The following is a 144179-nucleotide window of genomic DNA, read 5'->3' on the forward strand; positions in this document are numbered from 1 at the left end:
TCATTAATGGATATCTTCATAATCAGCTCCAAGCATTCACCGCAGGACACAAAGATATTGAGCATCTTTGGTTGGAATTTAAAAGTATTGTCCATCACGTGCTAGAGAAGTATGTGCCTAGCAAAAATATAGGGGAGGGAAAGGATCTACCTTGGTACAACAAACATATTACGAAGTTGTTGAGAAAGCAGAGAATTTTGCCCCGCTGACAAACAGAAATTATGCGAAATCAAAGCAGTTGTCAAAAGGTCAATGAGAGATTCTTTTGACGAATTTGAAAGCAATATTTTATCTGCAGATTCTAAAAATAACCCCAAACAATTTTCGTCATACGTAAAATCTATGAACGCTACAAATAATTCAATACCTCCACTTGCTGACAGTACGGGTAATGTAACGGACGTTGATAAACAGAAGGCCGAAATTCTAAACCTAGCTTTCAAAAACTCGTTTACGGTAGAGCACTGCAGCACCATTCCCCCTTTCAATTATAGAGAAAACGCAAGAATGGCTGACATAGTGTTAGTGTATTTGGGATTGTAAAACAGTTAAGATCCTTAGACGCCAGGGAGGCATCTGGCCCAGACGGTATCCCCGTAAGATTATTGTTGCTATGTTACAAATATAGCACCATTTTTATCCATCATCTATCAGACATCACTGGAACTGCGGAAAGTTCCACGGGACTGTAAGGACGCCCAGGTCATAGCAATCTATAAAAAGGGTAGAAAATCGGATGCACATAATTACAGACCAATTTCACTGACATCGATCTGTTCAAGGATCATGGAACATATTTAGTGTTCAGACATAATGACCTTTCTAAACTCTGAGAAGCTCATCTGCAGAAACCAGCACGGTTTTAGGAAACTGCTGTCATGCGAGACACAGCTGACCCCCTTTGTGCATGATATACAACAGGCTCTAGATACCGGCTCCCAGGTTGATGCCATATTTCTCGACTTTTGAAAGGCGATCGACTCAGTTCCGCACTGTCGCTTGCTCCAAAAAGTGTGCGCTTACAGTCTATCCGATGACATATGCGGTTGGATACAAAGTTTTCTAACAGACAGAGAGCAGTATGTCGTCCTGAATGGCATGACTTCAACAGAAACAAGCGTAACTTCAGATGTGCCCCAGGGCAGTGTAACAGGTCCGCTGCTTTTTATGATTTACATAAACGATCTGGTTGATGGTATTGACAGCGGCATTAGACTGCTTGCCGATGATGCTGTAGTCTACAGGAAAGTAGTATCACACGAATGTTGTGAACAAATCAATGAGAATTTTCAGAAAATAAATCCATGGTGTAATGATTGGCAGTTATCTCCCAATATTAGTAAGTGTAACCTACTGCTTATAACAAGGCGAAAATCCCCATTAATGTACGAGTACAAAATAAATGCCCAGTCTTTGGAAGTGGTAACATCCTTCAAGTATCTGGGTGTGACTATTGGAAATGATCTCAAATGTAATGATCAGATTACAAAAGTAATGGGCAAGGCGAACTCTAGATTGTGGTTTATTGGGTAGAATCCTGAAGCGATGCAGTCCTTCAACAAAGGAAATTGCTTACAGTACGTTAGTTCGTCCAGTCTTAGAGTATTGTTCGTCTGTATGGGACCCTTAGCATTTGGGTCTCATTCAGGAGATTGAGAAGGTCCAAATAAGAGCGGCAAGATTCGTGACTGGTACATTTAGCCATTGCGGGAGCGTTACAAATCACATAGAAAATTTAAAGTGGGATACACTTGTAGATAGACGACGCGCTAAACGGAAGGGGCTGCTCACTAAATTCCGAAATCCAATCTTCGCCGAGGATGTAGAGCATATATTATTACCACCAGCTTTCAAATCGCGCAATGATCACCATTCAAAGATAAGGGAAATTAAAGCTCGTACATAGGCGTTCAGACAGTCGTTTTTCCCTCGTGCGATCCGCGAGTGGAACAGAGGGGGGGGGGGGGGGGGGGGGGGGGGGGAGAGGGAGGATATGACTTTTGCGAGAATTGTGCCCTCCGCTCGCGCCGCTTTGTGGCTAGCGGAGTATATATGTAGATGTACGAGGTGCATTCAAGTTCTAAGGCCTCCGATTTCTTTTCTAATTAACTACTCACCCGAAATCGATGAAACTGGCGTTACTTCTCGATGTAATCGCCCTGCAGACGTACACATTTTTCACAACGCTGACGCCATGATTCCATGGCAGCGGCGAAGGCTTCTTTAGGAGTCTGTTTTGATCATTGGAAAATCGCTGAGGCAACAGCAGCAAGGCTGGTGAATGTGCGGCCACAGAGAGTGTCTTTCATTGTTGGAAAAAGCCAAAAGTCACTAGGAGCCAGGTCAGGTGAGTAGGGAGCATGAGGAATCACTTGAAAGTTGTTATCACGAAGAAACTGTTGCATAACGTTAGCTCGATGTGCGGGTGCGTTTTCTTGGTGAAACAGCACACTCACAGCCCTTCCCAGACGTTTTTGTTGCAGTGCAGGAAGGAATTTGTTCTTCAAAACATTTTCGTAGGATGCACCTGTTACCGTAGTGCCCTTTGGAACGCAATGGGTAAGGATTACGCCCTCACTGTCCCAGAACATGGACACCATTATCTTTTCAGCACTGGCGGTTACCCAAAATTTGTTTGGTGTTGGTGAATCTGTGTGCTTCCATTGAGCTGACTGGCGCTTTGTTTCTGGATTGAAAAATGGCATCCACGTCTCATCCATTGTCACAACCGACGAAAAGAAAGTCCCATTCATGCTGTCGTTGCGTGTCAACATTGCTTGGCAACATGCCACACGGGCAGCCATGTGGTCGTCTGTCAGCATTCGTGGCACCCACCTGGATGACACTTTTCGCATTTTCAGGTCGTCATGCAGGATTGTGTGCACAGAACCCACAGAAATGCCAACTCTGGAGGCGATCTGTTCAACAGTCATTCGGCGATCCCCCAAAACAATTCTCTCCACTTTCTCGATCATGTCGTCAGACCGGCTTGTGCGAGCCCGAGGTTGTTTCGGTTTGTTGTCACACAATGTTCTGCCTTCATTAAACTGTCACACCCACGAACGCACTTTCGACACATCCATAACTCCATCACCATATGTCTCCTTCAACTGTAGATGAATTTCAAGTGGTTTCACACCACGCAAATTCAGAAAACGAATGATTGCACGCTGTTCAAGTAAGGAAAACGTCGCCATTTTAAGTATTTAAAACGGTTCTCATTCTCGCCGTTGGCGGTAAAATTCCATCTGCCATATGGAGCTGCCATCTCTGGGACATATTGACAAAGAACGCGGCCTCATTTTAAAACAATGCGCATGTTTCTATCTCTTTCCAGTCTGGAGAAAAAAAATCGGAGGCCTTAGAACTTGTATGCACCTCTTAGAATCTGTGTTCCCTGGAGTGCGCAAGACCCAGGTCATGTCTGAGTTCTGGTATCCATCGTGTTACTTTATTTTCAGTTTCTTAGGCTTATCACGATGGGCAGATTGCATGTCGTTGCCTGTCGCTGTATTCTATTTCCATTAGAATTAGGAATATGTTTTTTTTTTCTTTTCTTATGTTTACTTGTTACTTTCACAGGCACCTTAGTACTTATTCAGTGAGTCTTTCTGTATGCTTTAGTCATAGGAGGGACGATCTTCCAGATTAGGGACCACACATGTAGGCATATTTTCATTTTGGGTTGTTTAGCAGTATCTCATCATGTATAGTCCACTCACATCCAGTGCAGATTTACTGTCGGAGTTTGACATGCTGCATCACCACTTATTACACTCGTCTCACAACAAAGTTGCTCCATTACATTTGTCATTTTTTCAAGTCATGCACTGGGGAGTCTATTGCGAGGATCATTGTAAGAATTTGTTGCAAGCCTCACTTGAGCTGCACAACTCTCGGAATCTGGCAGCTATGCCTTCATGGTCCACTCTTAATACAGTATGCAAAGGGCCATCGACGATGACATTCAGCTTGATACGGCCACATCACCTGTGCGAGTGCCAATTCAACAGAAACGTGCCACCGTTGCCCTTGGCAACTGACTAATTGGGTAGGAGCACAAATGGCCTCGTCTTGTTTGTGAGTGCTGAGCTCTGCCAGTATTGCTGTTGCTTTATTTCTGTTCACGCCACAGTCGCGTTGGTACACGGGATTTATTTGCGACGCCACGACGGCACATTGACAAAGCTGCATGTGCGAGTGTGGTTGTGACCAGGCAAGTCACGATTTAGAAAAAAAAATTCTTCATGACACGGCCCTCAACTCGACACATTCCGCACAATACCTTTTAATAATGGGTCTGCTATTCTTTGCAGCATTTGTGGTACTACAGATAGTCTGGTTTGACATCATAAGTTTCAGGCAATTTTTGGCAGTGGCACTGCTATGCGTGGACGGTGCCATTGTATGGAAAAAAAAAATCCCTCATGTAGGGGGAGGGGGTCTCTGCAGTCGCCACCCTGATGTCGGCACAGGGAGCTGCTGTGACTTCACCATTGGTGGACTGAGTGAACTATTTCAAGATAGTGCTTGGGTTAACTTTCTGACATTCTCTATATCCACCAAGTGCATTTCTGTGTTGCCTAATCAGTTGATCCATAGCTTTTGGCGACGGCGATGAGGGAGGAATCAAAAAAGTTATTAACAGTGTGTTAGGATAAGTGCATGGTTCCATTAACACTTATGGTATGATGATGCTATTACATTCCATTGTACATCATTTGGTGGAGGGTTGATGTAGTTTCCAAGTTAGAAATCAGTATTTATAGTACACTTATTTATAGTACACTTATTAGGGGAAGGGGTACCACAAACTATAGCAGCCAACAACATATTATTGTAAAATATGTTCTAGGATTAGTACCGCTACTTAAGTATAGTTTAAGATGTTCTACTTCACATGTTCTTTATCTGCACCATTACTGTAATTTTCTAGAACATTGTATGTCTATCCATGTTAGAGTTCACAGGCAGAAACTTATGTATTTACTTTTAAATCAAGGTGTACACCACTTTAGTTTCTTAAGTAATACTTGGTATTTTGTTTGGTGAAGCCATCAGTTTCTGTATCATAGAAAAAACCGTATGCTGTACGCAATTTTAATACCTCAATTTTGTTTGTATGTACACTTCGTATATATTACATTTTTTTCCCAGTAAATAAACTAGTACTGTCAAATTACGTTTGCTGAAGACTGTGGAAAGAAATTACATTTCATATACTTGATCTTTTACTTTATGTCATTTACTTTGAACTGTAAAGGGTTGTGGCTCAGTTTCCAGTATCAAAAAGTTGCTGTTGAGTAGGTGATATGCTTTATTTATTCACTTGTTTTTGCTCCACTCTGCATGGGGAGCAAACCATGTTCCTCTCAGGCCTGTGGAGAGCAGAGATGGTGGGGATCAAGCAGCCCACAGATGACTGCTGCATTCCTTGGAGGAATGGCCGAGGGTGGATGTGCACAGATGATGCTGGCGCCTACTTTCCTTTTCAATGGGATGGGGCAAGTTACCTACCTGAGCCCTATAGCCCTCTTGATGCCGGCCTGACTCACCGGTGCTGGGATTCTCTCAAGAAGGACGGCATGAGCCATACTGACACACTGACCCAGTCCCTGGTCTTGCAATGGGGAGTCAACCGCTGCCACTGCCCTCTACAAGACAACCCTGGGGGCATACAACCCTTTGACGGCTGCCGCTCTGCAGCCTCTGACGTCTCAGCTTCGCCATAGACCACGAAAGGTGGATGCACAACATAGGGGAAACATTGTCTGTAAAATGTGTGCACACCACGACAGATGTCAGGCCGATGGTACACGAAATGACCATATGTCCAGTCGTCGTACGGGCCAAGCCACACCACAAAACACATGCTGTCAGACATCCCTGGTGAGGTAATCTTCAGTGTTCTGTCCAACTGGCTTCTCATGCTCCCTTAATGAGCATGATCCAGGAAATCACTTTACCGTACCTCTTCACCATCATCTCTCTCTTGCCATGCCCTGAACCTGCCCCATGCCTGGACATACCACGCAACAAAACACTGTTCATGTGACTAACCATGTTTGTGTGGAGGCTTGTTTGTGACAATGTATCAGTGACACCAAGATTAGGGAAAATACTTCATTGTTCGCCACAAACCTAATATAACTTATTTGTGTCATGTTTTTCGGTATTTACATTTGTACATTGCTGAATATGTTCTCTTTCAATTTTCCTCTATATTTATTTTTGCCCTTTATTAATGTTTGTCTATATTAAATCCATACATTTTACATCTTTTTCGACATTATTAGTGGTTATGTAATTTCAAACTTTTTGTAATACTTTGAATAATTAGCGCCAAAAATTTCACATTTATAGGAAACTTTTGTAAATTTTATTTTACATGTTATTTAAATAATTTCAAACATACCTAAAAGGTTATGTAAACATTCATTTAAATGTCCACACACTGCACTTATACTGTAATACATTCTTGTTTCTTTCATATATAGGACACTATATACAGTACTTCATTGACAGATATCTGATCAACCCAAAATTACATTTTGTATGTTCCTTATGCTCATTTATGAATCTATTCTTTTCACTATAAACTGAAGTTCAGCTAGTTACTAGAATCACTGTGATCCATGAAACATAAATCACCCAGAAAAATAACACACGGTGGAAAGGGCTACACCTAATTTATCCTAAGTCTGGGGACATTTTTGTATGCCAGAATCTCTCATCTCTTGTGTTATTATAATTTTCTCTCACAGAACATTTGTCAGGACTTAGGTCCACTCTTGGCTGACTGGCCATCATTTGGGGACGGATATGCATATTTATTAAATCTCATTTCAACACCAGTGTACATGTTTTTGGTCTGTCTGTGTATGTTCACTCAACACTGTAACGATTGACAGATTTATATGGATGTTTTACTCGACAATGTCAGTATGTTTATCAACGGTTTCATCGAGTCGTAGTTTAGATTTTTATTTGCTCAGTGACACACCACATAGATAATTTTCAACTGTGTCACACGCTGCACAAAAATATGATGTAAAAGATGGGGTAAAGCAAGGTGACAACCGATCTGTCCCCTCCACAATAACTACAAGACCCACACCACTCGCTCACCTTACATTTTTAATACACAACTATGCACTTTGCTTATGGTTTTGCGTAATAATGCTGAATATTTCTAGTTATCTTCACACTGGAGTAACTAAGAGTGCAAGTGGTGATTACATGTCGCATTTCACACAAATAGCAAATTTTGTAGCAGATGAAAATAATTCAGTTAGCGTCGGTTTCTGTGAGTGAGCCACAACGAGGGAACAGCCGAACTGGGGCGGTTTATAGCGGCCTCCACGGGTGGCCTGAGAGAAAGCCAATGGACACGTCGCCCTCCAGCGGGTGGTAGCCTTTGTATAGAACGGAAGTGGGGCGGCGTCCTCGTCCCGAACCGTAAAACTCAAAACTGCGATTTTTCCACTACGTGGAAAGCTGGCCCAGACTCAGTTTTTGCTGCCAAGGTGCCGTATTAACACTACGCCATCCGGCGACACCACAGTGGTGTCGTGCGCGAAATAGCGGTCAACGGCCGGCGACTCCACAGCGGTGTCGTGTGCATAGTATCGCTCAGTGGCCGGCGACAGCACTTTCGCCCTGGGTCCAAACATATTTCCCAAAAATACTCAGAGCGTCAAGGATATCGTAGAATTTTATATTGGGAACGATCTAATTGAATATATTAGCAACGAAAACAACAAGTACTACAGTCAAAATTGCAATAGAAGGAAGCTGGATTAAAAAATGCCAAATTTGTCGACGTTACGGGACCCGAACTTAGAAAATGGTTTGGGCTTGCTATCCTTATGGTAATTGTAAAAAAAGCATGAATCGATGATTTTGGTCAACGAATCAGTTGATAGACACACCAGTATTTCACAAAACGATGTCCCACAACCGATTCAGAGAAATATTATCATTTTTACATTTTTCCGACAGCAACAATAAACCGGATAATGCAGACCGGCTTGTCAAAGTGCAATTCGTAACTGATTATTTTTCCAAAAAGTTTAAAGAAACTTTTAATCTAAGTCAAAACATCTCAATTGATGAAGGAATGATACTGTGGCGTGGACAGTTAAATTTTAAAGTTTACAATCCGTCGAAAATTACGAAATACGGCATACTCATTTGGATGCTGTGTGATTCGAGTACGAGATACATTTCCTCATTCAAGATATGTTCCTGTGCTGGACAGCCTTTAGCAAAAACAGTGATGGAACTATTGACACCTTGTAATGGAAAGTTCAAAATGGTTCAAATGGCTTTGAGCACTATGGGACTTAACTTCTGAGCTCATCAGTCCCCTAGAATTTAGAACTAATTAAACCTAACTAACCTAAGGACATCACACACATCCATGCCCGAGGCAGGATTCGAACCTGCGACTGTAGCGCCTAGAACCGCTCGTCCACCCAGGCCGGCGATGGAAAGTGGCATCACCTCTGCCTGGATGATTTTTATAACAGTGTAGAACTTGCAGAGAAGTTACTTGAAAAGAAAATTCCAGTTTCTGGAACGATATGGCAAAATAGAGGATTTCAGGAAAATTAAAGCGCGCAGAAGTCAATGTGTTAGAAGCTTGCCATCAACGGAAAGGTGACAAGCATCCGGTGACAAGCCAAGTAATACGAACTAGCGCTGCCGGCGCCAAGCGAATAAATTTGTACGAGATGTGCAGACGGCAAAGTGGGTTGGGGTTGTTTGGGGAAGACCAGACAGCGAGGTCATCGGTCTCATTGGATTAGGGAAGGACGGGGAAGAAAGTCGGCCGTGCCCTTTCAGAGGAACCATCCCGGCATTTGCCTGGAGCGATTTAGGGAAATCACGGAAAACCTAAATCAGGATGGCCGGACGCGGGATTGAACCGTCGTCCTCCCAAATGCGAGTCCAGTGTGCTAACCACTGCGCCACCTCGCTCGGTCGGACGGCAAAGTGTTAACACAAAAGACGGGTCTGGTGCCACTATGAGCCTTGTTGGCGAGGCGCGTTCCTTGTAAGCCCATCACGGTCCTGCTCTTGGCGTGCGTCTCCGCAGAAACATTCCGATGTTTCTGTTAGCGATGCAGAAAACTCGGGAATGTTTCAACTTAAAACGCCTCCCAAAAGCCATCCACTGACTCAAATTGTGTGCCGTGGGTCGATGATTCCCGCGCACACAATGTTAGTAGGGAAGACATGGATTGGCGGAAATTTTGTAGCAAGAAGATGATTGGGCCAGCGCTGGTGCAGAGTAGGAGAAAGTGAGGCTGCACTCGATCTGAGAAAAAGAGATTCGTGTTCTGACCACTTCAGCGAGTTGCAGTACTCTGTATTGTCCACTACGGAGTACAGAGATAGTAGTTTTATGTAGGAACACATTGTTTACCACGATCACGCATCGTCACAGTTGCAGCTCCGTCGGTCATCTACATAGCAACCCATCGAGCAACGAAGGCTGTGGACGGCAACACCGGGTAGCACCGGCGTCCTTTGATCAGCCTTGGTCCATCTTGCTGGAGCGACAGAACTCGCGACATTTGATTACCAGTTCGTACCATTCGTGATCGCCACTTTACGTTCTATTTTGATGCACGTAGAATTTTGTGCGGTACATCTGGATAGGTTTACTTTGTAGATTTTAACTGTTGTCTTCTTACCGCATAGGAAAAACTTTTAATAACTATCTAATTGATTTGTCTCTGCTGAACTGAATTCAGTAATTATGCTGGTCCTCGAAGCACTTATCTGTTCAGAATATCATAAATTTTGGAGGGTTGTAGAAAAAGATAAAGATTTACATAATCTTATATGAGGAAACTGGTCACACTTAAGTTAGTTGCATAACAGGGTGAACATAGCAATTGCAGACAGGGTGTTGTGCAATTTAATATGCTCCTCTCTTGGGTTAATTCTTCGAATTTCAAGTCTAAATTGCAATCATTTGCATAATAAACTGTAACTTTCTTGTGACGACATGGTGGCCAGTTCCCAAAGTTTCCAGCTATTTCTTAAGAGGTCCTCACAATGTATGCTAAGACCAGAATCCTTATCCGTATAAGACATCTAAACTCTTCATTGAAGGCACAGAGGGCCAAACAGCAGCAGCAGAAAACAGCTCGCAAGTGGCGAGCTTAAGCAGTTCAACCCATATCGGATTAAGGTATTTAAATTCTTCTTCAAACTGTTGAAAAAGAGGCGATTAATAGTCTAGCTTCTGTATCATCATGCGGAGTAATATGTCAAGTATCTGGACTTCCAGTGTTTCCTTACTACTTAATATAATGCATGAGAAAAGTGTTATATACGATTTCCAACTGTGACACACAAAATTTTTACTAAAATGAAAGCTCCTGTGAGTTTTACGTTTACATACGATAAAAAATGTATAATATTTGAAAACAGACTGAAGGATGCCAGGTTATGAGCTATATAAAAGAAAATATTGAATAACAGAATATACATTTTAAGGGGGCCACAAGCAATAGGTTTGCCATTACTAGAAAGACAATATAAGAGTTTTATAGTCGTAGTAACTAGGAACATTCAGTCCCTGTTAAGGTAAACTTCTATCGAACCCATCATTGCTTACATCGCCTTTAGTTTTCGTAAATTGATGTCAGTATGAGCGGAATAGTACCGTACGCGAACGTGAGAATACGTCTCTCGCTGCTGACGCTTCTGTACAGAGACGTCACGCGGAAGCGCGCGATCGCTGCCGATTGCATTAACCCAGCCTTCCATGTAGGACCTTGGCAGCCCAGGTCTTATACAGTTTAAGAGATATTTGGTAATAAAAGTTCCTTATTTCTTCCTCCTCTGATAGGACAGTTGTGTTGTGCATGTGTTTGTTGTGGTGTAGCTGGTAACGAGTTTTTATTTTTGCAACCCATAGTTTCCAGAAAAGCAACTGCACAGATTGAATGTACATTTCACGTATTTACATAACGGTGCGACGTTAACATCGCACGTTTCAAGTTGCTGGCGCATTTTTAGAATATTGTGAGCAATAATTTAGAACAAACACAGTCGATAAAGTTTGTAGAAGGCCTTTTGACTGCAAACTGCTGTTATTTGCATAGCCTCCAAAAGCTTGCGTCACTTATGATAATAGCAATAATTTTGAATCATTATCGTTCCTTACATTTTTTGTGTATACCATGATTCGTATCTCAACCCCTTCTAAAATGGTGCTTGAGAAGGTTTTAAATGAGGGAATATTTACATTTTTTCAATGCACAAAAACGTAAACGATGAAAACATTTTTGCAACGAAACACGAATAAAGTAGATACTACAGTGTAATGTACAAAATGTACAGTACCAAGCCCAGCCATGCTATAACAAACCTGTAATATAGAAAAAACTGAATGCGCCAGACCCCCCAAAAGGCAAGAATTGTAGTCGCTACTCATGATTGCTGCATAATACTAACGTGAATTTTTTACAGACGAATGGAAAAACTGGTAGAAGCCGACCTCGGGGAAGATCAGTTTGGATTCCGTAAAAATATTGGAACACGGGAGGCAATACTGACTCCACGACTTATCTTAGAAGATACATCAAGGAAAGGCAAACCTACGTTTCTAGCATTTGTAGACTTAGAAAAGGCTTTTGACAATGTTGACTGGAATACTCTCTTTCGAATCCTGAAGGTGGAAGGGGTAAAATACAGGGAGCGAAAGGCTATTTACAATTTGTACAGAAACCAGAAGGCAGTTATAAGAGTCGAGGGACATGAAAGGGAAACACTGGTCGGGAAGGGAGTGAGACAGGGTTGTGGCCTACCCCCGATTTTATTCAATCTGTATACTGAGCAAGCAGTAAAGGAAACAAAAGAAAAATTCGGAGTAGGTATTAAAATCCACAGAGAAGAAATAAAAATTTTGAGGTTCGCCGATGACATTGTAATTCTGTCAGAGGCAGCACTGGAAGAGCAGTTGAATGGAATGGACAGTGTCTTGAAAGGGGGATAAGATGAACATCAACAAAAGCAAAAGGAGGATAATGGAATGTAGTCGAATTAAGTTGGGCAATGCTGAGGGAATTAGATTAGGAAATGAGATACTTAAGGGGAGTCATACCGCCCTATCTCGACTATGTTAAATTGGCTATATAACTGCCCCGTTTTCTCAGGACCTGTTGTGTACATAAAAGTAGTGTTTTTATCACATATTCTCCCATGTTTTGAGACTGTATTGCTCTACAATCACTTTAAAATAACAACTGGAAAAAAGTTACAATTTTTTCCCTAAACATATATTTTTTGGTGTAAATTTTCACAATTTTAATTTCTTGAATTTTAACTATTACAATAAATATTACTAAAGTAGAGTTACAACATCATTGTACTGTCTATGTTATGTGGTAAATAATTCATTGATGTAGATTCAGAAGTTTCTGATAAAAAGGGGTTTTTATACTGAAAAATGTCATGTTGAGAAAATTGTGTTTAAAGAAAAAATTTTAATACACAGCCAACTGATACATAAAATATATGTTAGAATCCTCCTGGATGGTAATCCTCATCTCCTCCTTCATCTTCCTCACCCAGTGCTGCCCTCCCTCTCTTGGATCTGGCTTCTTTTGACACATTGTTTGTTGCAATCTCTGTCTACATGATTCGTAGTTGGTCCAAGTCCATCACACTTTTAGTGGTGTTGTAATCTTTATGAATGCCAAGATATTCCAAAACCTGTAGTCTTCGAGAATAGCCATCATTAAAAGTAAGAACAGCATCCAAAACACCAAGTTCAAAGACTGACCTTCCAACAAACACATTTTTTGGTGTCCTTGACCATACAACATTGTTAAATGATTCATTCGCATTTTGTGTTTTGCCCTTGAGACATTTCTTCAACAGCTCTGGTTGGGCAAGATCCTGAAACACAGGTTTCATGCCAAGCATAACAGCAATTGTTATAGTAATTTTGTGTGAGAAAGTGTCTACTCTACTCTCCTCTTTTGCCTTCAACTATTTACACCATTCAGTGGAACACAGGTTGTGTATTGGCTCAACATCTGTAGACAGCTTGTGAAAATAAATTGCCCAGACAGCTCTCTTCATACCATCTAAATTATCTCTGTTACTTCTAATAACCATACCATAATATTGTGTAATCTGATCAATTTGTCAATCAGTCGATGTCTTAGACCATCAGATAACTTGGTACTTCCCAACTGCTGTTTGAATCTACATAGTCTCGTGAATATCCTCTTTTGTACATGATTAACGCACTCTAGTTTTGTAATTGACAAATCACCATAGGGTTTACTCTCCACCACTGCCTTATACAATCGTGAGTCTCCATTAACAAGAAAACTCATGTAGCGAACAGCACGGTGATGCTGGCAACGTTGGAACATTTTCTCTGCAGAGGCAACCTCCATCCCTCCACTAGTTCCTTCATAGTTTCTCTGACAATTCATTTCATGCTTAGTTTGCTTTTCAATACTCTTGCCTGCTTGCCTACAACCCTGACAGTACATGGTCAACACATCAACATCGAAGACTTTCCCATTGTCGCTGCTGATAATAGATACTGAAACACGTATGTAACGCAGCAGCGATGGCGAGGCATTGTAGCATCTGTGACCAGAGAGTATGCGCTTGACCGCGCGAGTGTTGCGAGCGGTTCTCAGTCAGTAGTAGTCTTTGCGAGTTAGTTGTCGCTATGCAGAGTAGCAGTCAGTCAGTCGTTGCGAGTCTGTAGCTCTGTCTAGTTGAGAGCAGTACTCAGTCTGTAGTCGTCATGCAGAGCGGTCGGTCAGTAGTAGCAGCCCAGTGCGGTTGTGTGATGTAGGCGGTCGGCAACAATGGTCAAGATGAGGAATAAGGTATACTGTTAATTAATATAATCATTAGATAATGAAAAATTTTATTTATTGTAATTATTCTCCAACAAGTCTCCCAATAATAATTTTTTATTTCAAAAGCATTTTTTCAAAAGTTTAATTTTTTTTGAACTAAAGATCTCGTTGCACTTCCCATTTCATTCCACTTCCTTTTGAAGAAAAATTTCACTAGAATTACAAAAAAAAGGAGAATATTATTATTTGCAATGCAGTTCCTCCAAGTGGTGCGCAACAACAAGAGCAGATATGTGACATCCATTTATTCTGAGGTAAGACTTTAATTCTGATTGTTTTTACACAGGGCCAAAAACCGATATTTCGGTTTAATTGAATTTTCTTGTCACTGAATGGACTTTAATTTTTTGAAGGATTTATAATTGAGTCAGATTGCGAATTTCACATTTGTTGCCTTTGTCAGTACATTTGATTGTAGGCAGGTTACACATAGAGCCATGTCCATCAGCATTTCTAATTAGTATCGTTATTTTCTTTTTAAATTTTTGTGGGGAGGTTACACTTGGCTCCCATTTGTATTAAGTATTGTAATTTCTTTTTCTTTTAAAATTACGGTGGGGAGGTTACACTTGGCGACACCCAGTCCAGGATCGTATTTCGTTGAGAGTCTTTTGAGCGACAGTCAGATATCTGCTCTTATTTGCTTAGATAATTAGGATTTGGCGCAACGCTTTTAATAATATTGTGACTTTCTTTCTACAGGTCAACGGCAATTTGCTGCTTTGTTGTATTTGTGTGTTGCTTTTGCATTGTGCTTATTTATTTTCTGAAAAATTGTGACTATTGTAAAAATGCCGCGAAAGACTGTGAATAGTGTATCGCGAGGTATTTTGAATGAAATTACCGACTCAAACAGCGTGACCGATAGTAATTATGACACGCAGTGTGATGATGACAATCCTGCGTTCACTAACAATCAGTGCAATACAACCACTAATGATGACTTTTGTCTTAATGATGAACAAACGAACTCGGTTATGTCCTCTGTTGATATGACGACAATCGATGACGCGGAGCGCTCTATTGTAATGAGCGCTGCAGAGCTTAACACACCCGATTTGGAAAACCCAAGTAACGAACAGACAAATTTGTCTAATGAAAATGAACAGATCACACAAAGTAGGGCGGATTTATTTAATTCCGAAACAATGACTGATAGTATACATTTGACTGACAAACCTTTTTGTAAATTTCATAATGACCAAATGGTTACAGAAAGTGAAACAATTCCAGATCCACTATTGAACAGTACAGATAATAGAAATGGTAATTTTGGCTCGGATCCAATTATGGCAATACTGCTACAACTTAGGGAAGATAATAAACAACAGAATAAAAAATTAGACAAACAGAGTGAAGATTTCAAACAACTTAGGGAAGATAACAAACACTTAAATGAAAAACTTGACAATAATGACAAAAATTTCAAACAACTTAGTGAACAAATTACAGCCGTTGCCGCGCAGTGCCATGACACTAAGGAACAGTTGCGCGTGGAAATTGAGGCTTGTTCACAAAAAAATAGCGAAGAAATAAAGTCGGTTGCGCAAGAATTAAGGGAAATGCAAACAGCCGCGACAGATACACTCAGAGACGAAATTAGCGGAGTCGCCAAACAGTGCTCTGAAAAAGCTACACAATTACGGGACGAGTTTAGAGCAATGACGGTAGAACTTTCGCGCTCAGTGGACGCAAAGATAGACGCGAAATTCAAACAGCAGAACACTCAGATTAACGAGCGCTTTAATCAGCACATACAGAACAGTGATACGCGTTTCCGCAGATTTATTCAGGATCAAAACAAAGTAAAACGACAAGTCATGGAAACAATCACTGCACAGAGACAAGAGGACAAACGTAAAATATTCGCGAAAGCAAAGACGTATGTAGACAATAATATTACTACAGTGTCCGACAAAATTAATACCATAGAACAATTGAACGCGGAATTACGGGATGAAATTTCTGACCTTAAATCAAAAACAGATACACATACAGTAAATATTCAAACAGTGACAGATAGATTCGAACAGTTAGATCTAACACAGGATTGTGATGTTATCAAAGCTGATGTTAAAAAACTGAGCGAAACTACGCGCAAGTTGCAAAAACAGATTAATGCGTCTGATTCTAAAACCGATGATCAGGTTAAGATATTGACTGAAAAATGTGATGAATTGGCCAGTCGTATTGATGTTATCGAAAATGTTAATGACAATAAATCAGACGATACTGCACCGGTTTCATTTATCCAAACGCCTGAATTTCAAAATTTACAGCAGACAATTAATGAGATCGATTCATCTAACAACACGTTACGTATGAAGTTATCAAATTTACAACAAGAAGTAACAGAAATGAAAAACACTTCCGTTAATAATACACAACAGACGCCACTTTATGAACATGTGTCAGAGTCACGCAGCGTGTATAATGTGAGCAATTTACAGCAACTACGCGACTTAAAATCCGAAAAGCCACGCGACTTAAAATCTGAAAAGCTACGCAACTTGAAATCCGAAATGACACAGACGAACAGATTCACACACAAACCTGAACGTATTATCAAACTAAGTGACGAGAACGTAGATTTCGAGCAATTTGCATTTGTAAGAAAATCTAAGGAATTTAATAATGACAGCGTACAGGCACACGCTTTGCACTGTATACGACAATTTATCTTTGTACATTCACCGCTATTGCCTGTAATGCAGAAGCTAGCTTTGAACTAGATGCGACAATTTATTTTTGTATTTACAACAGCATTGCCTGTAATGAAGAAATTTGAATTAGCACGAATACAACAATTTGCCTTTGAAATTTTACCGCTATTGCCTGTAACACAAAAGCTAAAATTTATTTGCAGTGCGTAAATGACCTCAGGGGATTCATTACGCTTTAATGAATATGTGCCGTAGCGAGCATAGGGCCCCGAGCTGTAGTAGTGCTGTTTCATCTTTAGTTTTCTGCACTGCTGCCTTCTCTTCTACTATCCTTTATATCTATCCAAACTGCTCTTTAACTATTGCTCTACCTAGTATTAAGAAACGTATGTAATGAAAACCGGATACGACAAATCTTTTACCGAATGTGACAATTTTCAGTAGGCACTCCAGTACCGCCGTAATTTTAATTACAGATAAAATCGTAATCATCAGTATGTATAAAATTTTGAGCAGTCGGAACCATATTTTTGTAACAATAGATGTTTTTCACCACAATAGCATGAAAGTCAGCCGCTTAGCATACCTAACCAACAATGCAGTCTACAAGGTCAACCAAACTTTAATGTTTCGCCGCGTGCATGTATAGTCTCAGCTCCGACAAATAGTAACGCATGGCAGCAAAGAAATAACTACGTACAGACAACACTCTATTTCAATTCCTATCGCAATACACCGTATAGGAATGATTATTAGGACAGACGTAAAAAGAATGATGAGCACAATTTTCAGCGTACATTTAATAACAGTCGATCTTATGAGCAGCAACAACATCAGCAACAACAAATAATCATGAATGGAACAGACAATAGGTGTCATCCATAGCGTAACACGTCAGTAAGAAATAACAGAACAGTTCATATAGTGGATATGCCACAGCATCCTCCCGTAAATAACAGGACGAACGATAGAATTTAACCAGATACAGCACAGATTGCATACTACAGTAACGCAAACATTACTTTTGACACGCAGAATTTTGTTCACGAGAATGTTATTTGAAACATGCTTTATTGAATGCTCTACTTTTATCGCACCCAGATCTCACCAGAAATTTTTCCATTGCCACTGACAGCTCTAACACCGCTTTAGGTGTACATATTTTTCAGGAAATTGAAGAAGATGGTTCTACAGTAATTAAAAACATCGCATTTGCAAGCCGCATTTTGTCACCCGCTGAGCGAAATTATTCCGTTACAGAATTAGAAACATTATGTGTTGTATGGGCTTTCACGAGATTTAGGCACTTTCTTTATGGCAGACACACCACCGTCTTCACAGACCACAGAGCGATACAATTTTTGCTTTCAGCTAAATTTACTCACGATAGATTAAGCAGATGGAAACTATATTTACAGGAATTTAATTTTACAATAGTTCACATTCCCGGTATGCAAAATGTTATAGCAGACGCACTATCGCGTTCTCTCAGTAACAATCAGCAAGACGTAGCAACCAACTTCTGCAAAGCAAATTTCAGCGTCATGTACATTCAACAAGTCGCATTTGAAAATTTTATTTCATCGTCATTACAGGACATAGCACAAGAACAAAATAAGGACAATGTGTGGAAAGAAATTAAACACCTTTGGCAAGATAGGAAAAATGTTACGATTAGAAACCACTACACTGTACGCAATGACATTCTGTTTCGCCGCTCTCATCCTGACAGCAACATTTGGTTATTATGCATTCCTGACGAACTGGTTAACAAACTAATTTGGTACACTCATTTAAGTTACGCACATTACGGAGCACGAAAATGTTTTCTTATACTGAGACAGAACTGTTATTTTACCAACATGGAAAAACGTATACGACGAGTTTTAGCGTCTTGTAAAATTTGCCAGAAAGCTAAATCAGACACCACTTCACATATTCCTCCTTTATATCCCATTATACCTGTGAAATTAAGACACATGGCCGCAGTAGATATTTTTGGTCCGATTCCGAGAACTAACAGAGGTTTTTGCTACATTTTTGTCGCTGTTGAGCTCACTTCAAAATTTGTTACTTTCACTCCATTACGCAAAGCTACTGCTAAAACTGTTTCAAATGCATTTATAAAACATTTTCTATCTCATGTAGGGCATGTAATGAAAGTAATTTCTGATAATGGATCTCAATTTCGTAGTAGTGTATGGACACGCATGTTACGAGCTAGAAACATTTCTCCGATCTATGTATATCCAAGTACCACGCTTCTTCGAACCCTTGTGAAAGATTAATGAAGGAAATTGGTAAGCTGTGCAGAATATACTGCCACAAAAGACATATTGATTGGGATACACACATACTCTCATTCCAAGATGTAATTAATTCCATTCCAAATGAATCCACTATGCTATCTCCGACTGTTATACTGAAAAACGTTGAACCACCGAACAAAATTAAAGAATTAATAGAATTCCCCAAAAATCGTCGCCTACGACACCACGAAATAATTGACATTGCGCTGAACAACATCAAACGTGCCGCAGAGCGCCGGAGAAGACAGCAAAAACAGGTTTGTACACGCCGCGACTTTCACGTTGGACAGAAGATATTAGTACGTACACACTATTTATCCAGCAAATTAAAAGGTAAGTGCAGTAAATTTGAACTTCTATACGCAGGTCCGTATCGGATTCGCAGTATCCCTCACCCCAATGTTGTACACGTCGAAACTTTGAGAACCAGAAAATCGAAAGGCAATCACCATATCTCAAACATTAAACCGTTTATTGAGTGAAACCACTGTATGATTCAACACACTATGATGCCATTTACTAATGCAATTAATTCACCTGACTAATTATTGATGATTATCGTATTTTTTTTCTTGGCAAGTGCCCGGCAAGGTAAGGTTAGCAGGTCGCTTTTCTTGTCGTTACACATCAGACCGTGCATATTTTTCCAGATGAATTTACACATTTACGACTATTTCTGCAATTATATTTATGTGACTACTTATTGATGATTATCGTATTTTTTTTCTTGGCAAGTGCCCGGCAAGGTAAGGTTAGCAGGTCGCTTTTCTTGTCGTTACACATCAGACCGTGCACATTTTCCATTTTTTTGTGTATATGACTGTACTCCAGTTTTGTTTGTATGCACTATGAAATAGTTAAGATATAACACACACCAGTCGACTTTGACATTTTTTTTTTTTGCCTTATGACATCTCAACATCGTGACTGTTTCACATTTTTTTGCTACTGCATTGTATTATTCTGTGTACATTTTTTCGCATCCGAACACTGTCAATGTCTTGGACATATTACGTTTTCTGTCATGTTATGCTGTATGGTTAATTGTGTCACCATAAACCAGTCATTATTTAGTGGGTATAGGATTTAAATGCAAGACATTAATCTTTGTTCATCAATTTCAGAAAGGAATGATGATTCTAAGAAATAAATTTAACATAAATGGGAATTTCACCTACGGAATAAACGAAAGGAGATGCAATAACTTTATGAGGAAGAGTAAAGGGATCAGGATTAACAAGCATTAACAAGACTATACTATACTCATCACAGAATAGCAGTCTTAACTAATTTTTTCTTTCAGAATACAAGGTGATTGATGCAGGCTGTCAGACTGAACTACACATCTTAGTTTTAGTGATGAAATATGCTAGTGATAAGGAATAGTTGTGTAATAAGTAATGAAGTGATTTTTTGCAGATGATAATGAATACTGATGAATAATGATGAAGGATATGATGTTATGAATAATGAAGTTTTTCTTTACAGGTGATGATAATAGTGAAGTTATGATGATATGGATAATGAAGTTTTTTTTTTTACAGATGAGGATAATGTTGAAGTAATGTATTTATGCTACGTAGCTATTTAAGTATTTGTTGCAGTTTGCTTTGACAGCAGGTGTTACATTGCATAGTAGGATGACGGAAAGTTTTGGAAAGGACAGCTATGGAACACATTTTATACACATTTCACTACTTGTTAATTCGAAGTTCACTACTTTTCAGCATAGTATGCGTTTCTTCTTTCAGGTCAATAATCCGTTTTTGTATTTTTTCCAGGAGAAGTTTTTCATGACACTTACTAAACCTGTTACTTATTATACCTGTTCTAGTACTTGCATTTTTATATTTTTTACCCATTTGTGTTTATCATTTATAAATGTGATCACATGTACTGCCTTGTTACATAATCTTGCTACAGCTGACTCATGACGAATGACGTTACCTATCCTCATTTGCAGCAATAGGTCAAAAGCAAAAAGTATTATGCCTCAGCAATTAATTATCGATCCCAACGCAATGCATTGCTACCAAAAAAATGTATTACCAGTCCCACATAATGTCACTAGTTTATGATAATTCTGAATAATACTGATCAACTCTGAATAGCATGTCACTCGAGTAATGACCTCTTAATGAGACTATATTCAAAATAATGCTTTGTCACTAGCTAATAACTGCCACTGTTTATTGTAATGCCTGTGATTACTAATGATTTGACTGTAATTAACTGATTTTTAATAATGACTTTGTAATGATCTGAATAATACTGAATGATGAACTATGTTTTATTCTATTCAATACTTGATGGCCACTGAGTGCCAATAATTAATGTCAATCAACGAAATTGTTATTAATTATGCCATTAATTAACTCTTGTTTTCAATGTTCATACTTTGTAATTGGAAATAAATGTGATTGTTTAATAATGCTTTGTAATTAGAAGAAGGCTAATGATTCTTAATAGATTGGACTGACAAATGATTAATTAACTGTAATTAGGAGAAGGTTAATGATTCTTAATTATACTCTGTAACTAAAAAGAATGCGATTATTTCATAATATTTTGTAACCAGGAAAAGAAGGCTACTGATTCTATGTCAAACAATTAATGAACATTTTTCTGTAATACTACATACTTGGCACAGAAATGTTCAATAACTGGGCTATGAATGCCACGAACTATCAATGAAGACTGTAATTGTCAATATTATGTGACTTGATGTCCTTCACCTCATAAGCTGACTACCCTGAATTACTGCAATGTCCATTTGTCCTGTTTATCCCAGTGATCATGGAGCACTATACTTGGTTTTGCACTAATTCTACGTTGGTGTGCCTTGTAAGAGTGTGGTGTTGACACGACATGCTGTCCACCACCATGAGCGATGAAGACATTATTATGGTCCCACTGTTTGGTGTACCTAATGTACTGCCAAAATGAAAACATGGAACATTACTACGACAGTTCAGTGTCTTGGCTACACTGATAAATTCTGATGGGAAAAGAACTTCAAGTTGTGTCACTTGGTGTTGTACTACTGTGGAAAGATATGGACTTTCAGAGCAGCTGTGTGCAATCTAAAGTGCTACAACCATGATGCAATCCTTCCCTTTCCTATCCTGATTCTTGTCACATAAAGAACAAATTTTTTTTGGTAACATCATTTATGTTCATAGGTTATACATTTTTCGATTCGCTAAACTCCAGAGTGAGTACACTTATGTCACTGGTCGACATGATGTTTGCCATTATGTTTATTTGTTGTGAAAATACTAAAGACATTTTTCAGTGCATGTGCACTTTGGACATGAATTTTTTTTTTGCCATTATGTTTATTTGTTGTGAAAATACTAAAGACATTTTTCAGTGCATGTGCACTTTGGACATGAATTTTTTTTTTTTGCCATTATGTTTATTTGTTGTGAAAATACTAAAGACATTTTTCAGTGCATGTGCACTTTGGACATGAATTTTTTTTTTTTTTGCCATTATGTTTATTTGTTGTGAAAATGCTAAAGACATTTTTCAGTGCATGTACACTTGTCAAGATAATATTTTTGCCAGTCTGTTCATTTGTTCTGAATATGCTAAAGAATTTTTTCAGTGCCTGTGCACTTTATTATCTGTCAAATAATTTGTATATACTTTTCTGATTTGCTACTATGTTTTGTACTCACATTTTGTCTTTGTCTGATATATTTTGTACTTAGTGCGTGTGCACAACATTTACTTTATGTGCTACATCTAATTATTCTTGCCAGTCTGTTTATTTGTTCTGCATATGCTAAAGAATTTTTTCAGTGCCTGTGCACTTTATCTGTCAAAAAATTTGTACATACTTTTTTTCTGATTTGCTACTATGTTTAGTATTCACATTTTGTCCTTGTCTGATATATTTTGTACTTAGTGCGTGTGCACAACATTTAAATATTCTGTAAGTTCTAGGATTTTGTTAATTAAAGAAAAATTTTGCCGCGCTTGGCAAGTCCAAATGACTCACCATCGCTGCCAAATTTTTGCCCCCCGAGTGGAGGGTTATGAAACACGTATGTAACGCAGCAGCGATGGCGAGGCATTGTAGCATCTGTGACCAGAGAGTATGCGCTTGACCGCGCGAGTGTTGCGAGCGGTTCTCAGCCAGTAGTAGTCTTTGCGAGTTAGTTGTCGCTATGCAGAGTAGCAGTCAGTCAGTCGTTGCGAGTCTGTAGCTCTGTCTAGTTGAGAGCAGTACTCAGTCTGTAGTCGTCATGCAGAGCGGTCGGTCAGTAGTAGCAGCCCAGTGCGGTTGTGTGATGTAGGCGGTCGGCAACAATGGTCAAGATGAGGAATAAGGTATACTGTTAATTAATATAATCATTAGATAATGAAAAATTTTATTTATTGTAATTATTCTCCAACAAGTCTCCCAATAATAATTTTTTATTTCAAAAGCATTTTTTCAAAAGTTTAATTTTTTTTGAACTAAAGATCTCGTTGCACTTCCCATTTCATTCCACTTCCTTTTGAAGAAAAATTTCACTAGAATTACAAAAAAAAGGAGAATATTATTATTTGCAATGCAGTTCCTCCAAGTGGTGCGCAACAACAAGAGCAGATATGTGACATCCATTTATTCTGAGGTAAGACTTTAATTCTGATTGTTTTTACACAGGGCCAAAAACCGATATTTCGGTTTAATTGAATTTTCTTGTCACTGAATGGACTTTAATTTTTTGAAGGATTTATAATTGAGTCAGATTGCGAATTTCACATTTGTTGCCTTTGTCAGTACATTTGATTGTAGGCAGGTTACACATAGAGCCATGTCCATCAGCATTTCTAATTAGTATCGTTATTTTCTTTTTAAATTTTTGTGGGGAGGTTACACTTGGCTCCCATTTCTATTAAGTATTGTCTTACATTTCAATAAAATTGCGGTGGGGAGGTTACAATACACATAAATTCTTTGACTGGAAACTTCTTTTTTGCCAGGATCCGTCGAATGATACTGCTGTGTTAGAACTATCATTTTCTGCTACAGCATGCTCTGCTGCTGTAGTCATTAACTCCATTGCACACGCCTTGACACTACTTCTTACTATGGAGTTGTATTTGATAGATTTTGCAGGGGGACTAGGGAGGTTCAGCAAGCCACAAAGAACTAAAACGCGGCTAGTTGATAACTGTTGCTGTTGTTGTCGAACACAAACAAATGTACAGTTCAAAGAGTTTACCACAAAGTACCGCCAGTGTAGGCAGCTTATGAAACGGACAGTTCTCTATAAAAAACAAAAGAAACCATAGTCTTCTAGACTATATAGTTCCAGAGAAAAATGCCAATATGGAAATGATGGAAATCAAAATTCTCAGAAATGTCATTGCATGATTATTTTCAAATATTTATTTAAAATAGTAAATAATCGAATATGTCAATAAAACCAACACCAAATTAAGCATAAACATCCATATTTTAATAATTTGCATAAAAGTAAAAATGTCCAATTTTGTCATTTTGGGCGGTACGACTCCCCTTAAAGTAGTAAAGGAGTTTCGTTATTTGGGGAGCAAAATAACTAATGATGGTCGAAGTAGAGAGGATATAAAATGTAGACTGGCAATTGAAAGAAATGCGTTGCTGTGAAAGGGTACAGTACCGCCCGACATTGAAAATAGGTACAACATACTTCATTATTTTTGTCAGAACAACACTTTTTTTGTAAAATGACTCAATTTCAATTAATACAGCAAAGCCGGATACCAGTGTGGGAAAGAATGACAATTTATTTATTTAATTTATCACATGTGCTCTCCCACAAAACAAATCCCCACATCCAGTTTGGTGAGATCTGTGAAATGAATGAATGTATGGTCGTCTGCTAACCGCAGATAGTGAATGTGAATATATGATCATCTTTGAGACAGTACTTGGGTCACCTTTGGTGGGACCAAAGAGATGAAATTTACCTGAGCTTTGAGCGCCTGAAATGTCGCTGACCAATACAGTAGCAAAGTGCTCCCCCACTTCGGCAGAGGTGCAAGAGGACCTGAAGAACGGCCATGTTTCAGCACTCTGCCGCTGGATCTTGTGCTGTTAAGACCTGTCTTAGGTGTGCTCCATAAAGACAAAAGAGTGGAGACATGGTATGCATGTGGAATATTTAAGAGTAGTTTGAAATAATAATTTCTCTATTTCAGGAACTTTTGTGGGGAGAATAAAATGTCAGGCAGGTAATATTAATGGGATCATAGTAATCTTCGGAAGTGACCAACGGTCACAATGAAACCACGTGTAGCAATAAGTTGAAATACTTCCGTGTGTTAAGCTGAATTACTAGCGTGTGTACTATAAGTTGAAATATTTAAGAAATAGCGTGTGCAGGACTTGAAATTAGAGGCGATTACTTCCACGTGGTGAGTACTGTGTGAGTCTCAATCTGTGTATGAGACAAAGGATAAAGAGAAGTACTCGTCCATGGTATCAGTTGAGGACTCGTGTGTGTGATGAATATGTTCTTAATATTACTTTGCCTGATATGTTTCCGTGTGACGCTGGATTCAAACTATAATACTCTGAGAGAGAAGCAAGGTGAGTCAGCCATCTATCCAGCAATGCCACTTGGCTTGAATTGCACAGGAAGACGTGCATATATCTCCAGAGTTCATAGTAGGAAAGTAGAATTACATAGTGGGGCAGTGTCGTGTGAAACTGGGATAAATATTAATTGAAGTGGGAAAGCTGAAAGTGATAATGTTGTGACTATTCTCTGTGTTGTATTTCATGTTGCAGTGTGGTGTATGTCATGTAATTTGAGTATGTGTGGTTTGCATGAGAGAGTAGCAAGGTAGTTTCAGAGGCAGTGGGTTATGCATGTTCCTTTTGTACCACTCGGTCTGGAGGAAAGTTTCGTGATGATGGTTGTGAGAGTCGAAGTGTGAGATATAGCAAAAGATCCACCATCCTATCCAGAAAGTGCACTGTAGCGTTAAATAATTACGAGACCATAAGGTAGAGAATCACCAATGTAAAGCCATGCCCACTGCGCGGAATTTCTCATGTGTTATTGTTGTAGGTTATAGAATTTCTGTGTTTAGGTTATAGAATTTATTGGAATAAATAAGATAACGAAAAGAAAAAGATTGGTGACCTTTTCCTTCGAATTGTATGTTGTCATGATATCCAAAATTTATAATGTGCGCGCCACTCATATTCAGTGCGATGGCCAGGTGTTGAAAAAAGCCGTTAAATAAAAAAAAAATGTGGTATTGCCAGTGCGTAGTGAACAGTCAGAGTTCTGTAAATTATTGATAGTCAGATGTGCGTTTCCGTTGCGTATTATTCATATAGGAGGATAATTTGTAACTCAATTGTGAGTACGAGAGTTCATGTTACTCGATAAATAAGAATGAATCCACTCGCTTGGCAGACCACTCATCTTGCAGGCCTGACTGCTTGATGCCACAGTATGAGCAAAAACATGTGGGTGCCTCATAATTTCGACCCTGCCAGGATATTTTGCCAGGATATTTTGCCAGGATATTTTTGCTGTTAGGGTTTGCTGTTAAGATTTTTTCATTTGATGGAATATATTGTGATAGCGCTAAGAAGTAAAAATTTTTTTGTTTGCAATTTCTTTCTGGATTGGTGAGGATCTTTTATTTTTTTATGTAATTTATTGTTATATCGTCCAAGGCTGGAAGATCGTTGCATAATTTTTTTTGCGTAATGTCCGTAGTAACTAGGTCACAGTCGAAAAGTGTAGTCACCATGGAGAATAGTGATTCTGGGGTGAACGTAGCAGTGTAGCAGGCAGTAGGTGTCGACCTTGGGTTAATGAGCGAGAACGGCAAACACTCGGAAGGGGCTCAATTGTTCAGCGGACCGCGGCTAGGTGATCCTTTAAGCGGCGAGCTTTGTCCACAACCGGGGGCTTTTCCCGACGACGCAGGCGAGCTGGGACTAGGTCAGGTATGCAGTGAAAGTGAAGCTACCCTTGGCGAAGCTACGGTTTCTCAGGTGAACGAGGTGAGCACACCAAAAGTAGCAAATGAGAATGTGCTACTGCAGTTTTTACAGAGGATAGATAGAGATAATAAAGAAAGATTGGTAGCGATGAATAGAGATAATAAGGAAAGATTGGAGGCAAATAAGGAAAGATTGGAAGTGATGGATAAAGATAATAAGGAGAGAGATAGGGAGACTAAGGAAAGATTGGAGGCAATGGATAGGGGAAATAAAGAGGCAATGAGGAAGCTACACACAGTTATTGATGAGCGTCTGTCCACAGTTAATAATCGGTTAGATGAGGGGGAGAAGAATCTGGATGCGTTGAAGCAAGTATGTGATGCTGTGAAAGAAAAAGCCAATAATTTGGAGGTACGAATAAGTGCAATAGAGAGTGATATTACAGAACGTAGGGACGTGTTGCCGGATGAGCGAATCAAAGAGATAGTGGAGGACTTACTTGCAGATAAACAAGGGGCATTAGACACCGTGGAAGCTCAAGTCACCCGACAGGAAGTGGCGCTAAATAAACACGGGGATGAAGTTGCGGAGGTAGTGGTCAGAAAGAATAAGGTTAGTGCAGATGTAGAAAAGATCAGTATAAAAGGCGAGACAGGTTCTGACAGTATGCAGCGAGAGGTTTATGCCGACCAGGAGGACATACAATCACCATTACAGTTTAAAGAGGCACAATTAGAAATAAATAGGAAACTAGCACAGTTGCAATTAATGTGCAGTGGCGAAGGTGACGCACCACCAGGTAGATTGCAGGCGGAGGGTGAGATAAATTCAGAAAAGGAAAATAGGCAGAAAGAGGAAGACGAATTCAGAGAGTCAGAAGGACGGTTGTCTCGGATAAAGCAGGTGGCAAACCCAACTGCGTATAGTCCAAGGCTGTCTCAATTTCAAGATTCATTACCTTTATCGTGGGGACTGCTCCTCAAAATGAAGTTTCTGTGTAATCATTTGAGGGACGAGGCTAGAGCGAAAATGCAGGAAGTTATTAAAAACTGTAGTAGCTACAAGATATTTTGTGACAAGTTTTTAAATGAATTCTGGTCGAAAAGTATGCAGGACTAGGTTAAGTAAAGCATATTGATGATGCCAAATTGTAACGAAGGTGGTATAAGAGATCCAGTGGCGTGTTATCAGGAAATGCTGAGACGAAATAGGTATTTGGATGTGCCATACGAAACTGGGGAGCTCATTAGGATCTGTATAACGAAGTTGCCAGTGAGATTGCGCAGAGATATAGTGATAGCAGGCAGAGGCTTAGACGATTCCGCGTCATTTGAGCACTTGTTACAGGAACTGGGTAATGAGAGCAACATCGGAGACACGACTCATAGGTCAGACAGTGTCGAGGATAGGAACGGCATAAATTATTAGAATGACAGGAGAGCATGGAATCCTGGCATTTCATTCTTGTCATAATGGATTGAAGGATAGGAGAAACAAGTCCAACATATCAGCCCTTAACATCTTGCTTTAAAACACATGCTGCTGGCACTGAAAATTGTCTGTGTAGCAGACATACTCTACTGGTATGTAGGAATGCAAATACCATACTTCTGATCAGAGAATAAAACACCAGTAATGGCATCTGTTAGGCTGGTCTCTCAGAGCAAAATTTGCAAATTTTTATTTGGAACACTAAAGTAAAAGGACTGTTACCTCAAAAAACCAGTTGCTAAAAATGTTAGGTTAATGCCAATGAGTCCAGTTTAATTAGTGCGATTTGACTATTGCAGGCACTTAACACCTAATGTAAAAAGCCAACATTGTGATCGAAGTTTTTAGATTAACTGCCATCTGATCTATAATATGTCATTGTCGTGGTGACAGTTATAATGAAGTACTGTGTATAGTTGTTCGGAATATGGTGTTAGGGAAAGAGGCCACTAGCACCTAAGCTTCTAACACTTGGGCTGCCCATTTCTCCCAGCTTGTATATTCTCTGCACACATTTAATTTTCATGTAAGCACAGATTCCTAACTAGCAAATTCTTTGCTGTGTATAGTGGACCATTCAGAGTGAGGCGGATTGTCCATGAAAATGCTGTTCTGATTGAGACGATCAAGGGAAAACAATCTCGTGGGCTTCATCACATTTCTAACATCAAATTATGGAAAAGTTAAGAATAGATCGAAAGTAGGCAATTTATGGTACATAATCAGTGTATTTATTTGTGGTGTGTAACGTTGTGCAGGGTCAAATCGAACATAACAATTTTCAGGTGGGATGTCAGGAAGTATGACGGAATAGACTGGTCGAATGAGTCATGAACAGGAGTCGACAGAGTGGTGTATGTACGTATTTTTTGTCATATTAATGAGGATCAAGCAGAAACGACGTGATGATTAATGAGTGGATAAAGATGGTAGATAGAGAAGCGACGTGATAAATAGTAGTGGATAAAGGTGATATTTAAGGAGAGAAGCGACGTGAAGCAGTGTGATTAATAAAGAGAGATTCGACGTGATGAAACAGTGGTAAATAAAGGTGAGTAGAACTAATAATGTGGAGATGTCTTAGAGGTATGTTACAGAGAGGCCTGTGTATGCTGCAATCGAGATTGATGGCTGCAATCGAGATTGATGCGAATGGCGAAGGAAGACCAGGAAATGATGGAGTAATCGACGGACGGAGAGCCGAAATACGAATGAAGAGATGAGGACAACTGCACAACGTGAAGGGACATAAAGGGAGTATGAGATCCAGATGGTGAACGTTGTGGAATACTGACGTAAGATGTAATATAAGTGTAAATCTAATTCTTACCATAACATTTGCAATATGAAAAAAATAACTTTTGTTGTTGTTGTTGAAGCCTGGTACCAGTATAACTAATCAAAACGGTACCAAGAATGTGTACAGTTATTTTGCAGGATGAATAATTTGTGTATTGTTTGTTCTTAGATGAAATGTCGCAATTCTAAGTTGATATTTAGCAGGATGAATAATCGGTAAAGTGAATGCAGAGGTAAGCCAATGGAGAGAGGTGCCAGAGTGAAAGGACGAATTCGGAGACTGGAAAGCTATCTCCGAAACAGCTTAATGTGTTATGTGGTTGAGTATAAGGGAGCAAAGGTATGGTATGTTGTCGTGAGTGTGGTGGTGTTAAGGTTAGCTGACTTCTAAACCTATTCTGTAAGTGTATTAATGGATTGAATGAGAAGGAAAATGTGATGTCTCGTGAATGAGAGTCGTAGAGTAGTGTGATCAATGCGCACACTCCTGTAAAGGGGATGCTACCGATCCATAACTAAAACATTATTGTGCTTTATTGTTTGATTTGGATGAACCTCGATGGCAGGCCAGGATCTGACATCATGTGGATGGTACATACATGTCCTAGAAATGTTGCTATATATAATAAAAAGGTAAAATATATAAAGAGATACTAATTTCAGTCTGTCACAAGCACAAAGGTGCATTGCATGTTGTAGATTTAGAGTCACCAGTTTCTAAAATGTTTATTGTGTTAGGATGTTAAAGTAGTTTACTATTTAATAACATGTGGTAGGTAATTGTGAGCTGTGTAGATTATTTCTTATTTTTTTGTTAGAACACTTTCAAGGGGTATTAATTTCAGTCTGTCACAAGCACAAAGGTTCACTGTATATTGTAGTTTTAGAATGAACAGTTTCTAATATTTTCACTGTGATAGGATGTTAGAGTAGTCTACTATTTGATATTGTAATTATGAGCTGTATAGATTGTTTCATATTCCTTTTGTTTTTTTTTTCTTTTTTACACTTTCACGTTTTGTATGAGGGACGACAGGTACAATCAATAGCACAAGTGTGGGCTGTATATAGAAAAGGGATAAATGTTGATGTTGTATGTGTAGAAAACTAGGGTGTATGATTTTACGTTTTTTAGAACGAAGATTCTTTTATTGCCAATGTATCTAATAGATCATACATATAATCAATGAGTATTTAAATACTGTAAGAATATCCTTTTGTCTGTAATGTTGCGAGATGCACGGAAGGGTCTAACTGATTGGGTGTCGTAGCGCTGAGGTGCTCATGCAGAACGCGCCCGTACCTGCATAAGAAGGCGGGAGGCCGAGCTGACGTCGCCATGGGAGAGGCGACAGAGCCGTGGCACACCCCACTCCACTGCCGGTCGGGGTACACTCCATGCGACCACTACAGCAGGTCAACGGCCTGGGGCGACACGCACCTACCACTGGCTGCCATTCATAAGTTCCGCCACCCTTATGACTGGAGACAGTATCCTGCGGAGGCAACAGCGGGTGGTTTCTTCGGCTCAACGGCTAGCGCGGAGGCGGCGCCACGGCAGAATGAATGATGCGTGGCAGAGTCCGGCGGGCATTTTTTACGAGCAACTATTAACTAGTACTGGACTGTGGAGCCATGAAACAAGATGACTGCTCGTATGTCTCCATAAGGTGTAAAGTGAAGGACAGGTGTTACCACGTTGTGAGTGGTGGAAAAGATTTTGTCTTTAGCAGACAGGACGATTGTTTTGTTTTGTCTTGACCACTGAACGGTGTGATCCATAAACTTTTGGCAGTGACTTGTTAAGTGTGCTTTGTGAATTGCATGTGGGATGCTTGGTATACTTAAAGAGGACAGTTGTCGTTTGGTGACTAATTATTGTATGAACGCAAGAAACTAAAGTGGGACATTGACATTTGCATTTGTAGTAGGAGACATTTCTTTAATTGGTGCGGGAATAAGTGCTGGTTGTTGGAACTTACGACTTTTAATTACACCATGAACTGAAAGGACAGAACCGTGAATAATAGTAGTTGTAGGGCCATTTCTGGAAGACCAGATTCGTGTGGATGGTACTCTGAGAGTGACTATGACATTTGTGTTTAATGTGAGATACAGTTTACTGTTCAGTGCGTGTTCAAAATGCCGATTCGAGTGACCTAAAGACTTTCGTCCGGGTAACCATGGGAGAGCTTTGACACCGAGACAGTGTTTCTAGGGAACCTGTCAGCAACTTTTTTGACCCCAAGAAAATCACAGAATGAAATGATTCCGTGTGACTCACGAGATAGGGAATAATGTATTTGTACTTGTAATAGTGTAAATTTTTTTATATGCTTCATTCCAGAAGGAACAGCTAGTGAAATTGTATTTCATTAACATTTGTGTTTAGAATAGTTAGTGTTTTTGTTTGTTTGTTCTGGGTTATCAAGTTCACGTAGCATGTTTATTAGATTATTTGGTACAATGATGCTTTAATTACTAGCCAGTGGCGTAATACTAATGTAGCGGCTCTTGTTGCATCGGTCAGTAAGGTTGTCACAGCGGACAAAAGTTTGCATTGCACAACAAATATCAGAATTAACGGATGCACTTTGATGTCGTGGACAGTAATAATCTTGTTGGTGTGTTGACTGAAGCCACTTATTTGCATTATCACAGTGGTGATATTTCACATTAAAGTGTAACGAAGGCTAGTCGAAATGCAAGTTCTTGTCGTCTAAATGTGTAACAACAGAGAAATGAGCAGTAGAGTAAGATACGAGAGCTACTGGTGGATTCAAGCACTTATTGCTAACAATTTACTCCATGTATTGATCAAAGTTGATGGACTGACTAGCTCAGCAGCAGGTATTTGTACTGGTGGACAAGGATAAGGTTAAACTCACAGTCGAGTAGTGATGGCAATAGCTTAAGTGATGATAGTTAATGAGGTATGACATGATGTCTTAGGTTGACTATATTACGTAACCAGTATGTAACTTGTGGTATATTTCATTGTTTTTCTTCTCAGTTTTATATCTCTGTAGGTTTGATGTATATTTTAGAGTACTGATATGGAGCCTGACATTATACAAGGAACTAGTGTACGCAATTTTTTCTTTTGTTGATTTTGTTTTGTATTTAGACATTGCCGTGTAAAGATTATTACAACGCTATTTATGAATGTCGGATTACTTGTTCTGTGTTTGGACGGTGAGCTATTTAAAATTTCATGAGTACAATTAGTATTTTTTTATTTGTCATAGAATTAGTGAAGACTGGATTACTCATAAAAATAACGAAGATCCCAGTAACTAAGCACATTTTTATCTCAACATTATTTTTTATTTGTATGATGTAATGTTTTATTTGTCATGTGGATTGCTGTAAATTTGAATGTGTACGTTACTCCGGATTGTGGAGAGTACAATAATGCAACAAATGTGTCAATAATTTGGTAAAGTAACAGCATTTGGTCGTCTATTTGAGGTCACCAGGGGCTAAGATCTCCTCCTGGTTATTTTGATGACTTGCTACGTTTGTTCTAATACAGCTTTCCTAAAAAAAAATGTTCGGAACGATCCTCGCACTGCAAGGATAGTACCGTGCCATTTTTATCTGCATGGGTAGCCGGTGGTGAAAGGGTACAGTACCGCCCGACATTGAAAATAGGTACAACATACTTCATTATTCGGAACTATCCTCGCACTGCAAGGATAGTACAGTGCCATTTTTTTCTGCATGGGTAGCCAGTGGTGAAAGGGTACAGTACCACCCGACATTGAAAATAGGTACAACATACTTCATTATTTTTGTCAGAACAACACATTTTTTTGTAAAATAACTCAATTTCAATTAATACAGCGAAGCTGGATACCAGTGTGGGAAAGAATGACAATTTATTTATTTAATTTATCACATGTGCACTCCCACAAAATAAATCCCCACATCCAGTTTGGTGAGATCTGTGAAATGAATGAATGTATGGTCGTCTGCTAACCGCAGATAGTGAATGTGAATATATGATCATCTTTGAGTCGGTACTTGGGTCACCTTTGGTGGGACCAAAGAGATGAAATTTACCTGAGCTTTGAGCGCCTGAAATGTGGCTGACCAATACAGTAGCAAAGTGCTCCCCCACTTCGGCAGAGGTGCGAGAGGACCTGAAGAACGGCCATGTTTCAGCACTCTGCCGCTGGATCTTGTGCTGTTAAGACCTGTCTTAGGTGTGCTCCATAAAGACAAAAGAGTGGAGACATGGTATGCATGTGGAATATTTAAGAGTAGTTTGAAATAATAATTTCTCTATTTCAGGAAATTTTGTGGGGAGAATAAAATGTCAGGCAGGTAATATTAATGGGATCATAGTAATCTTCGGAAGTGACCAACGGTCACAATGAAACCACATGTAGCAATAAGTTGAAATACTTCCGTGTGTTAAGCTGAATTACTAGCGTGTGTACTATAAGTTGAAATATTTAAGAAATAGCGTGTGCAGGACTTGAAATTAGAGGCGATTACTTCCACGTGGTGAGTACTGTGTGAGTCTCAATCTGTGTATGAGACAAAGGATAAAGAGAAGTACTCGTCCATGGTATCAGTTGAGGACTCGTGTTCTGGTATGATTTTTTTTTTACTAATTTAATTGAAAGCTTTGTTGCTTTGGTAAAAATAAAATTGGTTCTTTTTGTCGTGACAGAATAAATTACTATTAATCACACCAGATTTGTCGGAGAACAGCAGCAACATGTGTAATTGATCCAGCTTTAAGAAATTATATTACCTTTTAGCGGAAAATTCGTGCGGTACTCTCCGACGTTAGAAAAGTCGTGGTGTTCCGTTCGGAGCAGGAGGCGGCTGTCTTTTCTCATTCGCGATATCGAAAATTACTAAAAAAAATGAACAGAAATTTTTTTCGGAGGAAGATCGCGCGGAGAAAACAGACGGAAGTTACATGAAAGAAACCTAAGGGACCAACTAATTGGATTTGTACGAACATATAAACGGAACTGAAAGAACTTGGAATAAATACTATAACGATGTCGTCACGACAGCCTCCTGTTCTGACAGAACATACGCTGGATCATAAGCTGCATAAATCTTTTAAACAGGAAAGATTATCACAAGTATAATCAATGAAAATAAGGTTGAGAGATTTTCTTTGAAATTAAATAAACTTCAAGGCTTCAAGTATTATATTATGAAATGGAAACTTACATTAACATGGCCACCCATAGTGGCGGTGGAGCGAATTTTCATGATATACATTCTCGCTTGTTTGTGGCTACATATATTTTTTAATCACTTAAAGTCTTAAAGTTACAATAAAATGATTATATCTGTATGGAGCACAATAATTTTGCGTCCGACTTGCAACACATTCACAGAACAGCTAGAGAGCGGTGCGGCTCCCTGCAGTAGTAAAAATTGGCAATTGTTATTTTGAAACATAGGTGCATCGTTTTTTTTTTTTTTTACTGATCGATAGCAGCGTATAACAGTTTATAGCTATCGTGATATTCTGCGCTTTTCAGGAGCGCGGCAAAGATGTCTGGTTACAACATACATTGGTATATGTTAAAAGTTCGCACATACTGACGCGAATACAGAAAAAAAACTTTTACATGTTAAAAATCGCAGTGATAAAGGCTGTAATGTCACAGTGTGTGTGATGAATATGTTCTTAATATTACTTTGCCTGATATGTTTCCATGTGACGCTGGATTCAAACTATAATACTCTGAGAGAGAAGCAAGGTGAGTCAGCCGTCTATCCAGCAACGCCACTTGGCTTGAATTGCACAGGAAGACGTGCATATATCTCCAGAGTTCATAGTAGGAAAGTAGAATTACGAAGTGGGGCAGTGTCGTGTGAAACTGGGATAAATATTAATTGAAGTGGGAAAGCTGAAAGTGATAATGTTGTGACTATTCCCTGTCTTGTATTTCATATTGTAGTGTGGTGTATGTCATGTAATTTGAGTATGTGTGGTTTGCATGGGAGAGTAGCAAGGTAGTTTCAGAGGCAGTGGGCTATGCGTGTTCCTTTTGTACCGCTCGGTCTGGAGGAAAGTTTCGTGATGATGGTTGTGAGAGTCGAAGTGTGAGATATAGCAAAAGATCCACCATCCTATCCAGAAAGTGCACTGTAGCGTTAAATAATTACGAGACCATAAGGTAGAGAATCACCAATGTAAAGCCATGCCCACTGCGCTCAATTTCTCATGTGTTATTGTTGTAGGTTATAGAATTTCTGTGTTTAGGTTATAGAATTTATCGGTATAAATAAGATAGTGAACAGAAAAAGATTGGTGGCCTTTTCCTTCGAATTGTATGTTGTCATGATATCCAAAATTTATAATGTGTGCGCCACTCATATTCAGTGCGATGGCCAGGTGTTGATAAAAGCCGTTAAATAAAAAAAAAAAAATGTGGTATTGCCAGTGCGTAGTGAACAGTCAGAGTTCTGTAAATTACTGATAGTCAGATGTGCGTTTCCGTTGCGTATTATTCATATAGGAGGATAATTTGTAACTCAATTGTGGGTACGAGAGCTGATGTTACTCGATAAATAAGAATGAATCCACTCGCTTGGCAGACCACTCATCTTGCAGGCCTGACTGCTTGATGCCACAGTATGAGCAAGGCATGTGGGTGCCTCTCAGCTGAAGAGGAGAAATTTGTTAACATTGAGTATAGATTTAAGTGTTAGGAAGTTGTTTCTGAAAGTATTTGTATGGAGTGTAGCCATGTACGGAAGTGAAACACGGACGATAAATAGTTTGGACAAGAAGAGAATAGAAGCTTTCGAAATGTGGTGCTACAGAAGAATGCTGAAGATCATATGGGTAGATCGCATAACTAATGAGGAGGTATTGACGAGAATTGGGGAGAAGAGAAATTTATGGCACAACTTGACTAGGGATCGGTTGGTAGGACATGTTCTGAGGCATCAAGGGGTCACCAATTTAGAATTGGATGGCAGTGTGGAGAGTAAAAATCGTAGAGGGAGACAAAGAGATGAATACACTAAACAGATTCAGAAGGATGTAGGTTGCAGTAGGTACTGGGAGATGTGGAAGCTTGCACAGGACAGAGTAGCATGGAGAGCTGCATCAAACCAGTCTCTGGACTGAAAACCACAACAACAACAACTCATGATTGCAACATTCTTCGAAAGAATTATTGCATTGCAATTCAGCTAGGCGGGTAAAGTAAAGGTGATGTACTATTTCTTTCTGGTGATGTCTTCCATACTCAGTTAGGTAACACGTGAAATGTTTGGTCTCTCTGCCATATTGTGGGATGGTACCTGTGACGCCCTGCCACATCCTGTCCACGTTCTGTGTGTGAATGGAACTATGTTTCGTATCTCTGAAGTTCAGAGCACTGTTCCCTTTAAGATGAATCTTCGCTACCTTGAGTGTTGTATGATCTGAAGTAAACACTAATGATCGTGGACTCAGAGGGTATGTTTTCTTTTATTATTCTGAAGAACACTTCCTTGGTCTGAAATTCTGCGAGCGCAACAGCATTTTTTCGATTCCTACTGAAAAACCACTGAACATCAAGTTTCCTACGATTTCACGGTCTTCGTTGTGTTTCCATTTCCCAAATTTCGCTTCCCCAACGCACAACCAAACTGTTGCATTCCAGCCCAACCTAGACCTCTGGAAACGCTGCAGATCAGTCTGTCACCACAAACAAATTTTTTTCTGCCAATTCAAACTGTACTCTCATGTCCCAGCCTAACAACACCATAGGAAGTCGCGAGATATTCGGTAAATACAGCTGAACCACACTCCTGGAAAACGAGACCTATTTGTAGAACAACAACAAAGTATTTGTAACAACAAAGAATATAAGAGTCACTGCTTCATTCCCAGCAATTTAACTCTAGGTCACTGAACCTTACTAGAATTTAGGATTGCAGATGGTACCAATTCGTGGTTCCTGTCAACATTTTGCGCAGTAAAATTATCAGTATATGGCGTAAAACAGGATATTCTGTACTAATTTTGTATGTGACATACCACTGGAGACCTTGTATTTAGCTCCATTCGATTTTCGAGGATTAACTTCTGTTTTTACTTCCAAGCCATACCATACCCTCGGATATTGCGTTATGGAAGTCATGACATATTAGGAATAAAACAGCCATATATTTCTCTCAAACAAGGGTAGCACTAATTACTTCATCAGTTTAAGATGTCGTCTTACATCCCAGCCCAATCACATCTCTGACGGAAAAAAAACAGAACCAGATTTATACATGAAGCCATAGCCCTTCTTATTACTATACTGTACGTCTTTTGATTTGTGTGTCCACTTGACGAAATAGTCACGTTGTCGTTGGCTGGATAGATTACGTCTGCTATGCTCACTGTAATTGGCTAACTAGATCACGTGGCCTTTGCTCAGATTGCATAACAAAAGCACATCATACAGCGCAGTCTCAGTTTCACAGTGTGGTGTCACCGCCAGACACCACACTTGCTAGGTGGTAGCCTTTAAATCGGCCGCGGTCCGTTAGTATACGTCGGACCCGCGTGTCGCCACTGTCAGTGATAGCAGACCGAGCGCCACCACACGGCAGGTCTAGAGAGACGTCCTGGCACTCGCCCCAGTTGTACAGCCGACGTTAATAGCAATGGTTCACTGACAATTACGCTCTCATTTGCCGAGACGATAGTTAGCATAGCCTTCAGCTACATTTGCTACGACCTAGCAAGGCGCCATTACCAGTGTATATTGAAATGGAGATTATATCTGTACAAGAGCGATGTACACCAATTATGGATTAAAGTTAAGTATTCCAGCAGCTACGTACTTTTCTTTATAGCATTCATTACGTATCCTGTTTCAGACCTCACGCCACTCAGCGTGTAATTAAACGCGTGCCTTTCAGCTACCCGTCCTAGTGGATTGGCTATCGGGTCAGTCCACAATACACAGTTTCCGATGCTATTGTTTCCTATTTGGTGGATTTCATATTTGTGCTTGCTTATTCCGCAAATAGGCAGTTTCAGTGCCACCGTGCATCTATCAAGGAGACGTCCTTTTATTTTCCATTTGTTGTGCTACATTGCCTGTTACCTTTGAGAGTGTGTCATGACTAACATAAGAAGTTGGCCTAATTAGTTATATTCAGTTCTTCTGCATGCTTAAGGAGACTTGTATGTGAATAACCGTCAAAAAATCGACTTTTTAATTTTTGTGTTAAAAAACTCTCTGTAGTTTTCTGAACGAGAAAAAGTTTACTTCCAGGAAAATGGACCACAGAAAGTATCAAAATTAGAGGCATTTAAAAGTGGCTGCATGCATCACAACGTCCCTATGGCACAAAGTCAGTTATTTTAAAAATAAAGATTTGCTCTCATTTGTTCCATTTTTATGACTTTTTAGTCCCTTAAGTTGGCTAACATGCGGAAGCTTCATCTTTCGTTTGTACAGAGAGTTTAGTCATTGTTTGCGGTTATTTTGGCATGAATATTTTGTTTACAGCGAAGTAATTGAGTGTGTGAGTTTCTTATTGTGACGTGAGTTTCTTATTCCACTTGAAAGCATTGAAAATCGTAAATGTTTGATTAATTTTAGTGGTTTTAGTGGCGGGATGGGATTGGAAGATATTGTGAAGATATTTCACAAGTCAGTGGAGAAATATGGTTTGATGTACACATCTTACCTAGGAGATGAGGACTCAAAAGAGTACCAAACAGTTTGTGAATGCAAACCTTATGCTGACACAAAAATTGAAAAAAATGGAATGTGGTGGACATGTCCAGAGAAGGGTAGATACAAGATTGAGAAACTTGAAGAGGAATTTGAAGGGAAAGAAATTAACTGATGGTAAGTGCATTAGTGGACGTGTTCGGCTTACAGATGAAGAAATAGACAGTTTTCAGTGTTATTGTGGACAAGCCAAAAGACAAAATACAAATGACCTTGAGGGAAAGAAAAAGGCAGTATGAGCTATCTCCTTCCATAAACCTTCCACTCTGCCCACTGGCAGTGATTCATGGTGTGGATACCAAAGGGCTATTATTCAAGATGAGGCCTACAACCATAAACATTCTTTGCCATTTGCAATAATGGAACTTATAAAACCTATATATAGGAATCTTAATGACACAAGATAATTAGAGAAATGTTTACATGCTACGACACAAAATCCAAATGAAAGTTTCAACAATTGTATATGGGACCAGACATCAAAAACTGTTCTGGTAGGACTAAGTACTTTGAAAATAGGTCTGCTAAATGCTGTTCTATGTTTCAATGTCAGTGCAGTGTCAAGGCTTAATGTTATGGAAGTGATGGGAGTACCTGCTGGACTAAATACACATAGAGCTCTAATAGCCCTTGATCGAAGGACACTCTTCAAAGCAGAAAATGCAGTGTTGGAAGCCACCAAAGAAGCAGTGTGAGATAACGGGCGAGTTATGGTGCCCTGAAATTGTTATATGTTCGGAGTTAGAGCGGCTGCACGGGCCTCTCGGCCAGCCAGGGCCCAGCAGCAAACACGTGTTGCCAAACGTTAGCCAGATGAGAGTGGTAGCCTCAGCGCGTGGTCCAGCCGCATGGCTGGGAACTCTGCTGTGATGAGGATGGTGTTTTGTGTCAACAAAGAGACTTTGTGAAACCATCATGGCAGACATTTCACAGTTCGTATAGAAATTAATAATAGCCAGATGAATCATGATACCTCAAAAAGAAACACACACATTACGATTATTTGCACGAGTATTCTGATGGTGTAATTAGATTTTTAGGTATCTTTATTAGTTTAAAGTTTACTAGGTGATGGTAAATTATACAAGTAACACCTAGCAACGAATTTCCAAATTCTAAACACTTCATCCGATTTCTTCGATCAACGTGTGTTTAGAAAGCTATTAGCGTAAATCTAAATTGGTATGAATTACAGGCATGTAACTTCAATAGTACATTAGTTATTGGAGGTCAAAGTGGCCGATTACTACCGATCGCGTCAGGCCTTAAGTGCTCCACAGTTACACGAAAAACCGGTAGGAGCATGGTTATAAATATATTTATTCATCTATGTCTTTGATTATATCTGATATATACTTTTCATAAAGAAATTGTTTAAATATTTACTGTATTTTAGAAAGCACAGAGACATTAGACCACGGGCTTACCTTTTTTGATATTCCTTTGATATATGTTTATGTAATTTGTTTATGTATTTAATAACGTGTGTTAGAGCGTGTTTATTGTGCAGCTGTAGGAACATTTATTTAATTTCAAGTTATTTAAATGTAAATCCAGTATTTCAAATGTGTTTCATTATGTTTGTGTGGATATTTTGGCTTGGAGCCATGGAGGGAGTGCACTAGCCAACCACAGCGCTCGTTAGTAAGAGAAACGTGTGGAGGTTGGGGAGGAGTATAGTTTCCGGAGAGGACACGTAGTAGTTTGGAGGAGTGCGGCGCAAAGGACAGTCACACACAAGACGTGGAGTGCTGGACGCGACGGCGCGACGGACGGACAGTCGCGGGAAAAACTTGGACTGGCAGTTTGCGCGTGGTCGCGGGAGGTAGAAACATTTCGGAGTGCCGACCTGTGCTCTTGTGTGATTTCAGTGGCTTCTGCAGTGAAGACGTAGTATACGTTCAAAAGCGAATATCTCGCGACCTATATTGTTGTTCACAACTAATTACTTGAAGTAGGAATCTATTGTTTCCCTGTTATTCAACATATATTTTGTATAATTACTGGACCATCGACACCAATAAGTGTTTTTCAGAAATATACCGCATTCTTAAAAGTACTTCTACTATCGTACTCACCATTTAAAGTCATTAAGATATACCTGCAGATTTATTTAATTGCAATCTTTCATTTATAAATTTATATGTTACTTTCATAATTCGCAATTGCCGAGTGGTAGAAACCTTCGACCATTCGATTCATGTGTATTCTTATCGTATACTGTAGACCCAGCAGTATTTGGCCTGTAATGCGACAACAACGTATCCCAGCCCCTAAACAACGAAACCAGCCAAAACTTTTAATATTGCAACACTGAGTCGGAGGGTACGTAGTTGAGGGCCACTCATCACATATTTTTCTGTTTTGAAAGCCCAAAATTGGGGGCTCTTCCGGGATCTGTGTCCTGCAAAGTGGTAATTCCTTTGCTCTTTGTCATCCAGCGTACTATACGATGCATAAAAAACCTTTCCAAAACCAGTAGAGGTTTCTGTAGAGCGAACCTCTCACAAAACACAATGTGAGACCGTTTTTTACGCAATAAGTGTCTGGAAATAGTGAAATTACACAGCAATTTTCACAACTGACACGTGCTATCGATAGAGGTCCTAATCTGTCACGTTAAAGGCAATTTTCCTGGTGGCTCAGAGTCTAAAAAGTTGATTGCAGGGAACAGTAGCTGTTAACGCGTTTAACAGACAGCGGTATCGAAGACGGTTGGAACACGCGGTAACTGGCAGCAGCTACAGTTACATCAGTTTATTTCTCCAGTGGTGGACACAGATCCAACAGCAGTACGACGGCAGCATCTCCGAATACTCCAGGGCAGTCTTCAATGTCTTCTTCCACTACAACCGACGGCATCATCATGCTAGAGGGAACCATCTAAAATCAGATAAGTGCCTGCGCAAATAGTCAAATAGTGTGTGACTCTGAAGTTCAATCCCCACTTAAAGAACTCGCAAATATAAAACAGTCACCTAGCATGTGTAATTCTGAAAACAGAAGTGAGCCAGTTAGTCCAAAACAAGAGTGCGAAAGTGTAACTAGTAGGAATCCATTCAAGATGAATTAATGTAGGTGAGATATGATGTCCCAGCTAATGCAAATGATCCAGGGATTGGGAAATAATATAAAAGCACTGGCAAATAATATCTGTACAATTCAACAGTTACGGATACAATTCGAACTGATATAGGTACAATGCGAACTGAAATAGGTTCCGCTGTGAAAGAGGAAGGTGAAAAAATTATGGGTAACCTTGAAAAAGCAATTGATGATAAATTAAAATGTGACTGAGTGGATATGGGGAAAATTACAGACGAAGTTGTAATAGAAAAATCTAAAATCGAATCAGTGGAAACAGATCTTGGGGAAAAAATGGATAAGATACAGACAGAACTTGGGGGCAAGGTAAGCGACTGAATAAAAGCGCAAGATGCTCATAAAAGCGATATAAATTTAGCAATTAGTGACATTGCCAATCGTGTAGGTGAGGGGGAGAAAGAAGTAAGCAAAATTAAAGATAAAATAGAGTCCTGTATCACTAGTGAAAATGAATTTAAAAAAAACAAATGCAACAGATAAAAAGTTATTTTAATTCGTTAGCCTCCCAACAGGCCATGGCGCTTATAAATATCCCTTGGGCAAATACCGGATCTGTGAAATGCTACGCAGATGATGCAAGATATCACCCAGTAAATTTCTTTGCTGCGTTTAGGGACACCTTTGTTCACAGCATGTCGGACGAAACGAAAATAAAATACGTTAATCGGCATTTGAAGTGCGAATCGTACGAAGTGTTTGAAAAGTGTTTCTTTGAAGAAATTTTGGAGCGAGGCAAAGCAGATGCGGATCCAAAAAGAATTTTTGAAGGGGTCGATTTACAGGTATGGTAATGGGACGATGAGAGATTTTTGCAAGCGCAAACTTGGCAAGCTTATACATGTGAAACATCTGTTGGGGTTTTTAACAGAAATCACCACGTTAAAAAGGCGATCACCCGAAAATTTGCAGTGGGATCTTGTCCATAGTCCATCTAATCCTGTGGAGAATTTCTAGAATTTGTAGAAAAATTAGAGAGGGCTTTGAAGTTTAAACCTCAGAGCAAATCGGGTGGTAGTTATCAAAATGGGAATCGTAATAATCACCACCAAAATAATAATCGTGAGAGAAATCAAAGTAATGATCAGGGAGATAGTAGCTGGAATGAGCAGAATGGTTGGAGAACATACAGAAGTGATAACTTCCATGCACGGGGTCCGAGTAAAGAATGAAGATTTGACGGAGGAAGTTCGCGTGAAGTGCAATCACATGACAACCGGTCGGGAAACTGATGTGGGCCACATCTCAGATCCGGGGATGGCGATCTAAACAGGTGATGAAAAGCACTAGAGTTAATGGTAATGATAGAAATGATAGGTTTGGAGACAGGCAATAAATAAATAGTATGGAGTATGTTAAAGACGGAGGCTATATAAGTGGCTCTTTCAATAAATGAACGGCGAAAGCATAGATTTCTGAGAGATTTAAGTGAAAGTAATGGAAATAAAATTGTGGGGAATGATGTAGGTTATGAATGTGTAATGAATGAGTGTGTGAATGGTGATGAATGCAAAGATTCCGATATATACTATTCATGAAGAAACTGGTTAAATATTTACTGTGTTTTAGAAAGCAGAGAGACATTAGGCCACAGGCTTACCTTTTTTGATATTCCTTTGATATATGTTTATTTAATTTGTTTATGTATTTAATAATGTGTGTTAGAGAGTGTTTATGGTCCAGCCATAGGAACATTTATTTAATTTCAAGCTATTTAAATCTAAATCCAGTATTTCGAATGTATTTCATTATGTTTGTCTGGATACGTTGGCTTGGAGCCATGGAGGGAGCGCTCTTGACAATCACAGCGCTCGTTACTAAGAGAGACATATGGAGGTTGGGGAGTCGCATAGTTTCCCGAGAGGACACGTGATAGTTTGGAAGTGTGTGGCGTGAGGGACGGTCGCACAGAACACGTGGAGTGCTGGACATGATGGTGCGACGGACGGACAGTCATGGGAAAAACTTGGAGTGGAGCAGTTTGCGCGTGGTCACGGGAGGTAGAAATATTTTGGAGTGCCAACCTGTGCTCTTGTGTGATTTCAGTGGCTTCTGCTGTGAAGACGTAGTATACGCTTAGAAGCGAATATCTTGCGAGCTTTGTTGTTGTTCATAACCAATTGCGTGAAGTAGGAATCTATTGTTTCCTTGTTGCTCAACTTATATTTTATTTACTCATCATTTAAAGTCATTTTGATAACTACCACCCGGTTTATTTAATTGCAATCTTTCATTTATAAATTTATATGTTACTTTCATAATTCGCAATTGCCGAGTGATAGAAACCTTCGACCATTCTATTCATGTGTATTCTTATTGTATACTGTAGACTCAGCAGTATTTAGCCTGTAATGCGACAACTACGTATCCCCAGCCCCTAGACAACGAAACCACCCAAAACTTTTAATATTGCAACACCAAGTCGGAGGGTATGTAGTTGACAGTCACTCATCAGATATTTTTCTGTTTTGGAAGCCCTCAACAGGAATAAGAAGAAGTGTGAAAAACAGAAGGGAGGAAGAAAAACACAAGAAACAAGATGAATTTGGATCTGGAATGCGTTAGTGCCATGCAAGTTTAATAGAAAAAGCGAGGTTTAACTTTAAATTGATTTCCCCAAAAGTTGAATTATTTCATGTTCTGGTACACTTTGGCTAAAAACTAATAAAGATAGTGACCTGAAATTTTGAATCCTGTCTTAAAATACGCTTAACCTAAAAGTAGACTACTCTTGTGCCTTAACTTTGCCTTAATCCCAGGATAGATTTCTAAACTGAATGTGTATCCAGTTTTAACATCTACGAATGAAAACATTTTAATATATATTTAGCTTGCTTACTGGGGATATAATGCTTCAAAGAGCAGTGCCCTCTAAAAGCTAATAGTTGTTCATCAATGTTTAGATATTCACTGACAGTAACATTATTTTAGAAATTGGCTACAAATATTTCAGTTGTATTTGTAATTGGAGTCAACTTGTCTATTTCTTTCCTTTCCATTCTGGTTCTTAGAAATCGTTGGAGGAATCGAAATATTTTTTCACTCATTGTAAATAATATGATTCTATTCCTGATCTCTTGGAATCTGGTGCAAATGTTTTCTTGAATTCTGGAGGCTACCAAATCTAAATAGGATCTCTGTAAAAGCTCTAATTTCTATTTTGTCTGTGTCCCTTGAGTCATGACTCTAAGAACCTTTCCCTAATCGAATATTGGTGACTGCCTTGGTTTTTGTTAAAAGTAATTTCAGACATTGTATTTCGTTTTTCTTTTTCTTAGCATTCATTTTAGGGTCTGGGAAAATTTTTACAGTACTATGGATATTGGTTCTACCATTAGCAATAGGGGGAGGTTTGTTAAGTTTTTCCCAAAATAATATTTATCAGAGTCACTACTATCTTCCTCATCACTTGAATTTTCCTGAGGTTCATTTGTATCAATTTCCTGTTCTGATTCGATATTATGCGCACTTTCCTCATAAACGTCATACTATGACTCATCTTCATCATTGGTGTTACCATATTCTGCAGGACTGTCATTATCATCAGTGTGATATTCGTTCAGCCATTGCAAAATGATATTTGGGTCACAAGTATGTTCAACTCGCTGATTTTTGGATTCTGAGATGTCTCCCTGAAAATAAGAAATGGTTAAAAGTTAGAAAATGAAAGAGTGATTTTTCTAGCTGATGCTTGGAGGAAGAATACGTTAATATATCCTACAGCTCACAAAAAAGAAATATGACCCAAAGTATTTAAAGTAAGAGTAATTAAACCTATTAATCTAGATGGAGTAGAAAAAATTCACTCACTAAAAATGGTTACACTGTAAGGTTCATGGACTGTAGTTGTAGCAATTTTGTTTTCATATGGCACAAGTCAACTCACTGAAGGTCAGACCTACATGGCTTCGATCTCACCCCCCTACATGGAGCTACTAGTTCCAAGACATGTACCTCTCTAGAACGTGAAGGCTGACATTAGTGTTCATGTGGGTTACACTTCTATCCAAGCGACTAACAGGAGGTTAAGTTGTGGTGTGCCACAAGGTTCTATTTTAGGTCAATTGCTATTTCTTATTTTTATGACTGACCTGCCACTTCGCACCAGTGCCAAAACTGAATTTACCCTTCTCATAGATGATAGTATAATTCACATCGACAAATCGCCAGATAACAGTCTTGAACCAAGTTTTCACTGAAATCTTAAACTGGCTTTCTTCAAATTGTCTCTCATTGAAAGCAGATTACACCATAATATGAGGTTCGCTACACTACAAAGAAACCTTGCTGAAATTGACATATGGTACTGAGATTAATCAACAGATTTCAGGGTAAATTCGTGGGTGCTTATACAGACAGCAAATGTAATTGGTCAACCCACATTCTTCATCTTTTTAAAGGAGTTAGCTCAACTACATTTTCACTAGGGTTAATACTTCAGTGGCTTTGCTGATTTCATTTATTAATGTCATATGTGATTATATTCAGGGAGGACCAACCTCTCACAAAAACATTTCAGTGCACAAAAAAAAGCCATTAAAGTTATGAGTGGTGTCCACCATAGGCATTCATGCATACATGTGTTTTGAAGAAGAGGGATCCTTACCACTGCATCATAGTATATTTTTTCCTTATTGACTTTTGTCTGTAATGACTCTTATTTCTAAAAGACAACAGCAAATATCATGACAACAACATAAGAACCAAAAACTACAACTCAAGAACCGAAAAGAGTCTGCATTTTGAAGTAAGAAGTCTTAAACTGTTTCATAAAGGAGTTTGCTATTTCAACATTAAGCTGTTTAATGCATTCTCATCATAAAATAAATGTCCCATAAACAATTACCCAAATTAAAACAAATTTTCAAAGAGTACACAATAGTAAATCTTTTTGTCAGTTGCTGAATTTCTAAGAAAAAATAAATGTTGCTGCTAAGCTTACAATTATTTTAGCACTAGATTTGATTAATTTTATGTAAGCAGATCTAATTTAAATATTTCTGTCATGTACAATTTAAGAAACAGTGTAAACTGCAATATCTGTATTATGTTTTTCTTCTGGCAACCTTACAATTGCTTTGGAATTAGTTTTAGTTAATTTGATGCCGTAAATTCTATTTTAAACACGTTAATGTTGCACCATGCAGAACAGTGTAATCTATGGTATCTGTACAATATTGCTCATCTTTATTGTCTTCTTAAGTACGTATTAAGTTCGAAATTTTACCACCTTATATTATTTTGAGCTCTATCATACATAAGTGAAAATAGGTTTTTTGTTTTTATGTACTTATCTACTGTAATATTAAGCAAACCTTTGATACCTGTATATATTTCTAATCCTTCTACAGTGAAACACAATTTTCTATTAATTCAATGTATGTTCCGTTATTGATATTTTGTTTACATTAAATCTTTGTTGTTATGTTATACCGGTATTTGAACCTTGTTCAATTTGACACAACCCATATCCTTGCATTTCAATTGCTACTTTATCTAAGGAACACAAAATAAATAAAATATAATAAAACACCCATTATCACAGCATCATATAAATTTCATGGGGCTGTGCTCTTAGTGTGCCAACAATGATTAGTTAATTGGCTTGAAGCTCTTGCAGAATTGCTTATCGTGAACAGACAAGTGTCCAGTGGTACATGTGGAGAAAGAGGCATCTCTACCTGTTGTTTGGATGTTGATACTGCTGAGTACAAATACTTGCACAATGTATGGTACACTGACTTTTGCAAGTATTTAGTTCCTGCTTCACATTACATTAGACATTTTTATTTAGTATTGGATTTGCACTTAAATAAATTCTTGGTGTGTTGATACAGTGTTGGATTGTAGAATGGGGACTAGTTTCCACAGCAACACAAAAGGATCTGGTACTGTACTAATCTTGTCCATTGTGATGTAGAGCTGCAAAGAATTTGACTATCAGAACGAAGTGGGAAAGATAATATGAGCACAAGTTCCACCATGAGACATAAATTGTAGAAAGAATAAAATGCTACAACAAATGAAAGATGTACAAGATCCAGTGTCAGTCTTACCATTCTGATAAATCGCCTTTTCGGTAGACGTTATAGTTTGTGGGAGAATGTTTTGTTCATGATGAAAATGTAAATTGAAACATTGGTTGACACACTGTGTCAATCGATGAAAAGCTCATTAAGAGCTGACGTGGCTGTGCACTCAGATCACTATCAGGAAACTGCATGCTCCACTACCCAAGGTGCTTCCCCTAATCGAAGATTTTTTAAAATGTAAGACGATATTTTCATCTGTACATCATATGGTAATTACTTTATCAAACCCTTTAACAGGAACTACTGTGTATATAATATCTATATTCCTAAACAGCTATCATGGTTCATGGTTTGTGATTGACAGTCCCAGTTGTAGGTCACCTATCTAACGTTTTCTAGGAGAATATGGAAATTAATTTTTAATATATTGCTGGCCCAATTTGAAAATTTAAAATGTTGCAAAATCTACTCATTAAGAGATACAACCTTAAGTTATAGATTTAACAGTCAGATAGATATTACAGTTTTAAACAGTGTATATGTCTTGAGGCAATGTAACTCACAACATGCAAAGTATTCAGACTATTTTCATCCAGTACTTGCGAATGAAATCACTCAGCGACTTTGGACAAACCTTACACTCAATTCCAAGCTCTTAAAAAACTTTTTCTCGCTGTCACTCCCAACAAAATGATTAAAGAAGAAAGTTTATCGTACTAAATTTTCGCTGCTCATTTAGTGAAACTGCTGCATCACCATGATGTTTTAGTCGATTACTTCTTTAGTGCTAATTATATTCGAAACACATTTTCCATACAGTATCCACATATACCAGTGAACATACCTGGAAAGTTATATCATAGTACGATCTTTAGTTTGGAAGATATGATATCATAAATGTTGAGATGTGTGAGAAACTTACATTTGCTTATAACAGAGCACAAATTACCCAGATTATACTCATCCATTGTTTGGTAATGAGAAAACTTTGCGACTGTCAACAAACTGTAAACTCAGTTTAAAGCCTTTTCCAAACTATTTCTTGTTTACATACTTAACACCAAAGTGAATTAGAAGTCTCAAGCCATTTTATATATGAGAGTTTGAGTCATTAAAGATTCAGAGTGTTACTGGTTTGGTCCTACTGATCTCAGAATAACAACTATTTACAACTTTATAGTTCTTCATTACAACAAATACGAATATAAATAACCATTAACATTTTTAATAACAGTAAAACAAAAATATTGAAATCAAAGAAATATTTCATATGTCTCACGTGAGTTTAAAATTGTGTTGTGTGTGTGCAATAGTTATATTAGATACTGTAGAGCTGGATATTGTAGAGCTAAATCACCCAAAGCTGAAACCGAACTTTATTCGTTAATCATCAATGCATAAATGGAAGAAATTGACTGTTGCATGTAATAAGACTGCTTATATATTGCCCAAAGGAAATATTCCAATAACCATGAAGGTATCTATTAGAATAGATGGTGTTCTGATCAGTACGATATGGTTTAACTAGTGTTTGGTGATATATCTTAATGAAGGACCTGTAACAAGTGAGATAGCCACTATTGCCGATAAATATTTTATGTTACCATTGAGTCTTGGAAATTCACCTCTAGAACAGTATTCCGTACAAGTGTGTGGGCTTTCGAACTTCAGCAAGTAAGATCTAAGCAGATCCTCAGAAGTACGCACTGCTGTGTCCTTGTAAAAGAAAATCCAGTGCTTATAAGACGATTTCTCCAGGAAAAAATGTGTTTGGGCTCAGAAATGTCAAAGTGCTAGAGGAACAACTAATCAGTCACCACTAACAGTATAATACTAAAAAGATAGATGACAGATAAATGGCAATAAATGTGTAATAGTATCAGTATGGGAGAAGATTATATAGTACTCTACCAGCCATCAGGGAAAGTATAAAAATGAGCCCGAATGGGCTTTCAACTGATCGTTCAGTGATGCAAAAACAACGAGCACGCCAGTGAGGAATGCATTCTTCATACGTAGAATGTTACTCAATTTTGTTTCATGGATTCAGTGCGTGTGAAAGTACTTTATATATAAGAACTGTTATTAGCGAATTTACGTTTTTCTTACATAAAGACGTGAAATTTGTTTTCGCACTACATTCTCCTAATTCTGTTTACTCCAGCATTTCAGGAGAATAGTATCTCTGCGTATGATGTTTATAGACTTTGTCTTGTTATAACTTTGGGTTTCTGTGTCCTCATGTTTTGTAATATGCTGTATAAAAGTATAAACTCGTAAGCGGAGTGTTTGTTGACATTGTCGAAGTAAATGTGAATGCTTCACTACAAAACATTAGAAAAGTTTGTTCTTTTCATCTTCGAGACGCCGAAAATGACGACTGAAATAATGAAATCTTTTGGTGCACTCCAAGCAGAACTGGAGAAAGCGAAAGATAGTTTGAAGGGTGTGGATGAGCATATAAAGAAACTGATTGGTAGAGACCCAGCCGAACCTCCTCTTCGGTAAGTTGTCGTCGTCATATTGAAAACTTTGTAAGATGTATTACTTTTATTTCAAATATAAATGTAAGTGCGGTGTAAACAGAACATTGTGTATATAATTCTTTAAATTTAATCACTGGCGTTTTTCTTCTGCCGTGATCGATGAGAATATCTACATGTGATTTAGATGGAAGTGCAAGTAGCTTCCTGTAGCATTAGAATTTCGTAGGTTGCTTAGGCCTACAGTTAGTCTTACCGGAACCAGGCTCTGTTTATTCCTTGAATAAATATTTAGTTTTGATATAACCACGATTTAGTAGTATAGAAATGTAAATAATGCATACCACTCTGTTTCGGATAGTTAAATGAATGTAGGACAGAAAAATGTTATCATCCTCCACTGGATGTGGAGCTTCATTGAGTTGACGGTTTTACTTTTTGTTTTTAATGGTTATAAGTTTTTGCACCATCAAGTTGGACGGTTTAATTTCTATTGGTGCTATCGTTAGTACGTCGTTGGTTCCGTTTGAATATATTTATAGCAACATTCACTAATTCTCTCCTTTGATAGAAATTCATGTGCTGCTATACTATAAATTTTTTCGCATATAGGCCTACCATAACATCTAGATTGTCAAGTGCTATAGCATATAGATCACTGATTTCGATTTTCTAGTATGAATTACTAGATGATTATTGTCATCCTGCTTGGAATTATTTTGTCAGTAGTGGTTTTCAGATTGCTGTGGTGTCTGATACAATGTAGAAACCAGCTTCCCCTTGAGAGAGAAGTAGTTGAATTCATCACTGTTGTTGATACTGAAGCCTTAACCACTCCTACTCCACTAACCATAGGTCGCAAGGTCTTCTGGATACTGTCTGGTTATGAAAATAACTTGTCTATACTGCTCATTTGCTGTGATCCATGACGTTGTCAAGATAGGGAAAGTAAATGATGCACCAAAATCTAATAAAAGTGAAATATGTGCTGTAACAAAAATTATAATTATTTTCATCATGTGGCATTCATTGACGTTGCAGCTCAGAATCAAACTATCATCTTGCATCCTAACCTAGAACTTGGGTTGTGCTACATGTAAGTCTGTAAGCCCTCCTACATTCCAAAAAATAATACTGCAGCAGACAAAATATTGCCAGTGATCTGTTCTACCTCTATTTCACACATATAACACCACAGATCACATCATCATTATGCCGTGGGTCAAAGCTGACATTCGGTACCAGTAGTATTAACCCACTACAGATAGTTGTATCCTGCAGCAGTCACTAAGATATGCACAAAGTGTATGTTAAGAGAAATGGTGATGCACACCAACTCTCATGTTTGCAAAGCCTCTCTCAACCAGACATGGCTGACTTCTGTGGTGAACCATCTACGAATGACATTTAACTTAGGAGTGTGGCTGATTGTAGGCGGGTTTCCTCTCTTTAGTAATTGACAACTGTAATTGTGAAGTGTTGCAAACTGAGTTTAATTTCCTTTTCCATTCTTCGAATCTTTGTCACAGCATGATACAAAATACAGGAATGGTCACATTTCTAATGGTTAATTTGGTGTGCTGTGTTAGTGTCTAACAGTTTTTTGACTTGATCTGTGTCATTAAACTGTGTCAAGTTAATCAAAATTGATCTATGCTATAATTGCTAAGTCTCTGGTTTCATTTTAAATTGTGTGCAGCAACATTCAGTAATTCCCCCTTGCACCACTGTACTGTAAATTTTTTCACATATAATTACTGCAACATTTATATTATCAAATGCTACCACATATAGACTTTTGTTTTCGACTTGTTGGCATGAATTGTTTGATGTGATTGTCATTCTGTTTCGAATTATTTTGACAAAGTGGATTCAGTATTGCTTTGGCGCCTAAGACAATGCAGAAGCCAGCTTCCCGTTGAGGGACATTTTCCTGTGTTTTATCTTAAGTTCCTGTTGTGGAGCTCCTGGACAGCCTTGAAGAAGATAGTACACATATGTATTTTGAGTAGTAAGAGGATCCTGTTCTGGTGATCACGATTTGTTGAAAGTATTTGGTAAGTACACAAGTTTGCAGCTGCGGTCCCATTTCTTTTCCGTCAGATCTTGTACTTTTCTGGCAAAGCATGAAACATGTCTTCATTAAACTGCTGAGGTGAACGATTTTTGTCGCAGTGTGACACAGCACGAGCATACAATTATAGGTTGTTAAATAGTCATGCACAAATATGCCCTGATATTAGTAGTAGTAATTTGAACAATTTTGTTTATTTTATTTTAAAATGAGATAAAACTATGCCATTCCTCCAGGCGCTTACCGTAGTTTGTAGATTCTGAGATTCATGAAAGAGGGTTATGTGTGAGAAAGTGACATGGAGCCAATGTGAGGTTTAAACTATGAAGATGGGGCTTAAACATATTGTAGGTGGTTGTTTCAAAAGCAAAGTAGGCAAAAAGTAACAGAAATAGGGGCAGTAGATGATGGGTCGCTGTAGGAGATTAAATAGTAAAGGCAACAGGGGAATAAGTAGGCAGAAAGAAATAGAAATCCTGAGGTTACACACAGTACATTAAATTTAAATACTTAGAGAAGAAAATATGGAACTGAGCAAATGAAATGGGAAGTTTGGAGTGTACAGGTGACTGTGAGATTGCCAGAAAGTGCAAAATGGGCACAGCAGGAAAGCTTACCGGAGGAATGCAGAAATCTAAATGCTTTCACAATTATAAGGAAGGTATATTTTGATTATATGGTAAATGAAAGAAACCTTTGGAAGAAAGGAAACCAGTTGTACGAGTTGCTCTGTGAAAATAGTGAACTCAGATGGTGAGCCAGTGTGGTAAAGCTAAAAAATGGGGGAAGATATAGAAGGGCTGTACAAAGGAAACCGATTTGATGACAGTGTTGTAGAAGAGGATGTAGATAAAGGTGAAAAAGGATATATGATACTGCAAGAAGAATTTGTCAGAGCACGGAAAGACCAGCATCAAAACAAAACATTGGAGTAGAGGTGTTTCCTCAAATTATAGATGACTTGGGAAAGCTGGTAATGACATAAATTGGTTCAAATGGCTCTGAGCACTATGGGACTTAACTTCTAAGGTCATCAGTCCCCTAGAACTTAGAACTACTTAAACCTAACTAACCTAACTAACCTAAGGACATCTCACACATCCATGCCCGAGGCAGGATTCGAACCTGAGACCGTAGCGGTCGCACGGTTCCAAACTGTAGCGCCTAGAACTGCTCGGCCACTCCGGGCGGCTGTAATGACATAAGTACTCCACCAGGTATGTAAGATACGTGAGGCAGAAGAAACACCCTCAAAGTTCAAGAAGAATGTAATAATTCCAGTATGCAAAAATATAGGTGCTGACAGGTATTGCTGAACCGCCTGTTTAAAAGGTCATGGTTGTAGAATACTCACATGAATTTTTTATGGAAGATTGGAAAGATTGGTAGAGGAAGGGCAAAATAAAACTGGCATGGAAAATGTTTATAAGACTGACATGAAAATTACCCTTGTTAATGAACAGGAGAACTGCCCATCACACTGGTTTCAATACACCAATCAGCTAATGTCATATGTCTGCACACGCTCTGTCCCGAGTATTTCACCGTGTCATTACATTTGAGTGAGCGGAAGGTATTTAAAGACCAGCTGAATGCAACACAGTATGATGCCCGTGATAATACGTTGCAAGTTAATTGTCAAATGTTCTACAGTGCATAGATGAAAAATGTATGCAGAATTGTTTCTGCAAGAGTTTAAGACTAGAAGAGTTTTCAAAAGCCTGCAATGCAAAACTTAGTGGTAAAGTGGCACAAAATGGGCTCTACAGTGATTAAAAGCCATACCTATCCAAAAAGAGTTTGGATGCCAGAAAAAGTTGTTTGAGTGGAATGAATTCAAATGAAATCTCAACACTTTATTGGTGCGAGTGGTAATTACAGACATTGCCATGTTGAAACGTTATAAAAAGAGACCTGCATCTTTATACTTACGAACTGAAATCTTTGTGTATTGAGGTCTGGTTGTGATTTCTGAGTAAAGCGGAAGAGGACTTTTGAATCCACAATTTTTTATTTCTTCAGACGAGGACTAATTCAGCCTGTCAGGGATATGAAACAACAGGACATGTGCCATTATGCACCAGAAATTGTCCATCAGAACTTTGAAGAGCCATTGCATAATCTTAAGATTCATGTTATGCGAGTTCTGTCAATACATCATACAGTTGCAGGTTTAAAAGAAATTCAATTCACTTCAAAGACTTTGTTAAAAATTTTCTCTCTCTCTGTCCCTCATACTTGTACAGACATTCAGAATAAACTGTGTGTTATTTACTTTTGTATTCATGAATGAAAGCTGTGATGTGCAGCAGATGAGGTGTCCAACTAGCAGAGAATAACTGTCCTATTGACACAAATGGACTGAAATACAATACAATGTTCTAGGCCGTGAGGCCATGTTTGGCTGAGAGTGGTAGATCTCTTGAAGATGTGTAGCAGTTAAAGTCAAGTGAGATGGCAGCCTCCTGGATGCTCGGGGGTGGCATCCAGTGAAGCGGCAACCCCCTGGACTGTCGGGGATAGCGTCCATCGAGGCAGCAGCCCCCTGGATGGTTGGGATTGGTGTCCAGCGAGGTGGTGGTCCTCTGGACAGTTCGGGGTGATGTCCAGCAAGGCGGAAGCCCCCTGGACACTCGGGGGGTGATGTCCAGCAAGGCGGAAGCCCCCTGGACACTCGGGGGGTGACCGAGCGAGGTGGCGCAGTGGTTTGACTCTGGACTCTCATTCGGGAGGACGACGGTTCAATCCCGCGTCCGGCCATCCTGATTTAGGTTTTCCGTGATTTCCCTAAATCACTCCAGGCAAATGCCGGGATGGTTCCTCTGAAAGGGCACGGCCGACTTCCTTCTCCATCCTTCCCTAATCCGATGAGACCGATGACCACGCTGTCTGGTCTCCTTCCCCCAAAACCAACCAACCAACCACTCGGGGGGTGATGTCCAGCAAGGCGGAAGCCCCATAGACAGTCAGAGGGTGATGTCCAGCAAGGCAGAAGCCACCTGAATGGTCAGGGGGTGGCGTCCAGTGATGCGGTAGCCCCTGAATGGTCGGATGTGGTGTCAGCGAGGCTGTAATACCTGGACGGTCAGAGTGTGCCCAGTGAGGTGGCAGCTCTCGACAGCCAGAGAACATCCTGATCCTGGGTGATCAGCAGTGGCAATAGCCCTGTCGATTGGAGTTTGTAGAGGAAGTGCAAAATAAAACTGGAATGGAAAATGTTTATAAGACTGACATGAAAATTACCCTTGTTAATGAACAGGAGAACTGCCCATCACGCTGGTTTCAATACACCAGTCAGCTAATGTCATAAGTTCTGGCAAGTTGGAGGCCAGCTGGAGGCTGAGTGGGGAGTGAAATTCAGAAAGGCGACGAAGAGGAGGCACTCGATGATAGTCTGACAACTCGAACGCAGTGTTGATTAATCCTCAGCCAACTCCATTGATGTACAAGGTGAGCACAAGCTAAGTACACTGCTGTGGATTGACTGGGTGGTGGCCTAAAGACCCTCCTGGCAGAAGAAAACACACACACACAGACACAGCAAGCACGTGATCTCATTGAAAGGAAGAAGGGCCCATGGTCACAGTGCTGTATACTACAACACAATGCCACCATTGGCAATGCTGCCACCATTCCATTCCATGGTGATAGCTAGTAAACCACCCCATTTTGTTTGTTATCGTTGGTCTGTTGGCATACGATCTCCTGTGGTACTGTTGCTTGCGGATTGTAGTTGCAGCAACCTCTGATCAACACCTGTAAGATTGGTTGTAGGTCTATATTGGCATCAGCCTGGGGGTTCAGTGCATTAGACCCTTGCTAACCTGGCCAGTCCTTGCTCATATGGTGCCAGATTAGCAGACATGCTGGATTATTGAGTGTGTCATAAATTTAGTGTAAACACATAGGGATTATACTTTATTGAATGCAGAGATACATTTAGTCCTCAAGTGTGTACATGGTACAATATTATCACTTTATATGAAACATATCCCAAAATTTTTTGTTGCAACAATGACATTCGATGGAAAAAATGTTTTATCACACAACAGCTTTACAACTATTACATCGGCACTACATGTTTCTGAAGGTTGCGTTATGTATTCCAGGAAGATGTCTGCAGCTTCAGCACCAGCAGTTTGAGATACTGTCATCTTCTCTCCTTCTATGTCCTCTTCGTCTTCAGTTTCATCATAACTGTCCTGTATACTTTTAATTATCGCTTTGTCTGTTATAGTTTGATTATAAATAGTTGCTCATCCAATATTGTACTCTGCAGCAATGGCTCTCTGTAAAGAACCTGAGTTCAATGTATCTCTAATTTCGAGTTTCTGCTTGAGGTCAAGCTAATGTGTATCCTTTAAGGAGTCATGATTACACACACACAATTTAAAATACGTATAGCATTGTTCAACATTGTAATTATCGGACATCTCATTGTTGCTCATGAGACTTCATTATTGTTTTCGTCATTTCTTCTTGAGCGACTAGAGGCTGGATACGAACCTGATTACTGAGAGACTGAACTACTGAGTGCTGGATTGGCAAGAATTTAGTGTATCTACAAATGCTTAGTTTATTCATTTCACAGATGAAATATAATTACAATAACATAATTATGGTTAAAATAACAAATAAGATTAATGCAGCTGGGTGATCACTTAAAAGCAAAAAGTAGAAACATTGTTGCGGTGTAGGTCTTCAATCAAAACTCTGCTCTGGTTAATCTGTTCCTACCAGCCCTTCACTTCTGCACAACAGCTATAACTGTCATTCTCTTGAACTTGCTTACTATATTCAAACCTTGGTTTACCTCTACAATTTTTACCCTCTCTCCTCCACTTTGCTATATTATTATTATTATTATTATTATTATTATTATTATTATGTCCTACAAATCTTTCTCTTCTCCAAGTCAGCTTGTGCCATGAAAACTTCTTTAACTGTTAAAATTGCATGCGAATCCTAGACTTAAACATAGATAGCAGCCTTTTTTGGCCCTGTTGTTTTGATTGAACCACATGAGCACACTTTGTGGTCCATCTCTTTCCTAATCCTTGTTTCAGTTTATTGCCACAAAATTTTTAGACGTTTTAATTAGATTCCCCAGCATTGTTTTAGTAATGGTTTTGTTAAAATGCTGGTATTTTCCGTTACGTAGTGAATATTATTGTTGATAAAAACAGTTACCTCCTAGGGATAGTAGCGTAATGGTGCAACATAAAGGAAAAGATTTCTCAACCAAAGAATGACCAAAACATCGCAGTATTTTCTGCTTTTCTGAACCACAGTATTCTGGTACGTTCATTATATTTACTATGTGTGCCTGAGGTAAAGTCAGTCACAGTGTTGGTTGCCATGAAATGGATATAGAAAAGTGTCATCAGCCATTGCAGTACAGTGACACCATTTGTAATTCATAGCCCATGTGAAAGTTTTGACTTATTTTAATTGATTTCAGCCCTGGTGTGAAGAGACCTGCAGGACAACAGGAAGAATTCCGGGGCAGAGGCAGAGGTTATGCCCTAAACAGGTACAATTTGTCAGAAAATCTCAAGATGTATCTATGTTATTGTTTTCAGAGTGTGTGATTACCTTTGTGTAGAAAATGTGATGCATTTGTAAACACTGGTTTAAAGTCACAATCTGTGAGTACATATTGACACTGATGACTGAATCTGTATGCACTGCTGACCATTAAAATTTGCAACACCATTATGTTGCAAGTAACAGTTGTCAAATTCTTGCTTGCATTGGTCCAGATTCCATGACTGTCATGCGAATATGGGACTGATGGGTTCAGTATGGTCACACTTGAGGCTGTGCAGGATGTCAGAAACTCATGCCCAAGAGGAGAGACAAATTGTTCACTCAGTCATGCAAGATCTTACAACCATGTCACATACTTTTAGGCAGGAAATAGACTTGTTTGCAATGAGAAAAAGTTGCCTCCACAACACTGACAACATCTCAAGCATGATGGACAGTTAGCACGGTGGCCGTTGTTGCAACAGCAGCAGAGAGAGGCAATGACAGTGGCAACATTGAACACCAGAGTTGCACCGTATTGCTGGATGAGTCTCGGTTTTGTGTACAGTATCATGATGGACAAGACCATGTGCGGATGCTCTGGAGGAGAACATAGATTAAAAGATAGCAGTTGTTGATGTCAGATGGGCCCAGCACTTGGTGTGGAGTGCCATTGGATACACAGTGTATTGTAATAACCTCTGGTTTGTGTAGCTGGTAATTTGGACAGTTGGCAATAGATTTGTGATGTGTTAAGGCTGGTGGCTGTGCCCTATCTTTAAGGTCTCAGTGATGTTATTGTTCGACACGATAGTGCAATACTGCATGTTACCCTTTCTTCCAAGACCAGAAGATACAAAGGGGGTTTGATTTTTACCCTGTGAAACACATTCTCCAGATATTTCACCCTGGTTATGGGCTGTCAAAAGGGAAGCAGTGGTTGAGAATGGAGTAAGACATGGTTGTGGCCTATCTCCAGTGTTATTCAACCTGTACATTGAGCAGGCAGTAAAGGAATTTTTTTAAAAGTAGGAATTAAAGGAGAAGAAATGAAACGTCTGAGATTTGCCAATGATATTGTAATTCTGTCAGAAACAGCAAAGGACTGAGAAGAGCAGTTGAATGGAATGAACAGTGTCTTGAAAGGAGGATAACAAGAATAATATCAACAAAAACAAGGATAATGGAATGTAATTGAATTAAATCGGGATGCTGAGGCTTTAGATTGGGAAACGAGACACTTAAAGTAGTAGATCAACCTTTTTATTAGGGCAGAAAAATAACTGATGAAGGCTGAAATTAAAAGGGTGTAAATGTCTACTACCAATGGCAAGAAAAGCATTTGTGACGAAGAGAAATTTGTTAACATCGAATATAGTTTTAGGAAGTTTTTTCTGAAAGTATTTGTGTGGGTTGTAGTTATTATTGAACCGAAACAATGATAACAAACAATTTAAACAAGAAGAGAATAGAAGCTTTTGAAAACTGGTGCTACGGAACAATGCTGAAGATTCGATGGGTAGATTTTGTAATTAGTGAAGAGTTACTGAATAGAATTGTGGAGACAAAAAACATTGTAGCACAAACTTGATTAAAAGAAAGGATCGGTTGATAGGACTCATTCTGAGACATCAAGAGGTCACCAGTTTAGTGTTGGAGGGGATTGAAGGGAGTTATAATCATAGAGGGAGACTCAGAGATGAATACAGTTAGCAGATTCAGAAGGCTGTGGGTTGCAGTAGTAATTCAGAGATGAAGAGGCTTGCACATATTTGTGCAGTATTGAAGCAGCATGGAGTGACGTCCCCATATTGAACTTCAATTAAACTCGGTGCCTAGTCGGGTTAGAACTGTTGCTGCCAGAGACGGCAGCACTGTGTACTAAATTTTGCCTATTGTGTGGCATCAAATCATCTTCAGATTTAGTTGTGTTCTATACAAACTCTACAGGCACAATAATTAAAGTTACCCTACATTGTTTGCTATCCTCCCTGTTGTTGTAATTTTAATGGCTAGCAGTGTACATGAACATTAGCTTGTGCAGCAGTGTTCCTATATACATTACTTTTCTGTGAATTTGCTTTTTATATTTAATTGTGATGTTGAGGAACAGAATTAGATAGGAGCAGTAATGAGGTCCATTTGGCCACTTATCCAGTCAGAATGGATTTTTCTGTCTTGTGTAGTAAAGTATAATTTTCAAACCACTCTGAAATGGAAAGTGTTACAAAATCATGCACCAGCCCGTTATTTATTATTTATTTATTTATTTATTGTAACAGGTTTTAAGTGATTGAAGTTTCATTCCATTTGGAACCTGGAAAGCTCCTACTGCTCCTGTTGCCTCACTTCATTGGTAATCACCCTTCCCCTTGACGATGATGCAGTGTTTCATCACTCATATAATTTGAATATCGGTTAGGTGAAGCACAGTGGATTGAGATTCCACTAATAATGTATTGCATTCTGCTTCAAAAGGTATTATGGAAACATAGTAAAAAAATAGTGCCATAAGAGTCAAATAAAACTTCAATCTTGGACGACACTCCCAATGTGTGAGCTGTTGTTCACTATTCTTCTGACACATGACCATAACTTTCAGTACAAAGTTTGGCTTGGTGGCGGCCAGCCACGTCTGAAGGCTCCACATTCATGGCTGACACGTGCTCAAAAACAAACAACCATACAACTGATTGCTGAGGTTAGAGATGCTTAACGGCATGTTAGTGTACTTCCCAGAGATTTTAATTTTTTTTTCTGCTATTGATCAAGATGCAGAAATGGTGGCTATACAAACAAATTTCCATTGTCAGTATCATATATTCATTATGGCATGGGAGTAAACAACCTCCAGATGTTGTCTGGATGAATTTCTCACTATGCCTGAAGCATATACTATGTCACTTCATGAAGATTGCTGGCTGAAAGCTAATATGAACTATACATCTCCCTGTTCAGTTGTATCCAGGACGTGCTATATTGAAGACAAATAAGAACTGTGCAGCCCCATTGGGTCCATACATTCTTCAAGGCGGTTGTGGCGTGTGAACTGTGTGGTACTTTGCATTATTCTGCTGGAATATGTCGTCTGATACTATTACAGATCATGATTCGTTGTCTGTATAGAATTGATTCCACTGCTGGAGCTGCACATTCTGGTAGAGAGACAGGTTATCCACTCTGACAGTGCCAGATGGCCAAGAGACCTTGGCCTGAACTGTGGGACAGCTTTGACAGTAGGGGAATTTGTCCTTGAGTGATAGCAGACTGGGGGAACTCTCACACCAAAATTAGTGGCAGAATGCATAACTCTCAGTAATAACATTAAATGCGTGATTTATTTAAAAAACAATGACACTTTATGATTAGAATATCATTTATCAAAAGTTAACTTGCAAAACATAATTACTACTTTAACAAATGTCATTGGAGATGGCCGAGCTATCATGAAAATGTGTGCACGGTGTGGACTGGCAGGAAGTGATTAGTAGTAGTAATCAATCTGACTTTGTGATGTGAACATGTATCACTCAATCTAGCCCAGTGCATTGTCATGCAAACGTGTAACTGGTTTAGCACTGTGATTGGTAGTGTGAACTTGTTATTCATTATCAGGTGGATCAGTCTTGCTACTGTAATTGAAAATGATATAAATGATAAGCTTGCCTTGGGTAACATTGATTCGATACTAAAAGATTTGGAAGAAAAGGCTGTGAAGTTATGTTGAATATCTGCGGTGCTTGGGATAGTATGATTTAACTTATGGCCTTTACATTGATCGATGGATTCTTAAGGTTATAATGATCAGCATTGAAACATTTGCATTTGCCGGTAAAGAATGTTGGTGTCTCATGGCCACTAGCTGGTAACTTGGGTCTTTTCATTGTGCAAGACGTCTACCATGATGCTGCCTGCTCCAGTCGAGAGCTCTACCTGTGGCTGCCACCCACCCTGCCTTTCATAGCCATTGCCTGGAGTCCTGTTGCCCTCAAAACAGACACCTACTCCTCAGCATGCATGAGAGGAAGTAATACCTGGTCATAAAACCTTGCATGGCCAGGGGCTACTGCTGTGCAGGTACCTGACTATGATGCCCCCCCCCCCATCCCCCTCCCGCCCCACATGTATGAAATGGCTACCATGTTGAGTATTGTGCAACTTTCCCCACATTGTGTGCAATTGTGCAGCTTCAGATGGATGAGGGACTGCAAGAAACCTTGGAGAAGTAAGGATCCACTTTGTGCATCTTGTACGTTGAAGCCTGTCGGACAACAAAGTTGACACCAGGCATTCATCCTCATTCAGATGGAGATTCACTTCCTGCGAAAGTTAAAATCGTGGTCTCACCATGTATTCCCACCCCTGATGCAGTGCTGTAAATGCCATTTAGGCGTATGTTCTCCCATTGTATGAAGTACGAACAACCCAATTTATGGAGCTGGATCAGCAATTTCATAAAAATTCCACATGAGAGCAGTGCAGATTACTGAGATGATAGTCCCCTCCCTCTGATCCCTGAGGTATGCTGCCTTAGTTAAGGAACGTAAAATCGAGGAATTTAAGCTCTTTGAAAGTGTCTCATATTTTGAAGCCCAAAAAAAGTATGATCACTTATACCCCATGACAAAGGTTGAATTTAGCCGCTACTGTGGCCAGGCTAACTGCAGTACCTCAAGTACTTACTCCCTATAGTCTCTCTGGCAGTTGTGCGAGTATTTTGACCCCAGTGGGTGATTGGCCTCCTCCTCCCCTCTTGTGATTCTAGAAGCCACCATATTCAGGGACTTCGATTGGGTGCTCGTGGACAGAGAAGCAGTGACCTCTTCCCGCATCTGTTGGTGACAAGTCTATTTTTTTAGGGACTCCTCTCCCTGGAAATCACCAGATCAGTGATCCAACATCAGCCAGAGTGTAAAAGTGCCACAGGCTGTGAATCCCAGGGCTGCCCACTGAAGCCCTCGAAACAGTGCTGTCTCTCTGAAGTAGTTAAGGAGAAAAAGAAGAAATCGTGCTAGCAGACTCAGAAACTATGTTTGTCAATGGCTTTTATTTATTTATTTTTTAAAATTTAATTAATTAATTAATTAAAATTTTTAATTTTTGCTTGTGTTGCTGGAACTGCTATCCCCCTTTCTAAGAGCCCAATCAATTGGTTTCTGGTGGACCAAAGATATTGCAACAGCTGTTTAGGACCATCAAAGGGCACTTCTGTGTCTCTAGTGATATTCTTTGTAGGCTGCCCTCATAACTTGTAAGCAGTTCTCTCAAAGGCTCCCTACCTAATTAACCACAGCAAACAGTAATTCTAAGGGTACTTTGTCTCCCTCTTGGGAACGTACATCTCAGGTGTGGACCAAGCACTATAGTCTACTTGGCCACTGAAGATTAACTGTTCTGGGTCTTCTCCTTCATTGTAGTATTTCTACTGATGTATCAGATCTTGCTGAACACCTCATGGTGTTCTATTCTTACTCGGCTACTTTCTGAATGCGTAAAGGACATTTTGAAGACATCCTGCTACCCTCTACTCCCCATAATTCTGAATTGAATAATGAACCATTCACAGAATGGGAACTGCTTCAGGTTGTCTCAGGATATGGATTCCGGACGTGATTTAATTCATAATCAGGTGATTAAATATACAAATGTGGCTTGCAGACACCATCTACTCAGGATTTGCCAGAAGGTGTGCTAGAGGGTGTTTCCTCTTTGAAGTGGAGAAATAGTGCCATCATCTCAATCTGTAAGTCAGGAAAAAACTCAGTGTCCGTTGACAGCTACTGACCAATTAGTATGCCAACATGCTCTACGCCAGCTACTTGAAAGGACATTAGTCTGACAATTGTGCTGAATGACAAGGCCATTTGACCTCATCAGTGTTGTTTCTAGGAGGGGATGATCCACACTCAACTATCCAGTTAGGTTGTGAACAGCAATCCAACAGGCTTTTTCTAAATGGCAACATCTAAGTGCAGTCCCACCTCCCCCTTGTGCCTTCCCCCCCCCCCCCCCCCCCCCAAACATAAGGCATACAACACTGCTTGATGCCATCAGATTTTACTTAACTTCTGGACTAGGGCTTTCAAAGTACTGTATCGCATTCTATTCATCAGTTTCCATTCCTCCAATCGTTTCAGGTTGGAGTTGGTATGTCACTCAGCTCCCCACAGGTTTAAGATAAGGGTGCCCCTTGGGCTCCATGTTGAGTGTTACTGTTCCTTACAGCCATTGGTGGGATAGTGACCCTATTGGGCTAATGGTTACCCTTATACTGTATGTGGGTGACCTTAGTATTTGGTATATCTCCTAATCTGTAGCCTGGCTGAATGCTAGTGAGTCATCTAAAGGTCAGTCATCCAAAGGTCCGTTACTGGACCTTTCCTGTGGGTCAATCCAAGTGAAGTGATCCAAGTCATCCAGTAAAAATTCAGTTGGTTGCTTGACCATTTTTAAATATTTTGGTTTTTTTTATGTATGATTACCCTGTAACTGAGAAGTTCAAAACAGTTTTAAATTTTTTTTACCTTGCATCGTTACTAAATTTTTATTATATCTGTGACTGGGTTAAGTTACAGCATTGCAGTTGATGTGATTATTTTTAGAAAATTCTCCCCTTCAAATTGTTTATTACCCAAAATACCCTAAATTAAAAATAACTAGTCGAAATGACCTCCAAAGTTTGGTATTGAAAATTCAGAAAATCCACTTTTTGATCCAAAAATAACAACCAAGGAATGATTCATCAGTATGTGTTTTTTCTCTAGTTAGATAACATAAGCTACTAGCTTTATATAGAGCAAGAACACTGACAAGTATTTCCTTAATTGTATATAAATTTTTGTAATTTGAGTATCTTTATTTTTTATAAATTTCAGGGCTAGTTATCTCTGATGGGACTGAATGTAAAAATTTGATTTTTGCACATTTTGTACACCAATATGATAGCAATGTACTCTAAAAATTTCAACATTGATATTTGATTATGAACTAAGATAAGAGTTTTTGAAGATCAGAAAATAATTCACATTACACTGCAATTGATCTTATGGCTGTTGCCTAATTCTTGTGTGATATTGGCTAGATGTCTTCTATTGTTATTGAAGTTATGGTGTTGAATTATATGCAAAAGACCTCCCAGTTGCTGTGGTACGTTAAAGCACTAAAAACTTCTTTAATACCTTTTTCATTGGTATCCAAACTTTGCCACTAGTAGATTTCTTGAATGTTGTTCTTGGGTCAGCAGGGTGGTCAGTGTGCACAAAAACATCATTGTTTTCCAAACTTGTTCTTTCAACTTGTGCAAGCCACCATTGTCCATCATACACACTTGCCACTGAATCATTCAATGTTATAGACAGGTGTAATTTTACTGACACAATGATTCTCATAAATTTCAGTTTCTGGTGTTACGTAGCATCGAACTAAGTTTTATATAATGCCAAGGAATGTGTGGAATTACTTTGTTCCTTTTATCGCTGTATAGTTTTCAGATCTGGTTTTAAATGATGTTTTGATATGAAGAACTACCTCTTCTTTCTGAGAGAGAAAATAAGTGATGCGTTTAATATTATCCTTGCAAAAGGTATACATGACCTGTATTGTAAGAATTTGGTCTGCGGTCTTTCTTTGTAGGCTGGCATTACTTGCCTTATGTTTATTGTACCTCCTACACCATCACATGCATTTTTATTTATTTATTGTTCCGTGGGACCACATTAAGGAGAAGTCTCCATGGTCAGGGAACGAGTCAATACATGAAATTATAACATGATTGTAGAAACAGATAAAATGAAATACAAAAACTATGGCAAGAGGCAGAAAAGTGCCATTTGGCCTCCAAACCAAAATCTGCTTATCTGCTTTGTGGTAGTGAAGATTTGAAAAATTCTTTTTGTTCTTGTATTGACTGCCACTTCCATCTGAAAAGTATATGAGCATCTCAACTTTGGGCAACCATTCTTTTATGTAATTTGTTACATACTTTTGAAACACATGGACAGCCAAAGTGTTGTGCTCCAAGCAGGCACGTAGAATGCAAATTGAAGAACTGCAAACTTTGTCTTTCTCATTTTTGAAGTACAAAACAAAACAAATGGGTTCACTGTTGCCTGGTCACTGATTCAGTGCTACCCTTGTATTTCATCCTGCACCACTAATGTAAAGTTCCCTGCAAAAACTTACTTTGGATTTTAGAAACATAGCCCCCCTGCTTTACAGCCTATACATTGATGACTGGGCCATTGCAACGAGGCACACTGATTTTGACACAATGGAAGAAACCCTGACATCCGATCTATCTGCCCTGGCAGCATACTTCTGTAAATGGAGGCTTGGGTGTAACGCCATGAAGACAGAAGTAATTTGCTTCCACCTCAATAACAGAGAAGCCGACAGAGCTCTGGAAGTATACCTTGACGACACACACCTCAACCACAAGGAGCCAAGGTACCTAAATGTCACATTAGACAGAACCTTGTCATTTAAATCACACCTTACAAAAGCAGCTGCCAAGATGAGAACAAGAAACTACCTCATCCACAAACTCAGCAGAACCACCTGGGGATCAACGGCAACAAATCTGAGGACGTCTGCGCTGAGCCTGGTATACTTTGCGGTGGAGTACTGTGTACCAGTGTGGCTAAACAGTAGTCATGTGAACAAAATCGATGTTGAACTTAACAAAACCATGCACATTATTTCCGGAACAGTTAGGTCTTCACCTAACATATGGCTACCTGTCCTGAGTCATATACCACCCCCAAAAATTCGACGAGAAGCAGCCATGTTTAGGGAATACAAAAAGATTGAAGCAAACCCTGAACCACTGGTACACGTTGATATACCTGAGTATCAAGAGGCTTCGTTCAAAACATCCTTCTTGTGCTCTCGACAGCCTCATTGGGGCTGACATTAACTCTTGGAGAAGAGAATGGCTCCAAAATGCCCCAACAGTTTTCCACCTAATGCCTTGTATTACTGAGGCAGTCCCGCAAGATCTGGTCAACTCTGAACCGAATAAGAACTGGGCATGGAAGATGTGCTGACTCACTCTTCAAATGGGGACTGATGCCTTCGCCAGAATGTGACTGCGGCGTGCCTAAGTAGACCACCCAACACATCAGGGAAGAAAGCAATGTCAGAGCGTTCAGTGGGGACTTTGAAGAATTCTTCATGGCATCCCAAAAATCCATTGAGTATATACAAAATATATCTAACTGGAGGACACACACACACACACACACACACACACACTGATAAATCATGCCTTGGTTGTTATTTTTGGCTAAAAAATTGGATTTTCTAAATTTTCAATACCAAACTTTGCAGGTCACTTCGACTGGTTATTTTTTAATTTAGAGTGTTTTGGGTAATAAACAATGTTGTAGAGGAGACTTTTCTAAAAACAATCATATGAATTGCAATGTTGTAACTTAACCCAGTGCAGAGATATTTAAATTAACGATAACGTCTCCAAATTGAAAAACCGCCGTGCATTTAAAATAAAAATGCCTGCTACTCAGTAACAGTGCAAGGTAAATTTTTTTAAAAAAAATCTCTGTACTTCTCAACTATAGGGTAATTATGAGTAAAAAAAATCCAAGTATTTAAAAATGGTTTAGCAGCCATCATTGGATGTTTTCATATGGACTGACCCATGTGGCTTCCAATTTTCTCTTGCAAAAATGTGGTTCATGTGCTTGTACATTGTGCCATAGTCCATCTTGACACAGGACTCTACTTTAGTACCAAGTGTTTGGACATTGTTGCACAATCCTGATTTCAGGCACATCTTGTGGATAAAAAAACTGACATGGCTGCCCCATATTTGTCACCTGAAGACTAACTTTATTCGAATACTTAATGGTGTCTGTGTCCTCACCCAGACCTTGTGGTCTGTGGAACATGCTACTCTGTTCTATATTTACTGGGTTTTGGTCTTGTCCTTGGTGCACTGTTGTTGCCAGGCTTCCATCTTAGGTCCGTTTCCCACTGGGACACTGGTGACGGTCACTAGTGACGGTCACAGACAGAGATACATTCGTTTGAAGTGGAGCGTTCAATCAGAACTCTACACTGCGTCACCGAGCCACTGTGAGACAGCAGTGACTCACCCTCACCACATATGACGGACAAGGTCACTGTGTTCACAGCAGCCACTGCTGAACATGCATTAGTTTGAATTGGAGTGTTCACAATGGAACATTGACCACAGACACAGCACTGCAGATTTGCCAATTTCAGAGTGTGCAACCTTTTGTGGCATGGAACTACAACCACTGGCCATGATAAAGTTGTTGAAAACTTGCTCGCTGAGCTCGATCTTTGCCTCTTGATACTGATGTTCCCACACATTCAGCGTGGCATATGGGTCTTTTTCAGCCATCGATCTTTATATTTGCAGCACAGGTCTTGTCCTGTCCATCCATTGGAGAGTCTATGATGCGTGTGTGACAGTGATCATTTTCCAATCATTTTGACGTGTTCTCGTCGTCACTCGACTGGATGTCCACACAGATGGACTCTGTGCAAAGCTGATTGGGATGTTTCACCAGTGCTGTCACCCTTTGCACCCTGCCACATTGTGGTATGAGGCAGTCGTCCAGAGCACAATTGCAGCCATTCTATCCGCAGCTGACTCTGCCTTGGGATCCTCAATCGAAAGGCAGTATCTCGATGGATCCCAAGATTGCCACAGCCATTAGAGATTGTGGGTGGGCTCCCCGATGCCATAAGCAACAGCCATCAATGTAGCAATTCATTGCCTTTAAATGGCTGTGCCCAGGACTGCCATCTCAAAAAAACAATAGAAACGAGAGTGCTTGGAGCAATATGTTGCTACCATTGTACAACATTCTACTGCTTCGCATGTTTGTGTGAAGCTTTGGTGCCTCTGTGGACACCAGTTCTCCACAGGTGTACCTGGTATCTCTGTAATGAGCGAAGTGGCGCAGTGGTTAGCACACTGGACTCACATTTTTCAATTGCTTCAGGCAAAAACCCACGTCCAGACACCCAGTTTTAGGTTTTCCGTGTGATTTTTTTAAATTGCTTCAGGCAAACGTCGGGAGGTGCCTTTGAAAGGCCATGGCCAATTTTCCTCCTCATCCTTCTCCAATCCGAGCTTGCGCTCCGTCACTAATGAACTTTTTGTCTACAGGATGTTAAACACTAATCTCCTCCCTCCTCCTCCTCCTCCACCTCCTGGTATCTCTTTGAATGATGATGACTACACTGATCCAGATGCTGTTGCGAAAAATTGTGCTTTTCGTTATGCTTGGGCCTCTGCATCTGAGAATTTTCAGCCTGCATTTCATGTCCACAAACAGCAGTTAGAATGAGTTCCTTTATCATTTATTACACCTCACCTGGAACATTGTAATGCTCCGTTAAGTGAATGGGAATTCTTCATTGCCCTACCCCTTTGCCCTGACATGGCTCCAGGGCCAGAGCACATCCATAGCTAAATAGTCAACCACTTATCAGTGGATTGCCAGTGTCACATCCTTGCAATTCTCAACCATATCTGGAGTGGGGATGAGTTCCCCTCTCATTGGTGAGAAAGCTTGATTGTTCCAGTATTGGTGCTGGGTAAGTACCCCCTTGAGATGGGCAGCTATCACTAATGTTCTCTGCGAGTTACTTAAATGTATGGTGAGCGGATGGGTTAGTTGGTACTTTGAGTCTCGGGAACTTGTGGTTCCATGCCAGGGCGGTTTCTGCCAACTACTGCTGACAGTTCTGCCTGGAGTCTGATATTTGGTCTGCCTTTTCCCCGCTGTGGGATGACGACGGTTCAAACCCATGTCTGGCCATGCTGATTTAGGTTTTCCGTAATTTCCCTAAATCACTTTAGTCAAATGCTGGTATGGTTCCTTTAAAAGGGCATGGCCAACTTGCGTCCCCAATCTGATGGGACCGATGATCTCACTGTTGGTCCCCTCCCCCAAATTAACCAACCAACCTTTTTCTCGCATCAACAACTCATTGCTGTCTTCTTCGACTTGCATAGGGCTTATGACACTACATGGTGTCATCATTTACCTCTATGAGTGGGGTCTCTGGGATCTGGAACTTCTTGTCTTGCCATCCTTTCTGGGTTCAATTTGGTGCTTCCCACATTACTCCCATATACAAGAGAATGGGGTCCCACAGAGCATTGTATTGAGTGTGCCCCCTTTCTCTAGCAGCTATTGGAGGTCTAGCTGCAGTTGTGAGGCCTACAGATTTGGTCTCCCTGTATGCTGATGACTTTTTATATCTACTATTGCTCCTCAGTTGTGGCTGTTGCTGAACGTCGACTACAGGTTGCCATATGAAAAGGTGAAGTTGGAGGCTCTCACCTATAGCTTCCGGCTTTCTGCCAACAACATGTCGCGCACTTCTGTCGCTGTCGTACTGTCCATTTCCAACCAGAACTCTACCTCGATGACCAAATGGTCTGTGTGGTGGAGTCTTATCAGCTTTTGGGATTGGACTTCCGTGCATCGTTGACATGGCTTTCCCTTCTTCACTGACTTAAGCAAACATGCTGGTCACACCTTAATACACTTTGCTGTCTCAATAACACCAGCTGGGATGCAGACTGCTCTACACTTTTGCTGCTCTACAAAGCTCTCAATCTGCACACCTAGATTATGGGAGCCTGGCATATGGTGCAGCGTCACCTTCAGTATGCAGATGCTTGACGTAATACACCATTTTGGGGTCTGACTTGTGACACTTGCCTTTCAGAATAGTGCTGTGAACACAGCTGTTTTCATTTAGGAAGATGAGAGTATTTGCAGCAGTTTATAGTGTGTGTCTAGTAATTCATAATCATGTCTTGGCTGTTCACTCAGTATGATTCTGAATTGTATTGTGGATAATCTGATTGAACTTCACTCTCCATACACTGCAAGTTGAATGGCTTGTTGGGCCATTGGTGCACTCAGTTGGCTTCCATCATATGAAAAGAGGATAAATTGTGACTAACCTACAAACTTCAAATCAGCTACCGTTAACGGTCTGTGCTGTTTGGTGTATTAAAGATGTGAAGCGTTGTGTACTACTATGAACAATGGCTTTTTGTGAGGTACCTGACTCCAAATGTCCATGGCATAAGTCCTCTTTGCAATATTCTTTAGGATACTGGCTGAGATCGACCTTTATTCAGTGACAGCAGCAATCCCTGTTGAGTTTGAACTCTTGTGTCTGGTCCCTGTCGGTTACGCTCTTTTTACAACCACTGTTCTTATGTCTCATTTCATGGTTACAAATGGTAGACCATTCCTTGTATGTGTGTAGATTTTCTATGAGTTTCCCAAATCATCTCATATGAACATATTTCCTTGAATAATGCCATCATGAATAGTCTCCCTCATCAGAATTGTTACTCATTCTCAAATGTTTTCAGTTGTAATGGTGTGTGAAATACTAGCCCCCTTTCCACATTAGCACCAAGCTATTATTATCACACCACAACGCTGTGGGATACAACTCCACAGAATGTCTGTTTCAACACTCTTTGTGTTCACTTTGCAGTTGGCTATGGGTGATGGTATTTTCTTTTAGGAGTGGGGTGTTGTTATCACTTGCATACTGAAACTACACAGTCTGATAGATACTAACAATTAAATTTATATTGGGCACTCCCATTGAAAGCACTACTATGTGCTTACCATTTCTTTGCATCCATTAGAGAGGATATGGAGGTGGGTAGAGTGTGTGCCATGAAGTGTTTTGTGAGGGAGTGGAATGCAGGGAGTTGGTGCCCCCATCACTTAATTTTGTCAACAAGAGAAACGTGCCTCATAGTCAGTGTTCGTGCAGACTACCTGTAAAGTCAAGACTGTCATGTAAAAATTTGAGTATTTGTTCATATAAAAATGTTAAATAAAACAACTAAAATTTTCAGTACAGATATTTTGGTTGCAGCTGTGTTGTAGTAATTTAGATTGATGCATGTGTGCTATTTACTGGAAGTCATCTGAGTATTACTGTTTGAGGACTAGATAGAAAGTGTTTCATCTTTGAGTATCCACTAGTATTTGTTACTAAAACTTGTGTGTGTAGGGGTGTCAGTAACTGTGATTATGGAGGTTCTTTGAACATTAAATTGACACATTTATGTGGTACATATTGTTCTTTTGCAGGGTGCAGAATACCTAAGCCAGGTAGAGTAGTAACTTAATATCTGTTTTTAGTTGAAATTTGTTATTACCTTTAGCTGTTAGTAGGAACCTAGCAAACAATTATGTAATCAGTAGAAATTTATTTATTCAGAGGACGCCGGGATCCAGGTGCAAGACCAGAAGATGATGAGTCACCAGCGGTGAAGAAGAGGCCAGGAGATCCAAGGACTGTATTTAGCAGGTAACCCATTAGTTAACTTTATAATTTGACGTATTTTACTTTGACTGAAGACTTAGGAAAACTGGGAAGCTTCCTCAGCTTGCTTCACAAGTTCTAATAAATATCAGTATCATTTCCTCCACTTCTTTTATTGAATGCTGGCAGTATAAACAATTGCCTGTATATGTAATCCACCCTAATCTCCATAATTTTATCCACTGTAGTGGTGCCCGATAGATTTGCAGATCGGTGTGCATGTAGTCTTAAAAAATTTATTTGCTAAAACCTTTTTATTTGATTTCTGAGCATGAAAAGAAATTCTTTCATAACAGTAAATTAAGCAAACTAGTTTTTAATTTGGACTGTGGCTTTAGTTACATTAAGGGAGACACAGAAGACCACCAAATGTTGGATATTTGTAAGTTATAATTGAACTACATTGGCAGTATTTTGCTGATGAATTGGGTTTCTGTAAGCTGACTGTAATTTGGCTTCTGGAAGGTTCCATTGCTTAAAGATTCTGTTGGACGAGTTACTTGATATGTTTGCTTGAGGTTTTCTTATTGTTCTAGAGGAACATCATGATGATAAATAATGTTAGCCCCTACTAGCAGACAGCATTTACAGGTTTGCAAATAGTAAAAGAAGAAAAACCGATGAGGAAGCCTGTGCTGATGCAAAAGCCAGTAAAGCTGTAGTTAGAGCACTGGTTAGCTGTAAAGTCAAAGTGTTCAACATTTTTGAGAGTTGTTTGAATTTCAGCAAAGCCTAGATGTTCATACTACTATGGCATGCAGGGAAGAAGACAGATTCTGGTGTAGCATTGGATGTGGGTTTGGTGACAATCCTTTATGTGAGCTTTTCGTATTCTTGTGATCTGAATTGTAATCTGAAGACATCAGCAAAGCATGGAGAGTTGCATTTCTTTTCTCTTGCGCAGTGTTTTTATTTGCATTTCAGATTTTTGAAGGTGTGTTGTGATTTAACTCCAACAATTGTTATTTACCTGAAAATTAGTATTAGACTAAGAGGCTGTTGGGAGAAAGTTCTGGTTCTTTGTGCACTCCACAAAAATGTATAAAAATAGACTTAGCAAAGTTTACTAGTGAGGAAATAAAATGGGTTATTTCTCTTCAACTGAAGTGTTTTATTTTCTGAAGTTGTTTGACTTACTTATGAACCAGCATCCTGAGGCTTAATTTTTATTATATTTTGGGAACATATGCAAGTAATCGGTGAAGATGTAAAGTAATGACCTCATAGTACATTGCTGTGTGTTATGTGTCATCTGCCATGGTGTCATAGTAGTGTGGTAATATAGGAGTTGCTGGTTTGCTTCCCACCATGCAGTTATTTATCGTTTGACTATTGTGAGTTCTAGAAGGTTTTGGGACTTACTTACTTGTGGATACTGTAATGTACCAGAACATTTTTGTGTTTACAAATAAAGAAGAATACTCGGCCAAGGCAGGCAATTGAGCTTTATATGACAATATTGCTTCCAGCTCAGTGGTTACATCAAGAGTTTATTTGTTGACAGGTGGACAAAAGCTCAGTTATGTTCAGGATTCTTGTTCAATTGCCAGTCAATGACTAAATGTGTTCAATGTGACATAGATTGGTGAAGATGCCACGTAGCTGTCGGTGTGACTCCAGTACACCTTCACAAAAGCCATTGTCTTTACGGGTAGGAATCCAGCACAGACAATGCATTGTCCGTATGATCTGCATTATCAAAGTACCAATGAATGTGAAAATAGGTAGCATATGCACCATGAATGTTGGACCTTGCCGTTGGTGGAGAGGCTTGCGGGCCTCAGTGATACAGATAGCCGTACCATAGGTGCAACCACAAAGGAGGGGTATCTGTTGAGAGGCCAGACAAACGTGTAGTTCCTGAAGAGGGCAGCAGCCTTTTCAGTAGTTGTAGGGGCAAAAGTCTGGATGATTGACTGATCTGGCCTTGTAACACTAACCAAAATGGCCCTGCTGTGCTGGTACTGCGAATGGCTGAAAGCAAGGGGAAACTACAGCTGTAATTTTTCCTAAGGGCATGCAGCTTTACTGTATGGTTACATGATGATGGCGTCCTCTTGAGGTAAAATAGTTCTCCATTCGGATCTCCAAGCGGGGACTACTCAGGGGGACATCATTATCAGGAGAAAGAAAACTGGTGTTCTACGGATCAGAGCGTGGAATGTCAGATCCCTTAATCGGGCAGGTAGGTTAGAAAATTTCAAAAGGGAAATGGATAGGTTAAAGTTAGATATAGTGGGAATTAGTGAAGTTCAGTGGCAGGAGGAACATGACTTCTGGTCAGATGACTATAGGGGTTATAAATACAAAATCAAATAGGGGTAATGCAGGAGTAGGTTTAATAATGAATAAAAAAAATAGGAGTGCGAGTAAGCTACTACAAACAGCACAGTGAACGCATTATTGTGGCCAAGATTGATATGAAGCCCACACCTACCACAGTAGTACAAGTTTATATGCCAGCTAGCTCCGCAGATGGCGAAGAGATTGATGAAATGTATGATGAGATAAAAGAAATTATTCAGATAATGGTAAGACAGAGATTTAGGAACCATGTTTTAAATTGTAAGACATTTTTAGGGGCAAATGTGGACTCTGACCACAATCTATTGATTATGAACTGTAGATTAAAACTGATGAAACTGCAAAGAGGGGGGACTTTAAGGAGATAGGACCTGGATAAACTGAAATGACCGGAGGTTGTAGAGAGTTTCAGAGAGAGCATTAGGGAACGATTGACAAGAATGGAGGAAAGAAATACAGTAGATGAAGAATGGGCAGCTTTCAGAGATGAAACAGTGAAGGCAGCAGAGGATCAAGTAGGTAAAAAGACAATGGCTAGTGAAAATCCTTGGATAACAGAAGAAATATTGGATTTAATTGATGAAAGGAGAAAAAAATGCAGTAAATGAAGCAGGCAAAAAGGAACACAAACATCTCAAAAATGAGATCGACAGGAAGTGCAAAATCGCTAAGTAGGGATGGCTAGAGGATAAATGTAAGGACGTAGAGGCATATATCACTAGGGGTAAGATAGATACTGCCTGCAGGAAAATTAAAGAGACTTTTGGTGAAAAGAGTACCATGTGTATGAATATCAAAGAACCCAGATGGAAAACCAGTTCTAAGCAAAGAAGGGAAAGCAGAAAGGGGAAGGAGTATATAGAGGGTCTGTACAAGGGTGATGTACTTGAGGACAATATTATGGAAATGGAAGAGCATGTAGATGAAGATGAAATGGGAGGTATGATGCTGCATGAAGGGTTTGACAGAGCACTGAAAGATCTAAGTCGAAACAAGGCCCCAGGAGTAGACAACATTCCATTAGAACTACTGATAGCCTTGGGAGAGCCAGCCCTGACAAAACTCTACCATCTGGTGAGCAAGATGTATAAGACAGGCAAAATACCCTCAGACTTCAAGAAGAATATAATAATTCCAATCCCAAAGAAAGCAGGTGTTGACAGATGTGAAAATTACCGAACTATCAGTTTACTAAGTCACAGCTGCAAAATACTAGCATGAATTCTTTACAGACAAATGGAAAAACTGGTAGAAGCTGACCTCGGGGAAGATCAGTTTGGATTCTGTAGAAATGTTGGAACATGTGAGGCAATACTGACCCTACGATGTATCTTAGAAGATAGATTAAGGAAAGGCAAACCTACATTTCTAGCATTTGTAGACTTAGAGAAAGCTTTTGACAGTGTTGACTGGAATACTCTCTTTCAAATTCTGAAGGTGGCAGGGGTAAAATAAAGGGAATGAAAGGCTACTTACAATTTGTCTAGAAACCAGATGGCAGTTATGAGTTGAGGGGCATGAAAGGGAAGCAGCGGTTGGGAAGGGAGTGAGACAGGGTTGTAGCTTCTCCCCGATGTTATTCAATCTGTATATTGAGCAAGCAGTAAAGGAAACAAAAGAAAAATTTGGTGTAGGTATTAAAATCCATGGAGAAGAAATAAAAACTTTGAGGTTCGCTGATGACATTGTAATTCTGTCAGAGACAGCAAAGGACTCGAAAGAGCAGTTGAACGGAATGGACAGTGTCTTGAAAGGAGGATATAAATGAACATCAACAAAAGCAAAACGAGGATAATGGAATGTAGTCGAATTAAACCAGGTGATGCTGAGGGAATTAGATTAGGAAATGAGACACTTAAAGTAGTACAGGAGTTGTGCTATTTGAGGAGCAAAATAACTGATGATGGTCGAAGGAGAGAGGATATAAAATGTAGACTGGCAATGGCAAGGAAAACATTTCTGAAGAAGAGAAATTTGTTAACATCGAGTATAGATTTAAATGTCAGGACGTTGTTTCTGAAAGTATTTGTGTGGAGTGTAGCCATGTATGGAAGTGAAACATGGATGATAAATAGTTTGGACAAGAAGAGAATAGAAACGGTGCTACAAAAGAATGTTGAAGATAAGATGGATAGACCACATAACTAATGAGGAGGTATTGAGTAGAATTGGGGAGAAGAGAAACTTGTGGCAAAACTTGACTAGAAGAAGGGATCAGTTGGTAGGACATGTTCTGAGGCATCAAGGGATCACCAGTTTAGTATTGGAGGGCAGCATGGAGGGTGAAAATCTTAGAGGGAGACCAAGAGATGAATACACTAAGCAGATTCAGAAGGATGTAGGTTGCATAGGTACTGGAAGATGAATCAGCTTGCACGGGATAGAGTAGCATGGAGAGCTGCATCAAACCAGTCTGGACTGAAGAAGACAACAACGACGACGTCATCTGTACCTAACACAGATAATTCCAAGATATTCACAGTCAGCAAATTTATTTCATATTAACATGGGATGGCTGTCAATTGTCATTAATGTCTGTTCATCCAGACATGCAAGTAAGTGGGTATGAAAGCATTAATGAGTCAGGTACACATCATGGAACCAGCAGAGTTTCAGGAGAAACTCTGGCCAATATTCAGTGAAAAGGCTGAAGGGATTATAGTATGTTGCTGTGTATAACGTGGGATTACATGATATGTCTTCCATTAGTCAACTTGTCCTTGGGTAGTTCAGCCCAGTAGTGATTTGAAAACAGCTAGAAGCTCAAGAGGTGGGACAATTTCAGGTGGAGATTGAAAAACATTTAGTGGCAACCAGCAGAAGATCTGAATGCTGCAATACAAATGAAGAATGGAGCCAAATGTCGGGGAGATGATGCAGACAGTATATTCTGTTTTCATACTGTTTCTCATCTTGAACCTGAATATGGCAGAAACTGACGAAATTACACACATATGGAAGGGTGAAACAGAGGACATCTGTCAAATGTTTCTTTTGAAGGATGTTACGATGAAAGAGAATATCATCAAATGGAGCCCATCGAGACAATACACAGAAAAGAAAGACTTTCAACAGCCTGTCCTGGACTAGGCCACTCTCCAAAGCGTGACAGTCATTCTACACTGCCAGAGGTTCAAGTTGCAGAAAACAGAAAAATTAATGAGACGACAATCTGCGGAAGTGAGAACTTCATAGATGAAAGTTCTCAATGGATGCCAGTTACCAGAATATTAGGCATTCACATAGACATTATCATAGGCAACCAACCTGTTCAGGTGCTAGTAAAGTTTGGGGCATGTTGTATTGGTATCAAATGCTTGACATAGAGTGTAACAATACCAGAGAAGGAAAGTTGCTACTCACCGCCATTAAGGCCTTTGTCAGCAGTAGACACACACACGCGCGCACGCTGGATTACCATATAGCGGAGATGCTGAGTCGTGATAGGCACAATAAAAAGATTCACACAATTAAAGCTTTCAGCCATTAAGGCCTTTGTCAGCAGCAGCAGCACACACACACACACACACACACACACACACACACACACCTGCAGTCTCAGAGAGCTGAGACCATACTGCGAACAGCAGCACCAGTGCATGATGGGAGTGGAGACAGGGTGGGGGTAAGGAGGAGGCTGGGGTGGGGAGGGGGAGGGATAGTATTGCGGGAGTGGCAGACAGTCAAGTGTTGCAGTTTAGACGGAGGGCAGGAGAGAAGGTGGGGAAGGGGGGAGGGGGTAAGTAGCGGAAAGGAGAGATATAAAAGAAATTAAAAGACTGGGTGTGGCAGTGAAATGACGGCTGTTTAGTGCTGGAATGGGAACAGGGAGGGGGCTGGATGGATGAGGACAGTGACCTTCGGGGTGTGGCAGTGAAATGACGGCTGTTTAGTGCTGGAATGGGAACAGGGAGGGGGGTGGATGGGTGAGGACAGTGACCTTCATTAGTCGCTGTCCTCACCCATCCTGCCCCCTCCCTGTTCCCATTCCAGCACTAAACAGCCGTCATTTCACTGCCACACCCGGTCTTTTAATTTCTTTTATTTCTCTCCTTTCCGATACTTACCCCTCCCCCCCCCCCCCCCCCCCCCATCCCCCCACCCCCCTCCGCACCTTCTCTCCTGCCCTCCGTCTAAACTGCAACACTTGACTGTCCGCCACTCCCACCATACTATCCCTCCCCCTCCCCGCCCCAGCCTCCTCCTTACCCCCACTCAGTCTCCACTCCCATCATGCACTGGTGCTGCTGTTCACAGTGTGGTCTCAGAGAGCTGAGACTGCAGAAATGTGTGCAAGTTGTGTGTGTGTGTGTGTGTGTGTGTGGGCGCGCGCACGTGTATATGTGTCTACCGCTGACAAAGGCCTTAATGGCCGAAAGCTTTGTGTGAATCTTTTTATTGTGCCTACCACGACTCAGCATCTCCGCTATATGTTGAGTAGCAACTTTGCTTCTCTGGTATTGTTACATTCCATCCTAGATTTTCCATTGTTTGACGTATAGTGTGGAAGATTGGAGCTCCAGATTGATGAAGCTATTCCAAGTCCACTCAACAACGGTGTTTCTGGAAAAGAGATTTTCCCCCACCGTCATAAATAAGACATGCTATGGTAAATTGCCTGAACATTTAGTATAACTGTAAAGTTCTAGTCTACATCTACACCTACATCTACATCCATACTCTGCAAGCCACCTGACTGTGTGTGGCGGAGGGTACCTTGAGTACCTCTATCGGTTCTCTCTTCTATTCCAGTCTTGTATTGTTCGTGGAAAGAAGGATTGTCGGTATGCCTCTGTGTGGGCTCTAATCTCTCTGATTTTATCCTCATGGTCTCTTTGCGAGATATACGTAGGAGGGAGCAATATACTCCTTGACTCTTCGGTGAAGGTATGTTCTCAAAACTTTAACAAAAGCCCGTACCGAGCTACTGAGCGTCTCTCCTGCAGAGTCTTCCACTGGAGTTTATCTACCATCTCCGTAACACTTTCGCGATTACTAAATGATCCTGTAATGAAGTGCGCTGCTCTCCGTTGGATCTTCTCTATCTCTTCTATCAACCCTATCTGGTACGGATCCCACACTGCTGAGCAGTATTCAAGCAGCGGGCGAACAAGCGTACTGTAACCTATTTCCTTTGTTTTCGGATTGCATTTCCTTAGGATTCTTCCACTGAATCTCAGTCAGGCATCTGCTTTACCGACAATCAACTTTATATGATCATTCCATTCTAAATCACTCCTAATGCGTACTCCCAGATAATTTATGGCATTAACTGCTTCCAGTTGCTGACCTGCTGTATTGTAGCTAAATGATAAGGGATATTTCTTTCTATGTATTCACAGCACACTACACTTGTCTACATTGAGATTCAATTGCCATTCCCTGCACCATGCGTCAATTCGCTGCAGATCCTCCTGCATTTCAGTGCAATTTTCCATTGTTACAACCTCTCGATATACCACAGCATCATCCGCAAAAAGCCTCAGTGAACTTCCAATGTCATCCACAAGGTAATTTATGTATATTGTGAATAGCCACGGTCCTACGACACTCCCCAGCAGCACACCTGAAATCCCTCTTACTTCGGAAGACTTCTCTCCCTTGAGAATGACATGCTGCGTTCTGTTATGGTCTGATAGTCCATATGCTCTTACTTTGTTCATTAAACGACTGTGGGGAACTGTATCGAACGCCTTGCGTAAGTCAAGAAACACGGCATCTTGCTGGGAACCCGTGTCTATGCCCCTCTGAGTCTCGTGGACAAATAGCGTGAGCTGGGTTTCACATGACCGTCGTTTTCGAAACCCATGCTGAATGCTACAGAGTAGATTTCTAGTCTCCAGAAAAGTCATTATACTCTAACATAATACATGTTCCAAAATTCTACAACTGATCGACGTTAGAGATATGGGTCTATAGTTCTGCACATCTGTTCGACGTCCCTTCTTGAAAACGAGGATGACCTGTGCCCTTTTCCAATCCTTTGGAACGCTATGCTCTTCTAGAGACCAAGTGCAAAGATGTGCTTTGCCTCGCAAAAGAAATGTATATGTCAGTGAAGATTGTATTGATCACAAGTGGACGAAGAGAGCTCTCGATTGCCAACTTCTATAAATGCTGTCAATGAGTGGTGTCTAGCTTCTGGAGCATTCAAGCCCGAAGTGGATAGGAAGCAGACCCAATGACCAATTATGAAACACCGTGCATATCAACACTGAGGATAATACCCTTCATATCTCAGAACTGGTATAGGGTGCCTATAGCTCCATCAGTAGGAAGAGGAGTGGATGCTATGCTGCATCATTCAGCTATCAGAGTGTCCTCAGTCCTCCCCTGTGATCTTCATTTAGAAGAAAGATGACATCTGGTGTTTTCACATCAATTACAGACCGACAAAGTCACCAAAAAGTGTGTATACTTGTTGTCATGGGCTGTCTGAAGGGAGTGAAGTATACTTCACTGTCGATGTGGCTGAAGGGGTTGACTGGGAAAAGGCTACTTTCAGGGCAACTAATGGTCCCTGTGAATTAAAAACTGTGCTGTTTGGTCTGTCTAATACTTCAGCACTCTGAATGCATAATTGACAGCCAGTTTTAACATCTTAAATGGAAGACATAGCGTTGCTAATTGAATAATGTTGTTTCATTTGAAGAGTGTTTAAGTAGCTGGTGATATCTGCATCACCACTTATATTCCTGCTATCTGCAATTATTTATCATTTGACATCTGTGGTTTCTAGGAGATTCTGAGACTTACTTGTTGACACAATATTGTTGAATAGAAGCACACTCTGAAAGGGCAGGCAGCTCAGTTCTGAGTGTACTGTTACATGTGCTTAATAATCATGTTTTAAATTTGAAGTGTCATTTCTTGTTTTTGACACTGCTCGTAACTGTTACTTGATTCCATATTGTACATTGCAATATTGACCAATGGTCAGATACAGGCTCTGTTTTGCCATGTAGTGAGATTTCTACAAGGTTACGTGAGTGGTATGTGAGTTATGACGATTTAAACTTCTCCCGGAGATCAAAACAAGGTTGGTAGCCTTTATCAAAATCGTTCTACAACTGTAGGAGTAAAGGAAGCTGGTAGATGTTGACATGTAATGTTTCCGTAACTGACGGTGATGTAATTACATTGCATAGCAAAATTCTGTGGTGCATCACCTGGTGCACACAAATGATGAGAGTGGATATTTTTTCATGAAAAGAAGAGGGGTAAGAACTATTTGACTTTAGTACTAAGAGTCCAGAATAATATAAATCACAGCTTTGATACTGCATTTGTTTAGAAGATACAAAAAATTTCATGCATGTGATTTGTAACATACATGCTGCCTACAATTTTTTAAATTTAAACTTGAGGATTCAAGAATTTCATCAATAGAGAGTGAAGACAGTGAAGCTTTGAATATGGAAAAGTTTAGTCCATGCAATATTCATCACGTGGCTTAAATTACTGGCTTGATTCTAGTTGGTGCCATCAGATTAAAAAGATTACCTCATTTTTTTGGATGATGTGGTAAATCATCACAATAACACACATAGGAGGCGTCTGTGTTTCTGAAGCTTCATTTTAAAAGAAAAATAAAACATGCCACTGCTTTAGGCTTATAAACAGTGTAGAATTTAGTTTCTGTTTCTTACAGTCGTTTGCTAAATGCCTGTCTGACTGTAACAGTTGTTGCACTGGCAGCAAAGAGACTGAATTTATGTTCAAACTCTTGTCTGACCATTTAAATTTATGATTTGTATGGTTCCTGTTGATCACTTCAGGTGGGTGGTGGTTCATTCCTTCAACAAGTCTATAGTCATTTCTATATCTCAGCTGTTTTATTAGTGATCCAGTGGTAAACTTAAACAGCACTCGCGGATTAGGCCATAGCATGTTCTGAGAGGCTGACTGCTACCTACAAGGCAGTGTGAGGAGTGATTTATGATCGTGGGACATTTGAACTGCATGTCACGAACTTGCCAGCTATTATTTCCAGTAACTGAATCCTGATGGTCCAGGTGCTTATTAATTCAAGCAGTTCCTCATTTGGCCTTGTGGAGCTGAGTGTAACCTGTTCCAGACTACACTACCTCAGAAAAAAGTCTGAGGGGTACTAGTAAAAAACCCAGGTCCATATCTACTGAAGGCAGTGACACTAACCATTTGGCTGTGGAAATGTTCAGTGGCATAACCAGGAAATGAGGGGATTGATGGGGGCCTTGTCAGTGCTAAAATTAATCTTTATTATCTATTCTCCACTTTCCTTGCTCAATTAAACAAGCCTTTAGTTTGGTACACACCATTTTACAGTGAAAGCAGCAAATTTTCTTGAGATATTTTGTAGTTACAGGATGCAACAGTGGAGCTCAGTGGTGTTGAAAGATGTCAGAAATGAGGCAGCCTGTGACTGCTAGATTGATCTTATTGTGACCACTTACCATTTGTTTACATCAGCATCACATAAAGTTGCAAAATGTTTTGAAAACTCTGTCTGTCCGACATTTCCTTTCACATGTCTTGTGAAGTTGCTTGTTGCTTCTTGCTTAAATTCACTCCTTGTGATCAGAACTGAATAAATGTTTGTGGAGAGAAATCGTTATGTGCTCTTAATTATTTTATTGATACGTAAATATATATGAAATAAAATACTTTAGGATTAAAGGAGACCACACACCAGAAAGCAGAAGCACTGTGTTGTTGGTAGGCACCACAAAAGCTTGCTGGCTTTCAGAGTAGAGTTATACTTTTATGAACTAGGGTAAAATAACAAACACACACACACACACACACACACACACACACACACACACACACACACGTTTAGCCAGAGTAGATCGTTAATTTAGGAATGACACATTGTGAGATAATTAACAAATCAGCTTTTAATGTGTGTGTTCTTGAGACCAAATAGAAGTAGTACCAAAATAACTCTTGTAGCATAGTAGACAGTTTATAACATTCATAATAATAAACTCTCAAATCCATTTTTCCATAACTTAAGTATGCAGTCAATCAGGATACAGATTGTTGGGTTGCCTATTTTTTATATACTTATGATACTTTTTGTTGTCAGGTTGTCTGGGCCACCAAGGGCCAAACGAGGTGACACCCCTGATGATGATGAGCTCCCTAACAAGGTGTGATATGGCATATTTTGTGTTTGTTTCACATGAGTGTATATTTTATTGAAGGATAATTTTGCAGATTGTAAAATGTCAGTTATCTTTTGTTATAGCCTCTCATATCTTCTCGGGTAATTGCTACACCTAAAGAGTTACCTTCTCGACAGGAAGCTATGGCTGCCCAGAACACTGATGAGTTGAGCAAAGCAAGGTAAACACCAAAGCAGGTTGTCAGTACTGGTGACACAAGTTACTGTAGTGGCCAAGTATTCAGGACCTTAATTACTCGTTTGTTTTAATGTCAGCAGTTTAATTGCTAAAAGTTTTTTTAGTTGATATACATGATTTCTCTGTTATAAAGCAGTTATGTAAAGGATAGACTGCTTACTCATTGTGTAGGTCACATGTTGAGTTGTAGACGGGCACAATGAAAATACCGTAGTTCCTGAAGAAGTCAAAAGTAGGTCAAGCAAACAAAAGTACACAGTGGATTAAAACAGATTGCACTAGTCAGTATTTTCTTACAATAAATATAAATGGTGTTCATTGCTAAGTCATGGATGCTGAATTCGAAAATGAAATTAGTTTTCAGCTATTGGGCTGTTTTCGTGTGACATACTAAACTATCAATCAAAATCCTTGAAAATGCTGCAAATTGTTTATTCTTATGTGAGTTAAATTAAATATTTGGTAGATCTAATTGTTTAAAAGTAATCAAAATACCCTGTCAGTTTAAAAAGTTTCGAGGCTGCATTAATAAAAACTAGAATAAGGTTATGATGGTGGTTTTAATGCTTCAATTGTACATAATCTCCCCCACATGAGTGCAGTGCACAGAACATTCATAGAACCAGGTGAAATTGTCAGAAAAACAGAAATGATGTTCCACTTGTGCCTCACATTCACTCATAAAACAAGGTTATACTTATGCAAGCTTTTGGAGCCAGTGGATCCTTCTTCTGGCAGAGGGGTTGAAGGGGAGGACTGGAGAAGTTTAGGAGAAGTGGTAGATTTTAGAAAGTCACCCTGAACTGATTGTTAGGGTTCCTGGAGCTTGTATAAGTATAATCTTTTATGTGTAGTGTTCTCCTGCCACCACTTAGTGAGTAGATTTTTGTTATCTATCCAGTTACTTGGTATTGTCAAAAACTGATTATTTTCATTGGTTTGTTCACTTGAATGTTGGTTATGTCACAAAAGCATTGACACTTCATGTGAATTTCTGCACTTTTGTCATTTTGTGGTAGTTCCTATTGGTGGTAACTCTCATCACCCGTGACAAACTGAGTTTTGAATGTTGGGCTCAATAAGGTTCCCTTTCTGTGCAGTGACCGTGGAAGATAAAATTATAAAGAATGTAGCAACCAGTCAAGGAAACATAATTTACTTATCTTGTTGCAAATCAATTTCGACTGATATCAGTCATCATCGGTGCCTTTTTAGGCTATGGGTGGGGAGGAGAGAAGAGCGCTGTCTGGCAGAGCATGCGGGGTCTAGAAGGTGGCAGGACAATGGGAGTAGGGGAAAAGAAGCAGAGGGGAATAGGGGAAAAGAAGCAGAGTGGGGGAAAAGACTGACGGGTGGTTTGGCAGAGAGCAGTGCGAAATGAGTGTGAGGGGATGTGAACTGTGAGGAGTTCATAGGACAGAGGAGGGCTGAAACTGATGGGTAGAGGGTATGGTGACAGTAGGTTATTATAGGTTGAGGCCAGTATAATTTCGGGAGTGGAGAATATGTTGTAAGGGTAACATCCATCTGCACAGTTCAGAGAAGTTGGTGGTGGAGGGGAGGATCCAGATGGCCCATGTTTTGGAGCAGCCACAGCCATCAAAATCCTGCACGTTGTATTCTGCTACATGTTGTGCCGCAGGTGTCCAGTTTGCTCTTGCCCTGGTGCACTACATGCAGCTGAACATAACAATCGTGATCTCAATGTCTGCTTCACAACCCAGGCCATCTGGATCCTCTCCTCCACCACTAGCTTGTCTGAACTGTGCAGATGGGAGTTATCCTTCCAAAACATTCTCCGCTCTTGAAATTATCCTGGCCTCAGCCTGTGATAATCTGCTGTCCCCACACCCTCCACCCAACAGTTTTAACCCTCTCTGTCCTATCAACTCCTTCTACTCCACTTCGCTTCACGTCACCTCAATCACATTGTGTATGACTCTCTGCCAATGTATCCACCTCTTCTGCTCCATTCATTTTTTGCTCCCCATCTGCCCTTCCTATACCCCCCCCCCCCTCCCCCCCTTTCCCCTACAGCTTCCCAACCCTTCATCAGGTGGCCTTGTTCTGCCAACTTCTAGCCTTGCATGCTTCATCAGACAGTGCTCTTCTCTCCTCCCCACCCATTGCTTGCTATCCTTCCACCTTCCCTGCTCCACTCCAGGTGGCTGCTTTTGTTCAACGCAGCAGTTGCAGTCTGGACAGAGCATCTAGAGATAGCGGTCATGTGTGTGTGAGGTGTGCCTACTTCTGTGAATGTGTGTGTGTTTTCCTTCCTGTTCTGAAGAAGGCTTTGCCGAAAAGCTCATTGTATAATAGTCTTTCTGTTGTGCCTGTCTGCAACTCAACTTATCATCTTTAATGTGAGTAGCAGTCAGTCCTTTCATAAGTGTTGATATTCCAACCTGGACTTTCTTCTGTTAAAACAAAGGTATTTGTTGACAGAAATAGGAGAATGTTTGGTGCCTTACTTGGGACTCTGCAAAAATTTCGACAAGAAGAAACTAGAATGCGTGACAAAGTAAGTTATACACAGATTAGCTCTATGACCTGATAGGCTGTATAAATTATTCAATGTTTAATGTTTAATTGCTTGTTTCAAGGAAGAGAAAAGAGCAAAGGTAGAGAAAAAACTTGAAGAAAATGCAAAGCGTGAGAAAGAGGAGTTGAAAAAGGAGCGACAAGAACTCTTCCTGGAAAGAAAAAGAAAACAAGCGGAGATAAGAAAAATAGAATTAAAAATGCTTAGGATTAAAGAGGTTAGTTCTTTGTTGTTATTCATTTGCCCTTGTCACATTGTGATACAAATTTCTGCCCTTTGTCAGATTTTCAGTTGTTTTAATTTGTTTATTATTGTTTTGTACCATAAGGGTCAACTTACTTTGCAACTTTTCATTTGGAAATTGACATATGTTGTGTATTTCATTTGGAGAATGCACAATTATTTGTACAGTCTGCCTTGTAAACTACCCAATAGAATTTGTTTGTGGATATGTACCTTCCTGATTGGAGTCTGTGTCCTGCTCTGATTCCATAAAAAATATCTATATATGTTTGGAGTCGCCGGATACCAATACTATTTCAGAAATCATATTTGTTTTACCTTACTCACTAAAATTGCTTCTCAGCTTTCTTTGGCTGTGGAGGTGCCTGTCACTATTGACATATAATTAGAGGCTCATTGCAGTATTGGTCTACTCTACAGTCACTGAGCTACTATCTTTGCTGACAGTGTTTCCATAATGTTTCTTGTTAGATGCTTGATATATCTGAAACTGTGTTTGTTATGAAGGGTTGCTGTACATTTGTTACTAGAAGTTGGTCTCTCATCTATCAGAAACAGCCCATGACACATTCTTCCCTCCTTGATCTCTTACATGAAAGCATAATGAAAATTTCTCAACCTCCTGCAAGAATGGTGGTACATGCCAAAGAAATTTTTTTGTAGTGTTGGAACATACTGCACAGTAAGTTTGATATGCTGAATAGTTTTATTTGTGCAATTGTTAAAAATATATGCGTGTTGTGTTTTCATTCAGGTGGATGAGGTGGAACACTGTGACATCAGAAAATTCCTTGTTTCTGTGGTTTATTGCCAGCAGAAATTCTCCAAATATAGTCAAGTTTTATGAGTCATTGCCCTCATGTTTGAATTCAACTATCTATTTCTTAAGCATAAATTTGAAAATGTCACTTGTGAAGGGCAGTTTCAAATTTGGAAATTCAGATAACAGTATTGAAAACATTTGAGGTGTAGCATTGGACGAGAAATGATCAGAGGTATATGACCTAGCTGACACCAAAGGCAAATCAGACAGTGTGTGGTATGAAACTTCCTGGCAGATTAAAACTGTGTGCCGGACCGAGACTCAAACTTGGGACCTTTGCCTTTCATGGGCAAGTGCTCTACCAACTGAGCTACCCAAGCACGACTCGTGCCCTATCCTCACAGTTTTAGTTCTGCCATTACCTCGTCGCCTACCTTCCAAACTTCAGAGAAGCTCTCCAGAACTAAAGCTGTGAGGACGGAGCGTGAGTCGTGCTTGGGTAGCTCAGTTGGTAGAGCACTTGCCCACAAAAGGCAAAGGTCCCAAGTTTGAGTCTCGGTCCGGTACACAGTTTTACTCTCAGGGCACACTCCGCTGCAGAGTGAAAAATCTCATTCCGGAGTATGGTGAATTTAAATGAAGAATCTGCTATTAAATATATTTCAACAAGGTTTGTGCTGAGTTAATTTGGGTGTGGGGTGGGCGTGGTTGGGGGAGGGGAGGGGGGGGGGGGGGAGGGAATACTATGTGATCAGGCCCAGAGAATCATGTGATGTCAACTGCCATTTTATCCTCAGTCATATGACATAATTCAGGTGTCGCTTGGAGTTTCATATGATCAACACACTGCTCTTCCAGCCATCATGTTATCCAGGCCTTGACACTACTTCTCATTCAAGTAGCGCCTCAGTTGACATCATGGAACTGAGTACATTCCATTCTAGTCTTCCATCAAGGAAAAGTGCATGGCAGTGCCAGAACAGATGTCCTATGCAAGGCAGTTGGAGTTGTTGTCATTGGACTGCGGTAATTGAATATTAACCAAAAGTAGACATAATAAGTGGATCATGTTTGGACCATTCTGAAAACAAAAAATTATATTTGAATGCCAGTTCATTACTATAAATGAAACATGTTCGTCCACTTCATGCTGGATATGAAACAACAGTCAAAACAGTCTGTGGTAATGCTATACCAGTTGAAGTGTGATTGATTTATAATATTTTCTGTCATCAGTGAGAGTGCCATGGGACAGCAGGTTGTGGTTTTTTTCTTTTTTAATTAAACACTCCATGCAGCAGAGAATGCCATGAAGTTCTTCTTTGAAAACTATTTCTGTAAGATTTGTCCTAATCTCAGCGGATGACCTTTTGTTTTCTGTGCCTTTGTGTTTGACATCTGCGTTAAATGTAACAGACAGTTGTTCTCATGTCCTTTGCCCAATCTTCAATGCCAAACAGCTTGAGAAAGAGTTGAGAATGGGTAATGACTTGCCCCACCACTTGACTTGCTTGGATGCCAACCACAAAGTTTTTCTACATACAATGTGCCAATCACGCATTTATTTCAGCAGAAAGATAATAATTCATAAAAATGTTTTTTTCTTCAAAATATTAGTAGGGTCAAATCAAACAATGGAAACTCAAGGTATGAATATCAACAATGTAGGAAAAGATAGATTGCTACTTATCATAAAGAAGACATGTTAAGCTGCATACAGGCACAGTTAAAAGACACTTACGTACAGCTTTCTGCCATAGCCTTCATCAACAAAAGAGAAACACACACCATTCATACACAAGCAAGTACACGTCATGTACACATGACGGCCACCTCCGGCGTCTTGGACTGGATTGGTTGGTATGGTTAGCAATTGAGTGAGCACTTCGAAACCAGAGAAAAAGCTGTAATTGCAAGAGTAGGTACTCATGTTACACTATGATCTTTGTTACAGCCTTAACAAATGACAGCTGCATGTAACGTGACTTAAGTTTTTCACAAATGGTGTACCTCCTAGAGGCATCTGTGTAGCTGAGTTGCTACCATTTGGCAGAGTTAAAAACTGAGTTACCATAGGAATATTTATCAGAGTGTACACTTTCCCATTCTGGCACTCTTCGGACAATTTTTTATCATTGGTGCTCTGTGATTTATGTTTGCTGCTTCAGTGAGAGAAGTTAGCCTGCAGTTTCCTATGTGCGGTGTAATTTATTTACTTATGGAGTTGGGTACATGCAGTAAGGCAATATGAGATATCTATCAACCAGAAAAGGCTGATTGTTGGAGTGCACTCAAATGGAGTGTGTGTCTGAACACTTCTACATGTACGTCCATACTCCGCAAGCCACCTGACGGTGTGTGGCGGAGGGAACCTTGAGTACCTCTATCGGTTTTCCCTTCTATTCCAGTCTCATATTGTTCGTGGAAAGAAAGATTGTCGGTATGTCTCTGTGTGGGCTCTAATCTCTCTGATTTTATCCTCATGGTCTCTTTGCGAGATATACGTAGGAGGGAGCAATATACTGCTTGACTCCTTGGTGAAGGTATGTTCTCGAAACTTCAACAAAAGCCCGTACTGAGTTACTGAGCATCTCTCTTGCAGATTCTTCCGCTGGCAGGTAACTATCTTCCCCATAACGCTTTCACAATTACTAAATTTTCCTGTAACGAAGTGCACTGCTCTCCGTTGGATCTTCTCTGTCTCTTCTATCAACCCTATCTGGTACGTATCCCACACCGGTGAGCAGTATTCAACCAGTGGGCAAACAAGTGTACTGTAACCTACTTCCTTTGTTTTCAAACTGCATTTCGTTAGGATTCTTCCAGTGAATCTCAGTCTGGCATGTGCTTTACCTGCGATTAATTTTATATGGTCATTCCATTTTAAATCACTCCTAATGCCTACTCCCAGATAATTTATGGAATTAACTACTTCCAGTTGCTGACGTGCTATATTGTAGCTAAATGATAAAGAATCTTTCTTTCTATGTATTCACAGCACATTACACTTGTCTACATTGAGATTCAGTTGCCATTCCCTGCACCATGCGCCAATTCGTTGCAGATCATCCTGCATTCCAGTACAATTTTCCAATTTTAAAACCTCTCAATATACTACAGCGTCATGTGCAAAAGGCCTCAGTGAACTTCCGATGTTATCCACAAGGTCATTTATATATATTGTGAATAGCCACGGTCCTACGACACTCCCCTGTGGCACACCTGAAATCACTCTTACTTCCTAAGGCCTCTCCATTGAGAATGACTTGCTGCATTCTGTTATCTAGGAACTCTTCAGTCCAATCACACAATTGGTCTGATAGTCCATATGCTCTTACTTTGTTCATTAAACGACTGTGGGGAACTGTATAAAACACCTTGCGAAGTCAAGAAACACAGCATCTACCCAGGAATCCGCGTTTATGGTCCTCTGAGTCTCGTGGACGAATAGCGCAAGCTTGGTTTCACACAATCGTCTTTTTTGAAATCCATGCTGATTCCTACATTGTAGATTTCTAGTCTCCAAAAAAGTCATTATACTCGAATGTAATACGTGTTCCAAAATTCTACAACTGATCGATGTTAGAGTTATAGGTCTATAGTTCTGCACATCTGTTCGACGTCCCTTCTTGAAAACAGGGATGAGCTGTGCCCTTTTCCAATCTTTTGGAATGCTACGCTCTTCTAGAGACCTACGGTACACCATTGCAAGAAAGGGGGCAAGTTCCTTTGCGTATTCTGTGTAAAATCGAACTGGTATCCCATCAGGTCCAGCGGCCTTTCCTCTTTTGAGCGTTTTTAATTGTTTTTCTATCCCTCTGTCATATATTTCGATATCTACCATTTTGTCATCTGTGCGACAATTTAGAGAAGGAACTACAGTGCAGCTTTGGAAAAATACATTTAGTATTTTGGCCTTTAGTCTGTCATCCTCTGTTTCAGTACCATTGGTCACAGAGTATCTGGACATTTTGTTTTGATCCACCTACCACTTTGACATAAGACCAAAATTTCTTAGAATTTTCTGCAATGTCAGTACATAGAACTTTACTTTCGAATTCATTGAACGCCTCTCGCATAGACCTCCTTACACTACATTTTGCTTTGTGTAATTTTTGTTTGTCTGCAAGGCTTTGGCTATGTTTATGTTTGCTGTGAAGTTCCCTTTGCTTCCGTAGCAGTTTTCTAACTTGGTTGTTGTCCCATAGTAGCTCTTTGGTGGACGCAGGCACTTGTGACACTTGTAGTGTCCCATTTTTTTGAAAGCAACGGTATCTAAGCATTAGGTGTGCTTGCTTGTGTAAAGGTATCTCAAGGGCAGATTAACAGATGATGAAAATTTGTACTCACTAATCAGTTTTACTGGCAGTTGTAAATAATTCTATCAAATTAGTGTATAGGTCAATGTGATAATTGATAAAAATACTATTGGATTTATCTTTTCCATGTTGAAACTCCCTAAGTATTGATTTAAAGCAGATTAAGCTGAATGCTAACTGGAAGTAGTCCTTTGTAAGGTGACTGGCTGCACTTGTTAGAATATCAAGAGCTCAGATGGCAACCCAGTTCTAAGCAAAGAAGGGAAGGCAGAAAGGTGGAAGGAGTATATAGAGGGTTTATACAAGGGCGATGTACTTGAGGACAATATTATGGAAATGGAAGAGGATGTAGATGAAGATGAAGATGAAATGGGAGATACGATACTGCGTGAAGAGTTTGACAGAGCACTGAAAGACCTGAGTCGAAACAAGGCCCCGGGAGTAGACAACTTAGAACTACTGACGGCCTTGGGAGAGCCAGTCCTGACAAAACTCTACCATCTGGTGAGCAAGACGTATGAGACAGGTGAAATACCCTCAGACTTCAAGAAGAATATAATAATTCCAATCCCAAAGAAAGCAGGTGTTGACAGATGTGAAAATTACCGAACTATCAGTTTAATAAGTCACACCTGCAAAATACTAACGCGAATTCTTTGCAGACGAATGGAAAAACTGGTAGAAGCGGACCTCGGGGAAAGATCAGTTTGGATTCCGTAGAAATGTTGGAACACGTGAGGCAATACTGACCTTACGACTTATCTTAGGAGAAAGATTAAGAAAAGGCAAACCTACGTTTCTAGCATTTGTAGACTTAGAGAAAGCTTTTGACAATGTTGACTGGAATACTCTCTTTCACATTCTGAAGGTGGCAGGGGTAAAATACAGGGAGCGAAAGGCTATTTACAATTTGTACAGAAACCGGATGGCAGTTATAAGAGTCGAGGGGCATGAAAGGGAAGCAGTGGTTGGGAAAGGAGTGAGACAGGGTTGTAGCCTCTCCCCGATGTTATTCAGTCTGTATATTGAGCAAGCAGTAAAGGAAACAAAAGAAAAATTTGGAGTAGGTATTAAAATTCATGGAGAAGAAGTAAAAACTTTGAGGTTCGCCGATGATATTGTAATTCTGTCAGAGACAGCAAAGGACTTGGAAGAGCAATTGAACGGAATGGACAGTGTCTTGAAAGGAGGATATAAGATGAACATCAACAAAAGCAAAACAAGGATAATGGAATGTAGTCGAATTAAATCGGGTGATGCTGAGGGAATCAGATTAGGAAATGAGACACTTAAAGTAGTAAAGGAGTTTTGCTATTTGGGGAGCAAAATAACTGATGATGGTCGAAGTAGAGAGGATATAACATGTAGACTGGCAATGGGAAGGAAATCGTTTCTGAAGAAGAGAAATTTGTTAACATCGAGTATAGATTTAAGTGTCAGGAAGTCGTTTCTGAAAGTATTTGTATGGAGTGTAGCCATGTATGGAAGTGAAACATGGACGATAACTAGTATGGACAAGAAGAGAATAGAAGCTTTCGAAATGTGGTGCTACAGAAGAATGCTGAAGATAAGGTGGGTAGATCACGTAACTAATGAAGAGGTATTGAATAGGATTGGGGAGAAGAGAAGTTTGTGGCACAACTTGACTAGAAGAAGGGATCGGTTGGTAGGACATGTTTTGAGGCATCAAGGGATCACAAATTTGGCATTGGAGGGCAGCGTGGAGGGTAAAAATCGTAGAGGGAGACCAAGAGATGAATACACTAAGCAGATTCAGAAGGATGTAGGTTGCAGTTGGTACTGGGAGATGAAGAAGCTTGCACAGGATAGAGTAGCATGGAGAGCTGCATCAAACCAGTCTCAGGACTGAAGACCACAACAACAACAACAATTTTGCGCTGATGTAAATTTGTTACTGCAGTCACGGTCCAGTGCGAGTTTACTAGACTGATCGTATGTGACAGCTATCTCAAACCCTCTCATCATCAACATTGAATGCATACATATGTCAGAAATGTTGAGGTGATCCAAAGTAGAACAGCGACAATTCAAAGAGAATGAATGCTCTTGTGATTTTTGTGTAGAGATTGGTCTTTCTGCGTGTTGGATAACCAGAGAGAGTCGGAACTCTCAGTGGTGAGATAGAAGCAGCAACAATCACGATGTGATTCTATATGTTCAAGCATGCTGCCAAATCACTTTCATTTACTGAAGGTAGATTTCTGATCCGAGGCTCGTGTTGTAATTCCTTGTATACGCTGTCTATCCAAAAAGTTCTGAGACTGGCTTTGTTCCTGGTATATGAGCTATGTCAGCACAATAGCTTCTTAGATCCAATGACAATAAACAAGTGCATTCAACAAGTTAGTTATGAGCAGGCAGCTTTTAGTTATGGATATGTGGCTTTAGTCTGTTAACATCGTTACGTCGCAAATCATAGTGGAGGACCCTACCCCTCCCCATCCGCCCCCTCCCTTCCAAGGGGCTTGCTGCTCTTTGACAGGCTTGTGCTTGTTTACCACGGGCCCCAACCTTTGCAGCATCCTTTCCCTTTTGTACTGCATGTCTACCCTCTTCCTATTCTTTATCCTCTCCCCTGGGGAGCATGTCTGGGATGGTTTTGGGAATGTGTTCTGCATTTTCAGTAGCCAATATGAGAACAGTCTCTCCACTGTTTTTCATTCCATTTTTCTTTCTTCGTATTCCTTCTTCTATCCCTCCTCCGCTTCGGCGTTCGAGGTTCCTTGTTTTCTTATTTCTCCCTGTGTGCTCCTGAAGGCTGGCCCATGCAACTGATGCATAACAAGTGACTGGGTAACGTGTAATTCACATGCCCAGGTTGACAGGTAGGGATTGCTTGTACCCCTTGACACAGGCTGGGCCCAGGGAAGGATGATTGCCTGAGCTGCTACCTTACCAAATTGCCGATTGGTCCCTTTGTCAGGTGTTCAGGAGGTGTGACCTGAGGTGTGAACTGTCACCTAAGCTGGGTGCACCCACTCTGAGAAGGGGTCCCAGCTGGAAGCAACACGCCATCAGAGACTCTGGCAACCATGGGAGATCTTCTCACAATGAGCCAATCATCTTCTTCACACTCAACATCTACTAAATGTAAACTGAATGAGGCTAACGATTCAAAGACCCTCCCAGCTGCACCTCGGTGCCTTGTGGTTTCACGTACTGAAGATGATCAGTCCGTTGCTACAGTAAATCTATTTATTATTCAGAAAGATGTTGATGCTGTTGCCGGCTCTTTGAAATCGTGCTCTTGTTTATGCACTGCTACTTTGCTTTTTGAGACTACTTCTGATTCTGAAGCACAACAACTGTTTGAAGCTTTGCTCCTCCACGACTGTCCTGTTCCTGTCGATGCCCATTGAATGCTGAATTCTCCTCATGGTGTTATTTACGCTAGGCTGCTCGATGATCTGACCGAGGTGAACAGGGTGTCATTGCTGTCCATTGGGTGATGAAAAGGGTAGATGCATCCTTACTGCCCACACACACTCTTTTTCTCACTTTTGATAGAGTGTTGCTTCCGTCAAAGAGCAAAGCAGGCTATGAAGTTATCATGGTCCTTCTGTACATTTTCCGATGCGCTGCTACCATTCTTATCGTTACAACCACACTCAAATGTCCTGTTGACATGTGGCCAAATGTGTAGCCTGTGGTAGGGGTGCTCACAAGGGTGATTGTCTGCCTCCTCCTCCCCACTGTATCAATTGTAGTAGGGACCATGTCACTGCCTCCCGAGATTGTCCTGTGTATATCGATGAGATTCGGGTGAAGGAAAAAGTACCTTACCTGGTCGTTCGCTAGTTGTTGGGTAGTCAGAAACACTGCGGTCTACCATCTGGCACTTACGCTACTGTTCTTTCTACATCTCGCTCCACGAAGGATGTGACCATCCAGACACGCAACCTCAGATTCAGCACTGCAGTTGTAAAATCACCCATTGCCATGGTAGCATCCCCATCTCCTCCTCCAGTTGTGCATCAAGCCACAAAAATGTTGCCTCACAGAGTGAAGTGATCTGTTACACAACTGGCAGGCTGGAAAGGACAGAAGGAATACTCCTGCAAAGACTTACATCCCTCTGGCGAACAACCATCTGAATCTTCGCCTGCCAACCCTGAAGATTCCAAGAAATCAAACAAAGGCAAACGGTCTTCTCCTTCGCCGATTCATAGATCCTCTTCGATGGTGTTGCCGGTGTGCACTGCCAATCGTTTTCTGCCCTGAACTCCGCAGACTGACAGAAGGAGATTGTTAATGCCTCTGTAGATTTCATGGAGCAGGATCCTCCAGCTTCTGTACTTTGTGGCAGTGAGTCTTTGAAGGCTGGCACTCGGCAGCCACTAAGGTGATGCTCCTTTATTTTTTTCTCTCCTCCCCTTTCTTTTCATGACTCCTTCAGTGGAACATTCGCAGCCTTTGATCCGACAAAGAGGACTTGCGGTTTCTCTTGGAATCACAGCCATCCGCTTGTTCTCTGCCTCCAGGAAACAAAACTGTGTCCTCACGACCATTTCAAGCTCTCACGTTTCTTCCCGATCTTCTTTGACCTTCCCCCTGTGGATGGCATTCCATCTCATGGGGGAGTCATGCTGCTCATCCGGTACGATGTTCATAGACATCCCATCTCCCAGACTGCCCTGCTTCAAGCTGTTGCAGTCCACATTTTCCTTCCTCACTTCACCTTTTCGCTTCATACCTTTTACATCCCTCTATCATTCGGTGTCACCAGGGCAGACTTTCTCCAGCTTATTGGGCAGGTCTCTCACACCTTTGTGCTGCTTGTTGACTTTAATGTGCACCATTCCCTTTGGGGCTCTCCCAAAACCTGGCAGAGAGGTGCCCTCTTGGCTGACCTTCTCAATCAAATTAACCTCACCTGCCTTAACATGGGAGCACCTACGTTTCTTTCAGACTCTGCACACACCTATTCTCATTTGGACCGCTGCTGCACTGTCCACCTTGCGCATCATCTCAAGTGGTAAGTTCTCTCTGACACATACTTGCGCAACCATTTCCCGTGTGCTATCCATTTTCTGATCCTACCCTATGTAAATGCACACTCAAATTGCAGCTTTCTAAGGCCGACTGGAAGCTTTACTCTTCCCTGGCGATCTTTGACAAACAAAATTTCCCCGATTGTGATGACAGGGTAGAATATCTTGGAAATGTTATCCTTACTGCTGCAGAACGTTCCATTCCTCACACTTCCTTTTTACTGTGGCATGTCTCTGTCCCTTGGTGCACTAAGGCATGTCGTGACGCAATTCACATGCGGAGACATGCTCTCCTCGATTTTAATCGTCATCCTATGATGGCAAATTACATTCGTTATAAACAGTTGCATTCTTCGGGCTGGCAAAAAAGCTAGCTGGGTTTCCTTTACTAGTTCTTTTAAGAGTTCCACTCCCTCTTCTGCTGTATGAGCCAACCTTAGATGGCTCTCTGGGACCTAGGTCCATTCCCCAGTTTCTTGCCTGATAGTAGCGGATGTCATAGTGGACCCTGTTGCTATCTCCAACACCTCTAGCTGCTACTTCGCGGTGATTTCGAGCTCTGCCAACTATCGCCCTGCCTTTGTCCATCAGATATGAGTGGAGGAGGCTTGGGTGATACCCTTCTCTTCTCAAAATCGTGAGTGCTATAATGCCGCCTGTACTAAGAGGGAGCTGGATCAAGCTCATACTTCATCCTGATCTTCCGCTCCAGGGCGGGACATTGTTCACATTCAGATGTTGCAGAACCTTTCTCTTGCGGGCAAGCACTTTCTTCTTCATATATACAATTGGATCTAGGCAAAGGGTACATTTCCCAGACTCTGGTGTAAAACCACTGTCATACCCATACCTAAGCCTGGTAAGGACAAATACCTTCCTTCTAGTTATCCTCCATTTCTCTCAACATCTGTGTTTGCAAGGTGATGGAATGTATGATTCATGCATGGCTGGTGTGGTGGCTCAAGTCTCGTAATGTACTAACTGCACAGTGAGGATTTTGAGTGCGCCATTCTGCAGTTGACCATAGCATCATTTTATCAACCCATGTCATGAATGGTTTTCTGTGGAAATACCAGACTGTGGCCACGTTTTTCGAGTGGGAGAAAGCCTACGACACCTGCTGGAGGACTGGTATCGTCCGTACTCTCTACACTTGGGACTTCGATGGCTGCATGCCCTGTTTCCTTCAAGAATTTTTAAAAGACCTATTTTTCAAGGTATGTGAGGGTTCTGTCTCACCAGATCTTTATCCAGGAAAAGTGAGTGCCTCAGGGTTCTGTCCCGAGTGTCATCCTCTTTGCTGTCACCATTAACCCTTTTATGGCCTGTCTCCTGCTGGGCATTTTCAGCTCCCCCCTTTCCATTGACGATTGTGCAGTCCGTTGCAGTTCTTCACGGACTTGTCTCCTTGGGTGGCGTCTTCAGCTATGCCTCAGTTGTCTTCACTGATGGGGCATTGACAATGGCTTTTGTTTTTCCACTGACAAAACCGTTTGATGAATTTCTAACAGTGCATTTGTTTTCTTTCACTATCTTTACACCTTAGTGCTGTTGCTCGTTCGTTGAAACTACGAAGTTCCTGGGACTCATGCTTGATAGGAAACTTCCTTGCTGCTCCCACTTATCGTACTTGGCCACCGGCTGTACATGGTTCCTAAGTGTCCACGTGCCCTCAGTAGTACTTCCAGGGGAGTGGATCAGATCAGGCTCCTCCGTTTTTGCCGGTCCCTTGTCCATTCAAAACTGGGCTGTGGGTGTTTTTGTGTATGCATCTGCACGCCCATCCCTCTTACGCTGTCTCAATACTATCCACCATTGTGGCACCCGTTTGACCACTGGGACCTTTCACGCTACCCCAGTTGAGAGTCTGTATGCAGAGGATACCAAACCACTGCTGTCGTACCACTATGACTTTCTCCTCAGCAGATACACATGCCATTTGTGTGCCATTCCTAGCCACGCATCCCATAACTCCTCTTCGATGACTCCTTTGATTGCCAGTATCAGGCACAGGCTTTTCAGTTGTGTCATCTGCTCCGGAAGAGCAACAGCACCAAGGTGTAAAGATGGTGAAAGAAACCAATTGCACTGTTAGAAATTCATACAAACGGTTTTGTCAGTGGAAAAATGAAAGCCATTGTCGCTGCCCCATCAGTGAAGACAATTGAGACATCACTGAAGACGCCACCCAAGGAGACAAGTCCATGGAGAACTGCAACAGACTGCAAAATTGTCAATGGAAAGGGAGCCGAAAATGCCCTTGTTAGTGGGTTGTGTCACTTTGGCATCACCACTGGTTCTCTCTTCAGGGAAACAAGCTCAGGGAATTTAAGCCTCTTCCAGTGGCTTGGATGACTTGCTCTTGGCGCACTCACCATGAAGAGATCATTTTAGCTATGTTGCATATTATACACTGTCTTTTTAGCCATTAGCATTTGTTAAGTGGTGCTCCCCCATCACTTTGTGCTCATTGCCCTCAACCTTTGATGGTTTGCCATTTCCTAACAGAATGCCCTTTTTTTAACCACTTACATTCTCAATTATGTTTGCTGCCTCTGAGTTAACGGCCGTTTTAGCGAATGAAGTGTGGACTGTTGATTGCGCTTTACTTTTTAATCATACCAATATGGTGAAGGACATTTAATTTTTAGTTCAGGACCTCCATTTCTGTATGGCCTATTTATGGACTTTTCTCCAAGTCCCTGTTTTTAGTCATCTTTCCTTCTGTCAGTTGGACTTAACATCTCCAGAATGTTGCGAAAAAGAGGACAATTTTGTGCAAAGATTGTCCCACATAATTTGACCTCTGAACAAAAATGATACAAAGGGACACTTGCTGTGACTTGGCTGAAGTGAAAATTGCAGTCGATTCTTGTCTGGAAAAAATTGTCAAAGGTGATGACGCTTTGTGTTACCAATACAAACCTACCACAAAATGACAAAGTGCCGAAATTCACATGAAGGTCAATGCTTTGACGACATAACCAACATTCAAGTGAATGTGATGCATAAGTTGAACATCATTTCTGATTCTCCGACAATTTCACATGGTTGTATGAATGTTCTATGCACTGCACTAGAGTAGGGAAGATTATATACAACTACTGAAGCATTAAAACCACCATCTTAATTTTCTTCTAGTTTTCATTAAGCCAGTCCAAAACTTTTTGAACTGACAGGGTACTTTTTGACAATTAGATCTGCCAAATTTAATTTAACTCGCATAAGAATAAACAGTTTGCAGTATTTTTAAGGATTTTGATGAAAACAGCTAACAGCTGAAATACAATTTCATTTTCGATTTCCCATTTGTTGTAAGAAAATACTGAACATTGTAATATGTTTTAATGCACCATGTTCTTATGTTTGCTTGACCTACTTTTAGCTTCTTCAGGAACTAAGTGCAACTCACTTCATTGTGTCAAATTTAATTTTTTACTTGGTAGGAACTTTTATGGTAAACATGGAAACTAGGATTCTCAGAGGAAGCAAGTACACTGTAAAAGCCAGGGAAGTGTCAAGGAATTCGTAAAGTCTTGGAATTTGTCTGAGAGACATTAAAGTTAGTTGAAGTGTTGATTGATGGAAATACATGTTCAGAGTCATTTTGTTAAAAATAACTCAGTTTCTGCTTCATATAAAATTGGTTGTAGAGTCACATGTTGAGAGAGAGAGAGAGAGAGAGAGAGAGAGAGAGAGAGAGAGAGAGTTCAGTCCACATTTAAACACACGTAGATATTCAGGTTTTGTTTCCTTTGCTACTTTCAAGCAAAGTAGTATTGTGCAGACTTTCTCGCAGTGTCTTGTTTAAAGTTTAGTGGTTGTAGTGTGAAGACCACCTAGTTTGAAACAATATGTATAATTACTATCAACCTCTATTGGCGTTACATTCCTGCAACAATAGTTTGGATTCCATGGAGGTTTTTCATATATTGGAAGTTATCACGTAGTGACAGGACCTGGCATGGAATGCTGACAGACACCAGTAATGGAGGAATTTCCACAAATGACAAGAGCTTACACAATTCTTGATAAAATTGTAAATCTTCCTGCTAAACATGGAATTATTATTTATAAGTGAGGTGGAACCTCAAAAAAATTTCCTTTCTGTCAATGAAAATTGGTAAAATAAAAGTTACTCTCACTTGCATTAAAAATTGGCTGAGAGAAATTGGAAATTTCAGGGACATCTTTTGCTCAAACATTTTTGCCATCCTGCTTTAGCATCAGTGTCCTTCATGTGTCCCCCCCCCCCCCCCCCCCCCCCCTCCCCACACCGCAGTATAATTTTATCAAACATGTTATATCTGTGGATATCTTAATAATTTTTATTTTTATTTTTAGCAAGATGAATGGGAAAGTAAACATAGACATCTTCTAAATTTTATCCAAACAAAGGCAAAACCTCACATTTTCTACCTTCCAAGTACACACAATACGAAAACAGAAGAGAGGCTTGTAGCTAGCCAGAAGTTGGTTGCAAGTAAGTAAATAATTATTTATTATGCTAATGCTGTATGTGTTCTAAGCCATGTAGACCGTTTTCAGTTTTGTGTTGTAACAGACATAGTTTTTATCAGGAGCATATAATTGATGTGAATGGAGTGTTTTGTCTAACTACAATGCTTAAAATGTGAAGTGATATAGTGCTGTATGTGCATTTCCTTCTTTTTTTGAGCAGAAATGATTGAGAAGAAACGGGAGGAAGTGCGGTTGGAACTGGAAGCAATTGAGAAGCGTGGGAGGTGGAGGCAGGGCTTAGGGGATCAAGAGGGAGGGTTAGCCCAAGAGGCAAGTGATGATGAGCAAATGGATAGCCTTGAAGTAGGAGATAAGGAAAACCGTTTGCAGAGTGTGGGTAAGTGAATCAGTGCTTTGAGTTTATGTACGTTTTATGTTGTTGTTTTAGTCCTCAGTCTTTCACTATACAATACATATGAGTTGAGTATCTTAATTATGAAAGTAAATGATGCATGTCTGCTGTGCTAGATCTGACCTACAGTATGTTGATGCAGTTGCTGTTGAATTTGAGGAACTGATTATATTTAAATGGTATTTAGTGATTGCAAGTAATTTTTTAAGTTGAAGAACTAAAGGACAACATAAAGTCTTACACATGAAAAAGATAATAGAATCAGATGTTTGTAGGAATGTGAAATGCTCAAAATAATAAAGATATGAAATGGTAGAGAAGTGTGGGTGAGAGAAATCTGAGATGAACAGTGGACTGGGACGTTACATATGTGAAATTTCAGTTTGCTGTCTGCTAGCTTATCTCAAAATCTGCCCACTGTGTACTCTGCAGATTTCACTTGTTGACCATCCCAAGAAGATAGCATATGGAGGAGAATAGAGTAGCCATACCCAAATGACTTTTACGAAATAATACTTTCTGCAGTAAATTGTGTACTTGTACGTGTACCAAAATGTACAATAATTGTGTTGAGTGGCATTTGGCCTAATATCTACATCTGTACTCCACAAACCACCTTTTTCTTTGTGGTGGAAGGTAATTAGTGCACCAGTCACCTCCACCCCACCCCCCTCCGCTTTCCTGTTCCAATCGCAAATGGTCCGATTGTTGGTAACCCTCTGTGTGAGCTCAGATATGCCTTATTTTGTGTTCATGATCTTCGTGTAATATGCAGGGTATTGTCCTCCTTCACCCCCCCCCCCCCTTCACCCCCCCCCCAAAAAAAAAAAATAAAAATGACAAGCTTTAGGGGCCGGTTCTTTATGCAAAAATAAGAAAAAAAGTCTAGTAAACATGTGCTCCAAAATGTCTACCTTAAGAACTGTGAGTATTTATTACTCTACAATACTATGAAACAGATCTCTTCTACTGAAGTGACTTCTGCTTTCCATATTTTGGAAGGACCAAACCAAGGAAAAAAATGTCCAGTAAACATGAGGTCTAAAACACATACTTTAAGAGGTCTGAGCATATGTTCATCTTCACTAGTGTGAAACATACCCCTTCTACTGAAAAAGTGCTCATAACTCTTAAGGTATGTTTTTTAGAGCCCATGTGTACTAGACATTTTTTTCTTGTTTTTGGTGTAAGGGGCCTGTCCCTAAAGCTTTATGGAGTTTGTTTTGGGACACCCTGTATGTAGAAGGGAAGCGATATACTGTTTAAATCTGAAACTGACTGGGTGTACAGGTTTTTCAATAAAATTTTGGGTGACTGCCATATATCTGCTACAAGAAGTGGCAGATAGCTGACAGTTCATCTGATATTTTATGGAATAGTATATTGGTTGACTCTTCTAGGAGTGTAGGCTCTCTAAATTTTAATGGTAAACCACACTGTGATGTGGAATATCAGTTTTGTAGCTACTGCTACTGGAGTGGAATGAATATAGTACTAAGGTGTTCAGTTGTAGAGGTTACAGCAGCCTAATAGGAAGTCATCACCATGGTATTTTTTGCATTTAACAGATATTCAAAGCTTTTGCCATGTCAAAACGGCCAAGAAGTTGCAGTAGAAAGTGCAGGATTAATCAACAGTTGAATCCTGAACCCTTGGTATTGTGGGGTGACACTTACCCACACTAGCCACTCACCCTCAATAAAGGCAGTGGCTAAGATATAAATTGCAGTATTGTAGAGTCCTGGTAATTTGAGCCCTGGTATTTCGAGATTCAATGTAATTCAAGCTGGGATTAAGAAAATTATAATTATACATAAAACTACAGTAAAAACTAGTTTTCATGTTGTCCACATGTACATTTTATGCACTTTGAATGTTTTACCGTATTTACTCGAATCTAAGCCGCACTTTTTTTCTGGTTTTTGTAATCCAAAAACCCGCCTGCGGCTTAGAATCGAGTGCAAAGTAAGTGGAAGTTCTGAAAAATGTTGGTAGGTGCCACCACAACTAACTTCTGGCGTCGAATTATGTAGCGCCACACAGGCATGCTTTGCAGGCACAAAGGTACTGGCGACAAGAGCTTTTTTTCACCGCCCCGAGTTTCGACCACTGCATTTTCATACATTATCCAACGAAGTAAATACAAATTCCGTATTGTTCATCTTCGAATGTAGCAGCATTTCAACGTACTACGAAAATCCGACTGGCAAGATTGTTTGGGATGTTTGTCAATATGGCCAAATCTACATTCTGAATTTTTTCCTACCTGTGACAAGAGATCGTTGCTAATAAGAACTTTTATGAATTGTGAATCGCATGCAGTATTCTTTTCATCATAAGAATAATACCGTACGAATATAAACATGTTGCCATGTATTCTTTCGTGTTTGCTGCTATCTCATTTAAATCCTGTCTGCCTAATAAACTACGAAACTAGGGTAAGACTACAGCAAACGCGGAATAATATACATATCATGCCATGTTTATATTCGTATTGTTCTTATGCCTGATAGTGATACAGTCAGAAATGAAGCACGACAATTGACAAGATTTTTAAATCTAAGATGACTAATTTCTGTGCAGAATGTAATGTACTACAGAGGCGTCTGCAAAGATTTTCAACCGGAGAAAAATATTCGCTAAACTCTCGTTCAGAACATCTTCTATCATACACAGTCTATTATTTGGTTCTTGTTGATCATTATCAAAGAAAGCAGCAGTGTAAGTAACAGCAAATAGCAAGCAGTCTCTTGCCACTGTTTCGCTAATGAGACGATTCTTTTTTTTTTTTTTTGTAAGCGGTGGTAGCGCGCACAAAAGCAAGCCATGCCGCGAGCGGCGACAGGTTGTAAACACTCAGTATCAGAATGCGACAAACAATGCATGACACAGTACAGTAATGCATTTTCAGCTTAGAGTGACGTAAACATCTATAACAAAGAGAACGACACTTACCAGATCAAAGAAAAATAAGCAATCAATTCAAACCAGACGAAGCACGTGAAAAAGGAATGGTACCCGTATAAATATGTACGGAGCACCTGACGTATAGCAATGGCTACATGGTAAAGCTTAACTGCTAAGCTTAAGACTCGAACCAAACTACTGTAGCTTTATAGTCATTAATTCGACCTAAATTGTGTCTCATATTACAGTGGACCAACTTTGTTTCGATTTGGATGTGCGACCTAAAACTTTTCTCTCCCTTGGAATTTCGAGTCTCAAATTTCAGGTGCGGCTTAGAATCGGGAAAATTTTTTTTCCTTGATTTCGAGTCTCATTTTTCAGGTGTGGCTTAGATTCGAGTGCGGCTTAGATTCGAGTAAATACGGTACATTTCGAACTTTCGTTCAATTTTTCATGCACAGTGCAGGTAAAACTGTCCCACTTAGGGTTTTTGTTCATAATGCACAGAAATAACTTTGACCTCTGACTGCTAATGCATTTTTATTACAGATGGACAGGTACCATTAGATTTCTAGGAGTGCATTTGCACTTTCTTTGTTGACCATTCACTAATTGGTACTGGCTGACTAGCAATAGTGGTTGTTAAATACAGTATGCCTAAGTAGCAATACAGTACACCTTTTACAACATTGGCTGAAAAGTGTTGTATGTACTGTCATTGGTTGTGTAGTAACATCTATACTGTAGTGAGCCCACCTGCATCATGTTAATTTTAAAGTATGTACGGCGTACTGTACATTTCTAACTGGTGTGCTTGAACCAGTTTGCAGTCAGAATCAGACTGACTGTAAAATTGGGCAAATACTCAACAATAGCATACAGTTCTGCAGGAGAGGCTAAAAGCCTAGATTGGGGCCAGTGGCATACTTAAGTGTTAAGGTGCAGCAATGTTGTTGATGCTCACCATGAGGTATGAGTGGAACAATACGTGGTGTAGGCTACTGGTTCTAAACAATCAGTAAAAGAGTGGCGGGCAGATAATATATTTGGAAACAAAAGACATTGTAACATTCTCACGTCAGTAGAGAAGTGAAATCCTTAAAGTGTTCAGAAAAAGAAAATGGCAACATATTCAAAAGAATCAGCTAAATATCTGTGACAGCTAAGTTTCACAGCTGTCTTGTTAGTATGATGATAAAAAATAGAGACATCACAGACAACAGTCTATTAAGTAAACAAGAAAGGCAGTGAAGATAAAAATTAATGTAAAAAATTTCTTTTTGTTTATTTTATTTCTCCTTGTATTATCGAAATATAGACCTGACTGTCTACATTTTGTAAATGGCATAAGTTTAGAATAGGTGTAATGTTAACTTTTTAGACAGAAACCTTACCTCAATAAAAGTTCGTAATTTTAATTAGTCAGAATATGTTAAAAAATAAACTGTACTCAAGGTGCTGCTTAAAACTGGGGAAGTTGTCTTATATTCAAGGTCACCTTGTACTTGGCTCAATACCGTATATGCTTTGTTTTTGGGTATTTGATTCAGTGGTTTTTTTTTTTTTTTTTTTTTTTTTTTTTTTTTTTTTTTTTTTTTTTTTTTTTTTTCCCCCCCAATATGTAGAAATGATCTAGTGGATGACCTCAGAAAGTTTGAGGCTTTTTGCAGACAATACTGTTGTCAATAGGAATTTTGCAACACCAGAAGGTTAAAATCTTTCAGTGTTGCAACTTTCCTATAGACAACACCATTGTCTACAAAGTGCAGGAAGACCTGCAAAGGATTGATGGTTGGTACAGGCACTGGCAGTTGACTCTGAACGTAAATGAATGTAACATATTGCATGTAAGTGTGTTAAGAGGTCCATCACTGTTTAGCTATGCTGTTTGTGGGAACTCACTGGAAACATTAACAGCTGTTATATATCTAAGTGTGACCATCCAAAGTGACATAAAGTGGAATGACCACATAAGACACATTGTATGCAAACCAGATGCCAGGCTGAGAGTCATGGCAAGAATCTTAAGGAAATATAATTCATCATCAAAAGAAGCGGTTTACAAAGCACTTGTTCGGTCAATTTTGGAATGTTGTTCATCAGACTTTGACCCTTGTTGTTGTTGTTGTTGTTGTTGTTGTCTTCAGTCCTGAGACTGGTTTGATGCAGCTCTCCATGCTACTCTATCCTGTGCAAGCTTCTTCATCTCCCAGTACTTGCTGCAACCTACAGCCCTCTGAATCTGCTTAGTGTGTTCATCTGTTGGTCTCCCTCTACGATTTCTACCCTCCACGCTGCCCTCCAGTGCTAAATTTGTGATCCCTTGATGCCTCAGAACATGTCCTACCAACCGGTCCCTTCGTCTTGTCAAGTTGTGCCACAAACTCCTCTTCTCCCCAATTCTATTCAATACCTCCTCATTAGTTATGTGATCTACCCATCTAATCTTCAGCATTCTTCTGTAGCACCACATTTCGAAAGCTTCTATTCTCTTCTTGTCCAAACTATTTATCGTCCATGTTTCACTTCCATACATGGCTACACTCCATACAAATACTTTCAGAAACAACTTCCTGACACTTATATCTATACTCGATGTTAACAAATTTCTCTTCTTCAGAAATGCTTTCCTTGCCATTGCCAGTCTACATTTTATATCCTCTCTACTTCGACCATCATCAGTTATTTTGCTCCCCAAATAGCAAAACTCCTTTACTACTTTAAGTAAGTGTCTCATTTCCTAATCTGATTCCCTCAGCATCACCCGATTTAATTCGACTACATTCCATTATCCTTGTTTTGCTTTTGTTGACGTTCATCTTATATCCTCCTTTCAAGACACTGTCCATTCCGTTCAATTGCTCTTCCAAGTCCTTTGCTGTCTCTGACAGAATTACAATGTCATCGGCGAACCTCAACGTTTTATTTCTTCTCCATGGACTTTAATACCTACTCCAAATTTTTTTTTGTTTCCTTTACTGCTTGCTCAATATACAGATTGAATAACACAGGGGACAGGCTACAACCCTGTCTCACTTCCTTCCCAACCGCTGCTTCCCTTTCATGCCACTCCACTCTTATGACTACCCTCTGGTTTCTGTACAAATTGTAAATAGCCTTTCGCTCCCTGTATTTTACCCCTGCCACCTTTAGAATGTGAAAGAGAGTATTCCAGTCAACATTGTCAAATGCTTTCTCTAAGTCTACAAATGCTAGAAATGTGGTTTGCCTTTCCTTAATCTATTTTCTAAGGTAAGTCGTAGGGTCAGTATTGCTTCACGTGTTCTGCGGAATCCAAACTGATCTTCGCCATGGTCGGCTTCTACCACTTTTTCCATTCATCTGTAAAGAATCCACGTTAGTATTTTGCAGCCGTGACTTATTAAACTGATAGTTCGGTAATTTTCACACCTCTCAACACCTGCTTTCTTTGGGATTGGAATTATTATATTCTTCTTGAAGTCTGAGGATATTTCGCGTGTCTCATATGTCTTGCTCACCAGATGATAGAGTTTTGTCAGGACTGGCTCTCCCAAGGCCGTCAGGAGTTCCAATGGAATGTTGTCTACTCCCGGGGCCTTGTTTCGACTCAGGTCTTTCAGTGCTCTGTCAGACTCTTCACGCAGCATCGTATCTCCCAGTTCATCTTCATCTACATGCTCTTCCATTTCCATAATATTGTCCTCAAGTATATCGCCCTTGTATAGACCCTCTATATACTCCTTCCACCTTTCTGCTTTCCCTTCTTTGCTTAGAACTGGGTTTCCATCTGAGCTCTTGATATTCATACAAGTGGCTCTCTTTTCACCAAAGGTCTCTTTAATTTTCCTGTAGGCAGTATCTATCTTACCCCTAGTGAGATAAGCCTTTCCATCCTTACATTTGTCCTCTAGCCATCCCTGCTTAGCTATTTTGCACTTCCTGTCGATCTCATTTTTGAGACAATTTCTATTCCCTTTTGCCTGCTTCATTTACTGCATTTTTATATTTTCTCCTTTCATCAATTAAATTCCCAAGGATTTCTACTAGCCCTCGTCTTTTTACCTACTTGATCCTCTGCTGTCTTCACTGTTTCATCTCTAAAAGCTACCCATTCTTCATCTACTGTATTTCTTTTCCCCATTCTTGTCAATCGTTCCTTAATGCTCTCTCTGAAACTCTCTACAACCTCCGGTCATTTCAGTTTATTCAGGTCCTATCTCCTTAAATTCCCACCTCTTTGCATTTTCTTCAGTTTTAATCTACAGTTCATAACTAATAGATTGTGGTCAGAGTCCACATCTGCCCCTTGAAATGTCTTTACAATTTAAAACCTGGTTCCTAAATCTCTGTCTTACCATTATATAATCTATCTGATACCCTCTAGTATCTCCAGGATTCTTCCATGTATACAACCTTCTTTTATGATTCTTGAATCAAGTGTTAGCTATGATTAAGTTATGCTCTGTGCAAAATTCTACCAGACAGCTTCCTCTTTCATTTCTCTCCCCCAATCCGTATTCACCTTCTGTGCTTCCTTCTCTCCCTTTTCCAACTCTCGAATTCCAGTCACTCATGACTATTAAATTTTCAGCTCCCTTCATTACCTGAATAATTTCTTTTATCTCATCATACATTTCATCAATTTCTTTGTCATCTGCAGAGCTAGTTGGCATTTAAACTTGTACTACTGTAGTAGGCATGGGCTTCGTGTCTATCTTGGCCACAATAATGCATTCACTATGCTGTTGGTAGTAGCTTACTCACACTCTTATTTTTTTTTTTTATTCATTATTAAACCTACTCCTGCATTACCCCTATTTGATTTTGTATTTATAACCCTGTATTCACATGACCAAAAGTCTTGTTCCTCCTGCCGCCGAACTTCACTAATTCCCACTATATCTAACTTCAACCTGTCCATTTCCCTTTTTAAATTTTCTAACCTACCTGCCCAGTTAAGTAATGTGACATTCTATGCTCCGATCCATAGAATGCCAGTTTTCTTTCTCCTGATAACGACGTCCTCTTGAGTAGTCCCCACCTGGAGATTCGAATGGGGGACTATTTTACCTCCGGAATATTTTACCCAAGAGGACACCATCATCATTTAACCATACAGTAAAGCTGCATGCCCTTTGTAAAAATTACAGCTGTAGTTTCCCCTTGCTTTGACCCTCATCAAGTATTATTAACAGGAAAGAAAGAGAAGATTCTACTAAAAGTGAGATGTTCGTCATGGAATTGTTTAGTAAGCATGAGAGCCATTTTGGAGATGCTCAACAAACTCCAGTGGCAGTTGCAACAAGAGAGGTGTTATGTATCGTTGGGAAAATGCTGTTGAACTTTTGAGAGCCGATGTTTGCAGAATAATTGGGTAACATGTTACTTCCTCCTGCATACATTCTGAACATGATTTTGATGGAAAAAAAATCCAGAAAGTCTACTTCATATAGCTGTTCATCAACAGTCCTACACCCACATCATTTTCAAATGTAACAGAGAAGGGGGAAAGGTGGTAATGAAACCAGAGGTGTCGTGCACCGCAAACTGTAAGGTGGCTTGTGGAGTATAGATAAGATGTAGAGGTTTCCTATTGTGTTAACTTAATGTAATGCTTTCATTCTGACACAATAACCATCACCATCCTTGAAGTTAGGATTCCAGGGCCCCTTAGCGCGAGATTATGTGTTATACTCTCATTAGAAGCTGTGAATTGTATCATCATCAGCTTAATAGTTTATCTATTGATAAAACATTAAAAAAAGAGTTGAGCTCCATATGTTGTTGACAGATGATGTGTAATTTCTGCTTTTTGACTAACCATGTCCAGTAAGTGTAGACAAAATGTAGCATTTTGTATGAATATATTAACATACAGCACATTTAATATCTAAACTTGGAAACTAGTGGTGCCATAAATCTCAGTGTGTAATATTTCTACTTGTGTGCAAATTCCCAGATGAAGTAGCAAGCTCATATGCTAGTCTTCTTATATCAAATACTACAATAGTATTTGATAAATGCTGCCTTAGTTCATGTACAAAAAGCAGTGCATCCAAATTTACTATAACTGTATTTTTGCATTGAATGCCCTATGAACCCTTTCCATCACAGACTGATTTCATTAGGCAGAAGTCTCAAGTTGTACTTAACTTTATCCTGTTCAGCTAAACTATATAATCCATTGCCATTCTTTATACATATGAATGATTATAGCCATATATACTGTTATTGACATTACTGTTACCAGTGTAACTGTTACTGCAACTTTAATCTGACATTTATTTTGCAGGTGGTGAAATGAATGTTAGTATAATTGAGAGTGTGGTCAAGGTACCAGGATCAGGTAAGGAAGGGGAACATTACCGTAAGAGTAAAGATAATGAAAAGTTAGGCTCAAGGGACTCAAAATCTAAAAAGGTAGATATACAGTACAAAAAAGAAGGTGGGAGGGAAGAAAGGGAGGAGCCTATGGATGCTGAGTCTGAGCATGAGCAGGATGATCAAGATGATCAAGATGATCAAGATGATCAGGATGATGAGGAATCAAATGAAATTAGTGGGGAAGTTGAGGAAGGTGAAGTAGAAATAAGGACAGTTATAAAAAGAGAAAAATCAGTGGAGGAAAATAGTACAACAAATGAGTAAAATATTCGTGTTTGTGCAGAAAAATTTAAGGCTGATTTCTCAAAGCTATTGAGGAAAGACACCAGTCCAAAATTGCAGTCAGGGCAGCTGCGAGATGTATTAATAAAGATGGGTTGTACAAATTTCTTTTGATAGTTTTGTATTATGTATAAATTGACAAATTTGTGGATTTTTATTAAATTTCAGTCTTAATTTTCCATAGATTTTTGAGCAAATTTGGCGGGGTAATGTTGCCTTTCAAAATTATTCTCTGCAAATTATACACCCTTATTAAGTAAGAAAATTGACGAATAGGAAAGGTAAGTATCGTGTGAGGGTGCAGTAGTTACAAAGATGTGGTGGAGTGTGAAAATTGTTTGTGTGTAAGGTGCTTGTGTGTGAGTTTTTGATGGACTATCATTCCTATATTTACCTCTAAACTTTTTTTTCCAGTAGTTGAGTTGATTCTTGCTTCCTGTCCTTTGTTTTGTTATGATAGTGGAAAGAAAATAAAATTATATTCTGTGCACAAGTGGAGTGTGAGATTAGTGCAGTTTTGTTTTGAATATAAAACTTATTTCCAAAGTATAAGATATATCAATTCAGAATTTACTTTGTCATGTTCACCTTGGTGCTCATCAATTTTTTAACTGAATATTGTCCGTATGTTGAGCTGTGAATGATTCAGGTGAGTTTTTTGAGTACAGTGCATGTAACAACGAAATATTGTAGATTCCAGTGCAACAATCACTTCAGGAACAAATAGCCCATGTTCATGTATCAGTTCCTTGTGGTTACTGTACACAGGAAACTTTTACAATACACTCTCATGACCAGTTGAATCTTACATTGCACAGTTCAGCAGGCAAGATGATTTTAAAATAGAACTTAACTAGATTTATGAGAGAGGTTGCAGTTCCTTGCCATCTTTGGACAGGGAGGGGAAATTTTTCAGCTTAGGTATTATTGGAAATACCTGTTAAATTATGCCTTACAGAAGTCTTTTCTACCATATTGGTGGTACAATGACGATGTGTCAAACTGACTGAACAACTTCAAGCTACAGTCCTTACTTTTGTTGTCTTATCATGCTGCTGTTACCATAATGGTAAATTTTTTTACAAAGTTCATGCAAGGCGTTACATTAAATTTTATTCTAATGATTCAGTTTTATATGATTTTGTTATTTTCACAGAACTTAACAGAAAATTTTTGTATTTGAAACAGTATTTATGCTTTGTTGCCATTATAATGGAATATACAAATTTTTGTTAAATATTCAAATTCACTGGCATAGTAATTTGTTTTTAACTGCAAAAAAATTCATTACTTTTGGATATGAGTAATGTTCATCTTACGCTAATCATTTATGATTTGTAACTGCTGGACATTATATTCAAGAAAAAATATTTTTTGTTTTAAAACCATGCATATTGCTACTTTTTGAAATAAAAGTTTTAAGGTATATTGTGATTATATTTGGGCGTGTTTTGGTTATTTTTCGTCTTAATAATATGCTCTATCCACCTTCCTTCCCCACTCCATTCTGTGAATTTGCAAGTACAAAATTTTTCTACCTGCACTTGCAATGTGATCAAAAGTATATTTTAGACACTTTTGTAAGAGACTAAAAACACAGTCACTGTATATAGATAACTATGTTTCCAGTGCTCAGTGAGTACTTCAGCATTATACTTAGAGAGGTCAGAAAGTCATTAGAAATGACACCATTTGCCTTTGTATTGTCATGTGGACGCAACATATAGAATAGCTTTTACTTTCTTTGGACTAGTACTTTGAGCCAAGTTATATAATTCGTGCTTCATAATATTAAGTGCCACTTGTATGAAAATCGCTGACTACATGTCAGTTTTGATCTTAGTTTTGAAATTGAACTCTGTCCAGGATGCCAAGCTATTATATAATTCTATATCTTGAGTCCACTTACAGAGGTTCAGTGTTGTTCTACATTAGCACGAAACATGCTTGACAACCTAGCATAAATCAGCTATCAACATGATTATAACACTTGGACAGCAGCAGATATTAATCATACATTGCAAATACACAGTGAAGGAAAGTTATGGAAAGAAGATCCTCTTGACTTTAATTCACAGAGCATAGGGACAAATTGTGACTTGAAATGTTTGAAAATGTTTTATGACTGCATTCTGAAAAGGATGAAGAGAGTGCATGGACAGGACACAGTATAATTTAAGTCACATTTTACAATTAACTACATTTAATATCTGTGTAATTACATGTACTGTGTAAATGGAGCAAAAATGATGTCAGAAGTTTTCAGTGTTGAAATGCTTAAAACTGGAAACATTTTTGTCAGACATACTGATACAGAAAAGGGGTGGAAGTTAATTGCAGGTCTGAAGCCACAATTTATTCCTATTTCCAACATGTAGGATGACAATGAAGATTTTCCAGTTTGCTGCATAAAAGGTAGTTTATATTATTACTCATTATGTTCTTGTTGTAATAGAGATTTTAATAATGCTGAAGCCTGCAGTTCATTCACAACATCAGCAAATAAGTAGACGGCTGTAACTTCTTATGATTGTCTGAAAGTGAAGATGAAGGAGAGTGTGTGTTTGTTAGGTCAGTAAGAATGAAAATGTCAGTTAACTAATGGTAATATGTCACTTATTTTGAACTAAAAATAACCTCTAATTACAGGCAGATGCACAGAACAAGAACTAGGATTTTGTTGTAGAATTTGCACTGTCAGTCATGTCCCAAAAATAAAAATAGAAAACGTCCTTCATGTGAAATGCCAATTTGCTTACAGTGCCTCGAATGCAAATGTTAAATAAAAGTACAGTGTTGCATGGAGACCAGCAAATAAAAATGGTAACACGGAAAATAGAGAAACTAAAGAACTGGAACAAAAAGAAATGAACAGATAAATCGGGCTTTTAAACTGACACTGTTTAAATTCATTCTAATTTTGTAATTTTTTTGTGTAAATATATTGTTACTAAATATCACCCTCATTGCAGTGTGACTGCTGTTAGCACCATTTTCTGTTGGTACTGGAATTCCTTCACAGGCTGTTCTCCTACCAGATAAACAGATAGTATCATCCATTTCAGGCTCCTGATTCAATGCATAGACAGCTGTATTGTATTATACAGGTCAAATGCTGCAGCAATAATAACTGCCACAGGATGTAGTTTTACTCTGAGTCCTAAACTTTAACAGCTCAGCATTTTGTACACTGACAGACATTGCCAGAGGCAAAAATAATGGCAAGTGGGGGGGGGGGGGGGGGGGGGGAAGAAAAGACTCCAAAAACTGGCATAGAATTGTACCTATGATCCTGATGAAAATAATTAATTTTGGTAACACCATATATTATAGCCAGGGCTTCCTTCACCAGCAGACTGTAATTTATCTGAGCACTGTTCAAAGTTTTGGAAGCAAGTGTGATGGGAGTGTTTGTCAATTTTGTCAGATAAAACTGCCCCAGTGCCATGGGACGAGGCATTGACTCCAAGCACAAGTGGTTTGAGCGGGACGTAATGTATCGGGCGAGGTTGATGAAGCACAGCATTTTCAATCTTTGAAAAGCTTGGTCACAGTCTTTTGTACAGTGGAGTGGAAATCTTTACATCTGATGTGGGCAATTTATGTTGCATTAGGAATGAACTTTATGTAGCAAGTCAGTTTTCCAAGAACAGCCTGCAGTTCATGTAAATTCCTAGGAGATGGCAACTGCTGAACTGCTTCCAAACGTTTCATCGAAGGACAAGCACCAGTGGCGTCGATGATATCTCCTAAAATTTCTGCAAGCTACATTTGAGGCTCACCTTAGTTAAAAATTGAAAAAGACAGTCCGGATTTTTAAGGTGGTGTTCTGGTGTTTGTCTGGAGACAGTGATGTCGTCAAAGATAATTAAAACAAAAAGGCACCTTGGACATTATTTGTTTGAGAAATTTTTGAAACAATGCAAGTGTGGAAGCAGTTCTGAAAGATAGGCTCTGATATTCAGACTAGCCAACGTGAGCAACTGTCCTCCCACTAGCTCATCCAAAATTTCCTCTAGACGTGTGAGTGGGCAGGTATCGATGACTGTCTGTGAACCTACCAGGCATTTGAAATCCGCACAAGGATGTATCTTCCCATTTGACTTATCAATGATGACTAAGGGTGATGCCCACAGATTTTCTGAAGTAGGTTTGAAGACACCAATGGATTCCAGTCTTTCAATTTCTGTAGCCACATCATCACATAATGCATGCAGCACTAGGCATTTGTGGCAAAATTTGGGTTGTGCCTTAGCGTTCAGTGTGAACATGAAAATCTTTTGCACATTCAAGAGTACCATCAAACTATCGTTGGTACTTGTCACAGAGTTGCTGAATTGCAGCACTGGAAACTTTTGTGTAAGTGGCATCCACATTGTCCTGTATGTGTAATCTGAAGGAATCATGCATATTTGGGCTCTTGCGTGAGTGGACTACAGTGAAAGGGACTTCCTTGGACATGTTTTTGTATTTTGCAGGTAAGCGGCATGTTCCAGGCACTGAAATGCCGTTGCCATTATAGATGGTGACATGCGGACTTGATGTTTGCAAAGACGATTTGTCAATTTTCATATGTGTCTAGGTTAAGCAGTGTGACAGAAGCTCTGGTATCTGTTTGACTGGTTAAAAATTTGCAAAGTAATCCACAGTTTGTGGTGTGTTCTCTGTATACAATTGTCCATTCCATGATGTGAAAAACTGTTCTTTGTTTCTGCATATGCACAAAGCACTTTTGTGAATTTTGAGACTGGGAGAGCATTTTTGAAGTGTGTGGTATTCGCTTTGAACATATGGGTGCATGTTTTCTGCTCCTTCACTTATCTGATTTTTGAGCAGGAGGAGGTGAATAATTTGAAAATGAAATGACACTGATTTCAATCCATTCCTGTTTTGCTTTATTCCTGCACAAAGCACAGGAGGGCTTTCTAGTCTTTTGCAGGCAGACTGGTTTTGTATATCTTGTGCAATGACAAAATTTGCATTCAGCTTGTCTGAAGAAGCAGTTCATCTGATCATGGGTGACACAGCATTTCACACGACTTCACTTTGCGTGGAGCTGGAGCAGTGTAATTAGTGTTGTGCTGGTGCAGCAAACACTGTATGTAGTTTTTCTGGCCTTATTTACGTGAAGCAGACTTGCGAGTACTGGGGCTGGGTTTGGGTCTGGATCCATGTCTGGGGCATAGGTTGTTTGTTTCAAGTGAAATGATAATTGGTAGACAGAAACCTGGCTTGGTTACATCTTGAACTTCGCGTGCATCAATAACTTTAAGCATTTCACTCAGGCTAGGATTGCACAATTTAGAATTTCAGCTCTCCATCACTGATCTGATAGATTATGAATAATAAATTTATACTGTGCAACAGCAACATGTATTTGATTCTCAAAAGATTTGTTTTATCTTAAAATTATGACCTCGTAGGTCTGTGTTTGGGGCTCACTGAAAGGAAACAATTTCAGTAGGATGTAGTAGGTGTACACTTCTACAGGACGTGATTCATCTGCAATTTTGTAGGCAAAATGTTGATGCAGCCGTGATATGTATTCTTTCAGTATTCCTTCGTTTCACGAACTGTTGAAATGGTGCAGGCGGCAGCTGAATTCCTTCTTTAGCTTCAGACACCTTTTGCTGCTGGGCTGCTGGCACTTCATCTACATCTACATCTACATTTATACTCCGCAAGCCACCCAACGGTGTGTGGCGGAGGGCACTTTACGTGCCACTGTCATTACCTCCCTTTCCTGTCCCAGTCGCGTATGGTTCGCGGGAAGAACGACTGTCTGAAAGCCTCCGTGCGCGCTCTAATCTCTCTAATTTTCACATTCGTGATCTCCTCGGGAGGTATAAGTAGGGGGAAGCAATATATTCGATACCTCATCCAGAAACGCACCCTCTCGAAACCTGGCGAGCAAGCTTCACCGCGATGCAGAGCGCCTCTCTTGCAGAGTCTGCCACTTGAGTTTGCTAAACATCTCCGTAACGCTATCACGGTTACCAAATAACCCTGTGACGAAACGCGCTGCTCTTCTTTGGATCTTCTCTATCTCCTCCGTCAACCCGATCTGGTACGGATCCCACACTGATAAGCAATACTCAAGTATAGGTCGAACGAGTGTTTTGTAAGCCACCTCCTTTGTTGATGGACTACATTTTCTAAGGACTCTCCCAATGAATCTCAACCTGGTACCCGCCTTACCAACAATTAATTTTATATGATCGTTCCACTTCAAATCGTTCCGCACGCATACTCCCAGATATTTTACAGAAGTAACTGCTACCAGTGTTTGTTCCGCTATCATATAATCATACAATAAAGGATCCTTCTTTCTATGTATTCGCAATACATTACATTTGTCTATGTTAAGGGTCAGTTGCCACTCCCTGCACCAAGTGCCTATCCGCTGCAGATCTTCCTGCATTTCGCTACAATTTTCTAATGCTGCAACTTCTCTGTATACTACAGCATCATCCGCGAAAAGCCGCATGGGACTTCCGACACTATCTACTATGTCATTTATATATATTGTGAAAAGCAATGGTCCCATAAAACTCCCCTGTGGCACGCCAGAGGTTACTTTAACGTCTGTAGACGTCTCTCCATTGATAACAACATGCTGTGTTCTGTTTGCTAAAAACTCTTCAATCCAGCCACACAGCTGGTCTGATATTCCGTAGGCTCTTACTTTGTTCATCAGGCGACAGTGCGGAACTGTATCGAACGCCTTCCGGAAGTCGAGAAAAATAGCATCTACCTGGGAGCCTGTATCTAATATTTTCTGGGTCTCATGAACAACTTGTGTGCGGCAAGAAACTGCTGACAGCAGTTCTGTTATTTGCTGACTCTGAAACTGAACAAGAGATTTTAGATGCTGCTCAGAGCACTTAGATGTTGCTTTCCCTGATTTGTTGTGATTCCTTAAATGTTGTGTTGTTATGGTCTTCAGTCCTGAGACTGGTTTGATGCAGCTCTCCATGCTAATCTACCCTGTGGAAGCTCCTTCATCTCCCAGTACCTACTGCAACCTACATCCTTCTGAATCTGCTTAGTGTATTCATCTCTTGGTCTCCCTCTACGATTTTTACTCTCCACACTGCCCTCCAATGCTAAATGTGTGATCCCTTGATGCCTCAGGACATATCCTACCAACCGATCCCTTCTTCTAGTCAAGTTGTGCCACAAACTTCTCTTCTCCCCAACCCTATTCAATACCTCCTCATTAGTTACGTGATCTACCCACCTAATCTTCAACATTCTTCTGTAGCACCACATTTCGAAAGCTTCTATTCTCTTCTTGTCCAAACTATTTATTGTCCATGTTTCACTTCCATACATGGCTACACTCCATACAAATACTTTCAGAAACGACTTCCTGACACTTAAATCTATACTCGATGTTAACAAATTTCTCTTCTTCAGAAATGCTTTCCTTGCCATTGCCAGTCTACATTTTATATCCTCTCTACTTCGACCATCATCAGTTATTTTGCTCCCCAAATAGCAAAACTCCTTTACTACTTTAAGTGTCTCATTTCCTAATCTAATCCCCTCAGCATCACCCAACTTAATTCGACTACATTCCATTATCCTCGTTTTGCTTTTGTTGATGTTCATCTTATATCCTCCTTTCAAGACACTTTCCATTCCGTTCAACTGCTCTTCCAAGTCCTTTGCTGTCTCTGACAGAATTACAATGTCATCGGCGAACCTCAAAGTTTTTATTTCTTCTCCCTGGATTTTAATACCTACTCCAAATTTTTCTTTTGTTTCCTTTACTGCTTGCTCAATATACAGATTGAGTAACACAGGGGACAGGCTACAACCCTGTCTCACTTCCTTCCCAACTGCTGCTTCCCTTTCATGCCCCTCAACTCTTATAACTGCAGTCTGGTTTCTGTACAAATTGTAAATAGCCTTTCGCTCCCTGTATTTTACCCCTGCCACCTTTAGAATGTGAAAGAGAGTATTCCAGTCAACATTGTCAAAAGCTTTCTCTAAGTCTACTAATGCTAGAAACATAGGTTAGCCTTTCCTTAATCTTTCTTCTAAGATAAGTCGTACGGTCAGTATTGCCTCACGTGTTCCAACATTTCTACGGAGTCCAAACTGATCTTCCCCGAGGTTGGCTTCTACCAGTTTTTCCATTCGTCTGTAAATAATTCGCATTAGTATTTTGCAGCTGTGACTTATTAAACTGATAGTTTGGTAATTTTCACATCTGTCAACACCTGCTTTCTTTGGGATTGGAATTATTATATTCTTCTTGAAGTCTGAGGGTATTTCGCCTGTCTTGTACATCCTGCTCAGCAGATGGTAGAGTTTTGTCAGGACTGGCTCTCCGAAGGCCGGCACTCAACATGGCGTCCGGTACAGTTGTTTATAGTGAGAAAGTGAACAAAAGTTATAGTTGTGTGGTGAAAAACGGAACATACATAAATTATAACAGTGAAATAGTGAAGCTAAATGAACGTGTATCAAGCCTGCAATTAATTGTAGATGTACTAAGGCGGGACATTGCGCATTTAGAAAATGAAAATGCCGAACTGAAAAAGGCGCGTAATATCCCGATCGCCAAAGCAAGTAAAACATGGAACTGGGAGCACAGGACTAGCATGATCACGGAAGAAAGAAGCGAAAAGGTGAGAAATACAACGAATGGAACAAACTGCGGCAATAAAAGCAGTTTCAGTGTCCTACCTACAATAAACGAGTGCTCTGAAGTGGATATAGGCCTAAAGGCAGAAACAACAAGGCAACATATGTTTACTAGGCCAAAAAGGGTTGGCCGTGTGAAACTCAGTGACTGTAGAATTACTGTGGTAACAAAAAACCGTTTTCATGCACTAGATTCAGATATAAATGTGGAATCCACGGAAAACTGTGACGACAACAACAACATGCCGAATGTATATAGTGACAAGCACATGAGCAGAAACTTCCGCAATAAACGTGAAGACAAACTCAAAGTGAAAATATTCTCTGATAGCCATGGACGTGAGATCGCAAAAATACTACGTTACAGTCATTGTATACAAGCAACTAGTATTGTCAAACCAGGTACACCCATCCAAGAACTCGTTAGAAACATAGAAACTGAAAATGATCGTCATATTGTCGTCATAGCAGGAGCCAATAATGTATATAAAAGCGACCTCCACAGTGCAACACGAAACCTTAAAGCAATACTAAATTCAACAGGAGAGAAATCAGTTTTTGTAGTTGGAATTCCACATAGGCATGACCTTTCGGAATGGTCATGTGTGAACGTGGAAATCATAAAAGCAAACAGGCAATACTCAAAGATTTGCAGGGCCTACCAAAATGCATATTTTATAAGTATGGACTCCTTGCAAAGAGACTGTTACACGAGACATGGCATGCACCTTAATAACAGAGGCAAGAAGATTCTGTGCCAAAACATCAGCATGATACTGAAAGCATCTGACAACCAAGAAGTTTTTGCTGCTCTTCCAGTTCCTTGCTTGATGCAAGCAGAGCCTGAAGAAATGGTTACTTCTATTGCAGCAGTAGAAGTAGAGGTGGAAGCAGCAATTGTACCTACACACATAACAAATGCTGCAGCAGCAATACCTACCACACTTCATCTACAGGATTCAACAGCAGCAGAAGATGAAGCAACATCCAAATCTCCACTGTCACCAGTTGCCACAACAATGCCTACAGCAGCAGCACCAGCAGTACCTATCACACTTCACCAGCAAGATTCAACAGCAGCAGAAGAAGAAGCAACCACCTTATCTCCTCAGTCACCAGATGCCACAACAGTGCCTCCAGACAGCATAACAGCAGTTACATCAATTCCTCTAGTAGCAGCTTCATCTACAGTATCATCACAAGGAGGGAAGAGCAGGTATACAACAGTAGATGTGCTACCACTCCAAGTGAACAATTTTTTAGTAAAAGGCAACAATAGGCAGAAATCCAAAAGATAAGCCCTGAAAAACGTTTGAAAACCAATCACCATAGTGTTCAGTGTGTAAGCAATAAGAGCATGGATCTTAAAATATGTTACCTTAACGTTCAAGGACTGAAAGATAAAGAACTTATCATAAATGAGTTTGGACTTGATAACCAGTTTGATATTTTTTGTCTGAGTGAACACTGGGCTAATGAGAATTAACTTGCAGTTGCCAAATTTGACAATTTTAGTATAGTAAATAGCTACTGTAGGAAAAAGCACATTAGAGGTGGTGTGGCAATTTATTCCAATCAGTCACTCAATTGTACAATAACCAAACTAGACCTAAATTCCTTGTGTGATGAACAGCACTTTGAAGTTATGGGTATAATCATTAATAGTCATAAGCTAATAGTAGTATCCATGGACAGATCACCAAAGGGAAGCATTAACATATTTTTAGAAAAAATGGACATGCTGTTGAGTGAATTAAGTAATATTAAATGGCTACATTATGATATTGCAATAGGAGGTGATTTGAATGCTGATTTTGATGTTACTAAATGTAAGGGTAGTGTTGCAGACCTGGAAAACTTGCTAAGACAATACAATTTACATCATGTTAATAACAGGCCCACAAGAAACAAAGCATGTTTAGATAACATCTTTGTAAACTTCAAGACCACTGAAAACACATGCGAAGTTGTAGTGTTCCCATTCTCTGACCATGACTCTGTATCTCTAAATTATGCAAGTAAAATTCCCCTCAATAGGAGCAATGCAAACAGACCTGTCCCAACAGTTGTGATTACCAGACCCATAACTGAGGATAAAATTAACACATTTCGTAATTCCCTTGCTGACAGAGACTGGTTTGGCCATTGTAGTGTCGATGGACATTACACATCAAGTAATGATCTGCCAGCCAAAATAATATTTGATAGATTTTTTAATGCATTCTTGACCCTATCTAACCATAGTATTCCCACAAAGAAAATCAAAATAATGGACAGCAGCCACAAATCCAGATCTCAAAACAGACAAAATATATGGTACACTAAACAGCTGACAGATCTAAAGAAACAAGTTTTGTTACTGTACAACATATACAATAGTATGAAGTCTGACTGTGCCAAATCAGCCTATGTGTAATGCAGGAATGAATACAAAAAAGCCATCCTGCAAGCCAAAAAAACCTACAATGCCAACGGCATACATAATTCCACCAATAAATGCAAAACTGCTTGGAAAGTAATTAACAGTGCTGCCAGAGATACTAAAAAGGACAAAATTAATATCCCACCACAAACACTCAATGAGTTTTTTATTAATTCAGTGAAAGAAATAGGAGACGCAATTATCAAACCAGACATTAGTCCATCAGAGTCACTCTCCCAAAATTGGGGTAGACAGTCACTAAAAACAAGCATGGTAACCTTCTCCGAAGTATCGCCTAGATATGTACAAGGGGTCATAAAACAACTGAAATCATCTGATAGCTTAGATATATATGGCATATCATGCAACCTGCTAAAAAGTTTATCTCAACAACCGTAAACAGGTAGTTTGTGTTGGTAAGGAAATGTCAAACATAGAAAATGTTAAAGTAGGTGTGCCTCAGGGATCTGTACTGGGGCCCTTCCTGTTTCTGATAATGATCAATGACCTCCCCTCGTTTATTAGATCCACCACTGTATTGTATGCAGATGATACGACTTTTCTCCATAGCAGTAACAGTCTTAATGATCTTAAAACCTGTGCTGAAAATACACTCACTCATGCAGCATATTGGTTCAGAGCAAATAGTTTCCTGCTAAATGAAAATAAAACTCAGCAGATAATCTTCACTCTAAGAGACAAGCCACTATCTGAATACCCTAGTTCTGTTAAATTCCTGGGAGTTTATGTAGACGAAAAGTTATCCTGGGGCCAACATGTAAACTATATTAGTAGTAAACTATCTAGAGTAATTTATTTATTAAGACAACTCAGAAATTGTGTACCTGAAACATACATCAGATCATCTTATTTTGCATTTTTCCAGAGTATAATATCCTATGGCATTATCTTGTGGGGTAACTGTAGTCATATACATGACATCCTATTATTGCAGAAGAAAGCCATTAGGATAATTACAAATTCTTCACATAAGGCTCACTGCAAACCCTTATTTACTAAACAAAAAATTATGACTGTAATAAACCTCTATATATACAATGTCTTAATCTTTACGAAGAAGAACCTACAAGATGTGAAACATAGAGAAAATGTACATTGTTACAACACAAGAAGCATCAAACACATATACACGCCTTACCACAGACTATCAAAATCAATAAATAGCTATGAAGTCACATGGCACAAGCTATTTAATAAGCTGCCACATGCCATACAGGATCTTCCTGAACATACATTCAAAGAAAGACTGCATGAATGGTTTATTGCCCACCCATTCTATGATATCAATGAATTCTTCAACTGTAAAATGCAGTAATCCAACAGATGACCCACTGTACATTTATTGTAATATAAGCTAAAATATTTCAGTAGTCAATACCTTATCACACTGTATTATAAATTGTAACTTCATTTGACGTTGTCAATTGCTGTAATGGCCTAAAGACAATAAAATCTTTATTATTATTATTATTATTATTATTAATGGAATGTTGTCTACTCGTGGGGCCTTGTTTTGATTTTGACTCAGGTCTTTCAGTGCTCTGTCAATCTCTTCACGCAGTATCGTATCTCCCAGTTCATCTTCATCTACATCCTCTTCCATTTCCATAATATTATCCTCAAGTACATCGCCCTTGTATAAACCCTCTATATACTCCTTCCATCTTTCTGCCTTCCCTTCTTTGCTTAGAACTGGGTTTCCATCCGAGCTCTTGATATTCATACAAGTGGTACTCTTCTCTCCAAAGGTCTCTTTAATTTTCCTGTAGGCTGTATCTATCTTACCCCTAGTGAGATAAGCCTCTACATCCTTACATTTGTCCTTTAGCCATGTCTGCTTAGCCATTTTGCACTTCCTGTCAATCTCATTTTTGAGACGTTTGTATTCCTTTTTGCCTGCTTCATTTACTGCATTTTTATATTTTCTCCTTTCATCAATTAAATTCAATATTTCTTCTGTTACCCAAGGATTTCTACTAGCCCTCGTCTTTTTACCTACTTGATCCTCTGCTGCCTTCACTACTTCATCCCTCAAAGTTACCCATTTGTCTTCTACTGTATTTCTTTCCCCCATTCGTGTCAATTGTTCCCTTATTCTCTCCCTGAAACTCTGTACAACCTCTGGTTTAGTCAGTTTATCCAGGTCCCATCTCCTTAAATTCCCACCTTTTTGCAGTTTCCTCAGTTTTAATCTACAGTTCATAACCAATAGATTGTGGTCAGAGTCCACATCTGCCCCTGGGAATGTCTTACAATTTAAAACCTGGTTCCTAAATCTCTGTCTTACCATTATATAATCTATCTGATACCTTTTAGTATCTCCAGGATTCTTCCATTTATACAACCTTCTTTTATGATTCTTGAACCAAGTGTTAGCTATGATTAAGTTATGCTCTGTGCAAAATTCTACCTGACAGCTTCCTCTTTCATTTCTTAGCCCCAACCCATATTCACCTACTACGTTTCCTTCTCTCCCTTTTCCTACTGTTGAATTCCAGTCACCCATGACTATTAATTTTTTGTCTCCTTTCACTACCTGAGTAATTTCTTTTATCTCATCATACATTTCTTCAATTTCTTTGTCATCTGCATAGCTAGTTGGCATATAAACTTGTAATACTGTAGTAGGCATGGGCTTCGTGTCTATCTTGGCCACTATAATACGTTCACTATGCTGTTGGTAGTAGCCTACCCCCACTCCTATTTTTTTATTCATTATTAAACCTACTCCTGCATTACCCCTATTTGATTTTGTATTTATAATCCTGTATTCACCTGACCAAAAGTCTTGTTCCTCCCGCCACCGAACTTCACTAATTCCCACTATATCTAACTTTAACCTGTCCATTTCCCTTTTTAAATTTTCTAACCTACCTGCTCGATTAAGGGATCTGACATTCCACGCTCCGATCCGTAGAATGCCAGTTTTCTTTCTCCCGATAACAACGTCCTCTTGAGTAGCCCCCCCCGGAGATCCGAATGGGGGACTATTTTACCTCCGGAATATTTTACCCAAGAGGAAGCCATCATCATTTAACCATACAGTAAAGCTGCATTCCCTCGGGAAAAATTACGGCTGTAGTTTCCCCTTGCTTTCAGCCGTTCGCAGTACCACAACAGCAAGGCTGTTTTGGTTAGTGTTACAAGGCTATATCAGTCAATCATCCAGACTGTTACCCCTGCAATTACTGAAAAGGCTGCTGCCCCTCTTCAGGAACCACACATTTGTCTGGCCCCTCAAGAGATAGCTCTCCTTTGTGCTTGCACCTACGGTACGGCTATCTGTATCATTGAGGCACGCAAGCCTCCCCACCAACTGCAAGGTTCATGGTTTCAACTTAAATATTTCATAGTATGTATTTCAACTTAATACATGTGCATACACAAAAGAGTATGCAGTGGAAAGAAAAAATTGTCCTGCTCTGGTGTCCAAAGCTCCTTGTTCCACTCTCCTGTCACTCATCGTCAGTCTGTTATGTCTTCCTTTGCACACTTTGTGGTTCTTTAGTGGATACACAACAAGGAACAGATGCTGTTCATGAACAGAGAATTCAGTTATTAATTTATTCTACATCTAACATCAAATAGTAAAAATAATACATAACTTTGTTACTGTATTTGCTGCACCATTTGCTAACAGTAACTTTGAATATTGAAACCCTACAGATACAAAAGATTTAGAAACCTGTCACTCTTCAATAAAATGTCTATTCAGAAGATGCCAAGCCTGGACACTGTGCAAGTCTGTAAATGGTATTCAACTGGCAAACACATAAAGTGGGGTCAGTGCTAAGTACACTCGCTGCTTCAGCTCTGGAAAGGAGATGCTTGCATCTCATAGGTAGCAGCATAATCATTCATGGCCATGATGGTGGCTGTAGGAAAAACAGTGGCATTACTGACTAAGTGCGTATTTGAAAGTGTGGCCAACTGGACAGTGGCTGATACTGCAACTAGAATGGTCTTTTAAAATCCGAACTGTAATTTGCTAAGTATCACATTATTACACAGGTTGGTGATAACCTTAAAGTGTGTCACTTTCTCAAAAATTTTATAAAATGACGTAAGAAGTGAAACTTTAATCATTTATGAGAGCATGCTGAAAAGTAATGCCTCCAAATGTTTTCTTTTTGTGAAAACACATGAAGATTTTTAAATAAGATAAATGTTATTATCATTCTACATCTTCATTCTTCAAGACTACATATTTATTTCTCAACATTATCACTGTGGGGATGAACACATCTCCCAACGAGAGGTCACTTTGTTGATTCTGCCACTGTCTGACTTCATTGATGAGGCCACAATCTCATCTCTACTTGCAACACTTCATCACTATCAAAGTGAAGTCCTCGGTCAACTTTTTGACAGTTTGATCTCCAAATCTGATAGTATCCCTAACACAGGTGTTGCAGAACTTAGACATTCAAGATGATCTGTAACATGTGACTCCCATTTCAGGTTTGTATCAAAATAAACGTCTAAGAATGTTGAAGATTCTTTTTTCTTTTATTGAATTACCCCAATATGTTACTTTTAATGATGTGGTCAGGCCTTTTTTACTGCATAATTACATGTATTGTGGTTTTTTTTTTTTTTTTTTTTTTGCAGTGACAGTCCATTTGCAGAGAACAAATTATTAATTTTCAAGACAATTTTGTTTGCATTTTCAAGTGTTGGAAGTTTCTCCATTAGAACTTATTATAGTACTTGTGTCATCAGCAAGGAAAACTGTTTTGGCTTCTTGGATGTGTGATGACAGATCATTTATGTATAACAAGACTAGACTCAGTATGAGACCCTGTGTTATGCTAGTACTGATTACTTTCCATTCTGGAGATGATGATTTTTTTGTGTACACTATCTGGGTTTCGTAATGTGACACTGCGTCCAATTTAGTTAGAGAGAATGAAAGCCGGTTACTGCAAAGGTCTCTTGTATATTTGGCATTCTGTAGGAGAATACAGTGAATTGTGCAGTCGAATGATTTTTAAAAGTCACAGAAAATATTAACTGGCAATTTTTTGTCATTTAAATTTTGTGTAATCTGATCAATGAACTGAAAAATGACATGTTCTGTGGATGGCCCTTTTGAAATCAAAACTAAAACAAAATATCTTATTTCGAAAGAGCTTTATACATACTCTTTTCCAACACCTCTGAGAAGGAGCTAAATATTGAGCAACTGTGGTTTACATGTATGTAAGTGACATTGCTTCTTGCCTGTATTCTATTGCTTTATTCCTTGAATGCACTATACCTGTTTTCTGAGCTGCTTCCAGCAAATGATTATTATGCTTTTTTTTTTTTTTTTTTTTTTCAAGGACATCATGTTTGCTGTTAACTGTGGAGTATTTATTTCACAATTGCAATTTCAGCGTTAAGGCTGTTGTCAAAAGGTCCTGCAAAAGATTTTGCTTCAACTATTATCAAACTTCAAAACCTTCTACATGTACATGTGATTGTCAGAAATGAGCCCTTTCACTGTAAGAGTATAGCAACACTGAATGAGCAAAAAGCTCTGTACATCATGAAATTATGTAAATTACATGAACTAGTGCCGATTTTAACATCCTTAACACAAATCACAGTAAACTGATGTCCCTAAACACTGTGTACATGTGAACTGAGGCAGTTAGTGTGAGAAAAGTGGAATGTGTTTTTGTGCCGACTGCCTAGTTCATATGTAAACAGTGTGTAAGAATGGTGGTTTATTACAATTTGTGATAAAGTTGTTAACATTGGTAACAGTTTGTGTAATTTACATAATTTCATGAAATACGGAGCTTCGTGCTTGTTCAGTGCTGTTGTATTCTTATAGTTAAAAGGCTCAGTTCTGACGATGACATGTATGCATTTCGTAAGATTTAAAGTTTGACATTTGCTGAACTAAAATCTTTTGCAGTGCTACTTGATAATGACCTCAAGACTGAAATTACAATTGTGAAATAAATAATCTCTACAGTCAATGACAGATATGATATTCCCTTAAAAAAAATTACCTGAAACCCAGACAAGAGAAGTTGGCTACCTCACTGCTATCATTTATTATGTGTCCGCCCCGGTAGCTGAGTGGTCAGCGTGACAGACTGTCAATCCTAAGGGCCCGGGTTCGATTCCCGGCTGGGTCGGAAATTTTCTCCGCTCAGGGACTGGGTGTTGTGTTGTCCTAATCATCATCATTTCATCCCCATCGACACGCAGGTCGCCGAAGTGGCGTCAAATCGAAAGACCTGCACCAGGCGAACGGTCTACCCGACGGGAGGCCCTAGCCACACGACATTTCCATTTATTATGTGGCTGTTTTCTCTAATTACAAAGTTCTTATATTCCTTAACTGATTTCTTGGTTTCTCTCTTAACCCTTTCATGTATATGGGACACATTTGTCCCACATATAAATCACCTTACTAATTGGACTGTAATCACAGTTGATGTGCTGCAAATGCTCTACTTGAAGCAGAGATATTTGTTTTCTTTAATATCATACATCTTTGGTGGCAACAATTACTATAACTATCATTAGTCATCGGTTATTGTGGGTGGTTCTCACTTCGAGCAGACACACAAATTTATTCACTTATTGTGTTTGTATTGTGTTCTGTGCCTTACTATCAAAGCTTGAAAGTATATTCAAGTAAGTTTCTCTTTTACTTTAGACCATTCATTTAGAAAATAACTGTATTTCATCAGTGGAAATCTTTATTTTCATTCTTTGGGACATAGTTGTCCCAATGTACCACAATGGTGATTTGTGTACTTGTTTTTGAATGTCATGAAATCGTTACTATTGCGCAAAAAAAAAAAAAAAAAAAAAAAAAAAAAAAAAGAACGAGCAGAATGGTATTTAAAATTCGGTTGAAAATATCGGATGATCAAAAAGTCAGTATAAATTTGAAAACTGAATAAATTACGGAATAATGTAGATAGAGAGGTACAAATTGACACACATGCATGGAATGACATGGGGTTTTACTAGAACCAAAAAAATACAAACGTTCAAAAAATGTCCGACAGATGGCACTTCATCTGATCAGAATAACAATAATTAGCATAAAAAAGTGAGAGAAAGCAAAGATGATGTTCTTTACAGGAAATGCAATATGTCCACCATCATTCCTCAACAATAGCTGTAGTCAAGGAATAATGTTGTGAACAGCACTGTAAAGCATGTCCGGTGTTATGGTGGGGTATTGGCGTCGGATGTTGTCTTTCAGCTATCCTAGAGATGTCGGTCGATCACGATACAGTTGCGACTTCAGGTAACCCCAAAGCCAACAATCGCACGGACTGAGGTCTGGGGACCTGGGAGGCCAAGCATGACGAAAGTGGCGGCTGAGCACACGATTATCACCAAATGACGCGCGCAAGAGATCTTTCACGCATCTAGCAATACTCTCTCTCCCTTTTTTTCCCCTAATAAAACCCCATGTTATTCCAAGCATGTTTGTCAATTTTTACCTCTCTATCTACATTATTCCGTGGTTTATTAAGTTTTCAAATTTATACTGACTTTTTGATCATCCGATATATTATCTTTCATTTTATTAAATAAGCGGAAAAAATTTGTACTGGTATAATTTCAAATCTGCTTTTATGTCAAATGCTCCATAAAAAGATAATTCTTCATCACTGATGAAAGTGTTATGCAGATTTTGGAGGCTTGCAGTAGTGATGACGAAGATAATCTGTTACTGGATGAAAAAAATAAAATTTTTCTTGAAGGAGATATGGAAGATGAAAGAGTCCATGTTGTTATAGAAGATCCTGAAAAAGAAATACGTAGCCCACCTAGCAAAAGAAGGCATACAGATGAAATATCAGAACCAAATGCTGAGGTACCTGATTCCCTTCCAGATTTACCAGAATTTAAATGGTCCAGAACTTACCAACCAGGACAGTTCAGTGATAACATGAATCATGAATTTGAGAAAGTGCTTTTGCTTAGTGTCAGTGAAAATTGTGAAATGCCACAGCCATTTGAAATTTTTTCTTCCACTATTGGCCTAAAAGATTTGGTGCCTGATACATTAATTCCTGAAAGTATTCGGTATCCAGAACAATCAGGCAATGCATTCAGCACAAATGAAGATAAAATCAAGGCATTTCTTGGTATTAACCTGGTAATGGGGTACCATATTTTGCCTACATTTAGAAGCTACTGTGCAACTGAACCCGATTTAGGTGTTCCTTATAGAGCTCAGATTATGCCACTACATCGGTTTGAAGAGATTCAAGTTTTTCCAACAATGCAGATCAGTCAATAAAGGAAGACCACACATACAAAGTGAGACCTGTAATGACCCACTTGAACAAAACCTTCCAGGAATCTCTTAGTGCAACTAGGGCTCAATCTGTAGATGAGCATATGATCAGATTCATAGGACATAATATTATGCGACAGTATGTCAAAAATAAGCCACTCAAATTGGGTTTCAAAATGTGGTGCAGGTGTGATTCGGAAACTGGCTACCTATTTGAGTGTGATTTATATACACTGATACACTGCAGGGAGGGGGGGGGGGGGCGGGGGGGGGGGTAACCCTCAGGTCCTGAAGTAGGGCTTGGTGAGTCAGTAGTTCTGCAACTGACAAAATCACTATCTGGACTGGGATGTGAAATTTACATAGATAACTTTTTTAACTCTCCAGCTTTGCAGCATTACCTTGGTTTACAAAATATCAGATCATGTGGAACAGTGCGCACCAATCGTAAAAACATCCCAAAGACATTCCCTCCAGACAAGAAAATGAAAAGAGGTGATTCATACAGTCTCAGTAGCAATGGTCTGACAATCCTCAAATGGGTGGATAACAAGCCAGTTTTTCTACTGAATAATTTTATTTCCCCAGTACCATGTACGACAGTGAAGAGGCGTCAGTCTGGTTCTTCTGAAAAGATCAATGTTCAGTGTCCTCTTATTATAAGAAAGTACAACAAGTGGATGGGAAGGGTGTACCTTATGGACAAGAAGAAAGTGACTTATGAGATTGACAGGAAGGCAAAGATTAAGTATTACCTGAGGATTTTCTTTGTTCTTCTTGACATTGGTGTAAACAATGTCTGTGTAATATATTCTAAATTGGCAGAAGAATCAGGATTCAAATCAACAATATCATCCCTAGAGTTCAGACAATGCATTGCGAGAAATCTAATTGGAAATTATTCCAGTCGACAAAGGAATTTATCGACAGTAGTGAAAACATCAAGAAGGTTGCAGACCAGTTGCAATCCAAAGAGTAGTCCAGAGCACCGAATGATAAAATTAGACGTAAGGAAGAGATGTGTTCATTGTGCTTCAAAGTGTGTTGAAAATCGCACTTACGATATTTGTGAACAGTGTGGTGCTAATTTATGCTTTACTTCAAGCAGTAACTGTTTTGCAGAATTTCACATCAAATAGACAACATATACACAGCCTCTGTAATTTTATCGATGTATCAAGTGTAATATGTTCTGTAACTGTCCTTTAAGGACCACATGGACAAGTATGTCTCAGCTTTTTTTTTTTTTTTTTTTTTTTTTAAGCATTACAAATAAAAATGTTTGAAATAATAACATATTTTGTTTATAAAACCTCCAGTTACCACAGAGATACAAAAATTTTAATCATTAGCACTTTAGTTTTCTTATGTACCTGAAAGGGTTAAATATTGCCCTAATAGATTTAATTTTATTATGTGGGTTGTTAATTTCAGATATTATATAAAGGTTTTTTGATTTTTCAAACAGTGGAAAATTGAGGATGGAATAATCCCAGACAGGTACAACAAAAAAGACAACTAAACATGAGCCTTCAGCCAAAACGCTTTCGCCTGAAGTAGAAAACACACACACATATTCACACAAGCACAACTCACACAAACATTACCACTGTCTCAAACTAATGAGGCCAGCCTCAGTGACCAGAGACAGTTATCATGTGTGCATGAGTTGTGCTTGCATGAATGTGTGTGTTGTCAACTTTAGAAGTAGGCCTTTTGACTGGAAGTTCACATGCTTAGTGTTATTGTTGTGCCTGTCTGTGACTCAGTATATCTTCTGTATGTTGAGTAGCAATCTGCTGTTGTCATAATATTGTAATAACTTTCCTTATGACACCACAATATTTCTTTTAATGTGAAATCAGTCCTACTTTACTGTTTTATCTTAACAATTTAAAACACCATCCTTTTCATTGCACATGATATTATGACTAGTTTATATTCTATAAAAATAATAGTAACCTTTCCATACAGTATCAGGCTTGAAGAGTGTGGCACAAGACGAGAGAAATCACAAACTAATATGTTGTGTCAGTTACTGTTGCATTTCTTTCTGCTACATTGCTGTTTGTTATATCCAAATTGACAGTCCAGCATTCTGTGAAGTTGATGTACGCATCAGGTTTTACATTGTAAGTTTGTTTGTATGTCAAGTTCTTTAATTGGGGGGGGGGGGGGGGTGGTCATGATGACAAACTTACTTGGAATCAGTCATGACCTGTAGATGGGATAGCAGTCCTCTTTAGCCATGATGGAAGCTGAAGGTGAACTTATTTTATGCTAAGAAGGAAGTGATATATCACCACTTCCATCTTCTTGCAAGGAGTTTTAAGTACCTTACCGAAATGTGTATCATTCCATATGAAACACACCCTTTTAGCTTTTATAAATTAAAAAAGAAAGTAAAAGTCACTTGTCATAGTCGGCAAGGGTAGCAATGTTACAGATAGTAACTGTTATTCACAAAGATGCAGTAGTTTGTAAAATATTATCTAATAGTTGAGAAAGATGTCATGCTACCTTGTATGACAATATTTGTTATTGCAATGTTGGTTTTTCTTTGAGAGACTAACATTTTATCACAGACCAATAAAAATGAAAATTGAGCAAATGTTTGCTTTATGTACAAGTATGCAGTAATTGTCTGTGGCCCATGACTAAAACAGCAAGTGGTTTGGCACTGTGACTGATATTCTGGACAAAGAAGTGGGATCATAACTCAATTTGGCCTTCCTAATTAATTTCTCATGCTTTTATAGTTCATCATTTCAGGTGATTGCTGATACATCATTGAAGCTCTCAGGTGGGCAGTCAGATTGTCTCTCTAAGAGTGTGATGTGTAGAACTACTTATTCATTGTCTTTTGGTGATGATGTATTCTGTCGGTGGGAGACTGACTCGTAGCTTAATTGTAGTTATGGCACAGGGGTGTGCGTAGTGTAGAAGCTTTGTGATTTGCTGCTGATGAGCATTGTGGTAATTGTGCACAATTGTGTTCCTCATCACTTAACTAAACAGTGTGCTGTTATCAGGGTACCAGAACTAAGGTCTCCTGTTTAACACAAGTATAGTCTTGTGTGAAAGCAACTGTCTAGTGTATATGCTAATGAAAAGCCATCAGGTTTCCAGCCACATGGTTGCAATGAAATTCTGTGACATTTCAATGAGTCTTGATTCCTATAAATCTTCTGGTCCAGGCTTTGACTAAGATATTTATCTTAGTCAAAGCCTGGACCAGTAGATGAATAGGAATCAATACTCATGGAAATGTCACAGAATTTCATCGCTGCCACCTGGCTGGGAACCTGAAAGCTTTTCATTAGGAATATACAACAGGAAAGTTGCTTTCACACAACAGTGTACTTGTCTGCAGCTCTTGGTCTAGTGGCTAACATTGCTGCCTCTGAATCATGAGGTCCCGGGTTCTATACCCGGCCTGGTTGGGGATTTTCTCTGCCCAGGGACTGGGAGTTTGTGTTGTTGTCATCATTTCATCATCATCATCATCATCATTCATAACAGTGGGTGGATTGGACTGTATAAAAATTGGGACTTCATACAGACGCTGATGATCATGCAGTTGAGTGCTGCACAAACCAATCATCATCATCATCATCATCATCATCGTCAACACTGTACTTGTGCTAAACAGCAGACCTTAGTTCTGTACCCTGATAACAGCATGGTGTCCAGAGAAGTGACAAAGAGCAGGCCATCGTATGGACTGTTGCATATGGAGATAAAAAGTACCAATGTCTTAATTCTCTACATGGTTCAGTCTTTGCAGTGTCTTTGATTTCAGTATTTTTTTTTTTTTTTATTTCAGTAAATTCAGTGATGATTCCTAGCAGTCCAGTGACTCTATCTTGTGTGACTATTAATTTAACTGCAGGCAGACACAATGAAAAAGACTGCTGAAATATTAAGTTTTTACACAAAGTCCCCTTGAAACAGAATACGCCCACACATTCACACAAGTACAGCTCACACACACAGTCCCTTTCTCTGGGCACTGGAGCCCAACTATGAGTGTGTGTGATGTGAGCAGCAATCTGCTAGGGTGGATGGTGGGGCAATGAGGATACATAAGAAGGATAGCAGGATAGGGTTGGGTGAGATGCTGTTCTGTCAATGGGCATATGCAGTCAGGGTGGGGACAGAATAGGGCTGCTAAGTGCAATGTAGGAAGGGTGTACTTGGGAGTGGTGGTGGTGGCGGTGGTGGGGGGGGGGGGGGGGGGGAGAAGAAAAGTAGAAAACTGGAAAAGACTAGTAGAAGCATTATTAGAATAGAAAGTGTATGTAGTGCTGAAGATGGGAGTAGGGAAGGGGGTAGGTGGGAGTAGGGAAGGGGGTAGATGGGGGGTGGAGGACAAGGACTAGCAAAGGTTGACATCAGGGAGATTATTGGAACAAAGAATGTTTTTTAGGGAGTGTTCTCACGTGCACAACTCAGAAAATCTGCTGTTGGTAGGAACAATCCAGATCATCAATCCAGCTATCATTAAAGTGAAGCATGTCATGTTGGGCAGCATGTTCAGCAACTGGATAGTCCACCTGTTTCTTGGCCACAGTTTTGCAGTGGTCATTCATGTGGACAGACAGCTTGTTAGTTGCCATGCCCACTGTGAAAGTGGCACAGTGATTTGAGCTTGGTTTGTAGATCAATTTATTGACTGCTTCATAGCCTGTGCCATCTTCATTCTTGCTAACAACACCAGCTTTTCTAAAATTTGGTGGTGGAACTCTTTATATGACAAGACCTTTGTTACCATAATTCCCCCTGGCTTCAACCTTCACTAGTCCCTGTTCTCTGTCCACATATTCCCTTCCCCACTCTTGCTCCAGCACTACCACACCTTCTATTCTGCCAGTGCTCCTACTGGTCTTTTACATTTCTCTACTTCTGCTGTACTTCCTCTCCCTTCCTTCCCCCCTCCCATCCCCCCAGCACAGCCTTCTGACACTGCATCTTGTTTGCCATTTTCTTATTCCACACCACTCAACCCAGCAGATAGCAGCTCACATCAGACATAGTGGCAGTCGTGCTTCAGTCCCAAAGCTTAATATTTTAGCAGTATTTTTCATTTTGCCTGTCTGCGACTCAATACCTCATCTATGTGGTGAGTAGTAGTCTCTCCTTTTCATATTGTTGCTATTCCAGCCAGGACTTTTTGTTTGTTAATTTAATTATCATCTGTGTACATGTGGGATGACTGATTTTTTTTTAGTTTCCACAAAGAGCATACATTGTTGGTTGTGTTGCATCTGTGTTTAAAATGAGTAGTAATATTGTTGAAGGTCTAGATGTCCACAAAGGCATAACAGTCGAAACCTTGTTCGTGTTTTTACCAGTCCATTTCATAACCCATAGATGAGGGGCAGTTGTTCCTTTGAAATATCCCAGAGTTTTTGCAACACTTGAACATTTATTACATTGGGAAAGCTTTAAAACAGCATTACACATGATTTCCCAAAAACAATAAAAACCGATTTCATACCTGATCCTTCCCAATGTAATTACTGGTGCGTTTTGAATGGTTTTGATGTTAATGGGACACTAAATTTTATCACAATAAAATCTATATTACTGTCAGATATAAATGACTAAACTAAAGTTTTGCTTGCTACTTTTGTTTGTACCCTCTTGATACAGGTTTCATATGAGACACTGCAGTTGTATATCACAACAGATAGATACAGAGAAAGAAACACAGCAGGCTCCAGTTTTTCTTTGGAGTGTGAATGAATTCACATTGGTAAAACTCATACTTACATTGTTCATCACTGCCAGTGTCTTTGTCATCGTATTTTTAGTCTGCGGAAGACAAACTTACTTGTTTGTACAGAATATGCACCATCTATAGTTTAGGCTGTGTGAAAAATCACTACTGATATAAGGTAATAGTGTTTGTTGCATGTTTCCTACGTCACTGGTCAAAGCCGACATCTTATAATGAATAATCTTCTTTATTCAAAGATTTACACATTCATTTAAGTAGTTGGAGACAGTTTTGTCAAGGAGGAACTTGAAACATTTAATTATGGGCAGGAGCATGTTGAGGAACCGTTCCTCAAATAGAAGGAAGAGCAGCTGACAAGCATAGGATAGTTTTGAACCTATTACAGAAGTTTGTGATAGGGGTAACTGTTCATGGTATACATTTCTTTAAAATATCCAAACAGTTGTGGATGACAAGGAACTGGAATTGAGGATAGCAAAGCAAAAATAGAAATGCTAAATTGTGTTTATAGGTGTTCCTTTACAAAGAAGGACCCAGCAACATTGCTCCAGTTCTCCACAGATGAATGATACAGATATTAGTATCAGTGGTGTTGAGAAACAGCTGAAACCCCTAAAACTGAACGAGGCACCAGGGTCCAATGTAATCCCTGTCAGATACCACAAAGTGTCCCAGAAATATTATGACAACTTCTAGGGTAGGTGGGATCACAGGTTAAGAATTAAGAATGGCATAGCACTAACGTTTTTTTTTTTTTTTTTTTTTTTAAATATAGTGAGTGCATGTGGTGTAGAAAATGAATGCAACTCTAATATTACAACAGATGCTCGAAATATGCACCATTAGACACCATGCATGCCTGACACTGATGGAGCATTGACTGCCAGACATGCTCGAACACACTGGGAGTTTCTTCAATTTTAGCAGCTGTGCAGATGATTCTTGCAATGAGTTCCATTTCAGACTTCACAGGATCGCATTACATGAGAGATTAGTGGCTCCTCACAGAAAGAAATCAAGACTCAATAAACCTGGTGAGCATGGGGGCCAGGAAAATGGTCGACTAGGTTCAATCCAATGTGGGAATGATCTGTTATGGTGCCAGGAACAGTCAGTCTAAAATTAATGGGCTCCTCATCATGTTGGAACCACATGCTGTGCCTCAGATTTGCTGGAACATCTTCAAGCTTGCTGGGAAGATCTGTTTCAGAAAGGTCTGGTAATTTGTTGCAGTCAAGCGGGATGATAAAAGGTATGGCCTGACTAAGCACTTGCCGATTGTACCTGCCCACACATTAACCGCGAAATGATGTTGTGCCACACACTGTGGGAGTTGTCTGGTGGCCATAAATGTTCACTGTGGTGATTGAATATGCCATTCCTAGTGAATGTGACCTCATAAGTTGGGAAATGCACATCTCTGCCACTTTATTACAGAAACCCCTGTGCAAAATGCTCATGTGTAGGATGGTCATCAGTGTGCGATAACTGCACAGTTTGGAGATGAAAGGTGTGTAAGAATTCAGTGTTCAAAACACACTGGACACTGCTGTGAGACATTCTTACTACCGAAGCAATGGCATGTATGCTGGTGCTTGGATTAGTTTCCACAGCATCCAGCACACTTTCTTCGCTAATGACTGAACATGCTGATCGAGGGCTGCCCTCACTAGCCCTGCCACTTCTTAATGACTTGAACACCCACAAATTTTGATGCAGATGTGCAAAAAAAAAAAAAAAAAAAAAAAACTGTGATGTGGTTGATGTTGTCTGTGTGTGAAGTGTTCATGATAAAAGCATCCAGCAGCTCATGCATTGCATTCAGCTATTCCAGACATTTAAGTGCATGTCTGCCGGCTCACCTTTCGTATAGCGTTCCATGCTCCTCATATGCTGGCTAGCACTTGAAGGAGGACATCCTCATATTCCCCTCCAGTACTCTTGTGCACCACTTAGAATATTCCTCTCCTGTAGTCTTGTATAAAGCACCACCTTGTGGTGTACAATGATTTTTGCAGCTGTGGGTTGCTAAGCAATTCTCAGTCCTTAGGATGAGGCCCACCTCCCCTAGAAATTTGTTGCAACATTTTTGGGACACCCTGTATACAGAATTTGCTGTAGGTTTAGCCCCTCTTTTAACCATAATATACATCCTTTGAACAAACAGCTGTGTACAGTAGTTGGAAGAAGGTGCAGATCACACCTGTCTACAAGGAGGATAGCGCAAGTGGTCCATAATACTACCATCCAATAGCAGTGACATGCTTCTGTTGTGGAGTATTAAACAAATCTTGAGCTCAAACATAATGAGGTGTCATGGACAGAATGACCACCATGCAAAACAGTATGTGTTTTGAAAACATCGGTGATATGAAAAAAAGTGTGCTTTTTTCATATGACATCCCAAAAACCATGGATCAAGGCAGTCAGTTAGTCTATGCCTAGAATATCAGTGACTCACAATTAAAATCAGTCGATCCATGCAAATGCTTTGCCTGACAAATAACTAAGGCACCCAGAAGAGGAAGAGGATATGAAATGAAACTTTACGGGTTGAAATGGTAAGTGATGTTATTTCAGTGATTACAATATCAAGTCAAATTAACAAAGAAGTCGGCAGTACAAGTCCACTTGTAAGTATGATGTTGTACTCCTTCCGACTTGGCTGTATGTTCTGATTTGCCTGAGAAATGTGTCATAAAGCATTTGTATCGTCTCCTCATGCATGCTGGCCCACAGCTGTTGTAATTGGTTTTTGATGTCCTTGATACTGGCACTGGGATGGAGTTGACATATGAGCTGGTCCCATACATGTTCTTTCAGGGACAGACCTGGAGATCTTGCTGTTCATGGGAGTACCACAAAATCTTGCAGACAGTTCATAGACACACATTCCAGGTGTGGGCCAGCATTGTCCTGTTGAAAATTGGTACCATGATACAGCCGCATGATAGATAACACGTGAGAATGTAGGTTGTTATGAAAACCTTAAGCTAATAATTGGCAACCAATGCTGTAAAATTGCAATAAAGTCATGAGTTGTTCAATTGACTCTTTTATTAGAACATGTTATGCATTTTGGGATTACACTCATCTTCAGACATCACGAACTTCAACTCCTTCCTAACCAACCAGGTGTACAGCCTTGACAACTCAAAGGAAATGTCAAATAACATATGACTGCTACACAAGCAGTCTTGAAGCAGAGTGTATACACTATGATCTTGCCAATGTAAATATAACCTTTCTGAACATAAGCAGATTCAGTACAATGTTGTTTATTACTTTTATTTTGTAGACAGGGGATCAATTCCAGCTTCATGCTTCTATGGTGGCGGACGTTCAGCAGCAATTAGGAATATTCTTGAAGAAGTGACAATTCGGAATTGGGCAACACTGACAGTGAAGAAGTATCTGCAGATGATTCAGACCTTAAGCACTACAATTATTATATGAGTATGATTACATGTAGTTACACTCCTTTCAAGAAGTTAAGAATGTCCTGTGAGGGTTTCTATAGTTCTCTAGGGGAAGATAACTGTAAGCAGAATAATTGACTTGGATGTCAATAGCGGCCTGGAAAGTGGGAGCTAATATTATCATAGACATACTAAGTGGATTAATTGGGTTTACTTTGCATAAAACAACTACAGTAATACTGATAATACCTGAAGCATTGTGTAATTTATGAAGTGCCTGTGCCTAGAGTACTGTTACTTGACAATGATGACACTCCAGATGTTATTTGCTTGTAGTTATTTAATCGTCTATTACATGGTGTTGCCATATGGCAACAAACCATAAATATATGTATGGGGTTAAGGAAACTGCTTGTCTGGCTGCATCAAGATAGACTGTGTTTAGTGTCGTCATGTTGGCAGAAACTGCTGATAATCTATAGTCATTGCTGGAGGTCCACTATACTTAAACACACGCTACAGCAGCGGAAAAAGTGAATTATTTCTGTCACTTAGATCACACCCAATGAAATTGTATTTTTACGTTATGTAAAATGATGCTTAATGATAGTGCAGATAATGTTTTGATGTCTCTGTAACTGAATGAAAAATAATTACTCAGTATTTTCGGTTTGTTGTCATATGGCAACACTATGATCTTGCCAATATAAACAACCTTTTTGAACATGGGCGGATTCAGAACAATACTGTTTATTACTTTTATTTTTTTAGACATGGCATCAATTCCAGCTTCATGCTTTTATGTGGCAGACGTTCAGCAGTAATTAGGAATATTCCTGAAGGAGTGACGATTCGGAATTGGGCAACACCGACAGTGAAGAAGTGTTTTTGCAGATAATTCAGTGGATGAAAGTGCTGGATGTAATATTCCTCATGGAACTTTGGCTATAGTTGTTTCTGAGACTTAAGATGGCAGTGAAGAGAACTAGAAGAAGAACAAAAGGAGCAAGAAGAGGAAGAACATGAGAAACAATGTATTACATCAAAATGACATTGGAGCAGCAGAAGAAAATAGTGCCCCAAAAACAAATAAAAGGCCTAAATGTGCATGTAGTTGGAAGAAGTGCCGGAAAGTACTAGTTATGCCAGAATGGACTGGTACACTTGACATCCCTTCTCATGTACGCAGTCTGAAAGAATATTCTCATATGTTTCTTGGAAGCAAAATGTTGGACATTATTGTTGAGGATTCAAACAGACTATCCATTCAAAAAAATCCTGCAAAAGGACTGAAACTTGACAGACAAGAATTAGAAATTTGGATAGGAATGGTGTTTTTATGTCTGTGATTAGACTCCCTTCTACTAGAGATTACTGGAATCCTGAGACTAGAGTTCCCATTGTAGCTGATAGAATGCATATAAATCGCTTTGAACAAATAACAGGTAACATACATTTTGCTGATAATTCAACAATACCCAAAGGAGATCCAGGGTATGATCCTGTATACAAAATTAGAAGCCTTATTGACCATACTGTTTCTAAGTGTAAAGTGCTACCAAAGCCGGAAAAATTATACCATTCAAGGGGCGTCATACAATTAAAAAGAGAGAGAGAGAGAGAGAAAAGATGGGGTTACAAAATGTTTGTACTATCTGATGTGAGGGGTTTGGTATACAACTTTGAACTGTATACTGGCAGAACGAACCAAAATGAACATCTTTCTGACATAGGAGCCAGTGGCAATGTTGTGTTAAGGCTAGCTAGTGTAATACCTGAGCACAAAAGTTTTAAAATATTTTTTGCCAACTGGTTCTGTAGTTTAGGTCTGCAAATGGAACTGGCAGAAAGAGAAATTACAGCCTAGGCGCTGTTCATTCCAGTCATCTAAAGGGATGTGTGTTTGACTCCGACAAGAAAATGAAGAGATCTGGAAGAGGTGCAACAGATGAAAGACAGTGTTCCATGGAAAATATTCAGTGTTCTGCTGTAAAGTGGCATGACAACAGATTTGTGACATTACTCAGCAATTTTGTGGGACAAATCCAATGACTGAAGTAGAAAGATTTGACAAGAAGTTGAAGTCAGTCAAGGTGCCTTGCCCCAGGGCATTAGTAGAGTATAATGAGTTCATGGGAGGTGTAGATCTTGTGGATGCAGTTCTAGCATTGTATAGGTTCCAGATAAATTCCAATAAATGGTATCACAGAATACTTTTTCATATTCTAGACCTGATGGATGGTAGTGAATGCTTGATTTATTTACAGAAGAGATGCACTATCAAGTGGAATGCATTGGAAAAGCACGCTCGCTTTAGCAGACTTCAAGAAGGCCATAGGTATAGGTTTGTTGTTCCAGGGGAAAAGTGAGGCAAAAAACAAGGACAACCTAAAAGTAATTCCACTGAGAGCCTAAAAGGTGAAGAAGGAGAAAGGACCAACAACTGCACTGCCTGAAAAAGATATGCAACTAGATGGCATAGGACATTAGCCTATTATGGATATCAAAGGAAGGTGCAAAGTTGCATGATGCAGTGGAATTGTGAGGGTAAAGTGTTTGAAATGCAAGGTGCATTTATGTTTCTCTGCAAATAAAAACTGTTTTTTGAAATTTCACACATAGTAATGAAATTGAGGTATTGAATTGTTGAATCATATGACAAAATATTTTTTTGAAAACAGAAAAGTAACAGTTTTTCAGCTTAAACTATTCATAAATGTATGTAGAAGCACATTTGTGTCTTTCCTAGGTCACTTTATACACCTATATAAATAAAAGTGTTGTGAGTCTTCTGGGAAGTGTGTTGACATACCCATGGTGTTGCCATATGGCAACAAACCTAAATATTGAATAAATCAAAATTACATCAAAATTTCTATATTTAATCTATTACACAGTATTTTGTGTGCCAGGCCCTACCCCAGATATGTTTTTCATTGAAACTGGTTCCCTAAAAAAAAAAAAAAAAAAGGGTCATGCAATAGAGGGTTAAACTGGTGCAACTACACATTGTATTTGCAAGTCCAGTGAACTGTGCGACACAGGGTAACTAACAGCTTCAGAATGTGGAGTAGAAATGGTTGAGCAGCTTCCATACTTGGAGTAATGTTCTAGGGTATTTGTTTGTTGTAGTGGTGGACAATATTTTGGCTAGAAGCTAAGGTTTTCCCCACAGAAGTATAGTAAATATAAGGTCGTCACAGCCCATACTCAGTAGATACAACCTAACAGTATGTGGAGGCTAATAGTATTAGTCATTGCAAAATGATGATGAAAGAGAATTGGTAATTGGATTGATGACATATTTGACACAGCTAACCTTATGTGATGACAATAAATTGAATGTTGCACATGAGTTTGTAATGAATGTATATATTGTGTACTAGGGGGAGTTGGAAAATAAGTTTCCCCTGTCGACTGTGGGCAGAGTTGTGTGATATGGGCAAAAGACGACACGGCAGGTGAAAGCACACATGCAAGACACCGATACACCATTGGGAAGAGGTCAACCGCAATCAAGTAGATGGCACTGTCACTGTGCCTGCGGAAAGTGGAGGCCAGTCGCTTGGTCTTTTCCCGGAACTATGGAGAGAGGTTGCGTTTTGGAGTCATGGTAAAAGGCAGAAGTGAGAGCTGTTATCTGCTATGAATGGGCACGTGGAGTATCATGCACAGAAATTCGTAACCGGATTGTTGAGGTGTATGTGTCAGGCGTGATGTTGAGGCAAATGGTGCGGAGATGGTGCCAGCAATTCAGTGATGGACATCAGCAAGTGCA

At 39.6% G+C, this 144179-nt stretch overlaps 1 protein-coding gene across 2 annotated transcripts; it reads left to right on the forward strand.

Moving 5' to 3' along the window:
* The first annotated feature begins 50691 nt into the window (after window positions 1–50691).
* LOC126481339 (pinin) lies at window positions 50692–113144 on the forward strand. 2 transcript variants are annotated; one of them, XM_050105023.1, is made up of 10 exons: window positions 50692–50971; window positions 58486–58557; window positions 72816–72905; window positions 84295–84358; window positions 84457–84554; window positions 87017–87092; window positions 87175–87330; window positions 101795–101933; window positions 102129–102308; window positions 111505–113144. In XM_050105023.1, exons 1-10 carry the CDS (start codon window positions 50784–50786, stop codon window positions 111858–111860), a joined length of 1419 nt encoding a protein of 472 aa, XP_049960980.1. In that variant the 5' UTR covers window positions 50692–50783; the 3' UTR covers window positions 111861–113144. The 2 variants fall into 2 exon arrangements, with proteins under 2 accessions (XP_049960980.1, XP_049960981.1); XM_050105024.1 differs by having other exon boundaries at window positions 102132–102308; window positions 111505–113141.
* The last annotated feature ends 31035 nt before the right edge of the window (window positions 113145–144179 follow it).

This window comes from Schistocerca serialis, chromosome 5 (genome assembly GCF_023864345.2).
Source record: "Schistocerca serialis cubense isolate TAMUIC-IGC-003099 chromosome 5, iqSchSeri2.2, whole genome shotgun sequence".
Taxonomy (NCBI): domain Eukaryota; kingdom Metazoa; phylum Arthropoda; class Insecta; order Orthoptera; family Acrididae; genus Schistocerca; species Schistocerca serialis.

What these genes read in the sequence shown, in the direction of transcription:
- LOC126481339 (XM_050105023.1), top strand. Translation starts at nt 50,784, where the DNA reads ATGCTTCACTACAAAACATTAGAAAAGTTTGTTCTTTTCATCTTCGAG. An exon ending in TAGCCAGAAGTTGGTTGCAA is followed by an intron (nt 101,934 to 102,128) that starts GTAAGTAAATAA and finishes TCTTTTTTTGAG; the next exon opens with CAGAAATGATTGAGAAGAAA. An exon ending in AAACCGTTTGCAGAGTGTGG is followed by an intron (nt 102,309 to 111,504) that starts GTAAGTGAATCA and finishes TTTATTTTGCAG; the next exon opens with GTGGTGAAATGAATGTTAGT.